Here is a 144179-nt window from a genome sequence, read left to right on the forward strand (position 1 = left end):
TGGAGTTTGGAAGTGCCCTGATGATGCTCAGCTGTGTAGCAATGCAAGCTGCTGTGGGGCCTTGGGCCTTCTCTTGGAAGCTCTGGGTCTATCTGGCCAGCTGCTGTTAGGTAGTTACAGGTTGCAAATGGCCGGAGCATTCATATGCAAAAGCCTCTGCCGCAGCCTGGGCGGGGCGGGGTCTCAAGGAATCAAAGGGTGGAGGAAGCAGCTATGGTGGAGCCTCAGCCCCGCCCTTAGGAGTCGCGAGTCCCAGTGTCCCAGCAATGGCTGCAAGCGCCTCTGAGGGAAAGCTGCCCTCAAGCTCGCCCGCTGCCAGAGAGACCAGTTTCTCCCCGTATGAGTGCTGGGTCCCCAGAGACTTCCTGGAGCCGGATTTCAGAGCCGTGGGGAGCTTGTGTCTCCCTCCGGATTCAAAAAGACAGCCGCCGCGTCCTCAGGTGCCAGACCCTTTCCGCGCGTGAGCCCCCGTACCTCTGCACTCCTCTGAAGCTCCTCTGGCTCTCAGTGTGCTTTTCTTTCCTTCTAGTTGTAGAATTTACACTCAGCCAGCTCTCCTGTAGTTCTGGATGAGTCCGGCTTGTGTTTTTGATGCATTTATCAATTGTTGTGGGAAGCAGCAATTTCCCGGTGTTTATCTATGTTGCCATCTTAGTTTCTCCTAGCTTTTTCTTATCTGTGAAGGTCTTTATCGAACCTTCAATTCTGAATGATAGCTTTGCTGGATAAAGTAATCTTGGTTGTAGGTTCTTGGAATTCATCACTTTGAATATTTCTTGCCACTCCCTTCTGCCCTGCAAAGTTTCTGTTGAGAAATCAGCTGACAGTCGTATGGGTACTCCCTTGTAGGTAACTGAGTTTCTTTCTCTTGCTGCTTTTAAGATTTTCACTTTGTCTTTTGCCCTTGGCATTTTAATTATGATGTGTCTTGGTGTGGTCCTCTTTGGATTCCTTTTGTTTGGGGTTCTCCGTGCTTCCTGGACTTGTAAGTCTATTTCTTTCACCAGGTACGGGAAGTTTTCTGTCATTATTTCTTCAAATAGGTTTTCAATATCTTGCTCTCTCTCATCTTCTGGCACCCCTGTAATTCGGATGTTGGTACGCTTTAAGCTGTCCCAGAGGCTCCTTACACTATCTTCGTATTTTTGGATTTTTTTTTCATTTTGCTTTTCTGGTTGGATGTTTTTTGCTGCTTCGTATTTCAAATCGTTGACTTGCTTCTTGTGATCCTCTGTTCTGCTGTTGGGAGTCTGTATAATATTCTTTATTTCAGTCAGTGTATGCTTAATTTCTTGTTGGTCCTTTATCATAACCTCGAGGATCTCATTAGATTTCTTGTAGATCTCATTAAGTTTATTGGCAGTTTCTAGAAAATTCTTGAAAAACCTTAAAAGTGTGGTTTTGAACTCTATATCCAGTAGTTTGCTTTCCTCCATTTCTGTCATTTCTGTCCTTTTTCTTTGTCTCTGCATTTTTTATGCTTCCCTGTGTTGATAAAGTGGTTTTCTGTGCTGAGTGTCTTCTAGGGACCAGTGGTTCAGCCTCCCCAATTACCTGAGGAAGACAGTCTTAGTGCACCCCCTTGTGGTCTTTGTGCACAGTCTTGTTGTAGTTAAGCCTTGATTGTTGTAGTTATCACTGGGAGGAATTGACCTCCAGGCCAATCGGCTGTGAGAATCACCTGTGTCTGCAGTGGGAGAACTTCTGTGCTGGAGACACCCCTCTGGGGCAAGACTTGCTTCAGTAGGGCTTTGGTGCTCACTGAGTCTGCCCCCTGAGTGTGTCCTTTTATGGTTCCACGGAGCTACAAACTGGATGGTCCCACTCTGACCTCTGGGCTTCCAGGCTCCTGGATCTCTAGGGAGGTGCTAATCTAGCCTTTACCTGAGGCTATCCAGCAAAAGTCTCCCTGCAGGGCTTGGGCGGGGCGGGTCCCACGGGATCAACAGGGCGAGGTTAGCAGTTATGGCTGCCCTCAGTACAGCCCTCAGAGGCTCTGCTTCTCAGTGTCCCAGTAATCACTGCAAGCCCCTCGGAGAGAAAGCTCCCCTCGAGTTCCAACCAATGCCAGACAGTCCCGCTTCTCCCATATGAGTCTGGGTCCCTAGAGACTCGCCTGGAACTGGAGCTCAGAGCCTGAGACTCCCTCCCGATTGAAAACGACAACTGTGCCCTCAGCCACCAGCCCTCTCCACATGTACCTCCGCACCTTAGTATTTTACTTCTATACTGTGCCTCCTCTTTGTCTCGGTATGCTTTTCTCTTTCCTTCTAGTTGTAGAATTTCCACTCAGCCAGTCTTCCTGTGGTTCTGGATGATGTCCATTCCGTCTTTTAATTGTATTTTAGAAGTCGTTGTTCGAGGCAGCAAACTCCGGTGTTTACCTCAATGTTGCTCTAATGTTAACAGTTGTTATGACTAATACTACCGGGCAATATCTATAGTGTTTAGTAAGCCTAGATCTGGAGCCAGACTATGCAGGGTCACAGCAAGCTCTGTCCCTTAGAACTTTTATTCTTGGGCAAGTTATTTAACACATGAGGCCCGGTTTTTTATGTGTAAAATGGGGCTATTAAAGTTACCTACCTCATAGAGTTGTGATGGTGGATTAATCAATTAATACATGTCAAGTACTAGAGCAGTGGCTGATACATCCAATTAATGTCATTTATCATCATTACCATTATCAGTAGTATGGGGTCACCATCACTCTGGATAATTTATAACTAAACAAGAAATGAATTCAATGGCATCTCGTGATCATGAAGCCTGTTAGTAAACAAGCCAATTCTTTCATGGCAATAGCTTATTTAATCAAAACATTCTGGTTCTCCCTCATCTGACCTACAAAAGGAATGAACCAATCCAATTGGAAAAAAATATTTGTTTTTTCTCTGCCACATTTATTTACTCTTAGGGACTGTTTAACTTGATCGAACAGAAAAGTTGGAAAGAACAGAGATACTTGAGGGACTAACCAGATTTCTTTATCTCTGGCACCAGGTGGAAGTGGCCTGTTGTTGAGCAGTTTCTTGAAATCCTTTGCCCTCATCTTCAGCGGGGGGGGGGGGGGGGGGGGGGGGGGAGTGTTAAACTGTCCGTGTGCCAAGTTTTGGGGGTGGAAGTGCAGAATGGGAATTAGAAAAAATAAGCCAGTCATTTAACAGTCCTCCCCAGTCATGTAATAATTTGAAAATATGAAATACTCATTCCACAAAATATACTGAGCATTTTATATGTGCAAGGCATCATGTAGGTGTTAAAGGAAGGCAAAGATCAACTAGATATGGATTAACCCTCCAGGAGCTCTCAGTGAGTCACACGAACACATGTGGGAAGAGAAAGCTACAGGTATGTTAGGCTGGACTCTCCAAAAGCAGAGCCAGCAGAGGGCTGTGTGCAATTTTGAGGATATGAGTGAGGCAGGACAGGGAGAAGCTAGCAAAGGGGTGGATGCAGCCTGATTCTACGAGGAGAGTTGAAGGATGACTTGTACCTGTGCTATAATAAAAAATATGTATCTGGTCTTTGTCCCTGAATCCTGGCACAGAGCTCCCAAAACCCTTAGAAAAGATCTTTTGTATACCAATGAGTGAGTCCTGTGGGGCCCTAGATAGCTTTAGGATGGGGGCTGATTAGCAGAAAAAGCAACTGCATGATGAGAGGCTTAGAACTTTCAGCCCTACACCTCCACCTCTGGGGAGGGCTGAGGGGCTGGAGACTGAGGTCAATCGCCAATGGTCAGTTATTTAACCAATCATGTCCATGTAAGGAAACCTCCATAAAACACCTAAAAGTCAGAATTCGAGGAGCTTCTGGGTTGGTGAACACATCCACATGCCCGGAGGAAGGTGGCATGCCCCAACTCCACAGGGACAGAAGCCCCTGCGCTGGGGACCCTGCATATCTTTTCATCTGGCTGTTTATTTGTATCCTTTGCAAGGAATTATAATAGTGTGCATGGGAACCCTTGAATTTGTGTTGGTCAGGTGGAAGTGTGGGTCACATGGGGTCCCCATTTGGGGCTGGCACCTGAAGTGGGGACAATATTGTGGGACAGAGTCCTTTACCTGTGCGATCTGACCTAACTAACTCCAGGTAGTGTTAGAACCGAATGGCTGAACACCCAGCTGGTATTGAAGAATTGGTTGGAAAAACTACACATTTGGTGTCAGAAGTGACGTCAGAAAACACCGAAGTACAATACCACAAAGTTGCTCCAACCCCATATCAGCTAGCCATTGGCTGTGGCTGCCCTTGGGGACCGAATAACAGTTCTGAGCAAGGTGGCTTCCATGGGTCAAAGGCAACTGTCCAGGGAAGGTGCGGCTATGAGCCTGAAGCAGCCAGGGAATCTGGGCTGGACACAACCACAGTGTTGACAAAGTAGCATTCAGAGGAGTCTAGGAAGTGTCTAAAAATTCCCGTAAGATGTGAACTGATCCATTAAAATCAGCAGGAGGCCGAAAGGTTATTCAAATGCTAGTTCCTGCAAAAGAAGTGAAAGAGATTCCTCAGATCCAGGAAGCTCCTGCCTGAAGAATCCAATAAGATGTAAAGCAGGGGTCCTCAAACCTTTTAAACAGGGGGCCAGTTCACTGTCCCTCAGACCGTTGGAGGGCCGGACTATAGTTTTAAAAAAACTATGAACAAATTCCTATGCACACTGCACATATCTTATTTTGAAGTAAAAAAACAAAATGGGAACAAATACAATATTTGTATTTGCATGTGGCCCGCGGGCTGTAGTTTGAGGACCCCTGTAAAGTGATTGCCTTAGCAGGGGTTTCCAGAGAAATGGTACCAATAGGAGGCTCATGAGCTGCTGTCTGCAGGCTGGAGGACCAGGAAAGCCACGGGGTCATTCAGTCCAAGGCAAAGGCCTGAGGAAGGGTGGACGAGGGGCGCGATGATATCAGTCCCACTCTGGGTCTGGAGGTCCAAGAACCAAGAATGCTGATGTCTGAGGCCAGAAGATGGACGTCCCTGCACACAGAGAACAGATTCACATTTCCTCTGCTTTTTCTTTCTCTTCTGGCCCTCAATGGATTAGGCTACGCCTGTCCTGTAGGTGATTTTCTTTCCTCAGTCTACCTATATTAAACTCTTCCAAAAACACCTTCAGAGGCACACCAAGAAATAACGTTCATCAGCTGTCTGGGCATTGCTCAGCCCAGTCAAGTTGACACATAAAATTAGCCCTCACAGTGAGGTGATGGAAATGTGTTTAGGGCAGAATCGGAGTGATGGGGTATTTAAACATGACACTGAGGAGTACCTGGGGAAGAGCATCTGGAGGACGCCTAGAATTTAAAATAAAGCCAAAAATGAAGTGTAAAATGAAGCCCCTGTTTTGGGGAAAGACTGTGAGTGCCATCCTGCTGCTTTTCAGAAAACGAAGACAAAAACACAAACACACTCATTTATGGAGTGCTTGCCATTTGTCAAGCACTGTGACTCCTTGACATTGCTCTACACGCTTTACAGTATCTAATGCGCCTTTACAGAGACAGAGTGAAGTAATTCACGCACAGTCACTCTGCAAACGAGTGGGATGGGAGCCCCAGGTGTCTGACTCCCAGACTGCTGCTCTCCTCTCCACTGTGCTGTACCACCTCCTCCTTCAAGCTTTCTCCTTGCGTCCCTGTAACTCAATGGCTCACAAACTTCCGTGTGCATCTAATTCACCTGGACATGGCTGGGCGGGCCACGAGAGTGTGCATTCAGGTGGTCTGGGCGCCCCAGAGATAGGGCTGCTATGTAACCACAGGCTCTGGTGTAAAAGGAAAATGTGGAGCCCTGCATAGGGTGGGGAGTCAGCCTCCCCTTTCCACAGGCCCCTGGCCCCTAGCACCTCGAGGAAATGCAGCCTCCACGCTAGGACACGCTTAGTACCTGGATCAGGGAGGCCAGAGGCCCCTGAAACGTCGCTCACAGCAATGCTGCCAGCCTAGGGTGGGGACAGCTGCCACCTTGCCCTGGCCTGAGCACCGAGGGGTGTGCATCCAACCCATGCCTCCCTCACTTGTGTGTAAGCCAGAGGCAGAGGACAAAGGCACACACAAGCCCCCTCATCAAGGCAATCTGCCTGCCTCTCAGGTGGAGGGTGACAGGGGTTCTGGGCAGGGAGGGTGGGGACTAAGTGGCATAGAACTCTTCCCCGGAAGCAATGGGAGGCAGGACTGTATGTGAGCCTAGACTCCAAGCCCTCCCTCCACCAATTTGCTCCAATCAGACTTCACGTAAGAAACATTCATCCTATATAATAAAGAGGTAATATGCAAATTGGCCATCACTCCAACACACAAGATGGCCGCCCCCATGTGGGCACAAGATGGCCACTACAAGATGGCCAGCAGGGGAGGGCAGTTGTGGGCGATCAGGCCAGCAGAGGAGGGCAGTTGTGGGCGATCAGGCCGGCAGAGGAGGGCAGTTGTGGGCAATCAGGCCGGCAGAGGAGGGCAGTTCGGAGAGGGACCAGGTGTGCAGGGGAGGGCAGTTGGGGGCAATTGGGCCGGCAGGGGAGCAGTTAGGCGTCGATCAGGCAGGCAGGTGAGCGGTTGGGAGCCAGCAGTCCTGGATTGTGAGAGGGATGTCTGACTGCCCGTTTATCACGGGTAGATCATGAGAGCAATCGGACATCCCTCGAGGGTTCCCAGATTGGAGAGGGGGTAGGCTGGGCTGAGGGATACCCCCCCATGCACAAACTTAGTGCACCGGGCCTCTAGTTTAAAGATAAAGTTAAACTCCAACTGTGGGCTCTGTGTGAAAACACTGGTTGTGTGCCCATGAATTTGCCTCTGGACAAAGAATATTTGCATTTCTAGTAAGTTCTAGGTGATTCTGAGAACCACTAATCTTTCTTTTAAAAAGAGTCAAAGCATTGCTTTTTGTGTGGCTTTCCCTTTATTCTCTGTAAATGGTGATATTTCCTGCCTCAGAGGATTGGGTGAGAGAAAAAATGCCAGATACCTGGAGAGTGCTTAGCACAGTGTTGAGAACATGGGCCATATGCAATAAATGTTAGCCACAATACTACTAATGGTGATAATACTAGAATAGTGATAACAACTCCTCTATTTTTGTGCAGGCTGTTGTGTCTGATGCCTTTATCTATTGTTTCCTGCCTGTTTCTGTGGAAAAGCACGTGACTTTGTTGGAATGTCTGTAAGGAGGATTCTCTGAAAGGTTGGAGGCCTCTGAGGGGACCTTGACAAAGGCGGCAGCCCCTACCTTGGCTTTTCCAAACAAGTCCGATCCCCTGGGCTGTTTTGCTAGACTCTCTATGTGTAGTCTTTCAACCCCAATCTTGTAGAAGCATGTGCTTTCTCAAGGATTCTTACCCTGCTGATTGTATCTAGAGGTTAATTTTAGTCAAGCTGTTATGACAATAAAAGCCAAAGGAGGCAGGCGAACAGGGCTACTTGGTGGCGACAGCCAAGTAGTTCCTTAGCCCTCTCTTTCAAAGAAATGTGTGTGAGAGCAATCTGTTCATCCGACGCTCCGGGTCTGACAGTCAGCCCTGGCATATTTCCTCTCTGCTGTTACCTCAATTTGGAGAAGGAACCAGAGAAGTACAGTGGCAGGGTCGGGGTGGGGCGGGATACCTCAGATCAAAGACCACTATTGCCAAAAGCCAAATCAAGAGATTTGTAAGGACAGTGCCATTTGCCTTAACAAACACACAACTTGGAGCCTCTGAATTTGGCACTGGAGAGAGAATCTGAGTGTGAGGAAGGGGTGGGTAGATCACTGCACCCCATATTCCCTTGGGGATTGAGCTTCTAGTCTGCAAAGGACATATAGGTATGTCTAAGGAGTAGAAATCTCCAGATGTTATTCAGAAAAGGACAGCTGCAGCCCTGAGGATAGAGATCCAATTCTCACTGCCATCCTGTTCCTTCAGGAGACAGCGGACAGGTACTGCTTTCTCATCAGCATCGATACCAACCAGGCTATGATGTCCAGAAGCACAAGCCTGCAGCATGGCCAGCCACAGGGGGCGGGCTCATTTCCACAAGGCTTTCTGAAAGTCAGGCCTACCTGGCCTTGCTTGCTCTCCAGAGCTCACCTGGAAAGCATACACTGTTCTAAAACTAGTGCAGGGAGACCAAGGCAGAGAGAGGGAGATGGAGTTCCTCTGCAGTGGGTCTCAGCCAGTGAATTCCCTGGGAACTTAAAAGCACCAGTGCCTGGGGCCCAACCCCAGGGATCCTGATTAATTGATTTGAGGGGGCACTCTAGGCATCGGTATTTTAAAAAATTGCACAGGAATTGCCACTGTGCAGCCCAGGCTGAGGAGCACTGCTGCCCGGCTCCCTCCATCCTGGGTAGCTCCTGGGGGACTCTTCCAATGCAGAGTGAACAGCCCCATGGGCCACCTCCATTATTCACAGTGGTGTGTCCTTGCCTTAGTAGCTATCCATAAAAATTGTCAGGGCACTCAACATGCACACAGGAGAGAGCCACTGTAAGGCAGGGTGAGAATGGGGTGTGGAGTCATTTTAGAAGGAAGCAGGAGGGTACCCAGGTCACAAGTCTGCAAGGGTTTGATAAAGGAATCAGGAAGAGGGAGCCTAGGGCCTCAGAGCAGCATGTGGAGAGTGTTTTTGCCTGTGTCCCAGCACCCAGCCTGTTGTGGGTGCATGGTGTTTATGAGAGCTTTGCCCAGTCTGCCCTCTCTTCTCTGCCAGACATTAGCTGCCAGCTCAAGTGTAACCTCCTCACCTCAAATCAATTCTGCAAACACTGATGGAACATCATTTCTTTGATGGGCATATAAACTAGGAATTAGAGAGCACACAGCAGATAGCTGTTGTTATTGTTTATAAGTACTCTTCTTAGAAGTTGACCTCAATGAGAGCATGAGTGGGGGGGGTTGGGAGGGTTATGGGGGGATAATGACACATATGTAATACCTTAATCAATAAAGAAATTTTAAAAAAAGTTGACCTTAAGCAAGCTACTTGCCCCTTGGTATTATAGTTTCATAACCTGTAAAATCTATAATAATAAAAGTGTAATATTCTAATTAGACCAGACAGTCAAACAACCTTCCAGACGTCCTTCCGGACATCCTTACAGACGAAGTTGCAGTGGCGGGGGCCAAGGCAGAGGCGGTTAGGGGTGATCAGGCAAGCAGGCAGAGTGGTTAGGAGTGATCAGGCAGGCAGGCGAGTGGTTAGGAGTGATCAGGCAGGCAGGCGAGTGGTTAGGAGTGATCAGGCAGGCAGGCAACGTGGTTAGGGGTGATCAGGCAGGGAGGTGAGCAGTTAGGGGCAATCAGGCAGGCAGACAGTTAGTAGCGGTTAGGAGCCAGTGGTCCTGGATTGTGAGAGGGATGTCTGACTGCCGGTTTAGGCCTGATCCCTGCTCGGGCCTAAATCAGCAGTTGGACATCCCCCAAGGGGTCCTGGATTGCGAGAGGGTGCAGGTCGGGCTGAGGGACCCACCCCCCTGTGCAGGAATTTTGTGCACTGGGCCTCTAGTGTGATAATAATAGGGCCTTATGTTGAAGGGTTGGTATAAAGTCTGAGTTAAAACATCAAAACACTGAGAAGAAGAAAAGAAAAAACAAAAACACTGAGAAGGATGCCTGGTATATAGTAAGTATCTAATAAATGTTAGCCAATATTATTATTATTAATATTATTAACAATATAATATATCATAATATTACATTATATATTAATTATATTATATTATATTATATTATATTATATTATATTATATTATATTATATTATAAATGTATTATACAATGTTATTATAATAATAATACTATAGCTACTATAGTGAATAGACAGATATAGTCTTTGATCTTATGGAACGTACAAGCTAATGGGGAAAACAAACAATTATGATAGGTTGGTATTATGGTTGAGGTGTGTGGAAACATTCAGGAGGGTCCCCCTCTACCAGGCTTGGGGGGTTATTGGAGATTTCCTAAGGGAAATGATGGCTTAGCTGAGACCTGAAAAGTGAGTAAGAGATTTTCAGGTATGGGAGGGATTGTGGGGAGGAAGAACATTCCAGGTGGAGAGACTAGCAATATGAAGTCAGGAGGTGAGAGAAGAGGGGCTTAGTAGAGAGGAGGGGGACACAAGAGCAAGGTTATACAGGCCTGGTAAGCCATCATAAGGAGTTAGGACTTGATAAAAAATGGAGAAGACACTGGGAGAGATGGACATAAAATAGATACTTTATTATTATTATTATAGAATTTATTGGGGTGACATTGGTTAATAAAACTATATAGGTTTCAGGTGTACAATTCTATAATACATGAGCTATATATTTTATTGTGTGTTCACCACCCCAAGTCGTCTCCTTTATTATTTTTATTAACTATATATATATATATATATAAAAGGCTAATGCAAAGTGTCCCTGCAGGAATTCAACCAGGAGACCATGAGTTCTATCAATTTCTATGACATGTGATGATCACCAGGGGGCGGTGAGGAACAAAGGAGGTCCCTAGCTGGCAGCCAGAAGGAAGGCCCTGATCAGTCCTGATCGCCAGCCAGGCCTAGGGACCTTATCTGTGCATGAATTTCATGCACTGGGCCTCTAGTCCTATATAATAAAAGGCTAAAGTGCAAATCGACCAAATGGCAAAAACCTGTAGCTATGATGCGCACTGACCACCAGGGGGAAGATGCTCAATGCAGGATCTTCTCCATGGTTGTGAGTGTGCCAGAAGCCAGGCTCACAGCTGGCAAATGCAGTAGCGGTGGCGGGAGCCTCTCCTGCCTCCATGGCAGTGGCAGCGTTAAGGATGTCTGACTGACGGCTTAGGTCCGCTCCCCATGGGGAACAGGTCTAAGCTGTCAGTTGGACATCCCCCAAGGGCTTCGGGACTGTGAGAGGGTGCAGGCCAGTCTGAGGGACCCCCTCCCGAATGCACGAATTTCGTGCACCAGGCCTCTAGTTTAATATAATGTAAGAATAGAGAGAAAAGGCCCCCAACCCTACCTGTGGCAAAGAAGAAAGAGCTTATGGAAAAGGCCAAGGTGAAATGCACAGAGAACATGGATAAAAGTCATACAGGAACACTTCCTCTTCCCAAGAATGCCCTCTTGCCTTTCTTCGCAGGTTCCTTTGGTGTAATAACACTCCTCCCCAAGTCAGAAACTCTGGTGTGATCCCCAACCCCACTTTTTCTCTCACCTCTCATGTTCAACCAATGGCCAAGTCCCACTGAGTTGCCACCTCCAATTCTATTACCTCTAGTGGCCCTTAGTGAGGGCTTTATCATCATTTGTCAAGGGATAATTCCAATAACAATGTCTATCTCAGTTTATCCTGATCAAATTCACTTTTCTCATCATGACTGCTGTCGAGTGTTTCCTTCCACGACCCGCGTGGAGTAGGGTTCGGTATCTGAAAGAGGAGCCGCACAGCAAATGAGAGAAAAAGACACGAGATAATTTTGCAATATTGGGGGACCAGGCGGCAAGTCCCGAAGGACTTCCACCCATGCTCAGGCTGCTCCAATCTTTTATTGATCTGGAGTAGCCCTTAGGAAGGTGACCCCCCAGTAACAAGCAGACTAGCCCATCAGCAAGGATTTACATAATAATAAATGGGGGAGTAGTTTCAGCTACCACTGTCTGGACAAACAGAGGTGGCGCCTAGCTCCGGGCTTTGCTAGGGCTTCAAAGGTACCCAGTCTTCGGGGGTTTTCGGGGAGTTCTCTGTCTAAGCTTATCAGATAGTGAAGGCAATAAACAGTTTCCCACAGACTGCCAGAGAGATCTCTCCAATATGTAAATCCAGCCATGTCTCTCTCTAGACTGAAACTGTTCAGTTCACAGCACCTTGCTCTTCCTGCATTTCTATCCACCTACAGAGGTACCATGAGCTCATAATGAATATGTGCAAAATACCTTCAGCCCTTCTGGGGAAATGGAGCATGGCTATTTTATTATTTATTTATTTATGTATGCATTTTTATTTTTAGGTGTTTTTTTTAATTGAAATATAATTGACACACCACACTGTGTACATTTAAGGTGTATAATATGTTAATTTTATACATTATATTAGAGGCCCGGTGCACAAAAATTTGTGCACTCGGGGGTTCCCTCAGCCCAACCTGTGCCCTCTTGCAGTCTGGGACTCCTCAGAGGATGTCCACCTGCTGGCTTAGGCCTGCTCCCCAGGGGATTGAGCCTAAGCTGGCAGGCAGACATCCCTCTGGCAGCCCAGGAGCCCTTGGGGGATGTACACTTGCCAGCGGGGAGTAGGTCTAAGCAGCAGTTGGACATCCTTAGTGCTGCTGAGGAGGCAGGAGAGGCTCCCACCAGCACTGCTATGCTGGCAGCCATCAGCCTGGCTTGTGGCTGAGCAGAGCTTCTCCATGTGGGAGCTCACTGACCACCAGAGGGCAGCTCCTGCATTGAGTATCTGCCCCCTGGTGGTCAGTGTGTGTTATAGTGACCAGTCATTCCCAGTTGTTCTGCTGTCAGGGTCAATTTGCATATTACCCTTTTATTATATAGGATAGAGGCCTGGTGCGTGGGTGAGGGCTGGCTGGTTTGCCCTGAAGGGTGTCCTGGATCAGGGTGGGGGTCCCACTGGGGTGTGTGGCCAGTCTGGTAAGGGGCTGATGGCCGTTTTCAGGCTGGCCATGCCCCCGGCGACCCAAACTCCCAGCCTCTACTTTTTCTTTTTTTTTCCTGGGATTTATTTATCTTCTATAATTGAAACTTTGTAGCCTTGAGCATAGCCCAGGGCCGGCCAGGGCAGGCGGGAAGCTTGGCTTCCTCCATTACCGGGGGCAACCCAAGCCTCCTGCTTGCTTCAGCTCCGTGGCCGCTGCCATCTTAGTTGAGTTAATTTGCTTACTCACTCCTGATTGGCTGGTGGGCGTGGCTTGAGCATAGCAGAGGGACAGTTAATTTGCATGTTTCTCTCTTATTATATAGGATATTGCAACATGATTATCACCAGAGCTTTAGCTAACAGCTCTTTCAGATCACATAACTATCATTTATTTCTTGTGGTGAGAACATTTATGACCTAGTAAGAGTGTTATTTTAAACTTGTTTTTAATACTAAGGTAAGTTGGTAACTTTTCCTATCTGTAATTTCACTAAACCTGAACTATTCTTTTTCTGAATAACTTTAATTAAGATGGGGAGGTGTGCCTAGACCTTTTAGCTGCAGGGATTTTTTTTTTTTTTTAAGTCACCATTACATCCCTTTTCTGTCTTCTCAGGGTGAGCCCCATATAAATGCCAAAATACAGGTTAGCGGGAAGGAAAGTCATTCAGTGGTAGAGTCTTCCATGTACACTGAATTCTTAGCTGTCCCCCTTCTTTGTCCTTCTCCAAGATAGTTTTTTTCTAGTTTTACTTTTTAAAGAGTCAGGTTTATTGGGGAACAATTTACATAAATAAAATTTACCCTTCCAAAGTGTCTAATTCAATGTTTTGTTGATTGTATACAGTCATGTAACTGCTGCTTTAATCAAGATATAAAACATTTCTATCAACTCCAAGAATCCCATCATGCTCCTTTGCAGCCTTTCTGCTCGCCCTCCCCCATTTCCTTGCACCTGATCTGTTTTCCAGAATGTCACAGAAATGGAATTCTATAATGTGTAACCTTTTGTGTCTGGCTTCTCATACGTAGCATATTGCTTTTAGGACTAATTCATATTGTTGCATGTGTCAGTAGTTCTTTTTTTTTTTCCTGAGTATTATTCCATGGCCTTCTTCTTCTGAATGTAGCATAATTTGTTTATCTGTTCACCTATTGGTGAACATTTGGGCTGTTTCCAATTCTTAGTTATTTTAAATAAAACGTTAGCAAACATTCATGTACAGGTCTTTGTGTGTAGATATATAAGTTCATTTCTTTTACACAAATACCAGGAGTGTTATTGCTGAATCATATAATAAGTGTATGTTTAACTTGATAAGAAACTGCCAAGCTCTTTTAAAGTGGTTTTATCATTTTCCATTCTCATCAGCAATCTGAGAATTTCTGTTGATCCATAGCTCACCAATGTTTGGTAATGTCAGCCTTTTCAGTTTCAGATATTTTAGTGGGTGTGCAGTGATATCTTCTCATGTTTTAAATTATATTTCCCTAAATTCAAATTAGCATATTTTAATGGACTTTTTGCTCTCTCTCTATATATATCCATACTGTGGTGAAAGTATCTGTTTAAATATTTTGATCCTTATATATATATATATATATATATATATATATATATATATATATATATATATATATATATATATATATATATATATACATACTGTGGTGAAAGTATCTGTTTAAATATTTTGATCCTTTTTTTAAAATTAAATCTTTATTGTTCAGATTATTACATTTTTTCCTCTTCCCCCCATAACTCCCCTCCACCTAGTTCCCACCCCACCCTCCGCCCTCACTCCCCACCCACTGTCCTCATCCATAGGTGCACGATTTTTATCCAGTCTCTTCCTGCATCCCCCACACCCCTTTCCCTGCAAAGAATAGTCAATCCATTCCCTTTTATGCCCCTGATTCTATTATAATCACCAGTTCATTCTGTTCATCAGATTACTTATTCACTTGATTTTTAGATTCACTTGTTGATAGATGTGTATTTGTTGTTCATAATTTGTATCTTTACCTTTTACTTCTTCTTCCTCTTCTTAAAGAATACCTTTCAGCATTTCATATAATACTGGTTTGGTGGTGATGAACTCCTTTAGCTTTTCCTTATCTGTGAAGCTCTTTATCTGGCCTTCACTTTTGAATGATAGCTTTGCTGGATAAAGTAGTCTTGGTTGTAGGTTCTTGGCATTCATCACTTTGAATATTTCTTGCCACTCCCTTCTGGCCTGCAAAGTTTCTGTTGAGAAATCAGCTGACAGTCGTATGGGTACTCCCTTGTAGGTAACTGATTTTCTTTCTCTTGCTGCTTTTAGAATCTCTCTTTGTCTTTAGCCCTTGGCATTTTAATTATGATGTGTTTTGGTGTGGTCCTCTTTGGATTCCTTTTGTTTGGGGTTCTCTGTGAATCCTGGACTTGTAAGTCTATTTTTTTCACCAGATAGGGGAAGTTTTCTGTCATTATTTCTTCAAATAGGTTTTCAATATCTTGCTCTCTCTCATCTTCTGGCACCCCTGTAATTCGGATGTTGGTACGCTTGAAGCTGTCCCAGAGGCTCCTTACACTATCTTCGTATTTTTGGATTCTTTTTTCATTTTGCTTTTCCAGTTGGGTGTTTTTTGCTTTTTCGTATTTCAAATTGTTGACTTGCTTCTTGCGATCCTCTACTCTGCTGTTGGGAGTCTGTATAATATCCTCCATTTCAGTCAGTGTATGCTTAATTTCCAATTGGTCCTTTATCATAACCTCGAGGGTCTGACTATATTTCTTGAGGATCTCACGACATTTATCGGTGGTCTCACCAGTCTTTTTGAGGGTCTTACTAAATTTATCAGCGGCTTCTAGAAAGTTCTTGAAAAACCTTAAAAGTGTGGTTTGAACTCTATATCCAGTAGTTTTCTTTCCTCTATTTCTGTCATTTGTGTCCTGTTTCTTTGTCTCTGCATTTTTTATGCTTCCCTGTGTTGATAAAGTGGTTTTCTGTGCTAAGTGTCCTCTAGGGCCCAGTGGTTCAGCCTCCCCAATTACCTGAGGAGGACACTCTTGGTGCACCACCTTGTGGTCTTTGTGCACAGTCTTGTTGTAGTTAAGCCTTGATTGTTATAGGTAATACTGGGAGAGATTGACCTCCAGGCCAATTGGCTGTGAGAATCAGCTGTGTCTGCAGTGGGCAAGACTTGCTTCAGTGGGGCTTTGGTGCTCACTGAGTCTGCCCCCTGAGTGTGTCCTTTATGGATCCTAGGAGCTGCAAACTGGATGGTCCCACTCTGACCACTAGGCACACCGGCTCCTGGATCGCTAGGGAGGTGCTAATCTAGCCTCTGCTTGAGGCTATCCAGCAAAAGCCTCCCTGCAGGGTTTGGGTGGGGCGGGTCCCACGGGATCAACAGGGCAGGGCTAGCAGTTATGACTGCTCTCAGAGGCCCCACTTTCTCAGTGTCCTGGAAATTGGTGCAAGCACCTCCGAGAGAAAGCTGCCCTCAAGTTCTGACCGATGCAAGACAGTCCTGCTTCTCCTGTGTGAGTCTGGGTCCCCAGAGACTCTCCCGGAATTGCAGCTCAGAGCCTGAGACTCCCTCCTGATTGAAAAAGACAACAGCACCCTCAGCCGCCAGCCCTCTCCATGTGTGCCTCTGTACCTCTGTATTTTACTTCCGCACTGCGCCTCCTCTGAGTCTCAGTGTGCTTTTCTCTTTTCTTCTAGTTGTAGAATTTCCACTCAGCCAGCCTTCCTGTGGTTCTGGATGATGTCTGTTCCATCTTTTAGTTATATTTTTGAAGTGGTTGTCCGAGGCAGCAAACTCCGGTGTTTACCTATGCCACCATCTTGGTTTCTCTTGATCCTTTCTTAAGTTGGATTTTTTAATAATCTTATTGAACTTATTGAATCGTATAAATGTTCCTTATAAGTATTCTGAGTACAAGTTCCTTATTAGATATAGAACTTTCTAATTTTCTAAGTCTGTGATTCCTCCCCCCATTTTCTTAACATTATCGTTTAAAATAACAGCTTTATTTATTTTTTGAAGAGCAGAAATTTTTAGTTTTGATAAAGTCCAGTGTATCAACATTTTCTTTTATTGTTTGTGATGTTTGTGTCCTATAAGAAATCTGTGCCTAACTCAAGATAAGATTTTTCTTATGTTTTCTCAGAAGTTTTATAGTTTTGTCTCTTATATTTAGGTCCACTATTCATTTCAAGTTAATTTTTGTGTATGTTATGAAGTAAGGGCCAAGATTCACTCTTTTGTTATGGATGTGAAATTGTTCAAGAACCATTTGTTGAAAAACTATCCTTTATCCAGTGAATTGCCTGAGCACTTTCGTTGAAAATCAGTTGACTATATTTTGGTGGAGCTACTTTTGGATTCCCTAGTCTGTTTCCTTAATCTATATGTTTATTTTTACACTAGTACTGCATTGACTTCATTACTGTAGCTTTAGAATAAATATTAAAATCAGATAGAGTGAATCTTGCAACTTTGTTATACTTTTTAGAAAATCATTTCTAGGTTCTTTGCATTTCCAAATAATTTTAGAACCAGTTTGTCAGTTTCTACAACAAAAATAAAAGGCTACTCAAGTTTTATTTTAGACTTTGTTGAACCTGCCCAGCTGGTGTAGCTCAGTGGTTGAGTGTCAACCTATGAACCAGGAGGTCACAGTTTGATTCCCGGTTGGGGGCACATGCCTGGGTTTTGGGCTTGATCCCCAGTAGGGTGCCTGCAGGAGGCAGCTGATCAATGATTCACTCTCATTATTAATGTTTCAATCTCTGTCCCTCTCCCATCTTCACTGAATTCAATAAAAATGTACAAAAAAAAAGAGACATCTTAACAATATTGATTCTTCCCATTCATGAGCATGATTTGTCACTTTATTTGGTTCTTCCTTGGTTTCTCTCAGCATTAAATTTTTTTCAATATACAGGTCTTTCCATATATTTGATTAAATTGATATCTAAAGGTTTCATGTTTTTAATCTGTAAATGGTATTTTTAGCATTTTCAATAGTTTGGGGGTAAGAGATCAACCGAAGGACTTGTATGCATGCATATAAGCATAACCAATGGACATAAGACACTGGGGGGTAGGGGAGGCCAGGGGATTGTCAAGGGCGGGGGAAAAAAGGAGACATATGTAATACCCTTTGTAATACTTTAAGCAATAAAAAAATAAAAAAAATAGTTTGTTGCTAGTTAATGGAAAAACATCCTATTTTTTATATTGACCTTATATTCTGAAATGTAGCTAAATTCACATATTTTTATAGTAACTATTTGTATTTTTGATTCCTTAGAATTTTTCTATGTAGATTACTATGCTGCTTGCAATTATAGACAGTTTTACTTCTTCCTTTGCAATATCTATAATAATAAAAGCATAATATGCTAATTAGACCAGACAGCCGAACGACGTTCCAGATGTCATTCCAGACATCCTTCTGGACGAAACTGCAGTGGTGGGTGCTGAGGCAGAGTGGTTAGGGGCGATCATGCAGGCAGGCAAGTGGTTAGGGGAGATCAGGCAGGCAGGCAGAGGCGTTAGGAGCCAGTCCCGGATTGCGAGAGGGATGTCCGACTGCTGGTTTAGGCCCAATCCCTGTGGGATCGGATCTAAACCAGCAGTCGGACTCCCCTGAGGGGTCCCGGATTGTGAGAGGTTGTAGGCCGGGCTAAGGGACTCCCCCCACCAGTGCACAAATTTTGTGCACTGGGCCTCTAGTGTGTGTGTGTGTGTGTGTGTGTGTGTGTGTGTGTGTGTATATATATATATATATATATATTATATATATTCATTTTTTTTTTATCTTATTGCACTGGATAGGACCTCCAATACAATGATGAAAAGAAAATTGTAGAAGTGGACATTTTAGCTTTGTTCCAAAACTTAAGGGGAAAATATTCAATCTTTACTATTAAGAATGATGTTAGCTGTTGGTTTTTGTTGATAAGGTTTCTCAAATTGAGGAAGTTTTCTTATGTCCCTAGTTTGCTGAATTTTTTTTTTATGATGAATGGATGTTTAATTTTATAAATGTTTTTTACATGTATTGAGATAATTATATGATTTTACTGTTTTAGTCTATTGAGATTGTGAATTTTATTGATTGATTTTGAATGTTGAGCAATCCTTGCTTTCCTGGAATTAACCCAAGTGGTCATGATATCTTAACCTTTTTATATATATCTGAATTCAATTTACTAATATTCTGTGACTATGTTCATGAGAGATATTGGTCTATAGTTTTCTGTCTTACCTGGTTTTGCTATCAAGATAATGTTGGCCTTTAAAATGAGTTGTAAAAGGTTTCCACTTCTTCATTTCTTTGGAAAAGTTGATGCAAAATAGGTGTTATTTCTTAATTGTTTGCTAAAATTAATCAGTGAAGCCTTCTGAATCTGGAGTGTATTTATTTAATAGAAAAATGTCTATACAAATTGTCCAATTTTTCTTGAGTGAGCTTTGATACCTGGTGCTTTATTCTTTTGTGGTGGTCTTTGTGTGAGATGTTAGCATGTTACACCCAGTGATGGCGAACCTTTTGAGCTTGGCGTGTCAGCATTTTGAAAAACCCTTACTTAACTCTGGTGCCGTGTCACATATAGAAATTTTTTGATATTTGCAACCATAGTAAAACAAAGATTTATATTTTTGATATTTATTTTATATATTTAAATGCCATTTGACAAAGAAAAATCAACCAAAAAAATGAGTTCGTGTGTCACCTCTGACACATGTGTCATGGGTTCACCATCACTGGTTACACTTGTCTTCTGATTTCCCAGATGCTATCAGGTATGTCTTATTAATTTATTCATATCATTTTAATTTATTATGCCATCTTTTAATGCCCATTTAATGGCTGCAATCAACAGATTACATTTAATTTGGATGGCAGGGGAAACCTGGTGGTTGTGGCAGAGTGGAAGGTATTGTAGACCTTGAGCTAAAAAATATTTTGTTCAGAAAGACAGGATTTGCCTGATGACTTTGTCAGACAAATTTGTCTCTTTTAAGTATGGGTTTTTAAAATGGGAGGATAATAGAGGGGAACTTGCAACAAAAATCTCCTTCCCAGCAAACATTGGGAAAGCTAGAGGGAAAATGGTAGGATTTATCAGCATGATGTTCACAGAATTATTTCTAAATAGATTTTTTTTTTGGTAATGCATGAGAAACAATATTTTAGTGTTTGTTTTAGAATTATTGGCACACTCTGAAATGTAATGACTTCTTGATTGGGAGTATTTTATAAAATAAAATGGAAAGAAACCAACTTTCCTCTAATTCTTTATCCCTAGTCTATGTTTAAATATTGTAAATAACCTTTGAAAATGTTACAGCCACATTTGTTGAAATAATACTGTCAATAATTTAATGATCTGTTTGTTTTTTTTTTAAAAAAACTTACCCTCCAACCTACTTTTCCACTTAAAATTTTGTCTTTGTTCACATTAAATCCTATAGTGTTTTTCCAAAGACAACTTGTTTGCAGGTACACAATAACCTGTTTAATCTACTTTGGCTTAATTTACTTACATGTAAAGCAGGTATTTTTTTTCTACCATTCTCAGTGTTGTTATAAGAATAAAATCAGGTATATGCTATAACATATTGCTGAAGAGAGATTAAAACCATCATTTAAAGGCACACTGATGTTATTATACTTCTTTCTTTTATGGTAGAAAATGGTCATCATAATTTTAAGGTACAAGGACAGCAGAAAAGGCCTGTACATGTAATCAGCTGCCTTCCACATGGAATGTATGTGGAGATTGCCCTGTGGCTTGAGGAGGTGGATACTGTTTATATTGTTTAAAGTTTGCCTTCTAGCCCTAGCTTGGTTGGCTCAGTGGATAGAGCATTGGCCTTCAGATTGAAGGGTCCCCAGTTCGATTCCAGCCAGGGGCACATGCCCGGGTTGCGGGCTCAATCCCCAGTAGGGGGTGTGCAGGAGGCAGCCAATTGATGATTCTCTCTCATCATTGATGTTTCTTTCTCTCTCTCCCTCGCCCTCCCTCTGGAAATCAATAAAAATATATTTTAAAAGAATAAAGTTTGCCTTCTAGAGCTCTGTCACATGCCTGTAGATAAAGTTAGTCTCACCCATGATTGCCAATCTCTAGGTTGGTTCACTGGGTGCTGCTGCTTCTCAGAATTCTATCACTAAGCCAAGAGTGATGTTTTTTATTTACTAATAGATAGTTCTTCTGCCTGCTCTGCTTACCACATCATCACACCAGGCCGTGAACTCTGTGAACTTCTCTGGAAAATCAAACATACCTAGAAGCTCTCCGGGCTTAGGTCTAATAACATCATCAATTGCTCTTTGCAAGGCATGGAACAGAGCTTAGAAGATGATTTGAACAAGGAAACATAACAGCTCATTGAATCAAAATTTTTCATGAGAAAACAAGAATCCAGAGAAGCTAAGGCGCTTCATCAAGTCCTCTTCTTCCATGAAGCCTTTCTGGGTTTTCCAAGATGGTTGTAGTGCTTTCCAGCAGTCTGCAAAACCACTCTGTGCACACCTCCATGAATTTTTACGCTTTGTTAGAATGCTTTGCTGGTGGTGTCTCTTTCACTAGACGGAGATCACCTTAGGATTGGGCTGAGTTATACTTGTCTACAGCCTGGTACATTGTAAGTACTCATGAATGTTTGTTGAGTAGGCGAGTCTCTCACATGCTGTCTACTAGGTACTATTGTTGTGAGGCCAGGCTCATGAAGATTAAGGAGAAGCTCCAAAAGAGCCAAGCTCCTCTTGGTAGTAGACAGACCAGAGTCTGAAGGCTAAGCCATAGATTATGCTGAGAAGCACAACCAGGCAAGGGAAGATGAGAGTTAAAGGGATGCAGGCCAGAGAGAAGGTAGTAAAAGTGTTTCAGGTTCCTCTCTTGTAGATGCATTCATTCATTCAAAAATTTTATTTTTATAAAATATGTATATGTATTGTGGAAAGTTTTATAGATGTCCCCTTCCCCTTCTCCATTGAACCCCTCCCCACCACTCCCATCTCCTACCCAGGCCTTAATTGCACTATTGTCTGTGTCCATGGGTTATGCATATATGTGTATAAATTCTTTGGTTAATCTCTTCCTGTTCCCCCCTCTTCCTCTAAGAATCATCAGTCTGTTGCATGTTTCCATGTCTGGCTCTATTTTGTTTGTCAGTTTATTTTGTTCATTATATTCCTCATATAAGTGAGATCATACGATATTTGTCTTTCTTTGCCTGCCTTATTTCACTTAGCATAAAACTCTCCAGGTCCCTCTATGTTGTCATGAAGGGTAAGATATCCTTCTTTTATACAGCTGCATAGTATTCCATGGTGTATATGTACCATATCCTTTTTATCCACTCATCTACTGATGGGCACTTGGGCTGTTTCTAGATCTTAGCTATTGTAAATAGCACTGCTATGAACATAGGGATGCATGCATTCTTTCTGATTGATGTTTCAGGATTCTTAGGATATATTCCTAGAAGTGGGATCACTGGGTCAAATAGTAGATCCATTTTTAATTTTTTGATGAAATTCCATACTGTTATCCATAGTGTTTACCCCAGTCTGCATGTCCACTCCCAGTGTACTAGGGTTCCCTTTTTTCCACATCCTCACCAGTACTTGTTGTTTGTTGATTTATTGATGGTAGCCATTCTGGCAGGTGTGAGGTGGTACCTCACTGTAGTTTTAATTTGCATCTCTCTAATGATTAATGACATTGAGCATTTTCTCATATGTCTCTTGGCCTTTTGTATGTCCTGTTTGGAGAAGTGTCTATTTAAGTTCTCTGCCCATTTTTAATTGGATTATTTTTCTTCCTTTAAGTTGTATGAGTTCTTTATATATTTTAGAAATTAACCCTTTATCAGGTGTATCATTGGCAAATATGTTCTCCCATACAGTGGGATCCCTTTTCATTTTGTTGATGGTTTTTTTTTTGGTGTGCAGAAGCTTTTTATTTTCATGTGATCCCATTTGTTTATTTTTTCCTTTGTTTCTCTTGCCCTAGGTGTTGTATCAGCAAAAATTCTGCAATGTGAGATTTCTTATATTTTGCTGCCTATGTTTTCTTCTATGATTTTTATGGTTTTACAACTTACATTTAAGTCTTTTATTCATTTTGATTTTATTCTTGTGTATGGTGTAAGTTGGTGGTTTAGTTTCATTTTTTTTTTTTTTGCATGTACCTGACCAATTTTCCCAACACCACTTATTGAAGAGACTGTCTTGACTCCATTGTATGCTCTTGCCTCCTTTGTCAAATATTAATTGAGCATAATGGCTTGGGTCGATTTCCCAGGGTCTCTGGTCTGTTCCATTGGTCTTTTTGTCTATTCTTGGGCTGCCGGTGCTGACCAGCAACCCCTGAATGACAGATGAACAGATTACTCCAACACAGTTTCACTGTGAAAGAGAAGGCTAAGGGACAACCTGACTGATAGCAGCCAGGCAGCCTCGATTGCCTGCCTCATTAGGCCTTTATTAGAATTTTTATCTTTACATACAATCATTAGGCTGAGTAATCTTGGGAGGACACATGTGTTTACATTGTCCTCTAGGCAAAGGTATCCAGGGATTAAGCATAAGGATTCTAGTAAACACCTGGGGGTCTGCACATGCACAGACTTGTTTGGAAAGGTCAAGGAATAATTAGGGGTGCCGCTTTCGACACTCCCCTAAGTCAGAATTCTGATAAACAGGGCAGGTGGCCTTCCACACACTTCCCTTTTCTCAGAATGTCCTCCTCACAAACTTTCCAACCAAGTCTCATGCTTACCAACATTGTGCCAGTACCAGGCTATTTTGATTACTTTGGCTTTGTAGTAGAGCTTGATATCCAGTATTGTGATCCCTCCAACTTTGTTCTTTCCCAAGAAAGCTGGGGCTATTCAGGGTCTTTTTTGGTCCTATATAAATTTTTGGAGTGTTTGTTCTAAATCTGTGAAATATGCCATTGGTATTTTAATAGGGATTGCATTGAATCTATAGATTTTTGGGGGTAGTATGGACATTTTCATGATGTTAATTCTACCAATCTATGAACACAGTATATTCTTCCACTTGTTTATATCTTCTTCTATGTCTTTTTTCTATGTTCTGTAGTTTTCCGAATACAGGTCTTTTACCTCTTTTGTTAAGTTTATTCCTAAGTATCAATTTTTTGTTGTTGCAATGGTAAACGGGATTGTTTTTTTTAGCTTCTCTTTCTGAGAGTTCATTAATGATGTATAAAAGTGTCATCAATTTCTGGGTGTTAATTTTGTATCCTGCTACATTGCCAAATTCATTTATTAAATCTAGTAGCTTTTTGGTGGAGTCTTTAGGGATTTCTATGTACAATATCATGTCATCTGCAAATAATGAGTTTTACATTCTTCTTTCCAATTTGGATGTCTTTTTTTTTTCTTGTCTGAACACTGTGGCTAGTTCCTCCATTACTATTACTTCCTATATAATAAGAAAGGAATATGCTAATTAGCCATTATGCCCTGAGGAGTAAGGACCAAGCGCTTCATGACCAGATCACAGATCAGCAGGAGGATGGGCCAGCGAGATACAAGCAGGCTGCGGAGAGCTACAGGAGGGGGCAGGGCAGCAAACTATGAGGGGTGCAAGGGGGGAGGGGGCAGGGGGAGCTACAGGAGGGCAGAGCAGTGGGTGGAGAGCTATAGGAGGGCAGCAGTGACCTATTGGCTACAAGCGGGTGGCAGAGAGCTACAGGACGGGTCAGGGCAGCAAGCAAGCGGGAGGTGGAGAGCTACAGGAGAGGGCAGGGTAATAAGCTATGAGGGGGGATGGGGGGAGCTACAGAAGGGTGAGGCAGTGGGCGAGAGCTACAGGAAGGCGGGGCAGAAGGCAGAGAGCTATAGGAGAGCGGGGCAGTGGGTGGAGAGCTACAGGAGGGTAGCAGCAACCTACTGGCGCATAGATTCATGCTCAGGGCTACTAGTGTTGAATAAAAATGGTAAAAGCAGATGTCCCTGTCTTGTTCCTGTTTTTAGGGGAAATGATTTTAGTTTTTGCCCATTGATTATGATGTTGCCTGTAGGTTGTCATATATGGCCTTTATTATGTTGAGGTATGATTCTTCGATCTGTACTTGGCTGAGAGTTTTTATCAAATATGTGTGTTGGGTCCAGCCAGTGTGGTTCAGTGGTTGAGCATCCACCCATGAGCCAGGAGGTCAAGGTTTGATTCCTGGTGAGGTCACATGCGTTGTGGGCTCAATCCCCAGTAGGGGGTTTGCAAGAGGCAGCTGATTGATGATTCTCTCTCATCATCCATGTTTCTATCTCTCTCTCCCTCTTCCTTCCTCTCTGATATCAATAAAAACATATTTTAAAAAAATGAGTGTTGGATTTTGTCAAATGCTTTTTCTGCATCTATGGATATAATCATGTGATTTTTGTCTTTCATTTTATTTATGTGATGTATCACGTTTATTGATTTGCTTATATTGTATGAGCCTTGCATCCCTGGAATAAATATCATTTGGTCATGGTGTATGATCTTTTAAATATATTGCCAGATCCGATTTGCTAATATGTTGTTGAGGATTTTAGCATCTATGTTCATCAGGGCTATTGGCCTATAATTCTCTTTCTTGTAGTATCTTTATCTGGTTTTGGAATTAGCATAATGCTGGCTCCATAGAAAGAGCTTGGAAGTGTTTCTTCCTCTTGATTCTTTGGAATAGTTTGAGGAGGGATAGGTGTTAGTTCTTTGAATATTTGATAAAACTTCCCTGTGAAGCCCTTCAGGGCAGGGCTTTTTAAATTTTTTTTTTTCTGGGAGTTTTTTTTATTACTGCTTTAATTTCAACAGTTGTTATCAGCCTATTCAGGTTTTCTGATTCTTCCTGATTCAGTTTTGGAAGGTTGTATTTTTCTAGGAATTTGTCCATTTCATCCACTTCTTGGCATATAGTTGTTCAAAGTATTTTCTTGCAATCCTTTGTATTTCTGTGGTGTCAGTTTTTACTTCACTGCTTTCACTTCTGATTCTATTTATTTGGGTCCTCTCTCTTTGTTTCTTGATTGTATAGCTAAAGGTTCATCAATCTTGTTTATCTTTTCAACAAACCAGCTCTTGGTTTCATTGATCTTTTGTATTTTTTTTTATTATTTTTAGTTTCTGTGTCATTTATTGTTGCTCTAATCTTTATTATTTCCTTCCTTCTACTTACTCTGGGTTTTTCCTGTTGTTCTCTTTCTAATTCTTTAAGTTGTAGGGTTAGTTTATTAGAATTTTCTTATTTTTTGTGGTAAGTTTGTAGTGCTATGAACTTCCCTCTCAGGATTGCTTTTGTTGTGTTCCATAGATTTTGGGTGTTTGTGTGTTCATTTTCATTTGTTTCCAGGAAGTTTTTTATTTCTTTGATCTCACTGGTAGCCCATTCATTGTTTAATAACAGGTTATTTAGCCTCATGTGTTTGAATGCTTTGAGGTGTTTTTATTGTAGTTGATCTCTAGTTTCATACCATTGTGAGCTGAGAAGATGCTTGATATGGTTTCAATCTTCTTGAATTTATAGAAACTTAGTTTGTGTCCTAACATTTGTCTATTTTTGAGAATATTCCTTGTGCACTTGAGAAGAATATATATTTTGAAGCTTGGGGTAAAATATTCTGTAAATACCAATTAAATTCATTTTATCTAGTGTGTCATTTAGGGTCATTGTTTCCTTGTTAATTTTTTTGTCTAAAATATCTATCCGGTGGTGTTTAAATTCCCCTACTATATGGGGGAATATATGTTTATTAGGGTCATATCATCTTATTGTATCTATCCCTTCAGTATTATGAAGTGTCCTCATTGTCTCTTGTTATAGCTTTCATTTTGAAGTCTATTTTGTCAGATATGAGTATTGCTACCCCTGCTCTTTTTCATTTCCATTTGCATGAAAAAATGTTTTCCATCCCTTCATTATCATCCTGTGTGTGTCTTTCATTTTGAGGTGGGTCTCTTGTAGACAGCATATATATGGGCCATGTTTTCTTTTCCATTCAGCTATACTAAGTCTTTTGATTGGAGCATTTAAGTCATTTACATTTAATGTTCTTGTTGATGGTTAATTATTTGTTGCCATTTTTATTCTTTTTTTGTTGTTGTTAATCCTCACCCAATGATATTTTTCCATTGATTTTTAGAGAGTTGAAGGGAGGGAGAGAGAGAAACATTGATGTGAGAGAGTCACATTGATTGGTTGCCTCCAGCACACCTCCCGCCCAGGGCTTGGGAATAAGCATGATACTAAGGTGCATGTCCTTGACCTGTATCAAACCCAGGACCTTTCAGTCTGTGGACTGACACTCTATACACTGAGTGAAATCAGCTAATGTGCCATTTTCATTCTTTATGCCTGTTTTCCTCACTATCTCTCTATTTCTTCTTACAATGTCCCTTTAGCATTTCGTGCATTGCTGGTTTGGTGGTAATAAACTCAGAAGACAGTCAGTGCCAGACAGGCTGGGAGTATATACATTGCAAAAGTGTTAACACACTGTGGCGAAACTGCAGCAACCTGGTGATGATGAAAGGAGATGTGATGAGATGAACCCTTGGAAAATTGATGACCTTGCCTCAAATGATTGACAACGATGTTGTTGACTTTTTTTTGACACAGATGATAACTCTAATCCAACACTTCTCTATATATCCATAATCAACAATCCTCACAAAAACTGAATCTCAGATAAAGATTAAGGAAATTACAGTACACAGGAGGAAACCTCAAGATTCAATTATATGATTGTTGGATAGATTCCAAATTTAAGATGCAGGATTAGAACAGCAATCAAAGCAAAATAATTGCATTGCTGGTGACAAACACACTGGATAGTTATTAAAACTTAAATGGTGTGACATCCTACAAATGGTGACTACAAAGAAAAGAAAACTTGATGCAGAGTGTTGATCTTTCCAAGAGAAATGGACAAAAGATTATTTTTTTTGTTGAAGTCAAAGGCAAACCTGTGTGCCTAGTTTGTGGCGATGTGTTAGCAGTAATGAAAAAAGCCAATCTGGAGCATCACTACAGCTCAAAATATGCTAAACTTAATGAATTGGGAGGCCAAATGCATCTGGATAAAACCAGTGCTCTTCAGCCGAGGTTGGAATCACAACAAGCCGCTCTCACTAGGCCTTGTTGTGACAGAGACAACCTTATTCAGACGTGTTATGTAGTGAGCAAGCTCATCGCAAAGCAGCTGAGGCCTCACATAGATGGAGAGTTTGTGAAAGAATGCATGGTGGCCGAAACCGGTTTGGCTCAGTGGATAGAGCGTCGGCCTGCGGGCTGAAGGGTCCCGGGTTCGATTCCGGTCAGGGGCATGTACCTGGGTTGTGGGCATATCCCCAGTGGGAGATGTGCAGGAGGCAGCTGATCGATGTTTCTCTCTCATCGATGTTTCTGACTCTCTATCTCTCTCCCTTCCTCTCTGTAAAAAATCAATAAAATATATTTTTTTTTTTAAAAAAAGAATGCATGGTGGCTGCTGCTGAGCTATTAGCACCAGACAAAGTAAAATTGTTCAGAGTGTTAGTTTGTCTCAGAGAACCATCTCAGATTAGATTACTGACTTAGCACAAGATACTGAAAAAACACTGAAGGATTCTGTAGGAGAGTTCCAATTTTTCTCTCTGGCTTGTGATGAGACAATGGATATAACAAATACTGCCCAACTGGCTGTTTTCATTCATGGGATAACCGCAGAGTTTGACATGCGAGAGGAGCTGCTGTCACTGGAAGCCACGCATGGCACTATAAGAGGAGAGGATTTGTTTGAGAGACTTGTTTTATCAATGAAAAAATTTGAGCTAACATTTGAAAAGTGAAGTGGCCTTACTACAGACAGCACTCCAGCCATGACTGGCTCGCAAAAAGGGTTAATTGCATTTGTCAAGAAAGAACTGAATCATCTCAGTTTTGATTCAAGTAATTTAATCATGTGCCACTGTACCATACACCAAGAAAGTCTTTGTGCACTGTCATTGCGGCTCAACAATGTGATGTCAACAGTAGTGTCATGCATAAATTTTGTCAAAAGCAGAGGGTTCAACAGCCACCTGTTTAAGGAGTTACTGAATGATCTTGAGTCTGAGTATGGTGATCTGATTTATCAGTGTGAAGTGTAATGGCTGAGTCATGGGAACATGCTCATGAGATGGGATAAAGTCAAGCAGTTCATGGAGATGAAGGGAAAACCTGCCAGGGAACTCAGTGATAGCAGGTAACTATCTAGCGTTCACGGTGGACATTATCAAGTACCTCTCAGAGCTGAATGTCAAGTTGCCGGGTCCCAACCAGCTTCTCAGCTCCCTGCTTTCAAACGTGAAGTCATTTAAAGCTAAATTAAAGCTGTGGAAAGTGCAACTCAAAAGGAATACAGTAGGGCCTTGACTTACGAGTTTAATTCGTTCCGTGACGGAGCTCATAACTCAAATTACTCGTATGTCAAATCAATTGTGTGAGATACGTGATGCTGGGCTGATGTTGTGGCGTTCACTGTGACGTTCGCTGCGCCAACTAGCAGTGGGGTATCTGAAGCTGGCTCGTAACCCGAATTTTAGCTTGCAACTCAAAGCAAGAAATCGGCCGAGAGACGTCTCGTATCTCAAAAAACTTGTTAGTCAGGACACTCGCAAGTCAAGGACCCACTGTAACTCGGTGCAACTCCCCCCCCCCCCCCCCCCCCGCACCAGGGCAAAAACCTTCTATGGCAGTTGAATGTGCGAAACTAACAGACATTTAAGGAAAGATTCAAGGATGTGAAAAGTAAACAAATGGGATTGAACATCTTTGTTACATTGTTCAATGTGGAACCAGCTGATGTGCCTAATAACCTACAACACGAAATCATTCAGCTGCAAAGCAATGATGAGCTGAAAGCTAGGTACAACAACCTCCCACTGCTTGAGTTTTATAAACATTACATAAGCAATGATGGATTTCCCACTCTGAGGAGGCATGCATTGAAATATGCATCTGTGTTCAGAACACTGTACTGCTGCGAGCCATTCTTTTAATTTTATTTTATTATTTTTTTAAATTAAATCTTTATTGTTCAGATTATTACAGTTGTTCCTCTTTTTTCCCCCTATAGCTCTCCTCCACCCAGTTCCCACCCCACCCTCTGCCTTTACCCCTCCCACTGTCCTCATCCATAGGTGTATGATTTTTGTCCAGTCTCTTCCTGCACCCCCACACCCCTTTCCCCCCAAGAATTGTCAGTCCACTCCCTTTCTATGCCGCTGTTCTATTATATTTACCAGTTTACTCTGTTCATCAGATTTTTTATTCACTTGATTTTTAGATTCACTTGTTGATAGATATGTGTTTGTTGTCACTTTGTTGTTCATAATTTTTATCTTTACCTTTTTCTTCTTCCTCTTCTTGAAGAATACCTTTCAGCATTTCATATAATACTGGTTTGGCGGTGATGAACTCCTTTAGCTTTTTCTTATCTGTGAAGCTCTTTATCTGACCTTCAATTCTGAATGATAGCTTTGCTGGATAAAGTAATCTTGGTTGTAGGTTCTTGGCATTCATCACTTTGAATATTTCTTGCCACTCCCTTCTGGCCTGCATAGTTTCTGTTGAGAAGTCAGCTGAGAGTTGTATAGGTACTCTCTTGTAGGTAACTGACTTTTTCTCTTGCTGCTTTTAAGATTCTCTCTTTGTCTTTTGCTCTTGGCATTTTAATTACGATGTGTCTTGGTGTGGTCCTCTTTGGATCCCTTTTGTTTGGGGTTCTCTGCGCTTCCTGGCCTTGTAAGTCTATTTCTTTCACCAGGTAGGGGAAGTTTTCTGTCATTATTTCTTCAAATAGGTTTTCAATATCTTGCCTTCTCTCTTCTTCTGGCACTCCTATAATTCGGATGTTGGTACGCTTGAAGTTGTCCCAGAGGCTCCTTACACTATCTTCATATTTTTGGATTCTTTTTGCTTTTCCAGTTGGGTGTTTTTTGCTTCTTTGTATTTCAAATCTTTGACTTGATTCTTGGGATCCTCTTGTCTGCTGTTGGATCTCTGTATATTATTCTTTATTTCAGTCAGTGTATGTTTAATTTCTAGTTGGTCTTTTTTCATATCCTCCAGGGTCTCACTAAATTTATTGGCGGTTTCTAGAAAATTCTTGAAAAACCTTATAAACGTGGTTTTGAACTCTACATCCAGTCGTTTTCTTTCCTCCATTTCTGTCATTTGTGACCTGTTTCTTTGTCTCCGCATTTTTTATGCTTCCCTGTGTTGGTAGAGTGGTTTTGTGTGCTAGGTGTCCTGTAGGGCCCAGTGGCTCAGCCTACCCAATTACCTGAGGTTGACACTCTTGGTGCACCCCCTTGTGGGCTTTGTGCACAGTCTTGTTGTAGTTATGCTTTGATTGTTGTAGGTATCACTGGGAGGAATTGACCTCCAGGCCAATTGGCAGTGAGAATCAGCTGTGTCTGCAGTGGGAGAACTTCTGTGCTGAAGACACCCTTCTGGGGCAAGACTTGCTTCAGTGGGGCTTTGGTGCTCACTGAGTCTGCCCCCTGAGTGTGTCCCTTATGGATCTGAGGAGTTGTAATCTGGATGGTCCCACTCTGACCACTTGGTACACTGGCTCTTGGATCTAAGGAGGTGCTAATTTAGCCTCTTTCTGAGGTTACCCAGCAGGAGATCTGAAGAGATCTGCAGATTCCCCTTCCTTTTTTGGGGTTTGGAGGTGCCCAGATGAGGCCCAGCTGTGAAGCAATGCAAGCTGCTGTGGGGCCTTGGGCCTTCTCTTGGAAGTTCTGGGTCTGTCTGGCCCAGCTGCAATTTGTTAGGTAATTTTCAGGTTGCAAAAGGCCAGGGCATTCATATGCAAAAGCCTCTGCTGAAGCCTGGGTGGGGCAGGGTCTCAGGGAATCAAAGAGCTGGAGCAAGCAGCTATGGTTGATTTTCAGCCCTGCCCTAAGGGGCCGCACATCATCATTGATGTTTCTATCTTTCTCTCCCTCTCCCTTCCTCTAAAATTTAAATAAACAAACAAACAAATAAGTAAAAGGAAGTAATGGTGGCCACTTAGAAGCATACCTTCTCCCCACAAGTGCTTCAGACGCAACAGTCAAGGATCATCTTATAGCTCCCCCATCCTCAAAATAAAAACTAAAAAACTTTTTCTGCAGCTTGGCAAAAGCTGTGTGGAATACTTGTCAATTCCAGCATTAGAACATCTGCATTGCAAAACCAAGAATGTCCAGTTCGGGTTTGGCACATGGAGGGGATTTTCAAGGCTTGGCAATTTCTCAGTGCAGGCAACAGAAGAAACGCCCCAGTGTTGTGAAAATCACTCCCCCTTCCCTCAAGCAGAATGAGTTCACCATAGCAGCATGTACCTCCTACCCCACTGAACAGAACAGATATGTTTCTGAACATCTAGAAACAAATGACATCACTTTTTAGCCCTACAGATTTAAACCTGAACATGAGCTCCAGGGAATGAACCACAGGAGGTTCCCAGGCAGTCTCAGGAGGGTGACTGTTGAGCTTCATATAGGCAAGTACACGATAATCCTACTTACAGGGAGAAAAAAAATCCAAACTCACTGAGAGTAAAAGGATGATAGTTGAAATGACAGTTCATCTTTATTATTTGCTGAGTACCACAGCATTTCTCATAGATTATCTCATTTAATTTTCACAACAACACTATAAAGGTAATTTTCATTATTATCTCTGTAAGAGGCTAATTTGCCGAAGATCAATATGTAGCAAGCAGTGGCAGAGTAAGGATTCATGCCCAGACAGTTTAACTTTAAAGCTATGCTGCTAAAACATTCATCCATCCTTTCACTCATTCAATGATTAGGTGGATTGCCTACCAAATGCTGGGAACTATTCAAGGTGCTAAGATACATCTGTGAACAATGCAAAGGCAAATGCATGTCCTCATGAAGCTTACATTCTAGTCGGGGAGAAAGACAGGAAACCAGACTAATAAATAAAACATAAACTAGGTTAGATAGTGATCAGTGTTAAGGGGAAAACTACACCAGGGGAGGGAGACAGGTGTTTGTGGGAGGGTCGATTCTGAATAGAGTGACCAGGCAAGGTCCCACGAAGAAGGTGACACTGAGTAAAAACCTGAGGAAGTAAACCATGCAGATATCTGACAGGAAGAACATGATAGGTAGGGAAACAGCATAGATGAAGGCCCTGAGGAAGGAGAAAGAGCAGCCTGTTTTAGAAACAGCAAAGGAGTCCAATGTGACTTGCACAGAGTGATCCAGGAACACAGCAGGAAGAGGTGAGATCAGAGGCAAATGGGACCGGATCTTTGTAGGATTCTCCAGCGGTTCTTTGGATTTTGTCTTTCACTCTGATGTGATGTAGCCATTTGGGTTGGAGCAGAGGAGGGACGTGAAATGACTTAGTTTAAACAGGATCACTCTTCCTGCTCTGTCAGGAGTACACAGATGTAAGGGGAACAAGGATGCCAGGAGGTAGGCTGCTGCAGTAAGTCAGGCAGAAATGGGGTGGCTTGGACTGGTGGGTGGTGATGTAGCAAGTGCTTCAAATCTGGGTTTATTGTGAAGTCAAGAGTCAAAGGATTGGGTAACAGGTGGGATGTGGGGTGTGTGACGAAGAGCAATCAAGGATGACTAAGGTTTTTGACCGGAGCAACTGAAGACTGGAACTGACATTTTCAGAGATGTGGAAGATTGAAGGAGGAATGGGTTTTGTTTTTTTTAAAGGGGTGTTGTTTTATGGGGTTATCAGGACTCAGTGGGGGACATGTTAAACCAGAGATGCCTATTCGACATTCAAAAGTGATGAGAGTGGCAGGTCCGGAGTTCAGGAGAGCCGTCCATCGGGACTGGAGTTATAAGCTCTGCAAACTATACTCTATTCCCTTAGAGTAACTGAAGACACTGGCCTATGTGCAATTTTGGGGGAAATGATGACTGTATAAAAAACATTAGAACAGTATTAAGAAAAGTCATATTTGAAAATTCACCCATATCCTGCCACCCTAAAAATAGCTGCTTTAATTTCTCCACATTCCCTTCTGTTTTTGCTCACATGCAAACAGAATCTTATAATGTTGTAAAAGCTCGAAATAGATACAATTTCACCTTTTTTTTTTTTTTTTTTTTTGCTTAACATGATGTCATAAGCATTTTTCCTAAGAGGCAGATTAGAAGGCCAACAAAGTGCTGAGAAACATTTCAGAAACAAAAATAAAATATCCTACTTTGGTACAGTTTGGTGCTCCTACAGCTGGTATTGTGCTTATTGGGACTTTTGTGGTTGGGACTTTTGTGGACAATGACTCTCTCTGTAGGTGAAGATGAGCTGGGACCTGAATGATGAGTCTGGGGGAAGGGCACTCCAGGAAGATGGAACAGCAAAAGAGGGAAAAGCATGTGTTAAGAGGCAACAGGAAAGCCCATTAAGAAGGGTTGCTGGCAGATTCATTTCAAATGACAAATAGAAATTTATTTTATCTTTAAACATTTAAAAAATTATCTTTTAATTTAAACTACAGAAGAGAGCACACGCTACCTCTGGGATTCTCTACCAAGGAAGAAGAAGCCATATGGAATAACTTAGAACATGGTGAACCGTGACAGATGCAGTGGTTTTGAAAGGTTCTGGGTCTCAGACTGCACACGACCTCTACATGGAATCTGATTTGTGCATTCATCCGTCCCTCACCGGAACTAGAGTCCAGTCCCTTAATTTTATAGAAAAGGCTGAGGGTCTAAAAACGGTAAACGACCCCGACCAGTGCGAGTCTTCAATTACTTTATAGAGGATTTTAATTAGGGTTCAATTAGCTCTGCCCTCCACATCAAAGACTCTATAAAAAAAACAAAACATGATTCCATGCACACAACTCCATCTTGGAGAAAGGCCTTTGTTAGCTGGGAAATGCCTCACCCTTCACGGGCTCACCTGCCAATCATTTGCGTAGTTATTTACTCAAAAGCAGTAAAAAACAACAACAACAAAACAACGAGAAAACTACCGCCCCAGACTCGCGAGGGGAAGGCGGGAGCGGGTTTATGCTTCCTCCCAGAGCCGGCAGAGGGAGCACCAGGCAAGGTTTGGGAGCCGCGACTCCCCACACCTCCTCCCTCTTCCTCGCCCAACTTCCCTATAGACACCGCCTCAACTAAAAGTGACCATTGACCTTTCAAGCTTTTGAGCAGTGATGCAATAGAATGGTATTTCACAGAAAAATGGTTATCGAAATTTTGGATCCGGTTTTCCCGTGAATGTTAATGGTTTTTAAAAAGTAGGTCACATTTCGGCGGCCGGCGTGCTGGCAAGGAGATGAGTTCCAGGTGACCTCCAACCGGGTAGGAGAAGGTGACGGGATCTTTCTGAATTCCCGGTCTCAGGGCGCCAGCCCTGCAGGAAATCGCAGAGACACGCGCTCTGCGGACTGCAGGAACCGAGGCTCATCGCCCAGCACCACCCAGGCGCGCGCGTAAGAGAGCCCTTCCACCCCCCAACCCCCCCCCCCCCCCCCACTCCCGCGACCGTCCGCTCAGGTGAGCTGGGGCCGCCGGGTTGCAAGAAGGAGACTGTGGAGCGGACTGGAGGGGAGGAACCCGGCCAGGCAGGTGCCAGAGACCGCCCGGGGGAGGGAACTGAGAGCCGCCAGCGCCGCCTAAGGAGCCGCTGGATGCCTTCTAGGACCTGAGCCGAGGGCACCGCCTCCGGCCCGCTCCCTCCGGCTGTTGGGCGTGGGCACCCGGCGCTGGGCTGGAAAGGGGCCTCCCCCACCCCATTCGAGAGTCTTGCCGGGAGGGGCCTTTTTGGGGACACCCCTCCCCCGGTCTCTCTGGCGCGCTGCTCACAAAATGCGCGGCCTGCAGGGTCGCGTGAAGGGGCAGAGGGGAAGAGAAATCCCCGCCGAGGGGGCGAGGATGTCTGTTATTCGCTCGACCCCGGATCACCTCTGGCACGGCTGGGGGGACAGGGTTTGGTCGCCAAAACGGGGGCGATGGTGGCCGGGGTGTTCTGCGCGTCCCCGAACCACCCGGAGTGTGGGGGTCAGGGGAGGGCGGGTTCCCGGGCAGCCGCACCGCGCGGCCCCACTCCCGAGCGCCCAGAGCCCGCCTCCCCGAAGCCTGCGCAGTAGCGCTCTCGCCTCTTTGAAGCTGTAGCCGGGGCCGCGGTCACGTGGGGCGAATTCCTGGAAAGTTCCTGGAAAGCGGCCTCCGCAGCAGGCGGGCGGGGCGCGCGGAGCGTGGACGGAGGAGGGAGGTGGGGAGCCCGGGAGGTGCGCGGGGCTGGGGAGTCGCGCGCACACGCCGCTCCGGGGACAGACGTTTAACTCTTGCCAAGTCTCGCCGCCGCCGCGGCTCGCGGGCCTTGGGCTTCCCCTGAAGCATGAGCCTCCTCGCCCGCCGCCACTGGCGCAGCGCGGGCCGCGGACAGTGCGCACCCGGGCTCCCGGCGCCGCGTCTCAGGATCCTCTGTGCCCGCAGTCAAGACAACGGAGGAGCTCGGGCGGGGGCTGGCGGCAGGTACTGGTCCCGGGAGCCTGAAGACTCCGCTTCAGCGGGGTGGCTGGGGAGGGCACCGGGGCACCGCCGCGAGCGCCGGGCGGCCTTGGCTTCCGCAGTTTAGAGCCGCCTGGGGAAGGGAGTGCGAGCCGCGGTTCTGCCCCGCTGCCGGGCACTGCTGCCGGCTTTCTCCGTTTCCTTCCCGGCGTCGGGAAGTCTCCAGAGCTTTTTTTTATTCTAAACTGCCATCCAAATTAATAATCCTCCTAATAACCTGATCTCCCGCTCCTCCCCACCCTCCTGCCTCCCGCCCTGGCTCCTTACTCCTCCCTCTGTCCTTCCCACCTCCTTGGTCGCAGCCGGAGGGAAACCCTGCAGCTGCCCGGGGAGGTAGAGGGGGGTGCGAGCCCAGCAGCGGGTGTCGGAGCCCGTGGGTTCCAGGCGATGATCCCCGGGGCTAGTGTTTGCCCGCGGCGCTGACAACTCCGGCCGCCGCTGAAGGTCTCGTCGCATCCCCAGGCATCTCGTTCCCAAATTAAAAGTCAACAGGGAAAACTCGGCGGATACCCCTCCTTTCTGGGGTCCCTCCCAGCTTCCCCGCCCCAGGTCCGCTGGGGAGGCTGCCGGGTGCTGAGACGGCGGCCGAGGCCGAGGTAAGGGCTCAGCTTTGGTTGCCTTGCAAGTCCAGTGGCTCTCGGTGCCGCCGGCTCTGCCCCGGCCGGGGCCCGGGCTCCGAACCCCCGCGGAGGCTGCGCGCTCGGGTCGATTCCTCGACAGCGCCCGCGGCGGCTACATCGGCAGCAGCAGCCGGGCTCCGGGAGCGGCCGCCACGGCCCGGGCGGCGCCCCCCACCCTTGCCCGAAGAGGAGGGAGGAGAGCTAGGCCGCCTGCGGGCTGGGGATGCGGCTACTCGCGCGCTCGGCGCCCCAGGCGGGTGGCTCCGACCCCAGGAGCCCCGCGGCGCCATAGGGCGGGGAACCGGGTTCGTGCCCGCACTTTCTCCTGGGGCTCTCCGGGCTGTGCGGAGTGTGAGATAGAGTGCAATTTTGAGAGCTCTCCTGTTTTTGCCTTTAAACAGTTTTTCCACGTGCCCTTGACTCGGGCACATTTTACCACTGTGCCTGCAGGTGACTCTTTGCTCTTCCATTGGGCTTGCCTGCGATTTCCGCGAGCTGCCCTGGGCGGGAAGACACCCGGTTCCCCACCCTCATCCTGTCTCCCCCCCCCTCCCACCCCTCCCTCTCTTCAACTCTGGCGTCTCGGATTCCGGCTCTCTCAATCCTTCTGTCTCTCGAGCTGGGCCTGGATGCTTGGGGTTAAATGGTGCAGGAGCGTAGACGCGGAGGAGTCCCCGGGATTTTCCACGTCGCTGTCTCCCCACCCACAACCCAGCCAGGGGTCCAGGTCCGACTGACCCAACCCACTCTTTCTCTTTGCAGGCAAACTGTGGGTGACGGCGCCTGCGGGGGACTTTGCCATCTGTCCACCAGGACCTGGGGAGGAAGAACCAGCAGCTCCCCACCCCCTCCCCCTCCACCACCATTTTGGATACTCCGCAGGGACGTGTTTTGGGGTTCCCACTGACTTCCAGGAAGGACGCGTGCCCTTCTCTGACCCCTGCGCGGGCGGCCACCAGTGTTTGCCGTGGTGACCCTTTGCCCATGACCCTGCGGTGCCCCGAGCCCTCCGGGAATGGCGCGGAAGGGACGCGGAGCCAGTGGGGGACCGCGGGGTCCGCGGAGGAGCCGTCCCCGGAGGCGGCGCGTCTGGCGAAGGCCTTGCGGGAGCTCAGTCAAACAGGTAGGGAGCCGAACGGCAGCCACGCATGCGAGAGGGGGCGCCCCCCCAAAGACGCGGCTGGGGGCTCTGCTGGCGGGGAGCGCAGCTGGGAGGTGGGGACAAGCTGGGAAAGCGAAGAATGAGATGGAGAAACGTCCCCTCCTGCCCGTCCCCGCCTCGGAGCAGGGGACCGTGGAGAGGATGGGTTCTTGGGAATGCGAAAGGAAAGCGGTTCTGGAGAGACTCGGGCCTGAAGGAGGGCTCGGGAAGGGCTCCTTGGAAAATGCCCCCGAGGGCGCTGGAACCTTTAACTGTTTGCCGCGCTGCTCCACGGCTGGGGTCGGCACTCGGACCGAACCCGAGCTGGAGAAAGCTCCTGGCGCCTTCCTTCCCGCGGCTGCAGGGCGGCGAGTGGGCGCAGCGCTGCCCGCAGCTTCTGCCGCATCCGGCTCCCGGGCGGAGCATCCGCCGCTGCCGGGAATCTTGGCGGCCAAGTCCAAGGACGAGGAGTCGCCGAGCGCGGCCTTCGGGGGGTCTTTCAAGACCTGTCCTGCGCTGTGCGCGGCTCGCTGTAGCATCTGAAAGGAGAAAAGAGTGGGGGAAAATAATAATTCTGGCAAACCTTTCAGGTTTACAACATCTCCGGATCCTAAAAGCTTACATTTGGGGCAAAGTTGAAGTTTTGGTAGCGTTAGGAAGAGGGGACTCTTTCCTCACTCGCGGTGGTGCTCTTTTCCTGCGGGCCATGTGCTTTAACCATCAGCTTGGAGGGACCGGCAGATACGGGAATCCGAGCAATTTTTTTGAGGGGGGAGCATTGTTAAAACTTCTTAAATGCAGAGTGCCTCTAAGTCATTTTTTGCAAATGGAGCGGGCCCGGAGATGGTGCAGGCAGATCATATGGGGATTGCTGGGGAGACCCACAGACAGCTGGAATTGGGTTTGAATTAGGGCAGAGTACAAAAGATTACAAACTTGAAATGCTAATTATCATTTGGGGTTTCCCTCATTTCTCAGTGACTGATAAGGAAGTTGTAATTGAAGCAGCCACCAGAAGCTGTTGTACCTAGAACTGAGTTTTTAAAACAAGTAAATATCAGTGCTTTCTAGGGCTTGGAACAGAGATGCGGTCATGGACAGATTTGGGGAGACCAGGGGGACACCAACCACCCAAAAACGGTGCTTCTGTTTTTCTCTCTTGGAATTCGTAGAGTTCAGTTTTCCACTTTTTAAGGGCAGAGCTTTTATTTTTAACTTCTGATTTATTTCTAATTTACTTTAAATCGTTTATTTCACTTGAGTGGTGCTGGAAGCATCATGCTTTGTCAGCCAGTGTGTCATGTTGCAAATATTCTTTTGTTTCATTCAGAGAAAATCTAGATACCTTAAAGAACAGCTCCAGAGGATTACTTAAAAAAACAAACTGGCTCACACTTTGTGTTCATAAAATAACATGGACCCACATTTTCATTAAATTTCTACCAAAAGTATTTATGGTAGCCTCTGGTAAACTTTCACACACTTCTTTTTAGAGCTAGAAAAAAAAAATGTTGTCAAGTACTTGCCCCGTTTGAAACGTTATAATAACAATTTTACCCTCTTTTCTTTTTCTTTTTGAACAAAACCCCAGGTTGGTACTGGGGAAGTATGACTGTTAATGAAGCCAAAGAGAAATTAAAAGAGGCACCAGAAGGAACTTTCTTGATTAGAGATAGTTCGCATTCAGACTACCTACTAACAATATCTGTTAAAACATCAGCTGGACCAACTAATCTGCGAATCGAATATCAAGATGGGAAATTCAGATTGGACTCTATCATATGTGTCAAGTCCAAGCTTAAACAATTTGACAGTGTGGTTCATCTGATCGACTACTATGTTCAGATGTGCAAGGATAAGCGGACGGGCCCAGAAGCCCCCCGGAATGGCACTGTTCACCTTTATCTGACCAAACCGCTCTACACGTCAGCACCGCCTCTGCAGCATCTCTGCAGACTCACCATTAACAAATGCACCGGTGCCATCTGGGGACTGCCTTTGCCAACAAGACTGAAAGATTACTTGGAAGAATATAAATTCCAGGTATAAGTGTTTCTCTTTTTCTAAACATGCCTCATATAGAGTATCTCCGAATGCAGCTATGTAAAAGAGAACCAAAACTTGAGTGACTGCTCTGGATAACTACACGGAATTCTAAGAACGGCTGAATCAATCTAACCTACATGTGTGACTAGGTAGCTAGGTCAGGTTCCCTCAAATATGTTCACCTGAGAAATGCTTCCCTGCCTAAGGCTAAGACCAGCTGATCCTTTTAAGTTAAAAATTAAATGTCCCAAGTAAAGGCCGAAGTAAGCTTTTGATCAGAATGCCCTGCCTTTCTGAGGTTCCTTTCTCTTTGGTTGAAGGTCCAGGCACCAGTAGTAGAGAAAGGGAGAAAGGACTCCATGGCGGAGAACTGAAGAAGGGGAAGGAACCTGACAGGCTTAGCTTCCACTTTATATGCCTGGTGATCCGAGTCTATTCTGGACATGTTATATTTTGCATTCTGATGTTCCTAGGGGTTTTGTTGATCAGATATGCTTGTGAGTATTTATCCTTCATTTTATGCAATTAACCAAGTCAACCAAAAAAAAAAAAATGACCATGAAATCCTGTATTTGTCTTTTTACTACATGTATGAACTCTTTCATGTGAACGCGTACTGTAGTAATCCATTTTAAGAGAGCCTTACTTCAGAAATATTTCAAACTGGTGCAAACGGAAAAGACTTCATCTTTTCCATTAAGGCTAAAGACAAGAATGTCATGCTATACAGGTGCAACCCCATCCAGGTTAATAAAACCATGTAGATATAGACATTTTACCCTTTGAAGTATCTGTGTCCCAACCTGTTGCCATGGATTTTTTTGGAAATGGCTTTAGAAATTTCCAAGTTGTCCTTGAATTGTCTAACTATAGACATCAGCAGTTGTCTCCCTTCTACCATGTAGAAAACTTTGACTTAATTTTCTTCCAGATATAAGGGGATACCTGCCTGTTTTTCAAAGTGTTTATTTACTGCTGTTACTATTTGATTAGAATGTATTAAATAAAAAAAAAACCCTGACTTTTACAAGTTGCGCTTATATTATTTTGAATCGCAGAAAACTTACACTTTCATGAGGGTTGCCATAAAAACTTATGTCAAATGGAATAAGCCAGATAGTCAGCAAGAAGTAAGGCCTTCCTTGCCCTTCTCTGAAGCTATGGGTCATATTTGCCCTTTGCGTTTTGGAAAGCATGGTTTAGAAACTCCTAGACTTGCCAAGTGGCCCTTTTACAAGTTGAACAGGCATAACACTAATGCCCTTTGTATTTCTAAAAACATGGTTTAGAAACTACAAAGACTGATATAGCCTAGTCGTATGGGTCGAATAGGCATAATATAAAATAAAGTGTTATGGCCATTTATCATTTATTTTTTTGCCACATAGGCTCATGACTGTTGCAAATGTACCATCTTTTGGTGTCCGGACATTATTCATTTGCAACCTTAAAAAAATTGTCCTGCATAGCTACGTATAATGGTGTAACACTGGGAAGGTGAGCCTAGCATATTGTGTGTGTCCCAAGTGAATTATGCTAAGACAGAAGCATATAATTTGTGCTTATAAGTTATAGCAAAGCCTGCTTAAATATTTTCATGAAGCTCTTGAGAAATGGTTTTGTGCCTGTGTATTCAAACAGCAGAGCCAAACACAAAAGATCGCTAAGTGTCCTTAGGAAGAATTCATTTGTAGACTAAAAGTTAAAGAGCCTATACTTTTAGGGTCTGGTCTGTGATCAGGGGTTAACCTTTTCATCAAGATGGTCAGGTTCTGTGCATTCCTTACTCTTTTTCTCCACTGAAAACAGTTGTTTGGTGTGGGATATTTGGCTTCTCTGACAAAACTTCCACACGGCCAGTGCCAACGGGCTTTGTGGGATTTGTTCAGCATCTTGCGCACTTCTGTTCTCATTGTTTCAAACACTCTGCAGTAATTGAGAGTTGGACGCCGTAGTGGGACATGAGTACCTGTGGAACTGTGGAAAGTTCTGCATTATTGCTAGCAAGTAACTATGAGAAAACCAGAGGACAGCAAAGACACCTCAGTGTGCTGTGGAACTGTTGCCTTACATTTCAATCTTCCCTATTTCAAGTACATTGATAAGTATTAGGGGCAGTCTCTCTCTCTCTCTCTCTCTCTCTCTCTCTCTCTCTCTCTCTCTATATATATATATATATATATATATATATATATATATATATATATATATATTGTTTTTTTACAATTGCTAACATTATTTATTGAGTTTATTCTGTGCCAGACTCTTACTCAGCACTTTGCATACATTATCTCATTTAATCCTCACATAGACTGAATGAGCAAAGTACAGTGATCACAGGAGGTACACTTCTAATTTGTGAGTGAGGAGGCATTCCAGGAACATCCTGGCCCTTTTTATTCTTGGAGAGGAATTACGAAGAGCAAATTGCTGCTATTTCTACATTGATCCAGACGAACAAGTAAGAACAGGCTATAAAAGGAACCCTCAGCATTTTTATTGCTGCCTCAACTGGAAAAGTATAGGTACCATAATTAGTGTTGTGCTCCGTGGGATTTCAGTCAGCTGGAGCCAGTGGTTTTTCTCCTGGTGCAGGGGTGGGTCGAGAGGGGGTTCACTGCTTTACTTGGTGGCTGGTACATAGTGCCAGTTACCAACTATTGGTAACTCCATTTTATAACCCATTGAACAAAAACGTTAAGATGTGCACTTGTCTAAACTACCCTCAGTGGAGCCAAGAAAAATACCCAGGGATCTCTTTCTATGCAGGGCAGTTTCGGACATTAGGATATGTACTGTTGTTGTTATTGTTGAAGAATGTAGGATACAGGACTTAACATGTCCCCTCAAACTTAAAATACTTTGATCTGAGTTTCCATTGGGAGCAGAGTTGAGGCAGTGGAATTTTTCATTCTATCCAAGTGGGCACTGGGGGCTGCTTTATAGGGAGTTGGTTTTTTGTTTTGTTTTGTTTTGTTTGCTTTGATTTTAGGGCCTTCGACTGTGGAGAAAAGGCTTATGAGCTGAAAGTTCTTTTCTGGCGTGTCAGTAAAAACGTCTTGACTTCATAGTAATTATGTAATCCAAATAGGTAAGAGAATGGGACAGTTGTTTTGGAGTGTTTATTTTCTTGGGAAGGATTTTCTCTGCTTTTAGAAAATTGTACCCTGGTAGAGGGTAAGAGACAGGGACGTCATCAAATAATCCATGGGATGGAATGTCCTGAGACGAGGCTGTGTTCTGCTCGCGTTCTGCTCGGTGTGGGTAGGCACAGGGCGGCGGCGGGTAAGTGGCTGTGGTTACATCGAACAGCTGGGCTCAGGCCGCTCTTGTCTCCCAGTGGTCCTTTCTAGCCTGTGGAGCAAAAAAGTGATGTCATTCAATCTCGGTCTTTCATTTACTAAGGAGCCTTGTATTCTCCCACTTTTCCAATCACGTATTTTAGTTTTGTCATTTTACCTGAAGAAGTCTCTCCGACCCAGGGAAGTCAGGAAATTCGCATGTATGTGCACACAGGAACACACACATAACCCGGCAAATCAGTGGCAGAGTCAGCGAACGCATATTTTAACAGTTTAGTATTTGTAAAAATTGCACCCTTCTACTCTGTTTAAAATGTCAATATTCTATCTTGCTACCCGGTAAGCCTTACAGTTCTTTTAACATCACACTTTTCTTCCTCTGAAATTAGCAGGCCTTTGGAATACTATACAGGATAATTCCAATTCTTGGCCCCTCCACCCCGCCTCAAATAATCGGCTTCTGCTGGGTTTCATGATGGCTTGACCCACATTAGAGTTTTGCATTCATTATAACTCGTCAAGGTTTGTAACCTATTTGCTGTTTTAACGTCTAACAATCTGCCATCCTTGCTCTTTTATGATCTCATTTCTGCCTCTGCCAGATGTGACTCACACATGGCCATGTCCGGGTCACTGCCCACCTCTTTTCTCGCTCATGGGCATAATGGCACAGTTCATTCCAGCCCCACTTTCTCCCTTTTGTGTCAATAAGTTGCCCTTTTAGCTCCTGTGACACAGCTCTGCTGACCATATTATACTTCAGTGAAAGAGGGTCATTATATTCTCCCTGAGTTGGGTAACTGAATGATTTAGAATACCTTGAGATTAAATCTGTCTCCTACTCTCTTTGATTCTTTTCAGATTTTGAAACAAGTAGCCAGCCCCAAATACCAACGACACTTTTGTTATGTGCATGCTTTAATTTTTTCCCCTCTAGTGTCAGGCTCCTTCTTAAGTTGCAGTTCATTTGATTGGAATGGAAATGCCCTCCATTCTTTCCTTCTGCTTGTCTATATGTAAGAATGATTCTGTGATAGTCCTGTTTCACTCCTACGTAGGTGTGTGTGTGTGTGTGTGTGTGTGTGTGTGTGTGTGTGTGTATGTATATATATATATTATTCCCATCGTTACATATTTTTTTCTATGTGGCTTGAGTTCAGGTTCCTTAACCATAATACCAAAGTCAAGTAACAGCTGTTGCTACGGTGGCCTTTAACCCTTTGCGGTCCAATGTTATTTTTGGAATTCAAACAGTCTGGTCCAAATTAATTGACGGGATTAAATGTTGAACTTTTTAATGTTCTTATTGCTCGACGTTGGACCTGCTCCTAGCACCTGGTCTGTCGAGTCAGCCTCGAGGTTGGACCGAAAAGAGTTAAAAGCCCTGGAGTCCCCAGCGCCTGGGTAGCAAGTAAGCTGAAATTACAGAGCAAAGCTGGATATTCCTTTCTACCCCGCCTGGAGCTTTGTCAACAAGAGGTCGGATCTGACACATGTCATCACAGAGAGGGGTTCACGTCAGTAAACGTTCAGTGAGCCATAAAAATAAGACTGCTTTTACAGACCGTCTCCCTTGAAACTACCTCCTTAGCGTAGAGGAACTCTGACATGCCCTAGAGATCAGGCACACAGTTTGTGAACTATTATTCATGTGGTGCTGCCTCTGTTAGTAACAGGAGGGAGGGGAAGGCAAGCCAGAGTCCTAGAGAGAGGGAAGGAAATACGGCCAGCTGCCTTCCTCTTCTGTCTCCGCATAAATACCACCCAAGGAGCCCATTTCGGTGGTGGAGAGAGTGAGACTTAATCACAGAACTCCAGAAAATTGTTCCCCAGTTTCCAACCGTGTTAAGATAAAAAATTTATATTTTGCTGAAGAGTTTTCTGTTAGTTTGGTATGTTTTTTCCTGTTTAGATATTGGTCCAGAGGGCTGCTAGATCTTTAACATTCAGAAAAATATTTTCCATGTTATTTCTACCCAGAGAAGTTGTTTGGTTTCCCATTTTAACCTCCTTTCTACCATCTTGATAAACTTGACCCTTCTTGGGTTTCCAGCATAGTTTATTTCTCTTCTTTGCTTTTTCCAGGTTGTGGTCATCAGTACTGTATTTGGTCAGAAAGTGTGTTTGCATTTTGTATATTTGATTATGGCATCTGCTTTTAGTGATCTGCAGTATTAGGGGCAGAGAGCATGGGGTAATTGAAACTCACAAACATCTAGCTAATACTGGTTTCAGCTTTCTCCCCACTCATTCTCCTTTGCTAGAACCAGTGATAGAAAAATTACCCGCTTCTTTGTTCACTCACTTTATTTTCCCTGTCCATCAGGCAAGGGGGATGTTAATAAGCAACAAAGTGACTAAAACGATAGCAAGATGAAAAAACTGAGGAGGCTGGAGACTCAGTGGTGTGCTGAACTCCTGGGAGGCAATTGTTAAATACAGTACTTAGGGATTTTGTGAGCTAAATCACTAACTCTAGGTAAATCATTGGTAAATAGAAATCAGCCATGATGGGAATATTTACATTATGGAAGGTGGCAGACACTACAAATTTTTTTTTTTTTTTTAGTTTTATTCATTTCAAACGGGCCGGATCCAGCCCACCAGACACTACAAATTAATGTATCTATCTATCTATCTATCTATCTATCTATCTATCTATCTATCTATCTATCTATCTATCATTAATCCTTTTTTCCATTTAGAGAGTCAGAGGGTGGGGGAGAGACAGAGAGAGAAACATCAATGCAAGAGAGGGACACATAAATTAGTTGCCTCCTGCACGCATCCCAACCTGTGCTGGGTATTGAGTCCGCAACCAAATGTCCTTCATCAGAATTGAACTCGAGACCCTTCAGTCTGCAGGCCAATGCTCTAACCACTGAGCATCGGTTGGGCCAAATTAATGTCTTTAGACTCCTTGGTGAGGGAGGTCTTTCTGCAAAAAGGTTGAAGAGGAGGGTAGGGGTGAGCAGGCACAGACCTTTTAGGCCTTGCTGAAGAGCTTGGAACTTATCCAGAGGGCCGTGGATAAAAGCTTTTTTAAATGGGGGAGAAACTGAACTAGGTTTTTATTTTATACTAGAGGCTCGGTGCATGAATTCGTGCACTTTGAAAGGAAATTAATTAGAAGAAATATTTTACAGGCCGGAGAGGGAGTGTGGGAGGTTGGCTCCAGGGTATATCTGGCCCATCTTGCCCAGTCCGGATCAGCCGGACCCCAGCAGCAAGCTAACCTATTGGTCAGAGTATCTGCCCCTAGGGTGGTCAGTGTGCATCATAGCGACTGGTCAAGCGGTCAACCAATCGGTCGAACACTTAGCATATTAGGCTTTTATATATATAGATCCTCTGGAGGCCCTTTGGAATATTGAAAAAAAGCAAGAGTGGAGTCAAGAAGATTGGTCAGGTGTGCGCTGATAGGCGTGAAGGGGTGGGAAGGAGGCAGTGGTTGGGGAGAAGCCTGGGGAGGGTGCAGACACTGCCGCCTCTTGTCTGTAGGCTCACATTTGTGCTGGAGTTTGGAGCTTTGGGTTCCGCAGATGCGTGCTTCTCTTTGAAGGCCAGCTTCTACATGGGGGGAGTTCGGTAGCTTTCAGATTCCACTCCCAGGAAAGTAGGAAGTTGTGGTGCAGTGGGCAGAATTTTGAAGTAGGAAGTTGAAAATTTGGGGTCCACTTCTGGTGGTTTGACCATGGACCAAACACTGAGTCTCCTAGGCCTGCTGTTCCATCTGTCCAATGGGGAGCTTTCATGCTTTTTGGTTCCAGGGCCGAGATAGGAGAGCAGTCTCCCCCAGTGGGTGGGAGCGCCAGAGGAGAGGTAAGCTCCTCATTTCTGTGTAGTCTCAGTTTCTACTTAAACTGTAGTGTAGATTTTGTCTTTGTGCCTTAATATATTCTCATTTATTTTGAAAAACAACAACAACTTCCTCCTAACTCTGGACTTTTCAGCAGCTGGTTAAAAGAATTTTGCGTTTTCCTCTGGCTGTGGATCTTTGAGTGCTACCCTATAAACAAAGAGTAGTTTGGACTTGGGTTTTCAGATTTTGGTTCTGATGGAGAAACAGGAATCTGCCGTGTTTTGGCCATTATGACAATAACCCTTTGGATGAATTTTCATTACCAAGGGACCTGGATGGCTGTCTTTGCTCTGCTCCCTGAGTCAGTATCATAGATGGGATCCCAGACAGCTGTGGGCAAATGATATGTTTTGCAAGTCATTTTTCCCATTTTTACATAGATTGTTTGCTTTTCTGATTGATCCTCAATGGACAAGGATACCACTAAGCTTTAGTTTTCTTTTTCTCTGTCGAACAATCAAAGAAAGAAAGAAGGAAAAAAAGGAAGAAAGGAAGGAAGGAAGAGCAGAAAAAAGAAAAGGAAGGAAAGAAAAGAAGAAAAAAAACCACAGGAAAACTGGAAAGTACCAAGGGAATTCTTAGGTACAGTGACAAGAATCTTGGAGCATAAATGATCCTGCCCTAATCAATTAATCCAGTGGTTCTCAACCTTCCTAATGCCGCTACCCTTTAATACAGTTCCTCATGTTGTGGTGACCCCCAACCATAAAATTATTTTCGTTGCTACTTCATAACTGTAATTTTGCTACTGTTATGAATCGTAATGTAAATATCTGATATGCAGGATGTGTTTAAAGGGGTCACTACCCACAGGTTGAGAACTGCTGTTGCCTATTTGGATTTCTCTGGATCTGTTTTAAAGTGGGGCACAGCTCTGATCTTGGGGCACACTCTAGGAGGGTGGGTGTGTGCAGACCTTACAGGCAGCGGCAGAGGAACATCACTGAGCCTGCTAATAGCTGAAAGTCCCAACAGATCCAGGTTGCGGCTACCATGGGATTTATGATGTTCCAGGCATGGCAGTGAGGTGGCTATTCTATAACAAACTAATGCTTGGGCTTCCAGGGAACTGGAAAAAGCTAGAATACTTAGTAATGCCAGGCATTACACTTGACACTTTACAAATATGACCTCACTTAGTGCTCCCAACAAACCTTTTAAGTAGGTTCTGCTTTTATCTCCACTTTAGAGATAAGGAGATTGACACAGAAAGATTTAGTGACTTAAGAGGGAGAGCTGAGATTTGAACTCAAGCCAGTCTGACTCCAAACTCATGCTTTTATTCATTCTTGTATCTTTTTTCTCAATACGCTTACAAATGCTTTTAAGCTCTGAGGCCTGCAGCCAGCATATACCTCAATGGCAGCGGTTCTCAACCTGTGGGTCGTGACCCCTTTGGGGGTCGAACGACCCTTTCACAGGGGTCGCCTAAGACCATCGGAAAACACATATATAATTACTACATATTGTTTTTGTGATTAATCACTATGCTTTAATTATGTTCAATTTGTAACAGTGAAATTGGGGGTCACCACAACATGAGGAACTGTATTAAAGGGTCACGGCATTAGGAAGGTTAAGAACCACTGCTCAGTGGTGTATGCTAGGCCATATATCTTTTAGTCATATGAGGTTAGTAGAGGGCTATGACCGTGTCTGCCCAGGTTGTGAGTGTGGTGTTATTAGGATTTTTACTTCAGAGGTAACACAAGATCTCCCCAAACCTGGAGCATCCAGCTTGGAAGGATTCCTTCCATCAGATTTTATACTTCTCCTTCCTTATGGATCTATCCAGTGCAGCCATAGCCCACCATCTCTTCCCTATAACTCTTTTCCTTTCTCCGGAGGTAAATTATATGAATAATGCATCAGTCATAATAAGTTAGGTTATGCTGCAAAACAAAGAACCCCAAAGCCTCAGAGGCTTAAAATTACAATGGTTTATATCCTGAAATAACAAAGATTTCTCTACCCATTTGTGTTTGTCATGTGTCACAGGGAGGCTCTTTTCTTAGTCATTCAGGAACCCAGACTGACAAAGCAGCTACCCCCTCCACTATAGCTAGGTTGCTGAGCCAGTGGGAAGGGAGAAGTTCAAGGATCTCTGTTGGCGTTTAAATGCCCTGTCACTTCTCCCCATCCATTGGTCAGAACTCTGGTGCCCCCCAACCACAAGGGGGCCAAGCAGTCCCCTGTGCCCAAGGGGAGAAAATCAAATATTTGGTGAGCAGCAATAATAACCACCACCTATACCATGCCATGTATACTTTCTTCTTTTTTCTCCCTAGTTTGGCTAATGCAACCCAAGTAAACTTTATAGGATTCACATAGCCTCTTTAATTCCATTCCTCCGTTCTTTGTTGTCTTCCAAAACTTTTTCAATTACTGCAAAATAATTTCTCTCTTTGTGTGAGCCATTTGTGAGCCACAAGGAAAGGTCTTAAGTCTTGAAGTGAAATTATACATATCAAAGAGCTAGGGCTACTCACCTCAAAAGCTTCTGAAATAACTAGAGATTCCTTCTGTTCTTCACAATGTCTCCCTGGGCTTCCTCGCCCTGCTACATTTAAGCCCATCTTGCCCCCATTGTCAATATTCAAGACAAATAATGCTCACATTCACTTCTACTGCTTACTGTTTTGCTTAATTAGCTATACTGCAATAGTATTGAATAGTATTATTTTCTACCAATTTTAAATTAAATGTAAATCCATTCAGGCACATTATAAATCAAAAGGACTTTGGTGTGATAACTGGGTACCTTATCACTGATTTAAATTGGCTTCTGAGGGAAATTGTATTATAAATTCCAGACAACTGGTTTGCAAGTCTTGTTTTAGAATGCATCCTTTTTCTAGGTTGGGGTCTTTTCTATAGCATATTTATGTATAATCAGAATACCAGGATAAATGCTGTGTTTTAACGGACAGTTATCCTCTACTGTATCATGAGTTATTATCTTTGAAAAAATTAGAATATGTAAAAATTAGTTAATTCAAAATTTTATTAACATAATTTCCCCCCTTCATTCTCCATTTCACTTTTTCTGTATTAACCCAGATCAGAAATTGTAGTGTTATTTATTTTTTAATCCTCACATGAGGATATGTTTATTGATTTTAGAGACAAGAAGAGAAAGAGAGAGGAAGGGGAAGAGAGGAACATCAATCAGCTGCTTCCTGCACGCTCCCTATTAGGGTTCGAGCCTGAAACCTGGGCATGTGTGCCCTGACTGGGAATCGAACTGGTGATCTGGCTCATGGATCGATGCTCAACTACTGAGCAGTACCAGCCAGGCACTGACTTCTCTTTATATTTATCTCTTTCATTCATTTAGTCATTCACTCAATCATTCAACAGATACTTACTGAGTATCTACTTGTGCCAGGCACAAGGCAAAGTCCTGGAGAAAGTTAAAAATGGTCTCTGCCCTTAAGGAGATCCTGGGTAGTGGCGAGACACACTTACCAACAGTTATAGTACAGCTGACTCTTGAACAAGGGTTTGGGTCCGCTTATATGGGGATTTTTTTTTCAATAAATACTGTAAATACATGTTCTCAATAACATTTTCTCTAGCTTCCTTTATTGTAAGAATACAGCATATAATATATATAACATACAAAATAGGTGTTAATCAACTGTTTTTGTTATTGGTAAGGCTTCCAGTCAACAGTAGGACGTTAGTAGTTAAGTTTTAGGGGAGTCAAAAGTCGTATGTGGATTTTTGACTGTGTCGGGCAGGAGAGTCGGTGCGTGTAACCCCCATGTTGTTCAAGGGCCATCTATACAATAAGATAATATAATGAGGTATCTACAAAGAGCAGGGGAAGCAGAGATGAAACACTTGTAACTGTCTGAAGGGGTCAGGTAAGGCCTCAGAGTGGAGGCGGCTTTGGGCCGGTACTTAAAGAAAAGGAGCTGGCCTGCTCAGCCAGGTGGCTCAGTTGGTTAAGCCTCATCCTATACACCAGAACAGACCAAAGGTTACAGGTTCCACTCCTGCTCAGGGCACACCTAGGTTGCGGTTTCAATTCCCAGGTAGGGAGGCAACCGATCAATGTTGCATTCTTTCTCTCTCTTCTTTCCCCTCTAAAATCAATAGAAAAAATATATAAATTATGGGTGAGGATTAAAAAAAAAAGATAAGGAGTTGGCCTGACCAATAAGCAGGGTGAGGGAGTTCCAAGCCAAGAGGTCGCGGAGCTGTGAGAGAACAAAGTTCTCCTATTGTGTGGGGCTTCCAATGCAAAATAGGAAACTAATAGTTGGGGAGTGGAGAATAAGCTTGAGTTGGTGAGCAGAGACCGGAGCACCAAGGGCTTTCCTGCTTTTCAGAAGTTTATATGCCACCTGGGAAGTAAGGGGCCCAGTGAAGACTTTTTTTAAAAAATATATTTTATTTATTTTTACAGAGAGGAAGGGAGAGGGATAGAGAGCCAGAAACATCGATGAGAGAGAAACATCGATCAGCTGCCTTCTGCACACTCCCCACTGGGGATGTGCCCCCAACCAAGGTACATGCCCTTGACCGGAATCGAACCTGGGACCCTGCAGTCCGCAGGCCGATGCTCTATCCATGGGGCCAAACCGGTCAGGGTCCCAGTGAAGATTTTTTGAGCAGAAGGATGACAGCATCAGATTTGGTGGCACGGTGGGAGGCTGGTCTGGAGAGCCAGGTCCCAGAGCAGAGCTTCTTGCCCAGTTCTAGGACTTGCAAGAGGTCCATGGTTGGTATGCTTGGGGTCCAAGAACTTGGATAGGAAAAAATTACATTGTTACTGTCACTAAACTCTTAACTGAAATTGAGCATATTCTTCAAATATATCTAGGCAGCAGATCACAGTAGAATTAGCAGAAGTAGTGAGTTTATCACCAGTAGAAGTCAGGTATTTTGGTATCATTGAATAGTTATTGCAGATATCTCAAAATACGCCTTACATGTTTCACTAAACCCAAATTACTATAGCCATTAGACCCTGGGCTACATCTTACCATTTAATGAATTAATAAAGGAGTACATGTATTATTACACCGCAACTTAAAAATTATGTTATATGTGCATTTTAGAATTCATCTTTTGTGATCTCCATATTTAATTATATGATTTAAACACAGTATCCTGAGAGGGGGTCCATAGTCTTCACCTTGACTGCCAAAGGGGTCATAAAAGGTCAGAACTTATGCACCAGAGGAAGGTGATTGTGAGGAGGTTACTGCAGCCTAAAGCAGGAGCGGGAAGGAAGGTGAGGAGGAAGAATTTGTGGGAGGTTCTGGGGACAGAGTGAACCTGTTGATAGATCCTGGACAGAAAGCAGAGGGAGGGATCCACATGCACCCTACTTCCAGAGCAGAATTCTTCCTATTTCTTGTCATGTCTGTCCCTTCCCTCCATTTCCATTGCAATCGTTATTTAACTCAAACTTTTTTCAAAGTCATACATGTACGGATGGTTTGAATATCAAGCACTATGGAAAGACAACCAAAAGCCACCATCCCTTGCTCCTCTTCACCTGCCAATCCTACACTTTTTAAAAACTTACACAGTGTTATCTTTTTAGCTAAACTGGGAATTTTCTGCAGGAAATGCCTTGTAATCCTCACTTCGTTTTTCATTTTAGGAGTTGAATAAATGACTGATAGATCCCAAAGGCACTTCCTGTTTCAAGGTCCTTATGTACATCAATTGTATCATACTCCAGTTCCAGAATTTATACCAACTGTGACATTCTAGGACATGGTGCTTTCACCTAAAAATTTCAAGTTTTCTGTCATTTGTTTTTACATAAAATCACTTAGAATGTGCAAATAAAAAACCCATTTACTTGGGCGTTCTGGTTGTTTTTGTGTGAGTTTAGTGTGATGGTGGGTTGAATAATCCTATGTAATCGAAAACCAGAAATTGAGCCCTAGCTGGTTTGGCTCAATGGATAGAGCGTCAGCCTGCGGACCCAAGGGTCTCAGGTTCGATTCCCATCAAGGCCATGCAGGGAACCAATTGAGGTGTTTCTGTCACATTGATGTTTGTCCCTGTTTTTCCCTCTCCCTTCCACTCTCTCTAAAAATCAATGGAAAAATATCCTCGGGCGAGGATTAACAACCACACAACAACAAAAACCACCAGAAATTGAGAAGGTGGGTTTGAAATTTCTGTCCATTCCTTTTTTGGGGGGTGCCTGTCCTGTCTTGGTAGCAGTGGTTAATTTCCGTATTGCTGCCTTGCTGAGTTGCGATGGAGTGGCAGCTGAGACCTTTGGTTGGCTGACTGAAGGTCCTGGCCATGCTTCCTGTGAGGTCCAGAAATGTATAGTTCTGTGGTCTGAGATACTTTGATGTTTGCCAGATAAAACTGATGTTTGGTGCTTTTTGTAGGAAACACACATTTGGATATCTCCAAGTTGATTTGTAGGAACTTAGTGTTATTACAATTTTGAGGCAGAACTTTTTCTCAAGTGGCAGAAGAAGGAAAGGAACTTCAGTTTTGAGGGCTGTTAATAGCACCCTTCCATCAGTGCCCAAACTGAGAAAGTTGACAAAGTACTGGATTGTTAATATGGATTTATGGCAAAAATAAGTATCTGGACTTTTAAGAGTTACTGATACAGTAAAATACAGTTTTAGCTACTGACACTAGACTAGCCCCCAAACTTATAGAAAAATGCGTATTTCTCCTTATTTTCTAAAAAACATTTCTCAACCCAGTAACGCGGGGGCTACTTTGGGGTTAACCTGGAGATTTGATTGCTGTTTTCTGGAGGGAGGCAGAGCAATGTTTGGGAGAAACGGACTCTGGAAAAGTTAGCTTCCCAATTTACACATAAAAATCACAGTCCTTTTCTTCATTAATATTATTATACATATTTGAAGAGCACATTAGAGATAGTGAAGAAATGAGAGATAGTACCTGGTAATACGATGAGTTAATTTTTCTTTAAACTTACTGGTTTCTCCCTTAAACTGTGGCTGGGTAACAAGCCCGTGCTTGTTGGCACTGTAGTTCAGGCTCAGAATACTACTCTTGGAGCAAAATGACTATTTAAAAAAAAAATGCTTTCTTGAAATATAATTTTTAGAGGAGGAAAATTTTAGATTTGGAAGAAATATTTAAGCTGCGGACTTTCAAGCCCAACTTCTTCAAAATCATTTAAAAATGAAGCACGGGAAGAGAGAGAACGTTCATGGTTAATTAAGGAGGTCAACACCCGACCCAGCGAGACGGGGAAGGAGTGACTTTGATTTACGTATCCGAGACCAGAAGAGAAACAGGCAGATGTTTCTAGGAACTAGTTAAGGGAGAATGAAAAAGACAGAAGTAGAATTGAAAAAAACCACAGAATTTAAGAAGAAAGTGCCTGTCTGCGGGAGGAGGAATCCCATACCAGTTTCTGTTCTTCCTACTTGGGAATTTTCAAACCGAGTTCCTACACGGGCTGGCTCGCAGGTCGAGGACGTGCGCTCAGGCGGTCGACAGGGGGGTGACTGTGGCGCCGCTGGGCGATGCAGAAAAAGCTGTTTGTGTGCAGCTGCCTGCGTGTGGAGCCCGTTCGCCCTGGGGCCGGGCAGCTCCTCCCAGACACGCACCAGCGCCCCTCTGCTCCGGGCTCCCGGATCTCCTGCAAGGTAGACTGGGAAGAAAGGAGATGTTTAGCAACTGGCGAGGTCAGCGTGTTTAAAATTGAAAGCACACCGGCCGAATGGAGTGTTGAGGGTAAACAGCTGTGTTTACCATTTTGCTGTGTATGGAATGAGTTAACATCTGTTCGCGTCGCCTGAGTGACCCTGGGGCAGATGAGGATGTGGCTAGGCAGAGAGGCGTCCACCAATTGGCTCAGAAAAGAGCGGCCGTTCTGCTGTTGTTCATGTACGTGTAATATAACCTTCTATTAGGAGCTAGTTTTCAATTCATCTAAAAGTAATGACATGGTTATTACCGTGGTTAGAAATCTACTCAGGTCAGAAGGCTATGAAGTGGAAAATAAAATGGCCAACCTGTCCCACTCTCCAGAGGTGACTGTTGTTAAAAAAAATCCTTTGTCTTTTCTCCCAGAGATTTTTAATGCAAGATAAGCATATATTTAAATTGTTTTTAAAAAGCTCACAGATAGTATTCTACATTCTGCTCTGCAATTTGCTTTTTTAATTTAACATTTGAGAATCTCTCTATATCTACATAGCGTAATATACCTTATGGTAACAAAAAGCTCAACCTCATTCATACACATTTGCACAATATTCCATGGTATAAAATGCACCACTATTCATTGAATCAATCCCCTTACCAGTTGTTCCCAGCTTTTTGCTATTACAAACAACAATGCAGGAAACACCTCTGTACTAATGTGTTTCTGGAGATGTATATGTTGAATAAATTTCTGGCAGTGGAATTTTAGAGTCAAAGAATATGTGCATTAGCATTATTTTTTATTTATTGATTTGAGAGGAAGAGAAACACTGATTTGTTATTCCACTTATTTTTGCATTCATTGGTTGATTCTTGTATGTGCCCTGACGGGGGATCAAACCCACAACCTTGGCATATCGGGGTGATGCTCTAACTAATTGAGCTCCCCGGCCAGGGCCATGTATTAACATTTTAAGTATTTCCAAACCATATTCCAAAAAAGGTGCACTAATTAATATTTCAGTCTTAAATAAGTTACTATCTTATAAGTTGTAAGTATAATTGAGGTTTTTCTTAAAATACTATCTGTTTTTAAATAGCATAATTAGAATTGAGACCAAATAAGCGTGCTCCTTTGCTAATTAAATGACCTGCAAGTTAAATCTTCATTCCAGGAAGAATGTCTCTGGAGTGCTAAGTGCTGGGCCGGCGTTTAGAACCAGCAAGAGGCTGAGCCCAGCAGCCTGAAGAGCCTTAGAGCCGCATGACCAGAGACATTCAGAGCTAAGAGGCAGGCACATGGCTTCATGCTTTGCCGGCGACTCCAGATAAAACAATTGACTGTTTTTAGAAATCCTGGGGCAGAACTGAAAAAACTAAATTTAATGTTTAATAATATCATCTTCAATTAGTTCTGTTCAAAAGACATCGATTGAGCACAACTGTGGTAAAAAGTTCCTCCTTCTCCAACTCCCTGTCATTCCCCCTCTACCCTCTTCTCCTACCTTTCTCTCCTGCTTCTTTTTTGTTTGTTTCTTTTGGTATATACCACCTCTCATGATACCAGAGGGGTGTTCAGTTTTAGGGACAAAGGAATTGATTTTTTGCAACTGAAAAGGTGGCTCTGGAGAGGGAATTAACTATGCCGGTGGTTGTTACCACAGTGAACCAACTGTGTATCAGTTCTCCCCCCTCTGCTTATGACTCCAGATGCTTAAAGCCTTCTACCTATTCAGAAACAACTTCATTTCTTATTTTTAAGTTTTTTAGTTTAACACCTATTACAGATGAAACCAAACTATAACCAGAGACCAAGATACAAGTCAAGTTGCAAAAACACTATGGGCTCAAGTTGCTATTAAATTGCTTAATAAGTGATCAGAGTAGCACATATAATATCTTTTAGATTATAGCAAACTCTTTGGGAATTACAGGACTTTGACAAGTATTTTATTTTACAAATTACCTGCTTGTTTAGAAAATGGCTCTTTCAAAACTCAGCTTCCTCGCCCTCAAAACTCCTCTTAGATAAAGGCAGTCACATCAGAATAGAATCTAGGTGTCAAAAAACAAATAAACCCTAAAGTAAACATAAATGAAATTTCCATTTAAGGACTGAATTTCTGTAGCTTTGCAAACTACTCCATTATCATACAAAGACTTATGCCTTCAAATAAAGGAAATAAACCAACAGGCATAGAAAGCTTGTCTAATCAAAACTCTTCATTTCAAACTCTTAATTTCCCCGTAACATATTGGAAGCCAGCAGGAAGAACGGAGGTGAAATGGATTGTCCCCTGTCGTCCCTAAATAGAACGTTCTTCACAACAGGCAGGAAGCACCTGGGAGATGGCATTAGAAATTTGAAAATTGTTTTTGAAATAAGAAGGGAAAAATTGGTTTCTGAATCCAGCTGCTTTTAACACTTTTACATCCATACATTTTTATAATCTGAATTCTGATGATAATTAATTTAAATTAATAATACATTTAAAGTTAGGAAAGAATGCAGATGACATCAAGATAGGAAATTTTAGCTTAACTCTGAATCTCTTTTTCCTACTTTGACTAAAATTGACCTTCAGTATTACAGTACTTTCATTTTTACAGCTCTTTACATATTCTGTAAAAAAGCTTAAAAGTGAAACAAAGATGTCTCTTGACTATTATAATCTCCACTGCCTAACTCTTCTAACTTTTTAAGTCCATTTAGACTTTAGAAGATATTCTTTCCCAAATCTATCCTTTAATTGACAATTTACTAATGGAATTGATATGACTTTTCCATTTTTATTTTCCACAAGAAGAAATATTCTGGTTCATTTTATTATTCTTATCTTACTTCTTTTGATGTAATTCTTTTCTTTTATAAATAATATGAAATTTATTCATTGTAGAGAATTCTGTTGCTCTGACAGCTGATAATATGAATACATATTTTCCCATTTTGCTAGGAAAAATGTTATATAAGGGAGTTAGTGGGGGAATATGAGCTCTCAGACACTGAAATTAAAGGAAAAAATTGTGCTGGTAGATCATTGATCATTTAAAACTTTGTGTTTTAAATAAAATCAAAAGAAATTTTACTACATTCAGCCAATATGGCAAATTGAATAATCCAACCAGAAACACAGAGTATCAATTCTTCTTGTCAGGAAGACTTTAAAAGTAGGGCTTTCTTAAGAGTTCTTTTATTACCTCGATTTCATTATTTTTGCAAAATATGTGATGGGTATTAAACTTAGATTTACTGGTGTACTTAATATCTTGTCAAAATGAAACAAGTACTTTTTGTCATAAATATTACTGATTTAAAAGCATTTATAAAGGGGGATGGGTATGCTTTTGGAATCTCATTACTGAAAATAAAATGTGCTTTACCTTTATTTTTTTCTTTTTATAATAGATACCCATTTACTGATTCTAAGTCACGTTAGCAATATTCACATATTTTTAACTACTTTTTGTGATTTAGTTTTACAGATAGTTTTACTTTAGATTGTTTCATCTTTCAGATACCTGATTTATATATTTTGGAAGACATGTTTCACACCTTGTCATTACAAATTCAATGGAAAGACCAATTCCTTCTACTTTCCTTGTGGTTCTGATTTCAGATTTTCAAGTGAGTTTGTAGTCAATGTTAATGCACCTTTTGAGAATAAATTAAGTCTCCAATTTCTTGTGTGTGTATGCTTCTGGAGCTGGCATGCTTTTCTTCGGCAACTGAAAGTGGAGCCCGGTCCTCCTCTCAGATTAAATCTAGTTCCAGTAGTTTTAAATTTAGTTGGTTCGTGACCAAAGAGAAGTGCCCACATTTTTCTGTTTAATTTTAAACAGCCACAATCTATAGTATCACCGTAGTTTGGAAACTTCAAGTATTTGGCTATTTTTGGTTTTTGTGTTTGGTTAATCTAATTTTCTATTGTTCAGCATTGGATTTGTGATTATACCCTATGGTAGTCTACAGGATTACACAAACAAAATGAGCCACTTTATTTTCTATTCTTTTCTTTTGCTGATGGGGGTATGGTTGTCCCAGCTACTTCCTCTCTCTCTCTTCAAAAAAAAAATTTTTTTTAATTGATTTTTAGAAAGAGAGCAAGGGATGGGGGCCGGGGGGGGGGGGGGAGAAACCTCCATGTGAGAGTGAAACATCTATTGGCTACCTCCTGCATGCCCCCTACCGGATTTCGAACCCAAAACCCGGGCATTTGCCCCGACCAAGAATCAAACCAGCAACCTTTTGGTGCACAGGATGATGCCCAAACAACTGAGCCACACCGGTCAAGGGCTTCCAGCTACTTTCTCATAGCAAATAGAGGGCATCAGTGGTCGGCAAACTGTGGCTCGCGAGCCACATGCGGCTCTTTGGCCCCTTGAGTATGGCTCTTCCACAAAATACCGACTTCTGCGCATGGGCCACGAAGTTTTAATCGCACTGTACATGCGCGCCCGCACGTGGTATTTTGTGGAAGAGCCACACTCAAGGGGCCAAAGAGCCACATGTGGCTCGCGAGCCGCAGTTTACCGACTACTGGGATAATTGTGGTAATTTTATTGAGTTTGCCTTATCTCTTTACTCATCCCTACCTCCACGTACCCACAATTTAACACTTCTCAGCAAGAACCTTCACATTTCACCTGGTTATATACTTGGACAAACTGATGTATTTGGGTTTACTTCAAGGCTGCGTTTCATGACTTAATTGCATCCTTACTATGTGCCAAGTTTTATGCCAAGCATTGTACATTATATTATTTGATTTGAACACCAGGTGTGGCATATAATCACATTGTCCTCATTTTACAGATGAGAAAACTGAGGCTCACAGAGGTTGAAGTAGGTCAATCCCTTATGAAGTGGCAGAGCTGGGATTTCAACCCAAGTTATGCAACTTTAATATTGGTTTGATATCTCATATCTGGGATCTTCAGCTATGCAATGCAGCCTGAGTTACTCAATGGGAAGCCGCTGTGATATCACAGCCCTAACAAAGAGCTACTGAAGGGTCTAGACCAGCGGTTCTCAACCTGTGGGTCGCGACCCCTTTGGGGGTCAAACGACCCTTTCACAGGGGTCACCTAAGACCATCGGAAAACACATATATAATTACTACATATTGTTTTTGTGATTAATCACTATGCTTTAATTATGTTCAATTTGTAACAATGAAATTGGGGGTCACCACAACATGAGGAACTGTATTAAAGGGTCACAGCATTAGGAAGGTTGAGAACCACTGGTCTAGACCAAGCATGTCAAACTCAAAGGCTAACATGGGCCAGATAAACAAGGTGTAAGTTTATGTGGGCCACCAAAAAACAAAAGCTTCAATTTTCATGGAAACGTAGGTTTATTTTGATAGAGACATGATGAAAACAAACGGCTGAAATAAATGAGTAATTGTTAACATAAAATGATAGAAAATTTTAATAAAAATTAATACTTTTTCTTGAACATTAACTTACCAGACACTGAATAACTGCACAAATTAATAAGTGTAATGCAAATAAACCTATTTTTCTTGTTCTCTGTAAGTGAAATATTTCCTTTTGCGCACACCAAACAAGTCAGTCCAAGACTAATGACATGGCAATTGGCTGCTAAAATATTCGCTGCTAGTATTAGTGGATAGAAATGGTGTGCCTGTGCATAAGGCACATAAGGGAAAGTAATGCAACACGATTATAGTACTCAGTCATTATTAATAACTAGAAGCCCAGTGCACAAATTCATGTGCAAGTGGGGTCCCTTGGCCTGGCCAGCAATCAGGGTCAGTAGGGGCCGATCAGAGCAGGCTGGCGCTGGGGGAAAGGACTGCAGGAGGTTGACTGTGAGAGCATACTGACCACCAGGGGGCAGCTCCTGTGTTGAGCATCTGCCCCCTGGTGGTCAGTGCTCATCATAGCTACCACCAGTCATCTGGTTGTAATAGTTGCTTAGGTTTTTATATATATAGACTAGGGGCCCGGTGCACGAAATTCGTGCACTGGGTGTGGGGCGGGGGGAGTGTCCCTCAGCTCAGCCTGCCCCCTCTCACATACTGGGAGCCCTCAGGCGTTGACCCCCATCACCCTCCAATCGCAGGATCGGCCCCTTGCCCAGGCCTGATGCCTCTGGCCTACACATTCGGCCTGGGCAGCGGGGACCCGCAGCTGCAGCGGCCCCACGATCGTGGGCTTCGCTTTAGGCCCAGGCAAGGGGCCCCTAGCTCCTGGGACTGCCAGCTTCAACCATGCCCAGCTCCCATCGCTGGCTCCACCCCTACTTCCTGCTATCACTGGCCAGGGCTGCAAAGGTGTCTGATTCTCCGATTATGGCTGGGGGGCAGGGCAAAGGCGGCCCCAGGGCCGCCTTTGCCCTGCCCCCCAGCTCTTAGCTCCCCCCTGGGTTTCCGATCACTGTCAGTGGCAGGGGGCTTCTTCCTGCTTTCCCTTTCGCCTCCCTGCATTGTGCCTACATATGCAAATTAACCGCCATCTTGTTGGCAGTTAATTTGCATATAGCCCTGATTAGCCAATGAAAAGGGTATCGTCGTACGCCAATTACCATTTTTCTCTTTTATTAGTGTAGATAAGTTATGTATAACAGAATATGTAAAAATTAAGTTATGAAATTTTTATTAAAATGTTTCTCACATACCATTATATTGGCTGGGCCACAAAAATATTCATTGTGGGCTGCATGCAGCCCGTGGGCTGTGAGTTTGACATGCTTGGTCTAGACCTGTGGTTGGCAAACTGCGGCTCGCGGGCCACATGCGGCTCTTTGGCCCCTTGAGTGCGGCTCTTCCTAAGCCTTAGGAGTACCCTAATTAAGTTTTAACAATGTACCTACCTATATAGTTTAAGTTTAAAAAATTTGGCTCTCAAAAGTAATTTCAATCGTTGTACTGTTGATATTTGGCTCTGTTGACTAACGAGTTTGACGACCACTGGTCTAGACCCATGATTGTTCAATGAAAACTGGAGGTTCTGCAGGCCTCTCTGCCCTGCCCTATGCACCATCTACTACAGAGTGCTTTTCTTCTTGGGGGGGCCTCACTTGTCTCATGGTTTAATAGAAATAATAGATGGGCTATGTAGTTATCTTTTTATTAAAAAACACACAAAAGCGTTTAGTTTGAAATATAGATTCAGAGGAAGTTATGAAGATGGGACAGAGAAGACCTGTGTATCCTTCCCCCAGTTTCCCCCAGTGGTTGTGTCTTATATAACTGAAGCACAAGCAGAACCACAAAACTGACATTGGCATAAAGTGTATGCTTGTATGATGCTATGCCATTTTATTACCTGTAGCTTAGGGTAACTAACACCAACATCAGGACACAGAACTTTTTGGTCACCAATAAGATCTCCCTCCTGCCACCCATTTATAGTCACCACTCCTTCCTCACCATAACCACGAATTTGTTCTCCATCTCTATAATTTTGTCATTTCAAATCTCTGAAAAAATTGTTTTTATTATGATATATCTAGATCAGAAAATTACAAAAAATACTTTAACAATACTTTTCTATAGCCACCACTCAGGTTTAACAAATCAGCCAATTTAATAAATGTATTTCCTTCACAATTTAAAAAAAAATCACATATTGAGATTAAGACCTCTTTGTCCTACTTTCTGATCCTATTGACCACCCACCATCCCCAGAGATAAACTCTACCCCAAATTGATTACGTCTCTTTCCCATTTATATATTCATCTTTTTCTACATACTTAAGAGTCTATAACATTATATATCATAGTTTTGTATGTTTAAAAATTTACATAAATAAATCAACAAATATTTATTGAGTGTTTACTATATGCTAGGTCCTACTCTAGACCTGGGAACATCGTGGTAAATAAGGCAAAACCCTTGCCCTAAATGTATAAATATATGACTACATAGGATAATTGCAGGTATCTGTAACTGCGTGAAAATGGTATGATAGAATATAGTAATCACCCCTTAACAGAGGGAGATATGCTCTGAGACCCTCAGTGGATGCCTGAAACCTCAGATAATACGGGACCCTGTATATGTTGTTTTTCCCTATGCATACACACCTATTATAAAGTTTAATTTATAAATTTGGCACAGTAAGCGGTGAACAAAATAACTAATAATAAAAGAGAACAATTATAACAATCTACACTAATAAAAGACAAAGATGCTAATTGACTGTACCTTCGCTATGCCCCAAGCCACACCCACCAGCCAATCAGAGGGACTATGTGCAAATTAACCCAACTGCTGGGGTCCATCCCCAGCAGGTCCAGGGGTCCCCAAAGGTGTGGATGGAGTCGGCGAAGAAGGAATGACACAGAGACAGCGTTCAGTTGATCAGCAGCCTTGCCAGGATCTCTAGCCACAATCTCCAGCCAAGTTCTGTCTAGGATCTCCAGCCAAGTTCTGTGTTCTATTGTCTCGTTACATCTGTATTTATACCAGTTGATTTTAATCCTATCAATTTCTATTCCAAAGGTTAGGGCGTTTCTTATCTCCATTCCAGGGAGTAAAGATTATGTAGCTTAGGCGTGATTTTTCATAGTTAAAGTGATTAACTACCCTCCTGGCATTTAGTTAAGGGGTTTTATTCCCTCCCTAACTTCAGGGAAAAGTCCCTACCTAGGGAAACAACCTTTCTCGGAGAGGTGACCTTGGTAAAAACACATAGTGCCAAGAAGGGGAGCAAACATATTAAGAACAGTATGCCACATATGCCAGGTCCCTTGAAACATATACTGTGCAGATGTTCCTTTCCTGCAGTGACTGTGTCAAGCAGCAAGGATGGACCGGCTTTCGGCACCCAACCAAGATGGCGGCTGGCAGCCATGGAGCTGGAGCAAGCAGGAGGCTTGTTGCCCAGGTGATGGAGGAAGCCAAGCTTCCCGCCTGCGCTAATAATAAAAGAGAACAATTATAACAATCTACACTAATAAAAGACAAAGATGCTAATTGACTGTACCTTCGCTATGCCCCAAGCCACACCCACCAGCCAATCAGAGGGACTATGTGCAAATTAACCCAACTGCTGGGGTCCATCCCCAGCAGGTCCAGGGGTCCCCAAAGGTGTGGATGGAGTCGGCGAAGAAGGAATGACACAGAGACAGCGTTCAGCTTCCCGCCTGCGCTGAGCCGGCTGTGGCCTCAGCTCATGGCAACAAAGTTTCAATTATAGAAGACAAATAAATCCCAGATACCTGCTTCCAGCAAGCCTCCACTGGGAGCTTGGGTGGCTGGGGGCCGTGGCCAGCCTGAAAACAGCCATCAGCCCCTCACCCAAGCTGGCCAGGCACTCCTATATAGTAAAAGGGTAATATGCAAATTGACCCTAACAGCAGAACCACTGGGAATGACTGGTCACTATGACACACACTGACCACCAGGGGGCAGACGCTCAATGCAGGAGCTGCCCCCTGGTGGTCAGTGCGCTCCCACAGGGGGAGCTCTGCTCAGCCACAAGCCAGGCTGACGGCTGCCAGTACAGCAGTGGTGGTGGGAGCCTCTCCCGCCTCCTCAGCAGCACTAAGGATGTCCGACTGCAGCTTAGGTCTGCTGCCCGCTGGCAAGTGGGCATCCCCTGAGGGCTCCCGGGCTGCCAGAGGGATGTCTGACTGCCAGCTTAGGCCCAATTCCCCGAGGGGTCCCAGACTGCAAGAGGGCACAGGCCGGGCTGAGGGACCCCTGCCCGAGTGCACAAATTTTTGTGCACCGGGCCTCTAGTATACTATAATAAAAGTTATGTGAATGTGGCCTCTCTCTCAAAATATTCTACTGTACTCAACATTCTTTTTGTCATGCATTGGTAGAACCATTCCATAGACAAGATGACTGTCACCCATGCTCTCTAGTTATGTTTCTACAACATGGGTAGATCATTTTTGTTGTGTTTTTGAGAGTGCATGGGTTCTTTGCTCTGACACTGCACTCAGCTTTATCATATGCCTGCAGCATTGCTCTAGAGTACCACAGTTAAGCTGGCCTTCCATGTTTTATGCCCTGGTGCCTCCTTTGCAGCTCTGAATATAGATTCTATTGGGCGTCTTCTTCCAGGAGGGCCCAGTTTCACCATAATTGAAGACTTGCTTTGGAGAGTATCCTTCATCAACTTCAATTCTGCCAGAAATATGGCAGCAGCACCTTCTTCTTCAGCCAATGCAGCCTCTCCAGTAATTTTTATGTTTTTCAGTACAGACCTATCCCTGAACCTGTGTAACAATCCCTTACTTGCAGTAAATGCTTTGTTGTCACTTGTTTTAGGCATACCTTGCTCAAGTGTTCTTATTGGCTCAGTACTTTCTGGTGGAACACACTGCCGTCAATCAGAACACGTTCTCTGTTCATGTCTTCACCTATAAATTTTATGTCTTTTCCATCCTAACTAAGTACTTGCCATGCACTGTGGCCATAATTTCTGCAGTTTGAGGTACAATAACAAACTAGCATGAATTTCTTTTTCCTTCCCAATTTCATGGATAGAAGATTTGTTCTCAGCAAACTTAGCATCATTTTTTTTTTTAATTATTAAGTTGAGAACTTTTACCTTTTCACTTAAAGCAAGCACTTAAAGGCTTCTCTTGGGCATATCCGAATGGACACACCACTATTGTGTTTTGGGGCCATTAAGTAAAATAAGGGTAATTTGAATACAAAGACTGTGGAACAGCTACTAAATAACTAAGGCGTGGGGAGAGTCTACAGCGTGGAAACTGTAGTTCATGAGATTTCATCATGCTACTCAGAACAGCACGCAATTTAAAATGTATGAGTTGTTTATTTCTGGAATTTTCCATTTAATATTTTCCGACCACGATTGACTGTGGGTAACTGAAAGTGTGGAAAGTGAAGCCATGGATAGAGGGGACCATTTTATTGTGGTCCAGATTGGCAGAGCACTGAGTGAACCAGGAGTATGGTAGGGCACTGAGGAAAGGCCTTGCTGAGGGTATTGCAATGGAATTAAACCCTAAATGATAAGAAGAAACCAGCCAAACAAAAGGAACAGCAAGCAAGTGCTCATGCTCTCGCATAGGAATGGGATTGGTGTGTACCTGGAAGAACCATACATGCACTGATGCTGGAGCCATGTAAACGCCAGGAGAGTGGATGCAGGTGAGGTCTGAGTGGGGGAGGTTAGGTGAGAGGTGGTGGGCAGATTGCAAAAGGCCAAGGTGACCTTGGTAAGAAATTAAGATTTTATTAAGGCTACGATGGGAAGCCATTGAAAGGTATAGCTCGTTATGCCACAGTTGCCTTGTGAAAGATGGCATAAGAAGGGGCAAAAATGAGAAGCAGTTCGGTTGTGCCAGTTTTCCAGGGAAAATATCAGCCAAGGGGATGGTGATGCCTTCTAATAAGATGAAAAGGCTTGGTATCACCTTTGCCTTTAGGATTCAACATTTGTGTTTCAAGATTTACTTAGATGAAGTTAATTCATGTCATTTTAATTGCTATGTATCTCCCATTCTATGTATATATCAAATTTTCTTTATATATTCATTCTCTTATTAAGACTTTAAAGATCTTTCTTTAAAAATGTATCTGATCAAAAAAAAAAAAAGTATCTGTTTCTCCTATACACAGTTCTGACCAAAGCATCTTATACATGGACTAGAGGCCTGGTGTACAACATTCATGCACTGGGCAGGGGGGACGAGAAGGGGTCCCTCAGCCCGGCCTGTGCCCTCTCGTAGTCTGGGACCCTTGGGGGATGTCATCCTGCCGGTTTAGGCCCGCTTCCTGCAGTGGACATTCCCCGAGGGGTCCTTAGTGCTGTCGTGGAGGTGGAAGAGGCTCCCACCACTGCCACTGTGCTCACCAGCAGTAAGCTGGCTTCTGGGGTGGTGCTCCCCCTGTGAGAGCTCACTGACCACTAGGGGGCAGCTCCTGCATTGAGCATCTTCCCCCTGGTGGTCAGTGCATGTCATAAGGACTGGTCATTCCACCATTTGGTTGATTTGCATATTAGGGTTTTATTATATAGCAGTGGTTCTCAACCTTCCTAATGCCGCGACCCTTTAATACAGTTCCTCATGTTGTGGTGACCCCCAACCAATGAGAGAGAAACATTGATCAGTTGCCTCCTGCACATCTCCCACTGGGGATGTGCCCACAACCAAGGTACATGCCCTTGACCAGAATCGAACCCGGGACCTTTCAGTCTGCAGGCCGACGCTCTATCCACTGAGCCAAACCGGTTTCAGCCATAAAATTATTTCCGTTGCTACTTCATAACTGTAATGTTGCTACTGTTATGAATCGTCATGTAAATATCTGATATGCAGGATGTATTTTCATTGTTACAAATTGAACATAATTAAAGCATAGTGATTAATCACAAAAACAATATGTAATTATATATGTGTTTTCTGATGGTCTTAGGCGACCCCTGTGAAAGGGTCATTCGACCCCCAAAAGGGTCGCGACCCACAGGTTGAGAACCGCTGTTATATAGGCTTCTTGTGGATAGGGTATAAGAGTTTCACATCTAGCAATATAATTGCTGGGGTCTTTAGAGGTACGCTCATTGTCAGCTTTGTCAGATAGTTCAAAATTATTCTCCAAAGAGGTGGTACTATTTATAGTCACCAGCTGTGTATGAGAATTTCCATTTCTCCACATCCTCAGTATTTGGTATTGTGCTTTTAGCCAGTGTCAATTATGGATGTGAAATGAAAGGTCTTTGTTATAATTTGCACTTTCTGATTACTAGCTATGTTTTTTTTTCTTTATTGACTATATTCTGTATGCTGTACTTTACATCCCTGTGACTATTTTCTGACCTCCAATTTGTACGTAATCCCTTCACCTTTTTCACCCAACCCCCCAACACCCTCCCCTCTGGTAACCATCAATTTGATTTCTTTACTTATAAGTCTGTTTCTATTTTAGCTACTATTTTTTTGGACCTTTGGGTTTCTTTTCTGAGAAGTTTTTGTTCCTACCTTATGCCCATTTTCCTGTTGGGTTGTTTGTTTTTCATCTTATTGGTTTATAGAATTTCTTTATATATTCTGGATAATAATCAATTGTTGGATTTTATGCATTGACATATACATCGAAAACATCTTTGTTGGGTTTTAGATATTAAAATATTTTCTAATTTTTAGCTTTTTAAAAATAAATATGTATAGATATAGATATATTTCAGAGAGGAAGGAAGAGGGAGCTAGAGACAGATATGATGAGAGAGAATCATTGATCGTCTGCCTCCTGCATGCCTACACGCCCCACACTGGGGATCGAGCCTGCAACCTGTGCATGTGCCCTGACTAGGAATTGAACTGTGACCTCCTGGATCATAGGTCAACAGTCAACCACTGAGCCATGCTGCCCAGGCATCTTTTCATTTTTTTTTAAATGATGGTTTACATTTTAAAATTTACCATGGACAGATTTACCAATTTTGGTCTTTATACTTTGTGTTTTCCAACCCTGATGTCATAAAAATATTAAAGTTTTACTTTCCACGTTAATTACTTACTTACTTAATTTTGTGAATGAGGGAAAGTATGGATTAAAAGAAATTTTTTTCCAAATAGAAAACTAACTGATCAAGCACCATTTATTCAATAGTCTTATCCCTTCCCTAGTGATTTGTAATTTGATCTCTGTTAGTATCAAGTGTTCCCTTAAGCATGGTCTATTTATGGGCTCTCTATTCTGTTCTGTTCTATTTGTCTGTCTCTAAACCAATGCCATTCTTTTGAAATTACTGTAGCTTCATAAAAAGCCTTGCTGTCTAGTGTGGTGAATTGTCTTTTTTTATTCTTCTAAGTTATCTGGGGCATTTTGGTTCTTTACTTTTATGTTAACTTATGGACCAATGTGTCAAATGCCAAGGGAGAAAAAAACTAATGGATTTTAATTGTAATTGCAATGAATTTATAGATTAATTCAGAGAGAATTGCCATCCGTGAGTCTTCCCATCTCATATATGAACATGGTGGTTTTCAATTTATTTAGATCTTTTATATACCTCAATAAAACTTTGGTGAAGCCAAAGGAACTTGTATTGTTTATAAGTACCCCACGTTTTTGTTACTATTATTAATGGAATATTTTTGTTTTGCTTTTAAATTATATTTCCTATTTGTTTTTTGATGGGATATGGGATCACTATTGATTTTTGAATATTTATTTGTATCCATAAACCTTTCTACTTCTTGTAGTTAGGAGGGTCTTTTTTCTTAAATGTAAACAGTCATATTGTTTGCAAATAATTATTTTATTATTTTTTTTCAATTAACCAGCATTCAGTTAATCTCCTTAAGTTCCTTATAAACTATAGGATCCTTGACCCTATTCAGTGCTTTTGTATCTCTGTGTGAGTAAAAATTAAGCTTGGGTCTCATTTTTTTATATATAATATCTTCATATACTCCACAACAATATTATTCTTACTTCCTATTCTCTTCTCTATTGAATTTACTAGGAAACTTTTACTAAATTTTAAAATATATATACTAGTATATTTATTTTAGAGAGGAAGGAAGAGAGAGATAGAAACATCAATGATGAGAGAGAATCATTGATTGTCTGCTTCCTGCATGTTCCCTACTGGAGATGAAGTCCAAAGCCCTGACATGTGCCCTGAACAAAATGGAACTGTGACCTCTTGGTTCATAGGTAGATGCTCAACCACTTAGCCACACTGCTGGGCACCAAATTAAAAAAAAAAAAAAATTCTCACCCAAGGGTATGTTTTCCCCCCCATTATTTTACTTTTTTCCCCCCATCACCATTTATCTCTACCTATATCTTCTGCTACCTCCACCCTCCACCCTCCCACTGAGGGTATGTTTTTTTAATTGATTTTTTTAGAGAGAGAGGAAGGATGAGAGAAAGAAAGAGAGAAACATCTATGTGAAAGAGAAACATTGATCAGTTGCCTCTCGTATATGCCCCAACTTGGGATAGGTATATGCCCTGACTGGGGATCTAACCCGCAACCTTTTGGAGTACTGGATGATGCTCCAACCAACTGAGCCACCCAGCCAAGACTCATCAAAATTTTGATAACAAAAAATACATATATAAAATTTTGTAAATGTTTAAGAGATTGGACATCATTGATCACTTGCTGGTGACTGTGATACCACTGTAGACTCAGACATGTGATGCACATATTAGAGATTTCAAGATGTGGCTGAGAAGAAATGAGAAAAAGAAAATTATGTCAATCTCAGTATTTGTCAAACACATACAATCTCCCTCCCTCCCTCTTAAGTTTCAAGGGCCCTTCTTTTTTTCGGAAACTTGTTTCCTGAGCCCATTTCTACAACTCACTTCTACCTCTGTGACTTGCTAAATAAATTTTCTCTTAAAATTTGATTCTTGGCTCTGAATTCTTCTCTTAGAACTCAAGAACTGAGGTGTTGAACTGAGGTTAACACCTGGTGCTGTTTTTCTGTTGCTGACACTGGGATCATGGTCAGGCTACCCACCCGGTGGGTTGTAGCATATCCCCCCCTCACTGCCCAGCTGCTGAGAAAGGAGAGGGCTCTTTTCTGCCTCAGAGCCCTGTGGTCTATAATTCACTAAGGCGTTGGCCCTCACATTATATGGGGGGTGGGGGTGAGATAAAGAAGGCTGGTGGTTAGTGAACTCATACAGGTTATCACCTGGGGGTCCTGCTATCTTTGCAGTGTCCTAGGTAGAACAAGAAAGGCACAGGCCCACTCCCCTTGGAAAGTCTGGCGAAGGGCCTGGCCCATGGAAATTTGCTGGATCTGCTTTTCTGAGTTATCCAAGCCTCCCTGGAATGAGGTCCAGTCAGGATGTGGTCTGAACTGAGAGGCATTTACCAGGACATTTATTCTACCACCGAATCTACTTGGTCAGAGACCAAGTCCTAGCTGTTCCCCGAAGCCATGAAAGTAAACACTACCTCCTATTTTTAGTAATTCATTGCTTGCAAAAATAGCTCAAAATCCAGACCTTTAAGTCTCTGCAGCCTTCAGCTTAACAGGCTATTGCATGATAACAACCACCTGAACAACCAACAGTAATAGTCACAACCAACATTTACCCGGGGTTGCTATGTGCAGGTGCTGTGCTTAGTGCTCTACAGGCATTATCTTGTTTCATCTTCATGTCGTGTAGTCATTGCTATTATTTCTATTTTTCAGATGGGGAAACCAAGATTTAGGAAGGTTAGGCCACCTGCCCCAAGGCACATAGCCCCTCAGAAGCAGAGCCTAGTCCTGAACCCAAGTCAGTTCAGCTGGATGCCACTCTGCTGTTCATTCCTGCCTTTCCACAGCTCACAATGGAGTCTGAGGTGGGGTGTTTATACCTGGGACCTGGTCCAGGTTTCTCAAAGAATTTTAGTTGATAGTTGAAATCAAGTTAAATCATCAAGAGATTATGTCTATTCACATGGATATATTAAATATCATTTTTTCTTGTATTATTTAATTAAGCCATTGGATTTACAAATTACTTTGTTCTTCTCATTATGTTCTCTTTTCACAGAGAAACCCAAGGCATTTTTCCAACACAGTGGTATTTGGGATGACTGGTTGACAACTTAGAGGGTGCCCAGCAGTCATGTAGAATACAGTCTTAAAATGGCCAATAAAACCATCAAAATATGAGCAAGCTCTGGGTGGAACCAGAAATGTGGCTGCCTGCTTGCTGTTGATTGCTTTAGCAGAAAAATCAAGTTCAGGATTTTGTGTTTTCTGAGATGACTGGCATGATTATCAGAGTAGCTGCACCTGGAAAATTTCTGACTTAAATCTGTTGATCTCATGTAAATGGCGTATGGGGAAACAATAAGTGATGTTTTGGTTGCCAAATAGAAGACCAGGGAACACCCACATGGAGACAATATGCTGGTTCCTAATTTGACAACTCTCAGAGGGAAAACATGGTTGCAGGCCGTTTCCTGGTGAGTCCTGTTCGGGTATATGAGTGTATAAAAGCTCCACTAATTATGTGGCAAGATGGGATGGTGGCTGGTGGCCTCATAGAATGCCTGCACTGGGAGTTAAGAGTCAAGATTCTTTTGCTTGCAAGTAACAGGAACCTACTTCAAACTAGCTGAAGCAAAAATAAATGAATAATAATATTTACGTATATTGTTGACCCTTGAACAATATGGGTTTGAACTGTGGGTCCACTTATATGCAGATTTTTCCCCCCCAATAAATATATACAGTACTGTAAATGTATTTTCTTTTCCTTAAGATTTTCTTAAATAACCTTTTTCTTTCTCTGGCTTAGCTTTACTGTAAGAATATATTATATAATACATATAACATACAAAATATGTGTTAATTGGCTGTTTATATTATTGGTAAGGCTTTCAGTCAACAATAGGCTATTAGTAATTAAGTTTTGGGAAAGCCAAAAGTTATACATGAATTTCAACTATATAGGGAAAGTGGGGGTGGGGAGGGGTTGTGTCCCTAGCCCCCTCGCTGTTCAAGGGCCAGCTATATATATACATGCATGAGGTAATGTGAGTGGGACAGGGAGTTTGCTCTAAGGATACAGGTTATCTCATGAAATCTAAGGATGACAAGTTTGGGGGCTTTGGGAGAGACCAGAATGCCTTTGGTTCAGGGCAGCTGTCCTCTCATACACCTTCTCTCTGAGATCCTTGGCTCCGTGTCTCTGCTTCTCCATCCTCCTCTTTTCTCTCCTTGTCTTCTGTGGGCCAGCTCTATCTGCTTCTCTGTGCATGGCTGCCTCACAACTCACACTGTCACCTGTCCTCAGCTTATGTGACCAAAAGACCCTGACTCTGCACCTCAAGTCCAAGTTCTGGGTCAGAGAATGTCATTGACTCAGCCCAGCTCAGGTCAGCAACTCCAGTGGTCAGCTCCTGTCTGGGAGGTGGGGCAATTGGGCTCAAACATGGCCTTAGTGGGCTATGACTGTGAAGAAGGGTCAGTTTCCAAACATTCTCTTCTTTCTATTCTTCTGAACACATAGGTTCTCAGAGAAGTTAAATTTCTGCCGCTGTTACTCCTCTAACGGTGGGGGGAAATGTGAGGAGAAGCTGCTATCTTTGCATGGCTGGGCCATATATATAAATGAAGTATGGGGGAATGCTTGTTTTAAAAAATTGCTACTCTAATAACTGTATTTTTATTCCTTAGACTAAGAAGAAATAATTCATTTTATCTTAATCTATTTTTTTATGTTTGAAATAATTTTATTAATCACCTATTAAAATTAACTACACTAACTATAATAAAGAAGTAGTTTTGTCAGATATATTGTTTTATAGACACAGTTATGCCTCTCGAATATACCTTAATTGAGTGTTTTAAGAAAGAATTGTGGCCCTGGGCAGTGTGACTCCATTGTTTGGAGCGACATACCGTGCACAGAAGGTTGCAGGGTTCGATTCCTGGTCAGGGCTCATACCTAGGTTTCGGATTTGATCCCTGGTTGGGGCATGTATGGGAGGCAACCGATTGAAGTATCTCTCTCACATTAATGTTTCTCTCTTCCTTCCTCCCTCTCTAGATTAAATTTTTTTAAAAAAGATAATCACTAGGATAAAGATATAAGCCTTCCTAAAAACAAAACAAAACAAAACAAAACCCCACAAACAACTGTAATGGGTATTTTAGAAAGATTTAGATTTGTAAAGTGATGAGTCACCTTTAGTCACCTATTCACGTATCTGCTGGGTAAGTTCAGAATTTTTGCATGTTTGTTGTTGTTTTTTTAAGTTGCTTGCTCACACGTATAGGGTAAAATGTTTAGGAAACAACCAGCCATGTTCTGCCCCCCTCCTGCTCCCAGTCAGGGGGAAAGGAAAATGTATTTCAAATTGTGTATCCTTAATTTTATTCTAATTGTCTGTTGCTCTTCTAAGGGGTAGTAGAGGTGGAATTCATAACCATCAACATCATCATCATAGCTGACATTTATTGCATGCTTTATAATGTGTCAGTCACTTGAAAATACTTTACATGGGATATTAGTTAGGACACAGGTATCTGCCATAACAGAAGTCCAAAATAATAATGGCTTAAACAAGATAAAATTTGATTTGTCACATAACCATCAGACATATGCAATTCATGGGTCATATGATGGCTCCAGGGGATCAAGGACCCAAGTTTCTACCTTGTTCTGTCATTCCCAGGGTATTGCCCCTATACCCATAGTCTAAGATGGCTCTCCGCTCTCCATCAGTAGTTGTTGCTCATATTTCCTTGGCCAGAATTGAACCACAGGAGCACATCTGGCTACAAGGGAAGCTGAGAAATGTGGTCTTTATTCTGCACAGCCATGTGTAGCAGCTATAAAAGTTGGGGTTTCCAAGTCTATAGAATAAGAGGAGATGGATATGGGGGGGGCATAAGAAGTCTGTGTCACAAGTGCCTAGTTTCTATTTAAGCTTACAATAACACTAAGGGTCAAGTCTGAATTGGCCCATTTAACACACGGGAAAAAGAGAGAGATTAAGTTACTCGCTAAAGGTCACACAGCTGGTACTTTGTGGAACTGGGTGTGGCTTTATTTTTATTTCTTTTGCATTTGCATTTAGTTTGCTGAGAAGTTCTAATACTAGGATATGGGTTGGGACTGCCACACCTCAGCAGTGTTTTATTGATTTCATCATACCAGGAAGGCACAGTATTTAGTTTGAAAGCAAGCTTACATTGAATTCTGTTCAAGGAATTCTGTGACATTTATTGAGCAATGGGCAGTACATTTGCGTGTTGCCCAATCAGAACTGGGAACCTAGACCAAGGAAATGTCATTCTTTTGTTTGATTCAGATTTCACCTAGATTCTAGTTAGGCTAGAAAATGTGCCTAAGATCTTTTTAATAAGAAGGAAATGCTTTAATAAAATATATGTTCTAACATCTTTTTCTGAGCCCAATAGTAAGACTATGGACTATTTCCAAATTATTAACTAAAAAGTAGCAAATTTTCTAGAAATGATTTTATTTTAAGGGGGAAAATGTAACATTGAAACCAGATGTTACTTTTCTACAACGCATAACAACCACCAGCATGTTACATGCAACAAAATTTGGCAGGAGAGCGACCCTTTTCTTTCACCCAGATCACAATTTCTAAGAGTTGGCATGTGCTGAAAACAAAATTGCAAAAGGGAAACCTGTTTCCTGAAAGTTCACAGCTGACATATTCAAGCTCGTGCTATATCAAAAGGGTCCACCACAGGAAAAGGCACATAATCATACCTGTTGTAGATTGTAGATCTTTGCCTTTGGAAATGTTATAGGTTGAAGTCATGGTTCAGGACCAAGGTCAAGATTAGGGTAAGGCAAGTGAGGCATTCACTTCTGGCAGCAAAATTGGGGGCTGCCAAAAAATGTAGTAATCAAGATAAACAATATTTTAATGTAAAAGTTAAAAATGAAAATAAAATCATGATGAGCAAATATCAAATCTATAGATATAAAAGCCTAAGCGACTGTTATGACGGAATGACCGGAACAACCAGTCGCTATGACACACACTGACCACCAGGTGGCAGATGCTCGACGCAGGAGCTGTCCCCTGGGGGTCAGTGCACTTCTACAGCGGGAGCGCCACTCCCCCAGAAGCCAGGCTCAAGGCTGGCAAGCACAGCAGGTCACATAAGGTGACCATGGCAGCGCTAAGGAGCTAAGGTGTGAGCAGCGAGCAGTAAGGAACGAGTGGCTAAGAGCAAGCGGTGAGTGGTTAAGAGCGCTAGCACTGAGCCTGGCTCAGGCTCCTCCCCGGCCACCTGCTGCTTTGTGCACTGCTACATACCCTGAGGGGTCCCGGATTGCGAGAGGGTGCATTCCAGGCTGAGGGACCCCAACTGCTACAGGAATCCATGCACTGGGCCTCTAGTTTTAAAATAAAGACAGGCTCTTGTTGGTGTTGCCACATTGCATTGTTGAGTGATGGGGAACAGTCATTTCCATTCAAGCCCAGATGCCTGGCCCCTGAGGTCTTCAAATACCCTGCTAGGCAGGTTTATGAAGTTTAACAATGTGCACAAACAGATTGGGCAATATGGGGCTTTATCTATTGTTACGTGTTTATACATGTCATTTGATTATAGAGCTTTTACTAGTATTACTTTTTCTCACTTAGTTCAAAATGTTTGGGGGATATTTTGACGAGCATTTATAGAAGTGCACACCTTTCCTTTGTCTCAGGCTCCATCAGGGCTCCACAGGCCATTGGTTAGGACCCCTGGGAACTTGTTCTTCATGCTGGACAAGCCATTGCTGAGGAGATCCAAACTCCTGGGAGACCTAAAAGTGATGGTTCCTTCTCTGGGCTAAACACATGACTGCTTGCCCTTCAGTCACCATGCCCAAATACACTTACTCTTTTTGCAAAGATGGGAATCTTTGAGATGCATTAATATCGTCTAACCCAGGCTGGAAATCCCCCACTCCCTCTCTCCCCAACCCTTCCCCTCATAAATTAGTTCCTTCTTTTTCTTTCCCTTTTAAATCTTATTCTTACTTATAAGTGTGCATGCTTGTGTTTATTTCACACCTTTCTCGTCTGTTAGGCTGCAGGCTACATGAGTTCAGGGAGTGCGTCTGGCTGGCTCATCACCTGCCCCCAGGACCTAGCACAGTGGCTACACAGTGTAGAGGGCTCATAGAGACTTTTTGATAAGTGAATTTATAAGTGGTTTATCTGCAGTGTCCAATTCTAAGAAAACCTTCTGGTGCTTAATGAATGCTATTGGTAATAATGCTACAGGATTAAAAAAAATTATTGTTGTGAGTATTGCAAATGTCCCTCTTTCCCCCCAACCCCCCACTACCTCCCACATCTGGATCCCACCCCGCCCCAGGCCTTCACCGACTCTATTGTCTGTGTCCATAGGTAATGCATAAATGCATATAAATTCTTTGGTTAATCTCTTCCTGCCACCCCTCCCCGCTTCCCTCTGAGATTCGTCGGCCTGTTCCATGTTTCCATGCCTCTGATTTTATTTTATTCACCAGTTTATTTTGTTCATTAGACTTCTTGTTTATTTTGAATTTTAGATGCAATTATTGATAGATATGTATTTATTGCCATCTTATTGTTTATATTTTTATCTTTTTCTTACTCTTTTTCCTCTTCTTAAAGATCAATAAGAATACTTTTAAAAAGATAAACCAGTATTTACTGAGCATCCTTTACAGATCAAAAGTTTGGATCGATGCTCTCTATTGTACCTCTTTGATCTTACAGCATTTTCTGGGAGGTAGGTAATATAATCCTCATCTAGTTAACTGAGATTTAAAGAAATTAGAAGCTTGCCTATAGGATCACCACTTAAGCCCAAGAGCTTGGGGTTCAGGGATGGCACTTTCCAGAGCCTGTGCTGGTTCCATCAAACCCACGTTTCCCCAGGAATGGGAGGCGTCTCACCGGAGAATGAGAGATGATTTATTGTGGCATAGGCGAGGATGTTAGCATTAAACAAGACATCACATTGTAAGAAATAATATTAAAAATTGCCAATGCTTTTATTACCCTTACTATATGCCAGGCACTGCAACCCCACTGCAGTGCCTGGTGTGTCCCCAGACACACTTGGAAAAGGTGACCAGCTCGAGGTCCCAAGTGGAAATATCTGAGGGTAGAATAATCATAAGAGTGAATATACTCAAATTAATTTATTTAATCCTCATAACAGCCCTGCAGGGGGACTCTCTGAGTCTCAGAGAGTGAAGATACTTCCAGGAGGTCACTCAGTAAGAGAGGTAAAGCCAGGCAGGCTATCTTCAGTGCTGGCACTTCTCATCACCATGTGGTATGCAAAAGGTGAAGCAGTGGGAGCCTTGAGGCTTGGGTCTAGGTTTCACTGTGCCGCTAACCAGCTATCGGTCTCACTGTGCCGCTAACTAGCTATGGGTCTCACTGTGCCGCTAACTAGCTATATGTCCTTGAGCAAGTCACATACTCTCTTTATGTCTTATTTTCATCATCTGCGACTAAGCAGCTTCAAAGGAGTCTATCATGATGATTGTTCCAAGGTCAAGAGAATAACAAAGAAGAGAGTGTGCTTCTGTCTACAAGATACAGTGGCCACATATGTGGAGCCTGGGGATCCAGAGATGCTGAGATAATACTTCTCATCATCATCATCATCATTATCATCATCATCTCACAACTGGTGCTTTGTATACATTATCGGTGATCCTTACAAACAACCCTGAAAGGTAAACATGTGTGGTAAACATCTGTTTAGTCTGCCTGGCATCTCTCCATTTTCTGGGGGGAAAACACCTACCTTTTTTGAGGATTACCACTCTAACACCTGCAACATGTGCTTCTACTGAGATCTCTCTCTCTTTCTAGTGTTCCATTTCTAATGCTGAGAGCCACTCAATTTTTAGAACTTCACGGGGGTTCTCACAGGTCTGTGAGGGTGGTGGTGTTACTCCATTTTATAGACAAGAAAACTGAGGCTTAGCAGGGGATTAGTAATTTGCTTGAAACCACCTAACTAGAAAGCAATTCAAACCCAGGTCTGACACCAAAACAGGTGTTCTCTATCCTGCATCTTTAAACCATAGACTTCTAAGGTTATCAGCTCTCTTAGTCCGGGACGAATTCTCTCCAGGGAAGTGCCCTCATGCCCCAGAGAAATGGGCTTCTGGCTAGTCATCACCGTAGGTCTTCAGTGGACACAGCAGAGACTCCAGTGAGGACCCCTGCTATGCAAATTCTGCTTATATTTATATACCTTTTCTAATTAAGAAATAAATTGTCAAGATGTGATTGTTGCTTTGAAGATTGTGTTATTAAACCAAATTTTATACCATCAGACACAGAAACCAGAGCTACATACTGCTTGCCGAAAAGTACTCGAAACCCTCTTTCATTACAATATGTTATTGGATGCCTTGGGAGTTATTTTATTCTGATTCTGTTTCAGCATAGCTTACTTGATTTCTGAGTCTCCCAAATACAGCATTGCCAAATGAATGTAGAAATAAACCAAAATCATCGTAACAAATTTTATTGAATTCAATAAAATTTGTTACGATGATCAATGCTGTTATGCGTAAATTGGATAAAGCTTGCTTTGGGATTCCGTTTCTATCAATTGCTTCCCTTTTTCATTTTCCACAAAGGAGTTCTAGTTCAGCTTGCTTCTCTGCTTTCTTTACAAGTCCTCTCTCTGTTCACAGAACTGGTTCGCTTGACCTCAGGCCCCATCCACTAATTGTACTTTTGGCTCAGTGCCCATCAGAGCTGTCATTTCTGGCTGCAGACAGCTCCAGCGAATGTTGTCCTTTGATCTCAAGAGATGAGAGAAGTTACCTTGGGAGCATTCCCTACCTCATTGGGTTGTTGTGAAGTCAACGTAGAGGATGCATCGAAAATGCGGGCATGGTCCCTGACCTATGAGTCTCAGTCACAGCCAGCCCATTTCCCGTTCACAAAAACTCCCCAGCTATTTCCCCTGCCACTCTCTCTCAGCCAGGGCTCTGCTTCCCCTGCCTGAAATCCAGCCCCTCCCCAATAGCTAGGTTGCACTTTTTTTTAGGGTACCCACGTACCTCTCCGTTGTAGCACCAATCACAGTGCCACTATACATTTTTTTCTGTGATGGTCTTATGGTTGCCTGCTGCCTCTACCAGACTCCATGGGCTCTGTAGGCTCTGTCGAGCCACTCAGATCTGCCTTCAGTGCTGAAGGCTGTTTTGCTTCAGCGGCTGGAAGTGTGGCCCTAAGCTGCCAGCACCCTTGGCCTCGAGCTGCCCCATAAGGCCACATCCCCATGTAGATGATTGATCTACATGGGAGTGTGAATGCCTGGCCTTCTTATTCACCTGGGGATAGCTCTGAAAACTCACTCCTGCGACTGCCTTTTCTTCCCTGGGTGCTATCTCAAAAGCACTCTCTAATAGAGTTCATGCATTCTCATCTCTGTCTCAGAGTCAGCTTCCTGGGGAACAGAACAGGTGATAAGGTGCTGTCAATAAAGATAGGGGTTCTAATGCTTTTGCCAACTGTGTGTATTCTCAGAGCCTCTTATAGTCCCCGATACCAGTCAGATCTCAGTTAATGTTTGTAGAAAGAATGAAAAATCGTGCATAAGTGATAGCAATGTCATTGGTAATTCCTGTTTTATGTCTTACCCTCTCACCTTCCTTCAAAGGGCCTATAACTTTTACACTGGAATTTCTTGGGTTTCTATCCAGGCATCTAGTTTCTTCGTCCTCATTCCCCTCATTTTTTCACTTTCCCTGTTCCTCTTCCTCCTCCCTTCTCCCTTTCTAAAGCCTTGGGAAGCAGCTGGATGAGCTCAGAGGCTGTAGCTTCCTTTCTCTCAGGAGCCCTATGAGCAAAGGCAATGCCAAGGCACAGAGGAAATCAATACTTGAGGCTCTGCTAATTGCTTGATGGTCAGAAGGTATTTTCTCATTTTGAATGAGAAGAAAGGGCCTTTTAAAACAACAAAGCTCTTGTATAAAAAGAAAAAAGCTCACATTTTGAGTCCACAAAAATGGCCTCTTTGTTATTAATTTCTCGCCCTCATGTAAGGCCCAGGCAGTCAGTGCTTCATTTTCTGCAGTCCAGTTGCTTTGTTTTGATTTGGGCTCCTTCTGCCTCTTGTAGAAAAAATAGCGGATTCAAGCTAGAAGGTGGGGTTTGAGACCCAGCTCCCCTGCTTTCATTTCTGGGAACTGCCTCTGAGCCCCCGGCCCTGTCTGTGAGGCGGACATTGGCTGGTTGTGAGGTGGACAACTCACAGAGCTGGGTTTTGAGAAGCTCAAGTGAGACAATGGATAGAAACAAGCTTTGAAAATTGCAACAGAGAAATTATCATTGTCACTGTCATTGCCACTTCATCTTCAGTGAAACCCAGCTTGACAGTTAAAGCTGGTATATAAAAAAATAGAATGCACTTCAAAGCCAAATACTAAAGTTTTTTTTTTTAAAAAAATATTCCTCATTTGCATGTTTGGCAGAGTCCCTAATAGTCCACGTGATGAAAAATGGCCTGTCCTTGGAGTGGACTGAGGATGTCGGACTTCTTTGTAAATCAGCCATTTTTTCATTAACTCGTGACAGATTTGGAAGCCGCCTGTTCTCTAGACCAGGGTTTTAGGTTGATCAGGTAGATGTGATTCCGCAGCTCAGTTAGCACATTTTTCTCTTCCGAGGCAGCCCTGGCTTTCAGATGCATCTCTTCTCTGAGGATTAACGCAGTTAGGAATCACCGCCTACCCTTGGGACTGGGTGTGTCAGGATCCATGACTTCCTTTGTGTAAAGCAATTTTCTGTAAAATAGAGGACTTTTTCCCCCTGCAGAAGGCAGATGGATGAAGCTTCTGGAGCAGCCGGCAGAGGGTCCCCGGTCAGCCCCTTTAACGCCAGCACATTGTTAAATCCTTGTAATATCAGGGCAGCAGAGATTTTGAGTTATTTTTCAATCAGATGTGAAGTGTGGTCAAATTTTCAGCAGAGACTTATAGATCACCTGTAAGCATTTTGGGGACAGGGACCTGCTTTTTAAAAGTCTTTGTCCCGGGTGCAGTCATTTTTCTAAAGAATGGGTTTTATATTTCATGTGGAACAAGATGAAGTATGAATAAACAGACATACAAACACAAAAATGACAGAAGCAAGTAGACAGATGCTGTGCATGCAATCCTCCCTCTATCATTAAACTGACATGATTTCAGACTTCTTGAAGTCAGCCTTATGCCCTCTGACCCCACACAATACTGGTAGATCTTTTGTACATATGATGTTGTGTTACTCTCCTGCCTAAAATCTTTCAGTGGCACCAGTGCCTCTATGATGAAATCCAGTCTTCAATCAGGCCTGGCCTTGCCCCTTGTCATTGTCCCATTTAAATTCCGAATGGCAGCCACTTGCAACAAATTGCAATGTCTTAGTTGGGTGCAGGCCTTAGTTGGGTGCGTGGTGAATACTCTCTCTGCTTTTCTCGCCTGGCTTAGTTCCTCGCTTTCTCTTTCCAGGTCCTGTCCAGGATCTACTTAGGGACAATTTCCCTAACTATCCTCCCTTTGCCTCATGACCTACAGCCTATCCCACACTGGGTTAGCTGCCCATCATCCGAGCCTCCTTATCATCTTGACATTCTGAATTGTTCATCAGTTTCCTTGTCTGTGCCCATCTTAAGATCATTGTTCACCATTCATTCCCAGAGCCTAGTTTAATGGTTGGGATACTGTTGCCTCCCTTAACCAGAGGGGATATGTTCCAAGACCCCCAGTAGATGCCCGAAACTGCAGGTAGTATCAAACTCTCTATATAAATGTTTTTCCCTATGCACACATACCTTTCCTCTTAAAGGATGTACTTTATGGCTTCTCTGGGGCATATCAGAATTGCCAGCATCACTACTCTTGTGTTTTAGAGCCATCATTAAGTATAATAAGGGTCATTTGAACATAAGCACTGCGATACCACGACAGTCGATCTGATAACCCAGATGGCTCCTTAGTGACTAATGGGTAGAGAGTCTACAGCATGGACACGCCGGACGAAGGGATGATTCATGTTTTGGGTGGGCCAGAGATTTCATCACGCTACTCAGAACAGCGTGCAATTTAAAACTTATGAATTGTTTACTTATGGAATTTTTCATTTACTATTTTTGGATCATGGTTGACCGCAGGTAACAGATACTGTGGATAAGGGGTACTGCTTTAGAGGAAGTGATTAATAATTGTTGGTTGAATTAATCAGTAAATGGCTGATTCAGATTCCCCACCTCCCTCTCCATTGGCACCAGCCTCTCTAGATGTTTCTCTATGGCAGGGGTGGGGAACCATTTTTCTGGAAGGGCCATATGGGTATTTATATAACACCATTTGCAGGCCATACAAAATTATCAACTTAAAAATTAGCCTGCTATACTTGGTCAAACATTTAATTAACTCACCACGAATACCTTGGCAGGGCCAGGCCAAATGATTCCACGGGCCTGACGTTCCCCGGCACTGCTATGGGGTCACTGGGCAGGGGTCCTGTAGAGTGGACGGGGAAGGTCTGTATCTATGGTGGGATTTGCCTCTCCCAAATAGCTGATTATATAGGTGGTTATGTCTCTACTGCTCCTCATTTTAATTGGATTAGGTTATCCACTGAAAGGTGAAAACATTGCATATCATTCTCACAAGAAGTTAGGTAGTGTTAAGGTAGAAGGAATCTTAGAGGTTCTAGGGTCTATCCCTCTCATTTTGCAGGTGAGAAACCAGGCCTGGGGTGGAAAGATTTGCCAAGCTCTCACGATCAGTTAATGGCTGAAGAGGACACTTTTGCTTTTGTCTGCCTTAGCCCCTTTGGGGAACCATCCTTTCCCCTCCTGAGTCCCAGCATTTTAGGTGATGCTGACTTCACTTCCAAATGCAAGATGAGCCTGTGAACTATGTCTAACCAATCAGAGCATCAGGGCATGTGTTCCTAGGAAGCCAATCAAAGCTAACGAGACTTGCCCAGCTGGTGTGGCTCAGTGGATTGAGCATAATCCCATGCACCAAGAGGTCACTGGTTTGATTCCTGGTAAGGCCATATGCCTGGGTTGGGAGCTCCATCCCTAGTAGGGGGCATGCAAGAGGCAGTCGATTATTGTTTCTCTCTCATCATCTATGTTTGTATCTCTCTTTCCCTCTTACTTCCTCTCTCTAAAATCAATAAAAACATATTTTAAAAAAAGCTAATGAGACTTGTTTCAGGATGTTGGAATAGAGAAGTTCATATGTGCTATTTGGGTTGCTGAGAAGATAGGACTGTTGGCAGCCATCTCGTCACCCTGGGTGGAGAGCCAAGGAAAGCAGTGCCAAGAGATGGAGAGAGTGAGTCTGTCCCAATGTCATCACTGAAGATGCTGATACAGCTGTGTCTGATCCCTGGATTCTTTTGTTTGGTTTTTGCTTAAGTTTAATTCTGTCACTTTCAACTAATTAACCTGTTAATATAATGTTAGAACTAGAACCAGGCCTGTTAACTGCCAAATGCAGTGCTCTTTCAACTAAATCACACTGGGCATTCCTCTGATTAACCTGATGCCACCCATTGTCACAGCAAGCAGAACTGGGAAAGAATGGAGACAAGGGGAGGGGGATGGGGGGAGGTATGCGCTTCCAGAGGGAAGCACTGGGGACCAGTGCAGATATGAGGTCACTAGGGTGATGGGAGGGGTTAGGAGTGAAGTAAACAAGAGAGTACATTAAAACCAAAATTTGCCTGCTTCCCTGTTTTGACTCTGGCAGTCGAATGAATAACGACTGGTGAGTGAAGGTTGGGCTGTACATGTGACTAGATGTAGATTCAGCTGGACTTTTCTTCTAGATTAATGACAACACCTTCTGGCCTGGACCTGGGAAAGTTGCTGGGGCACAGACTGGAAAAGTGAGGACAAACGTCAAGACATTTGGTCCTAGCGTCTCGTGACTCACCTAATGTGTGGGAAAGTATGCTGCAGAATAGCCGCGGCCACAATGAATAAACATTCGTCGTATTCAGCACTACTCACGCAGCTTTGCGGGGGCCATGTCCATCGATGGAGGTCCAGGGAAACAATGGCATCACTGAGATATGCTAATGGGAGTGCTCCATGCTTCGGGCATAATTGGGTTTCTAGTCTTCATCACGGTGCCCAGGAAGCATGAACTGAAACTGAGGCCTGTCCCTAGTGGGAACGCCATCCTGCCCACACACCAAGATGGGATTTTTAGTGGTCAGCTTCCTCTCAGTTCTCCATTCAGAAGTTCAAAAACAAGCAGCACTAACTGTGCTGTAAGAAGCCAGGATGATGGTTACATTAGGGGGTGGGGTAGCGAGTGACTTAGAGAATTTGAGAAGGGTTCCTAGAGTGTTGGGTTCTTACAGTGTGGGCTGGTTATGTGGAGATGCTCACTGTGAAAATGTACTTAGCTATGTGCTTATGAGTGGTATACTCTTCTATATGTGCCTTATTTCAATAAAAAACATTACATATGTGCAATGCTGTCATTGTAGGCAATCATTTGGCATTGTTGAGGTCTTAGAAACAAAATGAAAGGGGGGGCACTGAATTATGTGATAATACTATTCTAAGGTTGGTATACAGATGATCCAGAATATGTCCATATTAATTGTGAAATATATAACCATCAAAATGAAAATATATTTTAAAAATATAGTAGATTGCTCACTATCTTTTAGGGGTCTAGGATACTAGTTGTAAAAACTGAAATATTATGGTTCCTCAGAATCATCATGTAAATGGATCTCAAATCTATTCATATCTCCCCACTTCCACTGCTCACATTCTAGTTCAGGCCACCAGTGACTCTGGCCTGGACCTTGGCAATCACCTCCCACTCTTGCCTAATGTATGATCCACTGCCCACAAACTAGAAGACTAGGTTCAAAATATGGCTTGAATTACTCCCCAGTCTGAAGTCCTTCAAAGACTTCCTAATAGTCTTTGTCTTAAAGTCCAGATCCCCTTCCATGGCCCACCATACTCAGCATTGGCTGGTCCTCCTGCCTCTCTGACCATCCTCCCACCACTCTCCCCGCAGCTCACCAGTTTCCAGTCCCACTGGACTCTTTTTATTCTTTCAACACCCCAGGCTTGTCCACGCCTTGAATCTTTACATATGCATTTCTGCTTGAACTAGGGGTCTTCCAGATCTTTGGATTGCTGGCTTCCCCTCAGCTTGTAGGTCTCAGTTCAAATGTCATTTCCTCAAGTAGCTTTTCCCAGCCACTCTTTATCACATTGATACTGTTGTAATAACCTGATTATTATTTAACAGAAAAGAAGTGAAAGGAAAGACTAGGTATAGGCATGTCATTTATACCACTTTGCCAAAAAGCCACATTTAACATTCTCCCAGTCTAGTCCCTACTGATTGATGGGGAAGGGAGGAGACAAAGGCAGTTTAGATGCATGCCGAGTAACGTCTGAGTGACATGGGAGGCTAATTGCCCGTCAGTCACACTTGAAAATGAGTTAGTGGCCAGGGTGGGTGAAATCAAAATATATAAACTTCCAAACAGAGGAAGTTCACTCTGTCTTGGCCCCAGGGTGCTGGGCCCTCTTGGGACTCCTCTGCAGGGGCTGCCCTCCCCTGTGCTCGCCTGGCGCTCGGTCATGTTGGACTCCACACATGAACTGGTGGGCTTAAATCTGGTCTGAATGCTGAACCACACCCGGCTGCAACGTGGAACAGAAGCTCTGGACACTGGCCCTGTTTCTGACTTCGCTGAGCTCCCAGCTGCCCCCTTTCCAGGACTGGCTTAAGGGGCAGGAGACTTTGGAACCCAAGAGATGTCACTTTGCACAAATAAAGTCTCCTTCCACATTCCATCCTTCCGTGTGAGTCTTAGAAAGTTCATTTTCTGAAGATATCACAAGGACCTTATTCCCACTCGTGTCTGGGAAGTCTGTCCCTTAAATCCTTCCGGCATCAACATCACCTTTCTTTCTTTTGTTCATAGTACTCAAGCTATTTTGTTTCTGTAATTATTTATCAGAATGTAGGCCCCATGATGAAGGATTTGTCTGTCTTCTTCATCACTTATATCGGTAAGTATCCCAGTAAGCGGCAAATGGCATACTCAAAAGAGTTTAACTGAAAGGAATTTAACAAAAAGGCAGTGTACAGAAATGTGGGCTGGTGAAGAAAATCAATAAGGCGTGGCTAGGCCCCAGGGAAAGCAACCCCCACCACAGGCCTGACGGGGCAAGAGGAGAGAGCTGTGTCCCACACTCAGCGAGAGCTGTGCTGTGGAAGGGCTGCGCCCACACCTGTGACAAGTCAGGGAAGAAGTGGAGAGGGAGATAAACCGCCCAACTTCTTTCTCCACTTACCCTCAGATTTCCTGCCAGTGTTGCCTGGCCAAACTCAACTGGAAACTAGAGAGCAAGGGAGCCTGGGAGATGCAGTCTATGGTAGTCAGCCTCCTGGGAGCACCGAACAGGGAGGGGAAGAATGTGGAGTGGAACTGGATGGGAATAAATGGGCAAGAACCAGTCTCATGCCAGGCACATGGTAGGTGCTCAGCACATGCTGATTGAATGAGTAAATGGATGACGGACTGACGGAATGGATAGATGAACAAAGAAAGCCGAAGATAAAGAGAAAGGGATATAGAAAGAATGAACATTGGATAAGTTCCTACTATGGGCCAGGCATCTTACATAAATGATCTTGTTCAAATCCACGTAGAAATCCTATGAGATCCATTGCTGTTCCCACAACCTGAGCCCTCAGAGGTTAACATATCTCATTCAGGAGAAATCATGGAGCCAGGATTCCAGCTCAGGTCCTGACTCTTAACACTGTGTCACATTAAACACACCTTGCACGTTTCCACATCTACATTAGCCCACACTCTGCATCCCTTCCCACTGGGAATGCCCTCTGGCCTGCCAAAAACCCAGTAAACTTCCGGTTCTGCTCCCACTGCTCCTCTCACAGCCTGCCCTGGGTCACCATAGCCAGAAGCCATCTTCCTCTCCTCTGAATATTATACTAACTGTTACATACCATTCACATACCATCTAATTTCTTTATAATGTAATTATTGAGAGCATCTCATCTCCTTATAAATATTTTGAAAGCTCTTGGAAGCAGGATCTGTTGTTTATTTCTTGTCATTAGTTTGATAGCACTTAGTAGGTAATCAATAATTATTTGTTGGTGTGTCTATTTACTTGTATTACATGAGTCATTTTTAATGTCACTTAAGAAAAATTTACTTAAATAAGTGTTTTTTTTTACGACTATTGTATAAAAAACTTATTCCTTTCTCATTTAATATTGGATCTTAACTGTTTTTCTATTATACAATCTTTGTTTTCAAAGGCAATCTAGTAGTCAATCCTATGGATATACCAAAATTTACTTCCCTATTGCTGGATATTTAAATGTATGTCTTTTCCTTACTCCTCCCCCTCAACCCCACCTCCCCGCATACCAACGTTGTTACAAATATTTTTGGAATTGCATTTCTCTCAATGGAAACATTTCTGTAAGAGCCCATGTTTAGTTAAGACTGATTAAACACTACAGTTGTTAATTACACTAAATGGATTTAGTTTTGAGACTCTAATTTATTTTGTAATCCATTTTGGGATTGACTCTTAGGGAAGAGCCAAAATAACAGTGTCTCCTGCCATATGCAGATGCAGGAATACCTAAGGGAAGCCAGTCCAGCATCCACCCAGCACCCATCCACCCAGCACCCATCCACCCAGCACCCATCCACCCAGCACCCATCCAGCCCACATTGCCCAGGAGCCCTGGTGGGGACTGTGGCAGTCACCACAGGAGGTTGGAGGCCTTCTCTGAAGATGTAACCTCACCGTCTTCAGTGCAGCCCTGCTTGGTGGCCAAGAAGCTGAGCACAGATGTCATCACAGCTGCTCTACCTTTGATCCAAAGCCGTATAGATTCCACTTATTGTGCTACTGACCACCTGTCTGGATATTATAGCAGCTTTGGAGGCACCAAACTGAAATGACAACTTTCATTAGTATCTAAAGTAGCAAACCGTTCTCCTTAACATCAGCAATTTCCCAATTCTACTTCTGAAATTGCCTCAAAGCATGGAGGGGGTGTGAGAAGGGAAGTTATATAGACTGAGTATCTATTATGAATCAGAAATTTGTGCTGTAGGTTATACAAGCATAATGCATTGACTAAGAGTAGTGAAATCTGAAACCAGTTTACCGGGGTCTGGGTTCAAATCCCTGCTCCACTTTGTCATGCTTGTGTGACCAGGCAAATTTAACTTCTCTTTTTCTTACTATCTTTATCTGTACAGTGAAAGTAATAAGTACACCTCCCCTTAAGGCTATTATAAGACCTGGTTACATGCGAGGACTAGATTGGTAAAGCAAGCAGAATGCCTGGCACATATTAAGGGCTATGTGAGTGTTTGCTATTATTATTATTACTGATCTTTTTAAAACTCATTTAGTTTAGCCCTAACTGGTTTGGCTCAGTGGATAGAGCGTCAGCCTGAAGACTCAAGGGTCCCAGGTTCGATTCCAGTCAAGGGCATGTACCTTGCTTGCGGGCGTATCCCTAGTAGGGGCTGTGCAGGAGGCAACTGATAGATGTTTCTCTCTCATTGATGTTTCTAACTCTCTATCCCTCTCCCTTCCTCTCTGTAAAAAATCAATAAAATATATTTTTTAAAAAAACCGAAACTCATTTAGTTTAGTTCTCACAACAACTGTCTGAGGTAGACCAGGGATTGAAAATGGTCAGCTTATGGGCTGAACTTGGTTTCCAGATATGTTTTGGCCTGCACATGTTTCTTTAATCTGAGCCAACATTTTAGAATCTGGAGTTCTATATAAAAATCTGGATTCCTGGCTCTTCTTGAAAAGTCCTCATCTGGCAGCAAGCAGAGGGATCTAAGTGCTGCCGATTCTTTAGATGAGGAACGCACGTTGGCGGTGTGCTGATACAGTGGCGTGACTTCAGTGGTGAGTGAGAAAACCCGACGAATAGTTGCCTCAGGTAAGGATTTATTACCTCAGTGAAGAACTGCAAACTAGGGTTAATACAAGTGTCACAAACATGTCAAGGATGGCTGTCCTGCCACCGCTGATGTTTCTGCCTTTCCTCTCTGCCATCTTCAGCATGTAGCTATGAAGTTCCCCCTCAATTCTGCCTCCAAATGGCTCACAAGTCACATGCAGACAGACTAACGCATGTCCAGAGAGGATAGCTTGTTCTCCTGTTGGCCTCTTTTTCTTATAAAAGAAACTCTTTTTTAAAAAATGCCTACCTGACTTCCCACTGAGCTCGCAAGTGCCAAGACCAGCTCGTATGCCAATACTCCAGTTGCTAGGAGCCTCGGAAAGCATGTCTCCCAGTTCCCGATGCCTACAGGAGCGAAGAGGCAAGGCTGCTGAGCAGGCCACTGAGAAAGCCAGGCACATCTCACCCAGTAGTTGCTCAAGTGCTTACACCAGTTCCCTGACTTATTTAGCTACCTGTGGGCAACCAACGTGGTGATTTCCCACTTTACAGATAAACGGGAACTCTTAGAGAAAATATAATTTACCCAAGGTGATACAACTAACAAATGCCTAGAATGTCTGCCACACGTAAGCACTCAACAAATGATAGTTACAAATTCTCTGTCTTGTGGGAGGTTTGAGGCATGAAAATTTGGGCAGATTAAAAACAAATCAGTTTTAAGTTCTTTAGAAAGGAGCCTTAGCATAGGTTCACAATGGCATGATGTTTAGAGTTTGAAATTAAATTGGTGTATTTACTCCAGCTGGATGATTAACAGCATCAAGCAACATTTATGGTGTCTTCAGGTGCACAAGTAAGATGACAATTAAGATACTTTACAGGGATGTGGGCATGACTCTCTGGGTGCTCATCTCTCAAACAACTCCGGGGGAGGGCATTGTTTTTTTGTTTGTTTTGTTTTTTTATAAGAGAAGAACATGCCCATTGTGAATGTTGCAGTCATTAAAAATTGTTGGAATTTCTTAACAGGGCTTGCATGCCAGTCCAGAAACCAAGGGGGAAAGCGGTAGTGAGTAGTAGCTATGTAGGTAACGCTGCTTCTTATCCCATACCAAAGGCAGAACCCAAATCAAGCCCCAGCAAGAGGTGTCTTGGTGGAATCTTCTCGGGTTAGCAATGACAGCAGCCGGTGCTTCTTACTGTTCTTTTTCAACTGTATCTTATGAGCTCCCTTAGAACAAGAAGGTTGGAACCCCGTCCTTCACTAATTCCCTGTGATAACGTTTTAAAAACTCTCAGCAGCAAGTGAAGGTTTTCCCCACCTCTGATGTCTCTTTCAGTTCCCTTAACTGTTGGCATTTGCGCAGACTGGTTATTTCCCGTGCTGAATCATTTACTGACTATCTGACTATCTTCTGGGGGAGCCAAATAATTTTAAACATTCTCAGTGACTCATGTATTCTTACCAGTTCTTTTATTTTCTCTTATTTATTGATTTTTAGAAAGAGATGGAGAGAGAGAAAGAAAAAAAACACACATTGATTTGTTGTTCCATCTATTTATGCATTCATTATTGATTATGCATTGATTATTATATGTGCCCTAATGGGGGATTGAACCCACAACCTGGGAATATGGGGTTGACGCTCTACAATTGAGCTACCTGGCCTGGGCCCTTACCAGTTCTTTTCTTTTATTTTATTATTATTTTTTTTAAGAACACATAGTTTTCTTTAATTATTTTTTTTGGGGGGGGGGTCTAGGGACGCCACACTTCTACTCAATTAAGATAAACATTTTTATCAGCGCGGAGGTGTTTGTTTTTTTTTCTTATCGTGCCATGAATTCATAGGGAATGGGCTCCAGCAGCTCGGGCTCCTTTCCATGGGTTCTCACAGTGGCTTCTCTGGGTGGAGGAGGCTGACGCTTCAGTTAAACCCAGTGACCGTTCTCTTTGGCTTCCTTTTTCTGATCATTTCCCTTCACACGTTTCAGGAAGCTGTCTCGGCTCTTTTAGTGCTTAATATGCTCAATATGCACATTAACTCTCTTGGCAAGAATCTTGCCCTTAACTTGCTTGCTCACAACAATGCCCACCGCATGCTGGGTGGCACTGTAGACTCCTCCAGTTATGCCCTGTGACATGTGTGGGGCCTTCCTTTTTGAACAGTGCCCGTTCCCTTGATGTCCACAATATCACCTTCTTGTAGATCCACATGCATGTGGCCACAGGAACAGTTCCGTGTTTTCTAAAAAAGCCTAGAGAACATATAGTGGGGCCTCTCCTCTTTCCCTTGGTGTTAGCCATTTTGGCGAATTACTGGAAGATGGCGGTTCTGGCCGAAAGGCACCGGTTCTTTTATTTAATTTTTGTTGGTTCTCTCTCTCTCTCTCTCTCTCTCTCTCTCTCTCTCTCTCTCTCTCTCTCTCACACACACACACACACACACACACACACACACAAAGTAGGATGCTAAAAAGTTTCTACTTAGTCATATAATAGTCAATTTCCTTGACACGTTTCCAGAAGCTATTTGGCTTTAAAGTACATAATGAAATGAAAGACTGATTATTTAATTTTTAGCCAAATCCCAGGTTTAGCCAAGAGTGTTAAATTCAGATTTCAGCCCTACACAGCTAAGAATTCCTTGATGAAAAGAAATGCCATATCATTACCCTTTTGCCCATCAAATCAGTTGCTTTGCTACCTTCAACTGCTCTGGTATCAAATCCTGTGTCTGTAATCATACAGTAATGAGACTAACAGAGCCAGTTATACAATCCTAGTTTATTATTTTTAAAAAGCCCTGAAAATATAGGGTGCTCAGTAGCTAAGAGAAGAAACCTGGTGAAAGGCTCAATAGAAGTGAGAGGACGAAGGGTGGACACTCTGAGGAATACTTAGCCCAGCTGTCAGATTGTTCAACCAAAGGCTTGGCTCTTACAGCTTGAGATCATTGCTTCAGTCTTACTAGGGAGTATTTAAAGTAAAACGAGCCTCTTTCTGTTTATCCTACAGCTGCCATGTTGTTTTAACAATGTACTCCTTGAAAGCTTCTTAAGGTAATGTTGACCTTTGCTGAATGCAGACTATGCCAGGTCCTGACTCATTAGCATGGCACACCTCTGCAGCCTTATCTTGTTGACTTTCCTCCACCCCCACTCCCATCTTCCCACACACCTACAATCCAGGCATACCTCACTAATCACACAATTACCAAAGCTTTATGCTCTCAGCTTCTGATCACACTGTTCTTTTCCTGGAATGCCCTCCTGCACCTCATCTACTGGAGAAATACTTATCCTTCAACACCCCACTGTGAGAATAAACAAGTAATATTTTCTGTCAAAAAAGGGAATTTAGGCAGTGCCATTTTGGCCGGTGTGATTTGCAGCTCCCCTGGGGCCCACCATTTTATTTATGTATTTATTTATTTAAATATATTTTTATTGATTTTTAGAGAGGAAGGGAGAGGGATAGAGAGAAACTTCAATGATGAGAGAGAATTGATTGGCTGTCCCCTGCACGCTACCTACTGGGGATCGAGCCCACAACCCAGGCATGTGCCCTTGGCCAGAATTGAACCTGGGACCCTTCAGTCCACAGGCTGATGCTCCATCCACTGAGCCAAACTGGCTAGGGAGAGAGAGAGAGAGAGAGAGAGAGAGAGAGAGAGAATGATGGTAGTTTTGGGTTTTTCATAGATGCCCGTTTATCAAATTGAGAAAGTTCCTTTCTATTCCTAGTTCATAGAATGCTTTGTTTTGTTCTTTTATTCATGAAGAAGTGTTGGATTTTATTAAATGTTTTTCTGCATTTTGACATCTATGTTCATAAGGGGTATTGGTTTGTAGTTCTCTTTTGTTGTTTATATCCTTGTCTGGTTTTAGTTTCAGGGTCATACTGACCTCATAGAATGAATTGGGAAGTGTTCCTTCCTTTTCTATTTTTTGGAAGAGTTTGTAAAGAATTAGTATTAATTCTTTAAAAAATAATATGTAGAATTCTCCAGTGAAGTCATCTGCATTGAGGGGCCTTCTATGGGTAGCTTTTAAATTACTTATCATTTCAAAACATAGGTTTTATTATTATTCAGGTTGGATGAGGCTTTTAGAGCAGGAGCTGATTGCTATTGAAAAGCTAGTTTGTTACTCATAGTTCCCGTTTCCACACACAGGGAAATAACAGGTTGGTCAGGAGGCAAAGGGAGCAAGGGGGCAAGGAAAAATGTTGGCAAGAACTTTTTTTTCTGTGGAAGGCAGTATATGCAGGTTTCAAATTGTCTAATTTAAATAATTTCACCAGAATCTGGGCCATAGGGATTGTTCCAAGTTGCCTGGTACGCAGACCTGGGCTGATTAATTAGGGCAGGGGAATAATGGTCCAGATTATAAAATCCTGATAAGGGATGTAGTGCCCGTGTGGACTTTGGATTTGTTAGTTTGCATATGAGAGATTCAATCACAGGAAATTAGGAACTATTGCTAGGAACTGGCTAACCCTGGAAGGGGAAGTCTCTCCAGGGTCCACAAAAGCTCTAGATGTCTAAGCACCAGAAATGCAGACTATAAAAAGTCATAATTAATGCACAAATTCAATCTCTTTACTTGTTATAGGACTGTTTAGGTTTTCTGTTTCTTCTTGAACCGCTTTCAGTAATTTGTGTCTGTAGAAATTTGTCCATTTCATCTAGTTTATCTAAGTTGTTGGTATAGTATTTCCTGATAATTCTTTTTTTATTTTTCTAAGATTGGCAGCAATGTCCCCTTTTCACTCCTAATACTGATCATTTGAGTCTTCTCTCTTTTTTTCTTTTTCTTTTTTTAAATGCTTTATTATTATTACAATTTTAGCACTGAGGAAGCTTGGTGGTGAATATCTGGCCACTTGATGTTGTTTTGAAAAAGAGGTTAAGTTCAGACTCTCTTTCTGATAGAATGTAAAGTACTTCTACACGTGTTATCTGTAATTATTATGAAAGTAAATCTTAGTCACTAAAAGAGTATTCACTATCTGAACTTTCTTCTGCATTTTTTTCACCTTCGCCATCAGGCACTGGAGCATCTGGCCTCTCGAGAAGATCTGGGTTTAGTCCTTCTGATATCATTTTGTTTCTTATTGCCATCACTGGGACACCCACCTGAACCATTTTGAGATATCTGGCATATCTTGGATCCTTGGCTACAGTTAAGATATTTTCTGCTGTTACTTCACTTTCCTGTGGTCCAGATTCTTGTAAACTGTTCTGCTGTGATGGCTCTGAAGTGGTTTCATTTGTGACTCCAGTGACACTTACAGGGGAGACTTCAACTGTGACATCATCTAGGCCTGGGATAGATGACAACTTTGCATCTAAAATATTGAGAGTTGTTTCAATTTGCTGGATACGAAGAGCAAGGTCTGCCAGCTTCTCCTCACAGGCTGTGGAGAAGCGGTTGAGGAACTGTACAGTGTGCACCACAAACTGGTTTAGAAATGCCACCGTTCTTTTCTGTTGAATAGCTGGCACCTTGGTCAGGTCAATGCCTGACCCCATGAGAGGAAGCCTGTCCTCATCCATCTACTCAGCGGGCGGGGGACCCAGGCATCAACCACAAACCCTTCCCGCTGTGGTCCATCCCACCCCACAATAGTTTAGAACGTCTCCCCAAGTCCCCCTCTTTTTTTCTTTGACAATTTTTAAAATTTATTGCTTCATCCATGTTGTAGTTTTATTTAATCATATTGTATTTTAAATGTGCCACAAGAATTAAAATCTTAAAAGTATATAGCGAAGTCTCATGTAAGGCTAATAGCCATGCTCTAAATTTCGGTATTTTCTAAACCTACTTTGGAAACAAAGTTTAGTTGTATACAAAGGGATTCTCTTGAATAAGACAACGTGTGCCTGGGAAGAGTTAATTTCCAATGATTTTTAAAGAACAATTTGCCCTGGCCGGTTTGTCTCAGTGGATAGAGCGTCGACCTTCGGACCGAGGGGTCCTGGGTCCCATTCTGATCAGGGGCGCATACACGGGTTGTGGGCTCTATCTCCAGTGGGGGCATGCAGAAGGCAGGTGTTCAGTTATGTTTCTATCTCATCTCCCTCTCTCTTCCTCTAGTTCAGTGGTTCTCAACCTTCCTAATGCCGCGACCCTTTAATACAGTTCCTCATGTTGTGGTGACCCCCAATTTCATTGTTACAAATTGAACATAATTAAACCATAGTGATTAATCACAAAAACAATATGTAATTATATATATGTTTTTCCGATGGTCTTAGGCGACCCCTGTGAAAGGGTCGTTCGACCCCAAAGGGGTCGCGACCCACAGGTTGAGAACCGCTGCTCTAGTTAGCATTGGAGTTGTCAACAGGCCCCAAGCAAAGAATTCAAGGAAGATTACAATAGCAGCATGGTGCACACTTGGTCGGCCAGAGCCTTCTTGCCCTCAGGAGGCACGAGAGCCCCTACTCCTTGGCTGTGGCTCCCAGCGATCTGGCAGGACTGCGCTGCCCGCCCAAGCCCTCATGGGCTCGGCGCTGGTGCCTGCGTGCCCTCGGAGGGGGCAGCGAAGGTCTCCTCTTTTTTTTCTTGATCCGTCTAGCTCAGCGGTTCTCAACCTGTGGGTCGAGACCTCTTTGGGGGTCCAACGACCCTTTCACAGGGTCGCCTAAGATCATCGGAAAACACATATATAATTACATATTGTTTTTGTGATTAATCACTATGCTTTAATTATGTTCAATTTGTAACAATGAAAATACATCCTGCATATCAGATATTTACATTACGATTCATAATAGTAGCAAAATTACAGTTATGAAGTAACAATGAAAATAATTTTATGGTTGGAGGTCACCACGACATGAAGAACTGTATTAAAGGGTTGCGGCATTAGGAAGGTTGAGAACCACTGGTCTAGCTAAATGTTGGTCAATGTCATTGATGTTTTCAAAGAACTAACTTCTGGTTTTATTGATTTTTTCTCTATTGTTTTTCTTTTTTCTATTTTATTAATTTGCCACTGTAATCTTAATTATTTTCCTGCTTCTACTTGGTTTGGGTTTAGTTTGCTTTTCTTTTTCCAGTGTCTTAAGGTGTAAAGTTGGGTTATAGTTTGGGGATTCTTTTCCCCTTTTTAAAAAGCTGTTTACAGCTGTAAATTCCCTTCTAAGCACTGCTTTCACTAAATGCCATCAATGTTCAAATGCTGTACTTTCATTTTCATTCATCTCAAAATATTTTCTAATTTCCCTTATGATTATTTTCTTTGACTCACTTGTTATTTAGAAATGTGTAGTTTAATTTCCATGTATTTGTGAATTTGCCTACAATTTTTCTGTTATGGGTTTCTAATTTCATTACTAGAGTGCAACATTTGTGCACTGGGTGGGGGGTAGGGGTGTCCCTCAGCCCAGGCTGCACCCTGTTGCAGTCAGACATCCCCTGAGGGGTCCTTAGTGCTGCTGCAGAGGCGGGAGAGGCTCCTGCCACCTCCGGTGTGCTTGCCAGCCAAAAGCCTGGCTTTTGGCTGAGTGGAGCTCCCCCTGTGGGAGCACATTGACCACCAGGGGGCAGCTCCCGCGAACGGTCGTTCTGCCGTTGGGTTGATTTGCTTATTAGGGTTTTATTATATAGGATGGTCAGAAGACATACTTTGTATTATTTTAATTCTATTTACCTTTATTGAGACTAATGTAGTCTCATTAGTCTCTATCCTGGAGAAGAATGTCTATTCTTGTGTTGTGGAATAAACTGCTCCATAACAGTAAGGTATAGTTGGTTTATAGTGCTGTTCAAGTCTTCAGCTTTTTTTAATATTATGCTTAGTTATATCAATTATTGAAAGTAGGGGTTTGAAGTCTCCCATTATTATTGTTGAATTGTCTGTTTCTTCTTTTAATTCTATCATTTTTTGCTTCATGTATTTGGGGCTTTGTTTTTGAGTGCAGAGATATGTTTATAATTATATCTTACTGATGAATTGATCTTATTATCACTATTTTTATCATTAAAATCTATTTTTTCTGATATTAGTATAGCCACTCCAGCTTTCTTATGGTTGCCATTTTCATGATATATCTTTTTCTATCTCTTTATTTCCAACCTATTTGTATCTTTGAATGTAAAGTGTGTCTCTTATAGATAGCATATATTTAAATCCAGTTTTTTCTTATCCTCTTTTTTCTTTTTTACAGAAACTTACATTTATTATCTCACCATTCATGTGGGTCAGACACAGTTTAACTTGGTCCTCTGCTCAGGGTTTTACAAAGTTGCAAAGTGTTGACTAGGGCTGTGGTCTCATCTGAAGCTCAACTGGGGAAAGATCTCGTATGGTTATTGGCAGCGGCCCTTTACTAGTGGGCTGTAGAACTGAGTGAGCATCTCAGTTCTTTGTTGCCTATTGGCCAGAAACCACCCTTACTTCCTTGACGCATGACCTTCCCAACACAGCCACTTACTTCTTCCATTATCACAGAACTAATGTCATTCTATCATCTTTGTCATATTTATTGGTTAGAAGCCAGACACAGGTCCTACCCATAGTAAAAGAGAGTTAGTTATACAAGTCTAGGATTTGGGGAACATGGGTGCCACCTCAGAGTCTGTTCCAGAGTTAAGACACTCAAGGTTACTCAGGTAGTTATTTGTGGAGTTGAGATTTCACTTCAGTGACCACACTCTTAACATTATGTTGTCCCTTCTGCTGATTCCACAGTCTGTGAGTTCTAAGGCAAAGTCGTTCCTGGGAGATGTGTCTTGAGTGATGAAACCTGGGTCATTTATTCATCTCTGAAGCTACTGTGAGTCATTAGCACTCAAATTATTAAAACTGGAGTGGAAGTGAGGCAGTTCTTCAAAGGACTATTGGGATATTAGTACCCCAAATGGTGACGAGATCCTGAGTGTATTCACTTCTGCTGGACACAGACCTCTGCAGACGTCCCTGTGCTGGAGAACATATTCTCAGATAGAACCCAAATTGACAATCTCTTCTTTTGGAGTGAATTGTTTAATCCATTCACACTTACTGTTATTATTTAAATAGTTGGATTTATGTCGGCCATTTTTCTCCCCCGCCCCCATTTTAGTCGTTGTTCCTCTAGTTTTCTTTGTTGCTTTCTAGTGATTATTTTCTAGTGTAACATTTTAATTCCTTTAGTGGTTTCTTTTTTGCACTTCATTTTTTGGGTTATTTTCTTAGTTGTTACTCTAGGTCTTACCAAATATACCTTCGCTCACCAGAATAGACTTCAGTTTTATTCAAACTTAATTATAGACAGAAATAGAAGCTTTACCCCTTTTGTGTTATCTTTGCTCTCCTTTTCCTTTCAACTTCTTTAAAAGATATAAAACTATCTATAATAATAAAAGGGTAATATGCTAATTGGACTGGACGTCATTCTGGACATTCTTCCTGATGAAGCTGGGGATGGAGGGAAGCCAGCTGGGTCCCGGGTGTCTGCTGGTGGCTGGAGGAGGAAGCAGCCCAGGTCCTGAGTGCCAGAGGGAAGCCGGTGCTGGAAGCTGGGAGAAAGAAGGCCAACTCTTGCACGAATTTTTGTGCATCAGGCCTCTAGTATAAAATAATAATGATAAGTATTGTTGGGTTTGTACCACATATAGATATTTATACATACATATATAACATATACATACATATGTATATTTTATAGAATTTTATGTATTTAAAGAAATTGAGAGAAGAAAGGAGACCAAGTATATATTTATAGAGTTTGTTGTACTAACCTTCTTATTTACCCTTTCCAGGTCTCTTCATTTGTTCCTGTGGATGTAAATTATCATCCTGTACTATTTCCTTATTCCCATACAACTTTGCTCCCACCCATCTCCTCTCTGTTGTTATTATTAAATATATTATGTCTCTATATGTTGGAGGCCAAACAATAGTTATATACTATTGTTTGTTACAATTGGTTTTTAAATCATTTCAGAGAAGAAATATGCATTTATCCTGTTCTTTGTAATGACCTATGCAATTATCTTTCTTGGTGCAATTTATTTATTTGTTAGTATTCTGGCAGCAAAGTTTTATCCTATATAATAAAAGCCTAATATGCTAAGTGTCCGGGTCGTCTGGTTGTCTGTTCAACCAATCAAAGCATAACATGCTAATGATATGCTAAGGCTATGACATGCACTGACCACCAGGGGGAAGATGCTCCAACAGGTTAGCTTGCTGCTGGGTTCTGGCTGATCAGGACTCAGCAAGATGGGCAGGACATACCCTGGAACCCTCCTGTGGTCCCTCCAGCTGGCCAACCTCCTGCAGCCCTCCCTGGTCCCGATTGTGCACCAGTGGGGTCCCTTGGCCTGGCCTGTGCCCTCTCACAATCCAGGACCCCTTGGGGGATGTTAGAGAGCTGGGTTCAGCCCGATCCTGCAGGCCAGGCTGAGGGACCCCACTGGTGCATGAATTTGTGCACTGGGCCTCTAGTTGTAATATAAACCAATATAAAATGTGACATAAAAATGGAAGAGGAGAAGTGGTGCAGGTAAGGAATACAGGTGTGCCTTGCAAAATGTGTGAAATCAAATCGTTCTCTAGGGTCACTTGCTTTCAGACTGAACAACTTTCTTTAGTGCTTCTTATAAGGTGAATCTATGTTTTTTGTATTAAATTGTTGTTGTTTTTACTTAATAATGTACCATATCATTTCTTGTGACTCTTCCTCAAAAACATAACTCACTGCACCTATATGATATTCCATGGTCAACATGTATCTCACCATTCTCCTAAGGGGTTATTTTTAACTTTTTATTGTTACAAATGATGCTATCATAAATATCTTTGCATGTATATCATTTAGGAAACATTCTTTTTTAAAGTATGCAATTAACCTGAGAATATATTTATATCTAAAACCATTCAGACAGCCCAAAGTCCTCCTTCATGGGCCATCCCCATCTTTTCCTTAAACATAATCACTCTTACTGGTTGGCATGTGTAACTTTTCATATATTTGTCCATGCATTGACTCACACAGGGATAGGGGGGTGGAGATAGATAGATAAATAGATAGAGAGAGATGTTTCTGTGTGTTTTGGTTTTTGGTACTGGTTTTAGTTTTACATCAATAGGATCATCCTATATGTCCCGTATTTGGCTTGCTTTCTTCACCTAACAACATGTCTGGAAGCTCTTTCCATGTCATAATTTGAGCACGTTCTTTTTTAAAACTGCTATGTAGAATTCCAGAGTCCTTTAACAAATGTGTGCTGCATCTCTACTGTGTGGCAGACCCTGAGGATTCAATAACTGTATTCTCATGGAGCTTTACTCTCACAGTATGAATGTACCAAATGAATTCCTATTTTGATGAGTGTGTAACAGGTCTTTACCCAAAGACAGATGCTTAGTAGAGAAATTACTGAGTCAGGAAGTGGGATCAGTTTATATTTTTCAGAGGAATGTATGAGAATGATAGCTTGTTCTTTTGTAAATGAAAATTTTGTGGGTTTTTTTTGTTGTTGTTGTTAATCCTCACCCAAGGATACTTTTCCATTAATTTTAGAGAGAGTGGAAGAGAGGGGCAGAGACAGAGGTAGGGGAAACATTGATATGAGAGAGACATATTAATTGGTTTCCTCCTGGGTTAAGCATACAACCAGGTATGTACCCTTGACTGGAATTGAACCTGGGACCCTTCAGTCTGCAGACTCTATCCATTAAGCCAAATAGGCTAGGGCTGTGATATTTTTTAATATTTAAAAATATAATGTTTAGGAAACCAAGATGGTGGAATAGGTAAATGCCAGTACTTGCCGCTTCTCACAACCAAATCAAAATTACAGCTAAAGCCCTAGCTGGTTTGGCTTAGTTGATAAAGTGTCGGCCTGCAGACTGAAGGGTCCTGGGTTTGATTCCAGTCAAGGGCACATGCTCCGGCTGCGGGCTCGATCCCCAGTGGGGGCATGCAGGAGGCAGCCAATCAATGATTCTTTCTCATCATTGATGTTTCTATCTCTCTCTCCCTCTCCCTTCCTCTCTGAAATCAACAAATATTAAAAAACAACAACAAAAATGAGAAATTGTGTATTAAATAAAATTAAACAGCCTTTTTTTTTTAAAAAAAAAGAAAAATTACAACTAAAATACAGAACAACCATCATTCTGAACCACCTGAAATCTGACTGAATGGAAACCCTACAACTAGAGAAGTAAAGAAAAAAGTACATCCAGACTGGTAGGAGGGGCGGAGGCATGGAATAGGTTGGTCTGACATCCACGTGTGGCATGTTTTTAATCCAGAGGGATATCTCAGCTGCACCGGTATCCCATGAGAAAAAAGGGGTCCCAGCTCACCCAGCCCCCCAGCCAGGGTTTCAGAGGTGGGACGAGAAGTCCCCATAACTTTGGGTTGAAATAACCAGCAGGGATTGTGGTTGAGTGACATGGAGGCTGTTGAAGATGCAGGCAGTCCCTCTTAAAAGGGCTGGCACATGGACTTACTCAGATATGATCCTTCTGAGCTCCAGCCATGGGGGGAATTTGGGGACATATGGGGAGGAACTGGATTGTCTGGCATCAGAGCAAGAATTCAGGCATGGCTTTCTCCCAGACAGGGATGCACACAGGGGTCATTATTCCTCTGCTGAGACCTCCCCATCACAGAACTGACTGGCAGCCATATCTGAGTTTCCATCAGCCTGGCTCACACTGTTTGCCATACCCTGGTGTGCTGGAAGCTATCCCTTGTCTACACTATCATGAAAGTGCAAACAGGGAACCCAGAAGGCTGATGGACCTTGAGCTTTGGCAAGGGCTAAAGCTATGCACCGATTGTTCTGTCGAGACAATGGTGGCTCAAGCAATTTCCTGACCTAATAGTCTCAAAGTAAATCTTTACTAATATTTACTGACCTTTAAAGATAGTCTGTCTGCTACCAGATTGCCTGCCTGCCGGCCTGACTAAGGGCAAGATGTGTATCAAAAATTGAATAAAAAGCTAACAGGCCCTGGGCACCAGTGAAGCCTTTCCACTAGAGAAAGACTCTCCGCCTGGACCCCCATGATTTCCAAATTCGTATTTCTTGTCTAGTGTATTCATTTGTGTGCGGCCCTTCTCCAGGTCCTGAACCCTAGCCATGCCGGATGTGGCTTTCACATCTGGTACCTCCAACGAAGGACACCTGGAGAAGATTCGCCAGAGTGAAAAACAAAGTCCACCAGAAAGGTGGGGGAAATTCATCGCGTACAAAGCCCATGCCAGCTTTGGAAGTCGTGATCTGTAAGGGGGTGGGAACATCTTTTATTTTTGCCAGGCTAATGGGGCAGAATTCGAGTAAAGGGGAAAAACTTTATTATAGACTTTTGGCTTGCATGCTCAAGGATAAAAGAATTAAAGTGTCAGAAAGTATCCTCTTACAGTTATTATAGAACATAATCCTTGGTTTCCTGAAGAGGGTACATTAGATGTTAAATGTTGGGAAAGAGTAGGTCAGAACTTGAAAAAAACTCATCAGTAGGAGAAAAACTTGCCTTCAAATTGTTTCTCCTTGTGGAACACAGTATTGCATTTGCTAGAACCTTTTAGAGAGGCAAAAGAGGATAGACCTCCTCCCCTTGCACCCTCTGCTCTTAAAGAGGAGCAGAAAGAAAAATTGGAGGAGCAGCCTTCATGCCCTCCTCCACCTCCATGTCCTGATCCTGAAACATTTAATTTGCCGCTAATAGAATCACCTGTGCAAAGAGCTATCTGAGAAGGATTAAAGGACATGACGGTGGAGGAGAGACTTTTCCTATTATACAGGTAGCTGACCCACATTTTCCAAATCAAATAATAGGACAGCATGAAAAATTTGACTTTAAAATGATGAAGGCCTTGTGTGAGAGCATAGTACAAAATGGTCCTACTGCTCCTTTTATTGGAGAAATTATGACTATGAAAAGCATTCTCATTTATTAAGTCTTGTCTATGTGTTATGGGCGCTTGTCTGATTGTTGTTTTATCTGTCTTTGTTTATTGTCAGTTTATTAAGCATGCCTTTAATTTAATTTAATTTAATTTAATTTAATTTAATTTAATTTAATAGAAAAGAAAGAGTAGATGGCCAGGCCATTACTAAATTTCCTCAGAACAAACAGAATGTGGGCATGGGGAAAGAGAGAATATCAGTGGTACACGTGGCCGATAACACAGGTTTTAAGAAATTTCCCTAAACAAGGGATGGTAAGTGAAAAAGGCCCGAGCCCATTAATGACTAGATCTTTTGGTGATCCTGTCAAATGGATGCCCAATCTTGAGAGTATTAAAAGTCTCATTTTCGCCATTTCACTTCCCAGTCCGTCATTTGAAATTTGGACGGATGAGACATTTCTCACAATGTAGGGATGTGTCTGGGATTTCTGTACCCATGTGGAGAAAAGGGCTAGCTTAAGAGAAGGCGCTCCCCACCCAATTTTGGGTGGCCTCTTGAGCCCAATCTCCTCACAGATGCTATAGAATAAGCCCAAGACTGTTTTTTTTTTTTCTTTAAAAGATGGCAAAAATGACACAAGGAAAATATACAGGCTATGTTTGGACAATAGAATTAATGTTTCCATAATAATGGGTAATTCTTGAATAATAAGGTTCTGCATTCCAAGGCTATAGCCCAAATTTTGGGGGCACTCCTGTTTCCATAAAATAAAATAAAATGAAATAAAACTTTAGCATTAAAGCCACTGAATGTCAGTAAGTTGTCTCTGTTACAACATTTGTCAAAAGAAAATGCCTTGGATAGTAATTGGCTTTAAAATCTCAAAGTTGTTAAACCATAAATAAATAGATGTAACTAAAATGAAGAGTTTGTGGTGAAGCTTTTCAGTAATAATCATAAATATGTTAATGATGAAGGGCCAGTCACTCTCCTCCCTGTAAAAGCGGAGAACCTGGCAGCAGCAACCTTAGATGTTATCGCCAAGGAGGAATGTGGCACCTGCTCCCTCCGCCCCTGCCTTTTTCTCCAGCCTCATGTATAGTTTTCCAAAGTCTCCGGTAACTTAAAGCTTTAGAACATTGCTGAATTGAATAATAAAAATTATTAAATACCTAGGTATTTTAAAATGACAAAAATACTGAAATACTAATCTGAGTTTGCCTCATATGAAAATCTAGAGAACAGATTTGAATCTATTAATTAAATGTCTTGTATTTTAATTGAAACATATCCTTAAAAATATAAATATATTACGAATCTAAGAAATGCTAAGTATTTAACTTGCCACCAAAAAATTGAGGCTTCTAGAGTTTAAAGTTCAAATTAAGTTGGAGGAAATTATATGATTGTAATAACAAAATACATAAAGTATAAAAATTCATTTTTGAGAAAAATAATTCTTGTATTTTCTCTGGAGAAATGAATAGTTCAAAATATATTGTAATCCTTATGTGTACTATGTGTGGTAAAATTTCAACCTAGGATATAATATTTTATTGGCCTAATTAAAAAACAGGATTAATTCTATGGCCTGAACCAAATTCTTAGTATTAAAACCAATTTAAATTTAATTGATATCTTTTAGAATAATTACAAAAGGTGTGTTGATAAATGTCAATCTTAAAAATGCTGGCTGTTTACTTTTAATTATCATTAGAAAATTAAGGTTTAAATGTTGTATAGTTTTAATAATAGAAGGCAGAACATACATTTTAAAAGAAAAGGAGGAGAAAGTTCTATACAAATAGCTGAAGGTATATACAAGTTAATGACAGAAAGAAAGAATATTAGAGTAGAAATGCATTTTTAAAGGACATAAAAAATATTTGAAGACTAATTTGAAAGTATAAAATTTATGAAAGTTATGTATATAATGAAAAGAAAAAAAGAAATTTTGAAAGAGAGAAATAAATTCTAAAATTAACTATTTGCAAAAGTTGTAAAAGAGTCATAAAATCTCAGGGAAGTTTAAACAAAGGCTAGCCCACTACCCTTATCTCCCCGGCCAGGGACAGAGTAAATGGTTAATATGGAAAGGGAGGGCAGGACAAAATTGACAAAAACAGTCATTATGCCTCAGACAGCCTACTCTTCAGATAGGTTGGGGGTGGGGCGGCATCCGTACTTCATAGGTCAAATGTATAAATTTGCTTACTTCACTTTTTCAATGAAGGTGCATACTTTAATTACTTAATAAATTAGCTTTACACAATATAATCAAGGTCTCATATAAACTCACTTATATGAGAAGCCAATATTTTATAACCAATTGATGCTAGTAAAGTCCAAAGTAAAATTTGCATACATATTCAAATGAGCACTAGCCAAAAAGAATGCTGTTTAAGATTAAATTTTCAGCTTAATAAAAGGAGAAATTTTAAAATCTCTTCTGCTATTATTTATAAAGTAAAGTAAAAGTTATTGTTCAAACATTAAATCTCACCATTAATGAGACACCATAAGTAAAAAGAGAGTTACTTTTACTTGAAATGTATGCATGGCAGGATTGGCCAACATCTGGAAAGCAACCAAATTTGTTGCTCTGTTTAAAAGAAAGAAAAAAGTTTTTAAAAGAAACTCCCTAAATAAAGCTTGAAGATCACTCTGGGAGGAAATAAAGGGAAATGCCCTTCAAATATTTAGAAACTGTAATTAAAAGTCAATGTATTATGCCTTAAAAAATAATACAGAAAGAATTGCCTTAAAATCTTAAATGACTTTTTAGAAGTTATTAAGGGACATTAAGTAGTTAAGACCCTATCTAAAAATCTCTATGGAAGAAATGACAAACTTATTACTCAATTAAAATGACTCAGTGACACAAGCTGTCATTTCCAGCAATCTTGTAAAAAGTGGAAAATTCAGCACACTGCAGGAAAGCATATAATTCCCAAGGACAGGCAATTATAGAACGCCAACAGCAACGGCTAAAATCCCAACTTGAAAAACAAAAAGGGGGGATAATGGAGAAATCGCCTGTAAATAGACTACACCAAGCCTTAATTACTTTAAATTTTTTCATTTGTAATGCCGATGGCAAGACACCCATGGAATTACACTGGTGTCAGAATAAGCCAAAGGAAAATGGTCTGGTTAAATGGAAAGATCCTGAGTCTGGTTTATGGAAAAGCCCTCACCCCCTGTTAACATTTGGTCAAGGATATGCTTGTGTATTTCCAGAAAACTTTTCCAAGCCCATGTGGATTCCCACAAGAAATATTAAACTTCAACATGGATCTGAGGGAGGAACTGGCCAGATTAATTAAGACCCTGCTTCTGGAGACGCACCTTGCCGTTGCAGACAATCGACTACCCGAGCCACAGATAGCAGCAGCCCCGAGCCCCAAGCAACCCACTGAAGATAAGGAGTGGGAGGAGGACGAGAAGGATGGCAGACAGCCCAGGGGTGACCTGGGGCATGGTGAGGAAGACGGTCCAGAAAGCTGAGCGAATTTGTGAGGAGACCCGAACCCCAAGAACGCCTGAGAATGTTTTCCTTGCCCTGCTAGCAGCCGTCAGCTGTGCGGTAATACTACTGGGGCAAATGGGAAGTATATTGGACTTATGTTCCTGGCCCTCCATGGGTAAGACCCCTTACGTGGGCTGATCCCCCGCCTAATGGAGTCACCAGCAATACCAAACACTTTGGTCATCCAGGAGGACCACGGGTAGGACAAGGAAATACATGGGCAAAGTATAATTACACGGGTGTCACCGCCAGCTTCCCTTTTGTGTGTAGAATTAAAGAGTGGCTTCTGGCTAGCATGGACACCAAAGACGGGGGAAGCAAAAGCCCAAATACATCTATTATCACTACTTGCTCCGGGGAAAGGTACAGAAAATGTAACATTACTAAGACATCTCCCCCACCAAGCCATTATGTAAAAAGTTTTATGAATGGCACCCCACTGAGGAAGAAATTAATTGACAAGATTGTTATAGTGACCACCCCACCAGCAGCAAACTTAATAACAGTTTCTCCTTTGTGGATTGGAGCCCCTACAGGTCTGTGTATAGTAACAATCACACCCTAAAATGGAAGGGGACCACATCCTATCTATATGTTGAAGCTAATCACTCCATCTCATGGTATGGAGGAGGATTTGTTGGATCTCAATTACAACATGAGAATTGGTCCCTACGAAATACGCAATGGAAATTAGCTGCTGCACTTGCACCTATAAAATGGTATAGTTTTAACTATAGCTCAGATAATTCCATTCGTACCTTATGGGGAACTCTCAATAAGACAGTATTTGCCACCACCTATGTATTTGATCCTTTTGTACTTCTCTCAGGCCCCATCCAGATGCGCCTTAATGCAACAAGCCATCTGTATGAGGTGTTATGCACAAGTTGCACACTAATCCCATTGTATTAATTCTACATTCCAAAAAGATTCCCTCATGATTTTAAAACAACCTGCTTTCTCTTGGGTTCCTACTAACCTAACTGAGCCTTGGGAATTTTATCAAACCTATCAACTGTTACATGACCTAGTAAAAATTTTAAAGCAACAAAAAAGGTTTCTTGGAATGTTAATAGCAGAACTCTTTGCTTTCGTAATGTTACTTACTTCTGTGGGAATTGCTGCTTCATCCATGGTACAAACTGTTCAAACTTCTCAGTTTGTACAACAAGTTAAGGAAAATGTAACTAAGATCTTGTCTATACAAAAAAGAATTGTCAGCCAGTTTGAGATAGAATTATCAGCTCTAAAGTCTATAGTCTTGTGGATGGGTGATAAAATCCACAGCTTAGAGCAAAGAATATCTTTGCAGTGTCACTATAATTTTTCCCAGATTTGTGTTACCCCCATTCCCTATAACAGTACCTTACATCCTTGAGAATCAATAAAAAAATCACCTTCTTGGTGCTTGGGGTAAAGGTAACACAACCCTTGATATTTTAGAATTACAACAGCATATTGTACAATTATCCCAGGCAAACTTACAAACTAATTCCTTAGATGCCTGGCAGCAATTTAAAAAGGACATGAAAGAACTTAATCCCTTCCACTGGATCTCCTTACATTTGCCTCTTAGTTTAACCACGATTGCCCGTCTCATTCTTGTTCTTATATGTTTATTTCTAGTTTACAGATGTGGAATGAAGAGTCTTAAAAGGACTTGAACCCTTCAGGTGGCATACACTTTTCAAGATTTATTAAGGAAACAAAAAGGGGGAGATTCTGGAAGCTATCCATTGTCTACACCAGGGGTCCTCAAACTACGGCCTGCGGGCCACATGCAAATACAAATATTGTATTTGTTTCCGTTTTGTTTTTTTACTTCAAAATAAGATATGTGCAGTGTGCATAGGAATTTGTTCATAGTTTTTTTTTAAACTATAGTCCGGCCCTCCAACGGTCTGAGGGACAGTGAACTGGCCCCCTGTTTAAAAATTTTGAGGACCCCTGGTCTACACTATCATGAAAGTGCAAACAGGGAACCCAGAAGGCTGATGGACCTTGAGCTTTGGCAAGGGCTAAAGCTATGCACCGATTATCCTGTCGAGACAATGGTGGCTCAAGCAATTTCCTGACCTAATAGTCTCAAAGTAAATCTTTACTAATATTTACTGACCTTTAAGATAGTCTGTCTGCTATCTACCGGATTGCCTGTCTGCCTGCCTGACTAAGGGCAAGATGTGTATCAAAAATTGAATAAAAAGCTAACAGGGCCTGGGAACCAGTGAAGCCTTTCCACTAGAGAAAGACTCTCCACCTGGCCCCCCATGATTTCCAAATTCATATTTCTTGTCTAGTGTATTCACTTGTGCGTGGCCCTTCTCCAGGTCCTGAATCCAGCCATGCAGGTTGTGGCTTTCACACTGGTGATTCCTTGAGACCCCACTCCATCCAATTTGCAGCTACACCCAAGTGTTTGCAGTGGCTTTTCCACATGAATAGCCTGTCCTGGCTTGGGCTTCAGACCTTCCTAAAAACTCTCAAACAAACAGCAGCTGGCATCAGCATGCCCCAAACCTATCAATAAGCAGCCCAAGCACCAAAACCTAGCACTAGCACCAGCCTACCTTGGTTCACTGCTTGCCCTCACCTGGGCACTTCCAAGCACAACACAAGCAGTAGACATTTGCAAATAGCTCTGTAGCTCCTGCTGGGTGGCCTCAGGTAGAGGCTGACTTTGCACCACCCAGGAGGCCCCAGAGCCAGTGCACTTGGTGGGCAGTTTCAGACCATACCAGATTACAACTCTACACATCCACAAGTGACACACTCAAAGGGCAGACTCAGTGAGCACCAAAACCCCACTGAAGTAAGTCCTACCCAATAGGAGTGTCTCCTGCAGAGGAGCTCTTCTACTGTGGTTGGAGCTGATCCTCACAGCCAATTGGCCTGGAGGTCAATTCCTCCCAGTAACACCAATAGCAATCAAGGCTCAACTACAACAAGACTGCACATAGCCCACACAAGGACATACCTAAAGTGCTCAGTTCAAGTGACTGAGGAGGCTGAGTCATTGGGCCCTATAGGACACCTACTAAACCAGTATTACATGAACTGTTGAAGGGTATTCTTTGAGAAGAGGAAGAAGAAGAAAAGATAAAAAATATGAACAACAAAATGGCAATAAATAGATATCTCTCAGCAATTGAATCTAAAAATCAAAATAAGCCTGATCGGTGTGGCTCAGTGGTTGAGTGTCAACCTATGAACCAGGAGGACATGGTTCCATTCCCAGTCAAGGCACATGCCTGGGATGCAGGCTCAATCCCCGGTGAAGGGAGTGCAGGAGACAGCCCATCAATGATTGTCTCTCATCTGATGTTTCTATCTTTCTCCCTCTCCTTTCCTCTCTGAAATCAATTTACACACACACACACACACACACACACACACACACACACACACACATTAGAGGCCCGGTTCCTAAGCCCAGCCTGCCCCTCTCACAGTTCAGGAGCCCTCAGGGGCAGGAGGCGACCCTTCAATCAGGGGAAGGTGATGCCCCATCACACCTCTGCTGCTGCCACTGCCAGCAGTAAAAGCCTTGGCCGGCCCTGGTTACCTGAGCCTTGGGCGGCCCTGGTTACCTGAGCCTTGGGCGGCCCTAGGAGGCTGGGCAGCTACCATCTGAGGCTTGCCTGAACCTCAGGCCGGCCCTGGGTGACTGGGGGGCTTAGGGGACTGGGGAACTCTGGAGGCAGGTGCACAGAGCAGCTGGGCCTGTCTGGGGGTGGGCCTGGCCTTACTGCATGCCTGCTGCCTCAGTGGGGCTGAAGGGACTGGGTGCCACCATCTTGTGGCTGTGGGCACCACCATCTTTGAGGGCATGGCAGTAATTAGCATATTCCCTCCTTATTGGCTGTGGGCGCTGCCATCTTTGAGGGCGGGACAGTCAATTAGCATATTCCCTCCTTATTGGCTGTGGGCACCACCATCTTTGCGATGGCGTGAGGGTCAATTAGCATATTCCCTCTTTATTAGATAGGATATATGACAAGGAATCTAATAAGCAAAATAAACTGATGAATCAAATAGAACCAGAGGCATGGAAACATGGAACAGACTAATGAATCTCAGTGGGAAAGGGTATGTGTGTGTGGGAAGACATTAAGCAAAGATCTTACATGCATATATGCATTACCTATGGACAGAAACTACAGGGTAGTGAAGACATGGGGCAGGGTGGGACCCAGGCAGAGGGGGGCAATGGGAGGGTAAAGGGAGACATCTGTAAAACTCTCAACAATAAAAATTTTAAAAAACAATGATACTAAAAATATAACATTTAATAAGCAATAAAAGTCATAGAATGATACATTCACTTTAGTGTCATTTATGTAAAGTTAAAATACTAAATAATCCTGCATATTGTGTAATGGTATAAACCTATATACTATAAACACCAAATTTATGAGACTGGTTGCCTCAAGGAGAAAGGGAGGGGGTGACTGTTGAGGAAGGGTGTACACCTGGCTTCATTTATACATGTGACATCTTATTTCTAAGGAAACTGGTACATATACTAGTGCACATTACTGCCGGGGTGACTGGTAGACCCTGAGCAATGGTGGAATGATTACTCTGACACATGTTTCTGTGAAGAGAGGGCTGAGGGACTGCTTGGCTATAGGAACCAAACAGCCCCATTCACCTGCCTCTTTAGGCTTTTATGGTAACAACAGCTTGAATTAAAATTAACTATTAGATACTATCAACAGGGTAAGTATCCTTGAAAAGACACATGGGTCTGTAGTGTCCTTTGAGCAAGGACTTCTGAAGACTAAGCATAAAGACTCCACTAAACACCCAGGGGTTCAGACTTGTTTGGAAAAGTCAAGGCAGGGGCAGCTGCCTTCAGCCAACTTCTGTCCCATGCCTCCCCACACATTACATTATTCTCTATCCATATTTGTAATGATTAATATTTTATTTAAAAAGGTAGGCTTTACATAGAAGACTGTGGAATCTCAGAGGGAAAGCAGGGATGGATGGGTGTGTGGGAAAAGATCAACCAAAGAACTTGTATGCATATATGCATAATCCATGGACACAGACAATAGTGTGGTGAAGGCCTGGGGTTGGGGGCAGGGGTGGGCTCAACGGGGTCAATGGGGGGAGAAGGGGGAAAGGGACATATGTAATACTTTCAACAATATATATATATATATATATATATATATATATATATATATATATATATATATATATATATATAATTTTAAATTCTGTTAATCATAATATGCTATAATAAGATTCTTCAAATTCCAAAAAGAAAAAGGGCAGGCTTTAAAGATAACACGTATACACATACAAGGCTATCTCAATTATTTTTTTTTACTTATTTATTTATTGTTGACACTATTACAGATGTCTCCCATTTCTCTTCCCCCTTTGCCTGCTTCCACCCAGCCCCACCCCCACCTCTCACGGCCTTCACAGAGTTGTCTGTATCCATGAGTTATATATATACTAGTAGCCCGGTGCACACAAATTTGTGCACTGAGGGGTGAGGGTGAGGGTGGGGCCAGACCCCTCAGCCCAAACTGCACCCTCTGTCATGTTCCTGGACCCCAGCCACTCCTGGCCGAGGCACAGGCCTACAGACTTGGGGCAGCCTGGCTCCCAAGGCCCCAATTTATCAAGAGAACAAAGTCGGCGTTAGTTACAGCCCTCACCAAACCCAGTACACTGCATCTGTGCATACAACTGCCTCGTTCATGTGCCTGCTTCGTCCTACTGAATTACTAACATCTTGAGGACATAGCTCTGTCTTATCTTGCTTCACCTTCAGTGCCTGGCCTGGTGCCAGGGACCTGAGAGGGTTTGCTGAGTGAGTGAATGAGTGAATGAATGAGTGAGTGAATGAGTGAATGATTGAGCAAGTAAGTGAATGAGCAAGCAGCTACCGCTCTGAATGAGCAAGCAGCCCCACTCTGGGCTGCCTGACGCAAACCCCGGGAAGTTCCCGCTCTGCTCTCAGCGGCCCCTGGCCCCGCTCCTGGCTGCATAGTTTGCACTTCGCTCTCGGCTGCCTGACACAAACCCTGGGCTGCCTGCTCCCAGCGGCCCCACTCCCCTCTCCCAGCTGCATAGTATGCGCAGGGCAAAGGCAGCCCGGGTGTGCGTGTTGGCAGATCGGTGCATTAGAAACCGCCAACCCGGGATCCCCGCCGGTGGGCCATTTGTGGGCTCAGCAGGTGGCTGATCGGTGCAATAGCACCCGCCAACCCGGGAACCCACGGAAGGCCGTTTGTGGGCGTGGCCAGTGGCGGATCGGTGCGTTAGCACCCACCAACCCAGGATCCCCATGGGAAGGCCGTTTGTGGGTGCCGCTGGTGGCTGATTGGTGCAGTATCACCCGCCAACCCGGGATCCCAGTGGGAGGGCCGTTTGTGGGTGTGTCTGGTGGTGGATTGCTGTGGTCCCGCCTGCCAGCCCTGGATAGGGTCCCATATAGCTGCCTGCCTCCTGGTTGCAGATAGCAGGCCCGGATGGCAGCGGGGCAGGCGGGATGGCACTGTCCCACCCTGCCTGTAGTATGCAAATTAGCTGCCATCTTTGTTGGTGGCTAACCGCCATCTTGGTTGGCAGTTAATTTGCATATCACCCTGATTAGCCAATGGGAAGCGTGTCCGAGGTATGGTTAATTACCATGTTTGTCTATTATTAGATAGGATATGTTCTTTGGCTAATCTCTTCACCTTCTTTTATCAAGTCCCTCCCACATCCCTCCCCTCTAAGATCTGTCAGTCTGTTCCCTGCATCCATGCCTGTTTCTATTTTGTTCATCAGTTTCTTTTGTTTATTAGATTCCACATGTGAGTGAGATCATATGGTATTTGTCTTTCTCTGACTGGGTTATTTCATTTACATAATAATCTCCAGGTCTATCCATGCTGTTGCAAAGGGTAAGAGTTCCTTCTTTTTTACAGACATGTCGTATTCCATTGTGAAAATATACCACAGCTTCTTAATCCACTTATCTACTGATGGGCACTTGGGCTGTTTTCAGATCTTGGCTATTGTAAATAATGCTGCTATGAACATAGGGGTGCATACATTCTTTCTGGTTGGTGTTTCAGGATTCTTAAGATATATTACCAGGAGTGAGATTGCTGGGTCAAAAGGAAGTTCCATTTTTTTTTTAATTAAATCTTTATTGTTCAGATTATTACATTTGTTCCTCTTTTTTTTCCCCCCCCATAACTCCCCTCCTCCCAGTTCCCGCCCCACCCTCCGCCCTCACTCCCCACCCACTGTCCTCATCCATAGGTGCACGATTTTTGTCCAGTCTCTTCCCACATCTCCCACCCCCCTTTCCCCCCCAAGAATAGTTAGTCCATTCCCTTTCTATGTCCCTGATTCTATTATAATCAACAGTTCATTCTGTTCATCAGATTATTTATTCACTTGATTCTTAGATTCACTTGTTGATAGATGCATATTTGTTGTTCATAATTTGTATCTTTACCTTTTTCTTCCTCTTCCTCTTCTTAAAGGATACCTTTCAGCATTTCATATAATCCTGGTTTGGTGGTGATGAACTCCTTTAGCTTTTCCTTATCTGTGAAGCTCTTTATCTGACCTTCAATTCTGAATGATAGCTTTGCTGGATAAAGTAATCTTGGTTGTAGGTTCTTGGTATTCATCACTTTGAATATTTCTTGCCACTCCCTTCTGGCCTGCAAAGTTTCTGTTGAGAAATCAGCTGACAGTCGTATGGGTATTCCCTTGTAGGTAACTGAGTTTCTTTCTCTTGCTGTTTTTAAGATTCTCTCTTTGTCTTTTGCTCTTGGCATTTTAATTATGATGTGTCTTGGTGTGGTCCTCTTTGGATTCCTTTTGTTTGGGGTTCTCCACGCTTCTTGGACCTGTAAGTCCATTTCTTTCACCAGGTGGGGGAAGTTTTCTGTCATTATTTCTTCAAATAGGTTTTCAATATCTTGCTCTCTCTCATCTTCTGGCACCCCTATAATTCTGATGTTGGTACGCTTGAAGCTGTCCCAGAGGCTCCTTACACTATCCTCGCATTTTTGGATTCTTTTTTCATTTTGCTTTTCCGGTTGGATGTTTTTTGCTTCCTCGCATTTCAAATCATTGACTTGATTCTTGCGCTCCTCTGGTCTGCTGTTGGGCGTCTGTATAATATTCGTTATTTCAGTCCGTGTATGCTTAATTTCTAGTTGGTTCCCCAACATAAGATCGAGGGTCTTATTAGTTTTCGTGTAGATCTCATTAAGTTTATCGGCGGCTTCTAAACAGTTCTTGAGAGACCTTAAAAGTGTGGTTCTGAACTCTATATCTTTCTTTGACAATTTTGTCCTGTTTCTTTGTCTCCGCATTTTGTTATGCTTCCTTGGTGCACCCCCTACTGGTCTTTGTTCGAAGTCTTATAGTTAAATCTTGATTGTTGTAGCTAATTCCAGGGAGGGTTTGACCTCCAGGCCAAGTGGCTATGAGAATCAGCTGTGTCAGCAGTGAGAGAACTTCTGTCCTCTAGGGAGGTGCTAATCTAGCCTTTGCCTGAGGCTTGGGCGGGGCGGGTCGCACAGGATCAACAGCGTGGGCAGGAGAGAGCAGTTATGGCGGCTCTCAGTCCTGTCCCCAGGGGCTCTGCCTCTCTGAGTCCCAGCACCCACTGCAAAGCTCGGAGAGAAAGCTGCACTCGCTCTGACCGAAGCCAGACAGTCCCGCTTCTCCCGTTTGAGTCTGGGTCCCTAAAGACTCGCCCGGATCTGGAGCTCAGAGTCTGCGACTCCCTCCCAATTGAAAACAACAACCGCGCCCTCCGCCGCCAGCCCGCTCCCCGCACTCCGCACCTCAGAATTTGACTTCAGCACTGCGCCTCCTCTGAGTGTCCGTATGCGTTTCTCTTTCCTCCTAGTTGTAGGACTTCCACTCAGCCAGCGTTCCTGTGGTTCTGGGTGATGTCCCTTCCGTTTTTTGGTTTCACTTTTGAAGTAGTTGTTCAAAGCAGCAAACTCCGGCGTTAGCCTATGCCGCCATCTTGGTTCTCCCAGTCCTCCATTTTTAATTTTTTGAGAAAACTCAATACTGTCTTTCACAGTGCCTGCACCAATCTGTATTCCCACCAGCAGTGCACTAGGGTTCCCTTTTCTCAACTTCCTTGCCAGCACTTAGCTGTTTGTTGATTTGTTGATGGCAGCCATTCTGGCAGGTGTGAGGTGATACCTCATTGTGGTTTTAATTTGCATCTCCCTGATGATTAGTGATGTTGCAAATCCTTTCGTAAGTCTATTAACTATCTGTATGGCCTCTTTGGAGAAGTGTGTATTCAGGACTTTTGCCCATTTAAAAAAATGTTTTTATTTATTTCAGAAAGAGGAAGGGAGAGGGAAAGAGATGGAAACATCAATGAGAGAGAGACATTGAATGGGCTGCCTCTTACATGCCCCAACTGGGGATTGAGCCTAAAACTGTGCCCTGACTGGGAATCCACCTGGCAACCTCCTGGTGCATGGGATAATCCTCAATCAACTGAGACACAGTGGCCAGGCACTTTGCCCATTTTTTAATTGGGTTGTTTGTCTTCCTGGTGTTGAGTTGTATAAGTTCTATTTATTTGTTTGTTTATGTATGTATGTATGTATGTATGTATGTATATATGTATGTATTTATTTATTTAAATCTTTGGTTTTGAGAGTATTACAGATGTCTCCCTTCCTTCCCTCTATTACTCCCTCCATCCAGTTCCTGCCCCGCCCCAGGCCTTCACCACCCTATTGTTTGTGTCCATAGGTAATACATATATGCATATGTTCTTATTTACTTATTGTTGACACTATTACAGATGTCCCCCATTCACCTTCCTCCCCCCCAACCCCCCCCCCCCCGCCTTCCCTCTGAGATTTGTCAGTTTGTTTCATGTTTTCATGTCTCTGGTTATATTTTATTCATCAGCTTATTTTGTTCATTAGATTCTTTGTTTGTTTATTTTGATTTTTAGATACAATTGTTGATAGCTATGTATTTATCATCATTTTCTCCTCCTCCTCCTCCTCCTCCTCCTTTCTCTTCTTCCTTTTCTCCTTCATCTTAAAGAATGCTCAATATCCCTAATTGTCAGAGAAATGCAAATTGAAACCACAATGATATATCACCTCACACCTGTCAGAATGATTATCATCAGTGAATCCATAAACAGCAAGTGCTGGTGAGGATGTGGAGAAAAGGGAACCCTGGTGTACTATTGGTGTGAATGGAAATTGGTGCAGCCACTATGGAAAATAGTCTGGAGGGGCCCCCTAAAATTAAAAATGAAACTGCTTTATCACCCAGAAAATCCAATTCTGGTTGTATATCCAAAGAAACCCAAAACACCAATTCGAAAGAAATGCACCCCTGTATTCATTGCAGTGTCATTTACAATAGTCAAGATTAGGAAGCAACCCAGGTTCCCATCAACAAAGGAGTGGATAAAAAGAGTATTACAGATATTCCCTCTGCTGTGTATATGGTGGCACATACACACAACGGAATTACTTGGTCCTAAAGATAATTAAACCTTGCCATTTGCAGAAGTATGGATGGACCCAGAGAGTATTATGTTGAGTAAGACAAATACCATATGATTTCACTTATCTAGAATCTAAAGAATATAATAAATGAACAAACAAATTAGAGACATAGATACAGAGAGCAGACTGATGGCCGCCAGAAGGGAGAGGGGTTGGGAGACTTGGTGGAAAAGGTGATGCGGTTGAGAGGTATAAATTGGTAGTTACCAAATAGTCACAGGGATGTAGGGTACAGCAGAGGGAATATCGTCAATAATGCTGTAATCAATATGTAGATGCAAGGTGGGTACTGGAATACTTGGCCAATCACTTTGTAAAGTATATGATTGTCTAACCCAGAGGTGGGAAAGCCAAAGGCCATTTGGATATTTATAACATGGTTTGCTTAATATAATTCACTTAATATAAATGTATGTTGCTATGAAATTGAATTTCGAGTCCCAGCTAAGGTTGCCTTGGCAGGGCTAGATGTTCTCCACCTCTGGACTCTAACCATTATGCTGTATACCTGAAACTAATATAAAATAATATCAAATGCAATATTTTTAATTGAAAAATAAAATTTAAATTATGAAAAGGTTGCCCAACTTTAATAAGGTTTATTTTATTTATTTATTTGCATAGACATTTAATATATTGTGGATATTTTTCTTGTGTGGCTTTTGTTGCAAATACTCTTCCCTCATTTTTTTTTTTTTTGTATCTAGTTTTTAAATGTCTCTTTGATGGACAAAAATTTTCTGTTTTTAAAGGTTTATTATAATGAAGTCAAAGCACCTGTTTTTTCCTCTTTTGTCGTTTCTTTTACTGTGTTTATGTTTACAAAGTACTCCCCAAAGTCAAGATAAGATAAGCATGTATTTATTTAGCTACTGGTTTCATTTTTAAAATCAAACGTTTTAATCCATCTGAAATAAATTACTGTAGGGAGTGAAGGATTTAACTTCCTTATTCTCTCCCCCGCCACACACACACACACACACACACATTGTCCTCACATACATTAATGGCTCTTTCATTGCCCGTTGTATCTGATGCTGTGGTACTCTGCCCACATTCATCCATGGGAGACCCTTGTCTTATTTACAGTTTTTACTTTAATCATTGATCCCACTCCCATGTTTTATGCTCTATAAATGCAGACCATAATGTTTGATATAGGTCTTCAAAATATATATGCATCCCTATAAAATATGTATTGTGTCATGTGTGCTTAAAATGTATATTCAATATAAAATCCCACAGACCATTGTTTTCTACTTGACCAGGCTTGCTAGAGTTCATCTTTTCAAATAATCTGTCATTGGCTTATTAGTCTTCTGTTTTATTTCTGTCCCTACCTTTTTGTTTCTTTTCCTTATATTTCATTAGGTTTGTTCTACAACAGTTAAGACTCTCTCATGGAAGTAACGTGCTCACTGTGTTAATGTCCTAGGGCTGCCGTTATAAAGTACTGCAAAAGGGGTGGCTTACAACAACAGAAGTGCATTCTCTGCCTGTTCTGGAGGCTAGAAGTCTAAAATCAAGTTGTGGGCAGGACCGTGCTCCCTCCAGGCCATAGGGAAGACTCCTTCTTCTAGCTACTGGTGGTTGCTGGTAATTCTTGGTATTTCTTGGCTTATAGTTGCATCACTCCAATCTTTGCCTTCAACATCACATGGCCACGTTCCCTCTGCGTCCAAATTTCCTTCTTATAAAGACAGCTGTCATGGGATCAGGGCCCGCCTCATTCAGTATGATTTTATTTTAGCAAAGACCCTGTTTCCAAAGGTTACATTCACGGGTTTGGGGTAGATATGAATTTTGGAAGGAGGGGAATATAATTCAACCCAGTATAATAAGTCTCTCTCTTTTCATGTCTTTGTGGCTGTTGGGAAGGGGATATAAACATACTTTTTTAGCCATCATATTTTTGAATAGATAATCTATACCAGTGATTCTCAACCTGTGGGTCGCGACCCTTTTGGCGGTCGAACAACCCTTTCACAGGGGTTGCCTAAGACCATCCTGCATATCAGATATTTACATTACAATTCATAACAGTAGCAACATTACAGTTATGAAGTAACAATGAAAATAATTTTATGGTTGGGCCACAACATGAGGAACTGTATTTAAAGGGCCAGAAGGTTGAGAACCACTGCTCTATACACTGAGCCAAACTGACCAAGACTCCAACCATCCCTTTTTGTCCACCCATCTGCTTGAGTCAAGTTTCTGTCAGGCAGGCAGGCAGAATGGTTAGGGGCAATCAGACAGGCAGGCAGAGTGGTTAGGGGCGATCAGACAGGCAAGCAGAGTGGTTAGGGGTGATTAGGCAGGCAGGCAGAGCAGTTAGGGGTGATCAGGCAGGCAGGCAGGTGAGCAGTTAGGAGCCAGCGGTCCCAGATTGTGAGAGGGATGTCCAACAGCCCCCAAGGGATCCCGAATTGGAGAGGGTGCAGGTTGGGCTGAGGGACACCCTCCCCCCTCAGCATGAATTTTGTGCACCAGGCCTTTAGTTAACTATAAAAGGAAAGGGTTGTGTTTTTTTGATAGTGAAAGTGTTAATACTCCACCAGATTTCTGCTGAGCTCTCATGTTAGCAGACATGAAATTCTCAGACATAAATTATTCTCTAGGTTGGCACACTGAAGTGAGTTCCTGGGCTTACCAGCAAAGGCAAGTAAATTAAGTTTAATGTGAGCTAATAGGAGGGTGCAGCACTGGGTTGAGCAGACCCAGGCATTTGGAATCAACACCTCTGGTAATGAAGGGGCAACTATGGGAAGAGGGACTCCAAGAGACGGGGTTGTCCTTACCTCAGTTTTTGTAACCATTCATCCTGCCTCCAGGCAGAGAGAGTAACTGGAGGTTGAGAGTAGTGTTAAAAACACTAGCTATGCTATGGACTTCTAAGTAAGAATCTTTTTGTAGTCAAGCCTACATATTCTCATCTGGAAAATGAGGCCATAATACTAACCTCAAAATGTTGTTATTAAAAGTCTACAAGATAATATATTGAGAGTTTCAAATATTGTTTCTGGCCCATAGTAGGTGTTTGGTAAATGTTAGTTCCTTCTCCAAAACACTCCTCGATCATTTCCGTTTCCATTGGAAAGTTAAAAACATGGGGCAAGAGAATCGATGCTATAATTTTCAGGGAATGTAAATGTCTTGATATTTTGTTATAGGCACCTCTCACCACCACCAGAGAGGTGTTACTGGACGGTCCTGAGTCAGTGGGAGAGGGTTGTTTCCGACCTCGATCCTTGTCTTCTCATGTAAATGAATTTATATGAGAGACCTTGACTGTGTTGGGAAAAGCCAATCTATTAAAGCAATTAAAGCATGCATCTTAATTGAAAAAGCAAAGCAAGCAAACCCATACATCTGGCTTAGGAAGTGCAGACGAGCTCTCAGCTAATCTGAAAAGCAGGGTGATGGGTGGGGGTCCAAGGCATTATATACCCTCCTGTCTATAGGTCTCAAAATTTCTCTGCTGACTATTTCGGTACAGATTAATTCTCAAGGTCCCATTTTTTACTTTGTTGTGGCTTCCCCAGAATTCATGAGAAGCACCTGTCAGCTTTAACCTTGCCAAGCCTTGAGACTGCTGGCTTCTCTGCTTAGGGAGTAAACCTCTTTTTACTTTCCCCTTTTCTTCTTTCCACCCTCCCTTTCTGCATTCCCTCATTAGGGAAGTGTTTAAACCATTTGCTCTGATGTCTTTGGCAGGGGAAGATAATGGTTTGTTAGTTACAAGCTGGCTGCAAGCTGCCCACCCTGGCCTTGTTTTAACTTTCCTGTCTCAGTTTCCCTATTCCTCCTGCCCTGGAATCCTGTAACAATTTTACTTACAATTATTTTTCTACTTATATTGCATCTATGTTTCTTTACGTTATTATTGCAAGTCAGGGGCACAATGTGCAATTAAATTTGTGTGTGGGTATCTGAAATTCAAAGACAGCCAACCAAGGAAAACATGCCTCACTCTTTCACCCTTGCTCCTCCGCACCTCAGGCCAAGTCTTTTGCTTTCCCAGGCTGTCTCCTTTTGCCATCTGCTCTGGCCCTAGAGTGTGAGCAGGTCCATGTAGAGGTAGTCCCCTTGTATAGAAACATTTGCTGCTTTTATCCCAAGAGTTACATGGTGAATTTCCTTTATGTGTTCCTGTTGTTCTTTCACCCTTCTTTTGCACATTTGCAAAACAGCTGCTACAGTTAGCCCTCTCAGTGCTCTTGTGAATATGGGGATCCCTTCTTTTGTCAAAATCTTTGCAGCTGGTTCCTGGCTAGTATTTTGTAATCCATTCTGAAAAATTTATTAGCCCCCTCATTTTTTATGTCAGTTGAGTCTTGCATCTTCGAGACAATAGTGAGTAAAGGTCAAGGCTTGGTTGGACCATCTATTTCCCTTTTATATGTGTCTTTAAGATGCCTAAGGCTAATAGAAACGGACTGTTACAGAGTAGGACAATCTTTTAGGCCCGCTTAATGACCTAGCCACCGCAGCAGCTCGACAGCCTGTGCAAAGTTTCTAGGAACTGAGTTCACACACCTGAGCAACAGCCTACAAAGCACAGACAGATCAACATTAAGAACAGCCCTGACCTTCAAGTTACCCAGAAATGAGTGACAGGAGGAGGATGAATAGCTTGGCTAAAACTACGCAATGAGCTTTTGTACCTTGGCTTTGCTTGCTATGGGAACCTGAGCACGGATGTAGTTGTCCCTTTAAATATTGGACTCGGCAGATGGTCGTGGCCGCTTCTCTCTTGGGCTTCCCGAGTGGAGGCGCGGACACTGGCAGTCAATGAAGGCTCTCTAAATTTTAATCGGCCTGGAGTTCTGGTCATTCTGTCGCTCGCACTCCACAACACTGACTAGTAATTCTTTTTTGTTTGGTGTTATGATTTTCCTCAAAGATGCCATTATTTATTCCACTTCCAAGCATTGATTTGTCCTTGAATTTACATGATTTATCCTTCTAATATGTCTGGGTGTTTCCTAAGTTTTTTTCTTTCTTTTTTATTTCTTTGTGAATCATTCTTAAGGAGTTTCAGACTTGAATGGGTACAAGACTTTTCCGTTTCATAGACCAATAAAGAAGAAAACAAAAAACTCGAGGATTGAAATCATGTTGCCAACACTTTATTTTCCCAGGAAGAAAAAAGAATACCATTTTCTATGATCATTGCACAAAAGGACACTTTCATGTCAAAGCAAGCAAGGAAGTAATCTTGCAAGAAAAGACAGCCCTTTAAGCAAAAGGCATTTAAAAAGAAAAACTTGCTGCATTGTCCTTTTTCTCCTTTTGTCTGGGATCAGTGAAAATTTCTGCAAAGACCTGTGGAACCACCCACTGCCTTAAGGTCTCTATCCACATCCTGTTACCAGTTTGCTTTGAGCATTTTCTATCTTTATTTTGCTTCTACCTGGCACTTTCCCCTCCTGCTCCAGCAGCATTCAGAGACCTTTCCCTCCAGCGGAGGCTTCCCGGCCACACTGGAGCGCCTTGCTCATCGATTCTGTTAGGCTAGATGGCAAAGGAGCCAGTGGTAGAGAGAGCCCAGCAGAGGTGGCAGCTGCTAGCTCTGAGGAAACCAAGCAGCTGTTTGCTGTCATTCCAGAGCCATCTCGTCATTTATTGTGCACAAAGGTGGCTTTGCTGTTCCCCTTCATCCTTGTTCTCACTCAGGCTAGAAGAACCCAGTGCCTTTCATCTTGGTGCCATCACTCAAGGTCTTTGCCATCTGTCATGCTTTCCTTCAGGGTTTTTAAATAAGTTTTTGTGTGATAGCCTGGAGTGAGTTCCAATGTCAAACACCTGTCCGTGGGACGAGAATTCCTACCCTTTCGGGTTTGATCAGATTTTCTTTCTGAATTCCAAGCACAGTCTCTGCAAAACAGAAGAAGATGAAGTGTCTGGTGTGCCTGAGCCCTGCACGCTTTATTCCATTTCCATCTCCCCCTTCTCCGGAGACTTGGTGGCTTTGTGCTGTCATTCACTCTTCCTCCAGAGTGCAAGTACCTGACAAAACTGATCACAGTAAGGGGTTAGGAGTGTAACTTCCTCCCTCCTAGAGGTTTCCACACACAACAGAGTGGAAAGAGAGCTCAGCTTTGGAGTGTGAAGGATTTAATTCCAGCCCTAGCTGACTTGTTGCTATGGGACTTGGGCAATTGATATAATTTCTCTGAGACTGCTTCTTCATCAACAAACTAAGAATGACAATAATATCTGTCCCGCAGGCTTGAAGTAAAAATTAAGTGAGATTGTGAATGATCAAAATGCTTTATGATCTGAAAAGTGTTTTGATTATTTGCTAATCTTTTTCTTGAGTTGAAGTAGTAGAAACCTACCTGAGCTAACTTGAGTAGGGATTTTGGGTTGGACCAACCAAGTCTCAGATAAGGTCAAGTAGAAATGTTTTCTTTCTCTACATATAACAGGCCCTTCTAGTGTTCACCAATAATCTGGTTCTGCTCTTCTTCACAAAGTGAAGTCATATTTCCCAGTCCTTCTTATATCTAGGTGTAACTACATGACTGAGTTCTGGCCAATAGGATGTGGAAAGAAGTGACATATCCCTCTTCTAGGCCTGGTTACCAATGTCCCATGTGCTATTTCATGTTCTCTTTCTTCAATACTGGGATGGGATGGGATGGGATGGGATGGGATGGGATGGGATGCTGTCAGGGGGGATCTTGAAACCATAAGATTGTGGAGACACAAGATGAGATGAAAGGTGCATGGGTCCCCAAGTCACTTGGAGAGAGCTGTGTAGGAGAGCTGCCCAACCAAGAACATTAGTGTTGGACTTTGTGTGAGCAAGAAATAAACTTGAATTCTGTTATATCACTGAGATTTGGGATTGTTCCTTATAGTAGTTAGTCTGCTCTAATACACAATATTGTGAGTGTACTTCTCCCTGCCCTCTGGTAACATAGGGTAATAACATTATATAAATGTTTTGCTGCACACCAGCTTTCTCTACCTTCTTATCCATCATGATGGAAAATGGCCACCAGCAGCTGCAACCAAGCTGACCTCTCCTCTGTTCAAGAGAGCAGCTTGATTGCAACCAAAAGCACGTATTTCATACTGGAGGCCCGGTGCACAAAAATTTGTGCACTCGAGTGGAGGGGTCCCTCAGCCTGGCCTGTGCCCTCTCGCAGTCTGGGACCCCTAGGGGGATGTCCACCTGCTGGCTTAGGCCTGCTCCCTGGGGGACCGGGCCTAAGCTGGCAGTCAAACATCCCTCTGGCAGCCTGGGAGCCCTTGGAGGATGTCCACTTGCCAGCGGGGAGCAGGCCTTAGCTGCAGTAGGACATCCTTGGCACTGCTGAGGAGGTGGGAGAGGCTCCCGCCACCACTGCTGTACTGGCAGCAGTCAGCCTGGCTTGTGGCTGAGCAGAGCTCCCCCTATGGGAGCACACTGACCACCAGGGGGCAGCTCTGCATTAAGCGTCTGCCCCCTGGTGGTCAGTGTGTGTCATAGTGACCAGTCATTCCCAGTGGTTCTGCTGTTAGGGTCAATTTGCATATTACCCTTTTATTATATAGGATAGAGGCCTGGTGCATGGGTGTGGGCTGGCTGGTTTGCCCTGTAGGTTGTCCTAGATCAGGGTCGGGGAGTCCCACTGGGGTGCCTGGCCAGCCTGGGTGAGGGGCTGATGGCCGTTTTCAGGCTGGCCACGCACCCCCTGGTGACCCAAGCTCCCAGCCTTTCCTTTTTTTCTTTCTTTTTTTCCCCTGGGATTTATTTATCTTCTATAATTGAAACTTTGTAGCCTTGAGCAGAGCCCAGGGCTGGCCAGGGCAGGCAGGAAGCTTGGCCTCTTCCAACACCGGGTGCAACCCAAGCCTCCTGCCCTCTCCAGCTCCGTGGCCGCTGCCTTCTTAGTTGCGTTAATTTGAATACTTGCTCCTGATTGGCTGATGGGTGTGGCTTTAGTGTAGCAGAGGGATGGTTAATTTGCATGTTTCTCTTTTATTATATAGGATTTCAAATTATTTGAGAGAATTGGGTTAAGTCCAGCTAGTATTGGATGCCAATCAATGTATGATATCTGGGAGGATAAGGAGGAGGAGCAATTTCCAGAAAATCGGTCCTTGGCAGCCAACCCAAAACATATTTACCATAGTGTTTCATACTTGCTGTTAACATTTCAAAAAAGAAACATGGGAAGAGTAGAGATGAAATTTTCTTCTTATGTACCTCCAAAAGAATGAATCTCTAAGGATGGTTTTGGCTTTTTAGTCATCAGACAATGACTTACTTCTTGGGGTTGGGTAGCCTTTCCCAGTTACCATCAAACTATGTAGGTTTCATGAAACAATATTGCCCATCTAGTCTTGGGAGGCACTGGATTAGGAGCTGCATATTCTAGCCTTTGGGCCATACCAAGCTGATGACCACAAGATAATGATTCTCACCCCTGACCTATTGCAGATATCTGATAGTTATACCTATCCCATAGGTTTGGTGTAAAAATTAAATAAGATCATTAATGGTCAAAATGCTTTATAACCTGAAAAGTGTTTTGGTTATTTGTCAGTCTTTTTCTTGGGTTGTTAAGAGTAGAAGCCTACCTAAGCTAACATGAGTAGGAATATTGACTTTGACCAACCAAACATCATATAAGGTGAAATTGAAAGGTTATCTGCAGGAGATCAGGGGTGGGAATCATCTTGTGCATTGGTACTTCAAGCGTGATACAGGAATGTCCTCCTTAGGTGATATTGGGATGGTGCTACAATAGATGGTAGCCAAAAATAGAAATCCGATTCTCCTAAAAGCATTGAATGATTATCACAAAACAAAAAATAGACACAGAAATGTCTGCTTTTGCATGTAAACAACTCTCCATATCAAGCATATCAAACTTGCAGCCTTTGGGCCGCATGTAACCCACAACGAATATTTTTGCAGCACAACCAATATAACGGTATGTAAGAAACATTTCAATAAAAATTTCGTATCTTAATTTTTACAATATCCTGTTATACGTAATTATTAATAATGAAATACAATGTTAGCTAATGACTGATTACTATAATCGTGCTCATTCATTTCCCTTATGTGCTTTATGCGCAGGCACACCATTTCTCTCCACTAATACTAGCAGTGAATATTTTAGCAGCTGATTGCCACATCGCTAGTCTCAGACTGACTTGTTTGGTGTGTGCAACAGGAAATATTTTGCTTTCGGAGACCAAGAAAATAGGTTTATTTGCATTATGCTTATTAATTGTGCAGTTATTCAGTGTCTGGTAAGTTACTGTTCAAGAAAAAATATTAATTTTTATGAAAATGTTCTATTATTTTACGTTAACCATTAATCATTTATTTCAGCCCTTTGTCTCTATCGAAATAAACCTACATTTCTATGACAATTGAAGCTTTTGTTTTTTTGTGTGGCCCACATAAACTTAGACCTTGTTTATTTGGCCCATGTTAGCTTTTGAGTTTGACATGCTTGCTGTATGTCAATAACACATTTTGTTTATGCATTCATCTATCATTGGGCATTTGAATTGCTTCCACGTCTTAGCTATTGGGAATAGTGCTGCAATAAATGTGTTTGTGCACTTATCTCTTCAAGATCCTGTTTTCAATTCTTTCGGATCTATACCCACAAGTGACATTGCTGGATCATATGATAGTTGTATTTTTAATTTTTTGAGGAACCTCCATACTGTTTTCCATAGTAGCTGCACCATTTTACATTCTCACCAACAGTGCACAATAGTTCAAATTTTTCCACATCCTCAGCAGCACTTGCTAGTTTTTGTTTTTCTTTTTTGGATAGTTGCCATCCTAAGGGGTGTGAAGTGATATTACATTGTGGTTTTCATCTGCATTTTCTTCATGATTACTGACCTTGAGAATTTTTGCATATGCTTTTTAAAATTTCATTTAAAATTTTATTTTTAATTACAGTTTACATTCAATATTATTTTGTATTAGTTTCAGATTTATAGCATAGTGGTTAGACAATCACATACTTATAAAATGACCGCCCTGGTATTTTCAGTACCCACCTGGCACCATACATAGTTATTACAATATCATTGACTATATTTTCTATGTTATACTTGACATCTCTGTGACTATTTTGTAGGTACCAATTCGTATTTCTTGTTGGCCATTTGTATGTCTTATTTGGAGAAATGTCTGTTCAAGTCCTTTGCCCATTTTTTTATTATTAAAAATTGTTAATGTTGACACTATTGCAGATGCCTCCACCTTCCCCCCTTATCCACCTCCACCCACCCTTACCTCCCCTTTCCTTGGCCTTCACTATGCTATTGTCTGTGTCCATGGCATATGCATATATGTTCTTTTTTTTTAAAATATGCATTTTTTATTCGGTGTTTCATTGTACTGAGAGAGTGACATACTTAGACAAAAGTTCATTTTGATATAATTTAATTAAGATGGTGCCTGGTAATAAAAGCATGTACAAGTGCTTTATAATGTATTAAAACTTAATGTTGTGTTTTTTTTTAAATTAAATATTTATTGTTCATATTATTATAGTTGTTCCTCTTTCCCCTCCCCCATAACTCCCCTCCCCCTGGTTCCCACCCCACCCTCTGCCTTTACCCCTCCGTCCCCACTGTCCTCATGCATAGGTGTAAGATTTTTGTCCAGTCTCTTCCCACACCCTCCACACACCTTTCCTCCCGAGAATAGTCAGTCCACTCCCTTTCTATGCCCCTGATTCTATTATAATCACCAGTTCATTCTGTTCATCAGATTATTTATTCACTTGATTTTTAGATTCACTTGTTGATAGATGCGTATTTGTTGTTCATAATTTGTATCTTTACCTTTTTCTTATTCTTCCTCTTCTTAAAGAATACCTTTCAGCCTTTCATATAATACTGGTTTGGTGGTGATGAACTCCTTTAGCTTTTTCTTATCTGTGAAGCTCTTTATCTGACCTTCAATTCTGAATGATAGCTTTGCTGGATAAAGTAATCTTGGTTGTAGGTTCTTGCTATTTATCACAACTGGAGTTCAGAGCAGTCAGGATCTTGTGACTCCCTCCCGATTGAAAAAGACAACCGTGTCCTCAGTTGCCAGCCTTTTCCGCGTGCGCCTCCGTACCTCTGCACTTCACTTCCGCACCTCCTCTGAGTCTCAGTGTGCTTTTCTTTTTCCTTCTAGTTGTAGAATTTCCACTCAGCAAGCCTTCCTGTGGTTCTGGATGATGTTTGTTCTGTCTTTTAGTTGTATTTTTGAAGTGGTTGTGTGAGGCAGCAATTTTAGGTATTTACCTATGCCGCCATCTTGGTTTCTGCATTTATGTTCTTTAGCTAATTCCCTCTCCTCTGGTACCCACCAGTCTGTTTCATGTATCCATGCTTCTGGTTCCATTTTGTTCAGTTTATTTTGTTCATTAGATTCCACATATTAGTGAGATCATATAGTATTTGCCTTTCTCTGACTGTGCACAGTACTCTCCAGGTCCATCCATGCTGTTGCAAAAGGTAAGAGTAACTTCTTTTCTTTACAGCTGTGTAGTATTCCATTGTGTAAACATACTACAACTTTTCTATCCACCAATCTGCTGATGGCCACTTTACCCATTAAAAAAAAATGGACTGATTTTTAGAGAAAAAGAGAAGGATATCAACTTGTTCTGATTTTTGTTTTGTTTTTCTAATCCTCACCTGAGGATATTTTTTCCATTGCTTTTCAGAGAAAGCGAAATGGAGGGAGGGAGGGAGAGAAACATTGATGTAAGAGATACTTCGATTGGTTGCCTCCCATATGGGCCCTGACCAGGGGTGGGGAGCGAGCCTGCAAGCTAGAAAGGTGCCCTTGACCAGGAATCAAACCCACAACCCTTTGGTGAGCAGCCTGATGCTCTAACCACTGAGTATGCTGGCATCAGCCATTATTCTGCTTATTTATGCTTTCATTGGTTGATTCTTGTATGTGCCCTGACTAGGGATTGAACCCGAAACCTTGGTGTATCAGGATGACGCTCTAACCAACTGAGCTACCTGGCCAGGGCTACTTTGCTCATTTATTAATTGAGCTATTTATTATTTTGTTTTTGTGTATTAATATTTCTTTGTACATTCTGGATATTAACCCCTTATCAGATATGATGTGCAAGTATTTCTCCCATACTGCAGGCTGCCTTTTTACTCTGTTGATTGTTTCCTTTTTGCATAGAAGTAATCCACTGGGTGTGTAGGAGAATTCTCATTTCATTGTATCTGGGACCGTGCTGGATAGTGTCAGATTTTTTCATTCTTGTCCCTTGTATTTTATATACTGTGAAAGCCTTGGAACTTGGGAAGAAACAGTTCTAGAACCCAGGATTCTTTATTCCCAACCAGAGCGCAGTAGTTAGTGTAAATAATAATCCTTTATACTCTGTTACTTCTCTTTTCTACAGAATTTTCAGAGATATCCTATATAATAAAAGCCTAATATGCAAATTGACTGAACGGTGAAACAGCTGGTAGAATGACCAGTCACTATGACCCACACTGACCACCAGGGGGCAGACGCTCAATGCAGGAGCTGCCCTCAGCCTGCAGGCCCCTGGCCAGCCAAGGCAGGTGCCAGCAAGGCCCTCCCTGATTGGCCCGCCAGTCATCCCTCAGAGGGAGGTGACCAGCGGCGGTGGCAGTGGGTGGGGCCTGTTAGCGGGCTGCACCAGGCCGGCCAAGGTGGGTGCCAGCAAGGGTCCCCTGATAGTCCCACTGGTTGCCCCACAGATTGGCCCTGATCACTGGCCAGGCCTAGGGACTCTACCCATGCATAAATTGCATTCACCAGGCCTCTAGTCTATATCTATACTAATAAAAGGGTAATATGCTAATTAGACTGAACATCTTCCAGACAAAGCCACGGTGGCAGGAGCTGAGGCAGAGACTGTTAGGGGGCAATCAGGGTGGCAGGGGAGGGCAGTTAGGGGCAATCAGGCCAGCAGAGGAGCAGTTAGGGGGCGATCATGTTGGCAGGGAAACAGTTAGGGGGTGATCAGACCGGCAGGCAGAGTTGGTTATGGGCAATCAGGCTGGGAGGGAAGCAGTTAGGGGCAGCAGGCCAGCAGGCAGAAGTGGTTAGGGGCAATCAGGCAGGCAGGTAGGTGAGTGGTTAGAAGCCAGCTGTCCCAGATTGTGAGAGGGATGTCTCACTGCTGGTTTAGGCCAATCCCACAGATGGGGCAGTTGGACATACCCCAAGGGGTCCTGGATTGGAAAGGGTGCAGCCTGGGCTGAGGTACCCACCCCCCCGTGCATGAATTTTGTGCACTGGGCCTCTAGTATCCTATCTAATAATAGAGAAACATGGTAATTAACCATAACTTCGCTACCCTTCCCATTGGCTAATCAGCGAGATATGCAAATTAACTGCCAGCCAAGATGGCGGCCGGCAGCCAGCCAGCTGAAGCGAACATGAACATGAGGCTTGCTTACTCCAGTGATGGAGGAAGTCAACGTTCCCCGCCTGCCGCAGCTCAGCTCTGAGCTCCGGATGAAACAATGTTGCAATTATAGAACCTAAACAAACCCCAGAAACCTGCTTTCAGCCAGTGCAGCCTCAGAGCTTAGAGCGACCTGTGATGGCAACAGAGTTTCAATTATAGAATCTAAACAAACCCAGGTACCTGCTTTCAGCCGTCAAGGGCCTCAGAGCTGGAGCCTGCTCTCAGCTCCAGTGACAGCTATAGAAGGTAAATTAATCCCAGAATAAAAAAAAAGAAAAAAGGAGAGGCTGGGAGCTTCAGTCGCCCGCCAGCTTGAAAACAGCCCTCAGCCCCTCACCCAGACTGGCCAAGCACCCCAGTGGGGACCCCCACCCTGAAGGGGGTGTGACCAGCTGCAAACAGCCATCATCCCATCATCCAGGCTGGCCAGGCACCCAAGCAGGACCCCCACCCTGAACTGGGACACCCTACAGGGAAAACCAGCCGGCCCCCACCCGTGCACCAGGCCTCTATCCTATATAGTAAACGGGTAATATGAAAACTGACCCTAACAGCAGGACTGGGAATGACTGGTCACTATGACACACACTGACCACCAGGGGGCAGATGCTCAATGCAGGAGCTGCCCTCTGGTGGTCAGTGTGCTCCCACATGGGGGAGCTCTGCTCAGCCACAAGCCAGGCTGATGGCTGCCAGTACAGCGTGGTGGTGGGAGCCTCTCCTGCCTCCTCAGCAGCGCTAAGGATGTCCGACTGCAGTTTAGGCCTGCTCCCCGCTGGCAAGTGGACATCCCCCGAGGCCTGCCGGGCTGCCAGAGGGATGTCTGATTGCCATCTTAGGCCCAATCCCCTGGGGAGTGGGCCTAAGCCAGCAGGTGGTCATCCCCTGAGGGGTCCCAGACTGCGAGAGGGCACAGGCCAGCCTGAGGGGCCCCCCATCCCCCCTGAGTGCACAAATTTTTGTGCACCAGGCCTCTAGAGTATATATAAAACCCAGTGACCGAATGGCAGAATGAACAGAATGACCGGTTGGCCAGTCGTTATGACGTGCACAGAGGCTTAATGCAGGTGCTGTCTCCTGGTAGTCAGTGTGCTTTCACAGTGAGAGTGCTGATTGGCTGACTTGGATGAGTGGCTGGCTGCTCCTGCAGTAGGAGCAGCCACTAACAGGCCCAGGGTGAGCTGAGTGTCTGCACCTATCAGATACCTGAGATAATCCAGACTCTGGAATGACCCCACCAGCTGATGCAGGCCCTGTAAGGTGTGTTCTATAAAGAGTGCAGGGAGGTGGCATAGGTGAATGGCAAGAGGGGACATGACTGTGGACCCCTTGGAGAGGCTGTCCTGATGGCTGAGGATTCTGGAACATGGCTGCTTTGAACATCCCTGATGGTGTCACTGACCTGGCATCATACTGGTACATCAAGGACATTCACTGGGTGGCTTTGGGGTACAAAGCTCTCTGCCAGGTTCCTCCAGGACACAGAACACACCCTTACCCAAGACATTACCCTGAAATATCAGCTCAGACTAATTTCCTTATTCAGCAGCTGCTCAGAGGGCAGGTCCACAGCTGCTTGGCTGACTGGGATGAGTGGTGCTCCTGCAGCTGGCTAATCCCCACAGGCCACACCCCCCATCAGTGCACGAATCAGTGCACCAGGCCTCTAGTTTGAAGATAATTGACCAAGTCTGGGCCTGTAGTCTGCCTTTTGACCTTATAATCTCCCCTCACCCCGAGTCTGGCAGTTAGGGCATATAGCCAGTCTTTCATTTCAAAAGCCTCCTGGAAAACTTGACTAGTTATTCTGTTGTGTTTCTGTAAGTGTGTATGGAGAATGGGGCAGAGTGTTGAGGGTAAAATTATATACTGTTATTTGGAAAGTCTGGGACTTTAAGAAGGGCTAGAGATAAAATTCAAGGAATAGTTGAATCAATAAAGAGGGAGGGTGGGGGGTGAAGGTGGGTGGGAAGAGAATAACCAAATAATTTATATGCATAACCCATGGGCACAGACAATAGTGTGCTGCATAGTTGAATCAAAAAAGAGGAAGGTGAGGGTTCAGGGGGTGGAGGGGTGGGTGGGTAGAGGGGAGAGAGAGATAAAAAGGAGGGAACATCTGTAATACTTTCCTTATAAAGATAAATTTTTTAAAAGGTTCATCAAAATAGGCCGAGGTGTTATTAATGTAACTAAGGAGAATGGTTGTTCAGTCAGAGACACTGACAATTCAAATCTGGGAGGTTGATCTGGTTCTGCTATTATGAAAACACAGGGTGTGCTTTTATAGATCAACATTGTTTTATACAAATCATACATCATCTTACGGAACTCATTATTTAAAAATAATATGAAAAGAAATCTTCCTTCCTTTACCTTTGTCTCACAGGATTTCCTCTTAGCTGAAAGGGCTGAAAAGATAGTATTCACACAAATTAATAGGAATGGATTAACGCTTAGGTCTTTCCCCTGAGGAACACACAGCCTGGAATTAGGCCCTGCTTTTATGAATAATGCAGAGAGACACCAGGGAAAAGGGCAGCATGATTGGTGGGTCTCAAGCCTCACTCCAAGAAACTCTCCTTTACTTAATCCAGACCTAGATTTGTTTACTCAAAAGCTCATTAACCTTTAGGCCTTAGTGTCCTCATCTGAAAATGAGGATAATAATAATTCTGTCTTCGCAGGACTTTGTGACAATTAAAAGAGATCATGCATTTAAAGTGCTTAGCATATAGAAAGCACTTGATAAATGCTACTTCTTATTAGTTTCTACCCTCTCTGAATCCTTAAAAAGGCTTTTGGTTGAGTGCTTCATAATTTAGTAGCTAATTGCATACTGTTGTGGGTAGTTTGCTATAGTTTTTTCTAAGTTAATTGTGTCTTTCTTATGCATCACAGATCGTATGAAGAAGACATGGTAGTAATAATACCTAAACCTGCTCCTTTACAGTGTGCAAATGTGTCCACAGATTTTCTCTTCCATGTCTTTAATTTTTTAATTGTATCTTTATTGTTGAAAGTACTACAGATGTCCCCCTTTTTTTACCATTGACTCCCTCCACCCCACCCCCAGGCCTTCACTACATGAGTTATGTATATACATTCTTTGGTTAACCTCTCCCCACCCACCCACCCACCCACCCACCACTCACTTCATGTTTTTAGAATCTACCATTTGCCCAGCCCATAGCTGAACACGGGTGAAGCACTCTACAATATGTAATAACTGACTGATGGCTCTTTGTCAGAAAGATGAATCCCTTCCAGAAGTGAATTCAATGATTGTGAATCATAGTGCTTCACTTTGAAGAAAGAGAACAGTGCATTTAAAAACATCCTAAAAGAAAGCTTCTCACTTTGAGAATGTTTAATCTGCTAGATTAAATAAAAATGCTTGTGAGTCCTTTGCCGGAGCACTTGGTAAAATTAAAAAGTACCTATGGCACGCTGTCTCTTTTTGAAGAGGAAAACACAATACTGTAATGGTACAAGAAAGCCATCACTAAGCAACAGAACCAGGTCTGGACTGCACAGGAGTCAACATGCTTCTTTGTTCACTATGATGAAGAATTACTAAATGGAAATGCTTAATAGAATCTTACCTGCAACAATGACACTCATTATTTTTCAAGGCACTAATCAGCAGTTGATAACTAATATTCATGGGAGTTTCTGACAATAGGTCACAGTACTGTTCTCTGAATGAAAGAGTTCAACAAAAAAGCTTTGGATATTCATTTTTGTAGAAGGCATGGAGCTGGCATCTGGATTAAAAACCACCAACACCCTCCACCCTCGCCCCCGTGTTTTAGGTTTAACCCGGGATTATAAAAATTCATCTCAAATAATTTCTTTTTTTTAAATTAAATCTTTATTGTTTAGATTATTACATTTGTTCCTCTTCCCCCCCCCCATAACTCCCCTCCACCCAGTTCCCACCCCACCCTCCGCCCTCACTCCCCATCCACTGTCCTCATCCATAGGTGCATGGTTTTTGTCCAGTCTCTTCCCGCATCTCCCAAACCCCTTTCCCCCCAAAGAATAGCCAGTCCATTCCCTTTCTATGTCCCTGATTCTATTATAGTCACCAGTTCATTCTGTTCATCAGATTATTTATTCACTTGATTTTTAGATTCACTTGTTGGTAGATGCGTACTTGTTGTTCATAATTTGTATCTTTACCTTTTTCTTATTCTTCCTCTTCTTAAAGGATACCTTTCAGCATTTCATATAATACTGGTTTGGTCGTGATGAACTCCTTTTGCTTTTCCTTATCTGTGAAGCTCTTTATCTGACCTTCAATTCTGAATGATAGCTTTGCTGGGTAAAGTAATCTTGGTTGTAGGTTCTTGGCATTCATCACTTTGAATATTTCTTGCCACTCCCTTCTGGCCTGCAAAGTTTCTGTTGAGAAATCAACTGACAGTCGTATGGGTATTCCCTTGTAGGTAACTGACTTTCTTTCTCTTGCTGCTTTTAATATTCTCTCTTTGTCTTTTGCTCTTGGCATTTTAATTATGATGTGTCTTGGTGTGGTCCTCTTTGGATTCCTTTTGTTTGGGGTTCTCTGAGCTTCTTGGATTTGTAAGTCTATTTCTTTCACCAGGTAGGGGAAGTTTTCTGTCATTATTTCTTCAAATAGGTTTTCAATATCTTGCTCTCTCTCTTCTTCTGGCACCCCTATAATTTGGATGTTGGTACTCTTGAAGCTGTCCCAGAGGCTCCTTACTCTATCTTCGTATTTTCGGATTCTTTTTTCATTTTGCTTTTCCGGTTGGGTGTTTTTTGTTTCTTCGTATTTCAAATCTTTGACTTGATTCTTGCGCTCCTCTGGTCTGCTGTTGGGAGTCTGTATAATATTCTTTATTTCAGTCAGTGTATGCTTAATTTCTAGTTGGTTCTTTATCACAACATCGAGGGTCTCATTAGATTTCTTGAGGATCTCACTATATTTATCGGCGGTCTCACCAGTCTTTTCGAGGGCCTTACTAAATTTATCCGCGGCTTCTAGACAGTTCTTGAGAGACCTTAAAAGTCTGGTTTTGAACTCTATATCCTCCATTTCTGTCATTTGTGTCCTGTTTCTTTATCTCCACATTTTTTATGCTTTCTTGGTGCATCCCCTTGTGGTCTTTGTGTGCAGTCTTGTTGTAGTTAAGCCTTGATTGTTGTAGGTAATACTGGGAGGGATTTGACCTCCAGACCAACTGGCTGTGAGAATCAGCTGTGTCTGCAGTGGGAGAACTTCTGTCCTCTAGGGAGGTGCTAATCTAGCCTTTGCCTGAGGCTATCCAGCAAAAGCCTCGCTGCAGGGCTTGGGCGGGGCGGGTCCCACGGGATCAACAGAGCGGGGCGAGCAGTTATGGCTGCTCTCAGTCCTGCCCTCAGAGACTCTGCTTCTCAATGTCCCGGTAATCGCTGCAAGCTCCTCGGAGAGAAAGCTCCCCTCGAGTTCCGATCAATGCCAGACAGTCCCGCTTCTCCCGTATGAGTCTGGGTCCCTAGAGACTCACCCAGAACTTGAGCTCAGAGCCTGAGACTCCCTCCTGATTGAAAACGACAACCGTGCCCTCAGCCACCAGCCCGCTCCTCATGCACCTCCGCACTTTAGTATTTTACTTCCACACTGCGCCTCCTCTGAGTCTTGGTATGCTTTTCTCTTTCCTTCTAGTTGTAGAATTTCCACTCAGCCAGCCTTCCTGTGGTTCTGGATGATGTCCGTTCTGTCTTTTAGTTGTATTTTTGAAGTGGTTGTTCGAGGCAGCAAACTCCAGTGTTTACCTATGCCGCCATCTTGGTTTCTCCCCAAATTTGTTTCTTAATATGTAACTGAGCAATGGCTTTTTAGTCATTTTTGCCTGAGTTAATACACATGATTTCAAACTTTCAAAGCAAGGCAAATGATACCAAATTTTTGGACTGGAACCCGGATTCTTTGTACACCGGAATTGAAGAATGAATCCATGGACAGAAAGTGGTATAGCAAAGGTGGAGATTTATTGAAGAACAAGTGCAGACTCCCACGTGGGGAAAGGGAAGAGTCCCATAGAATGGGCTACCACGTAGGGAGGGGGAAAAGGGTCCCACAGAACTGACTCCCATGTAGGGAGGGGGAAGAGTCCCACTGAATCCCTTTTCTCTAAGGCTTATAAAGGCTGCAGTTCCTCTGTCCTGATATCCCCTCTGATTGGTCAATATTTTCTTAGACTGGTTACTATAGTAACTCCTGGGCTCCCCTCCTTTTCCATTGTTCCCCTATTCCCTCTGGGCTTTCTTCTTTTCCATCTGAATGAAGGGCTTCCTTCTCTTTATTTTGTAAATATAGACCTTTCTTGGCTGCTTCCAGTTACCTTGTCTTATGGAATTATACCTGTTGCTGCTTCCTTGTCTTATGGAGATGTAACTGCACCTGGCTTCCTTGTGTTATGGAAATGTACCTTCTCCCAGTCTGCAGCCCCATGCTTTTCCATGGACCCCAATTCTAAAAAATCCCTAAGCCTTCCTGTGTTCCCCCAAAATTTCTGCTTCACCAAGTTTAAGATATTTATGTGCCCATGTTTTTTTCTAGACATTATGTTTTATTTTGTTTCAATCTTTTCAGGTTACCAATCTCCCATGTAATAATCAATGGACATAATGTCTCTGGCGAGAAAACACACACACACAAAATCCACTATATATTCTTGATAAATGAGCTCTTCAAAAAAATTGATTGTCACAGATGCAACTTGTGGCAGGTGTTTATAAATGACTCCAGTATCAGCAGGAAGTAAAGGCTACCTTGAGGAATCGTCTCCATTACATATACTTCTTTCTGAGATCAAAATGGTACAGTGTCCACAGATTTTCTCTTTCATGTCTTTATTTTTTTTTAATGTATCTTTATTGTTGAGAGTATTGCAGATGTCCCCTAGGTGACTCTGTTGATTGGAGGATGGACTTGTACACAAAAAAGGTTTCCTGTTCAATTCCCTATCAGACAGTGTGGGGGAAAGAGGGGAGCTGATTCTCTCTCTCTCTCTCTCTCTCTCTCTCTCTCTCTCTCTCTCTCTCTCTCTCTTAGAATCAGTAAATATATCCTTGGGTGAGGATTTTAAAAAAAAATAAAATGGTACAACAGTTCAACAATGGTTCAAGATGTTCCACTAATGCCAAACTGAATGTAACTCTTCGACTGTTTACCTTTGTATTGAAGTATGGTACCTATTTGCTTTGTTTAACAGTGGACAGGTTATTTTGATTTTTTAAATTGTATAAATCATCCCATTCGATTGAATGACTATCCCATTGATTGTTATCTTACTGGTTTTAGAAAGCACAGTCTTCTGTACCTGGGAAACAGGACAGCACAATTATCCTAAATTGTTTTAGTGGCCACAGATAATGCGTTCTAGTTGACTCAGTGGTCCCAAGACCAGGACAGTGCAATTACTCTAAATTACCTCGATGGCTCTAGATAATGAGTTCCTGGCAACCCAGTGGTCTCAAGACCCAAAGTCTCTAGATAAGGTGTTTCTGCCAATCCAGTGACCCTGAGACCCAAAACTGTAATTAACATGCTTTATTCTGCTTCTGTAAACTGCTTTTTTGCAAACCAGGTTCCCCATTCCAAACCCTGGGATGTAATCAATACCTTGTGATTTTTGCCTATCTAACTTTGGAGCTACTACCATCTTATCACTATGAGATTTGGGAATGACCCCTCACAGTCCCGGATTGCAATAAATGTGACTCTTTAATTTGACTTCTTGAGGCATCCTTCTGTGATTCGAGGGGTACATTACAACAGTATCTCATATAGTGACCCTGATTCTCAAACTTTAAAGAGCATCTGAATCACCAGTGGTTGGTGAGAGCTGAGCATCTGTCCCTGCTCCCAGAGGTTCTGATTCAGCAGGCCTGGAATGGGGCTCTGGAATTTGCATTTCTAACAGGTTCCCAGTGATGCTGTCTGGGTCCATTGTTTTAAAAGTTTGCAGCTCCATGGAACCACAAAGGACACACTCAGGGGGCAGACTCAGTGAGCAACAAAGCCCCATTGAAGCAAGTCTTGCCCCAGAGGGGTGTCTCCAGCACAGAAGTTCTCCCACTGCAGACACAGCTGATTCTCAGAGCCAATTGGCCTGGAGGTCAATTCCTCCCAGTGATACCTACAACAATCAAGGCTTAACTACAACAAGACTGTGCACAAAGACCACAAGGGGGTGCACCAAGTGTGTCCACCTTAGGTAATTGGGGAGGCTGAACCACTGGGCCCTAGAGGACACTTAGCACAGAAAACCACTTTATCAACACAGGGAAGCATAAAAAATGCAGAGACAAAGAAACAGTACACAAATGACAGAAATGGAGGAAAGGAAACTACTGGATATAGAGTTCAAAACCACACTTTTAAGGTTTTTCAAGAATTTTCTAGAAACTGCCGATAAACTTAATGAGATCTACAAGAAATCTAATGAGACCCTCGAGGTTGTGATAAAGAACCAACTAGAAATTAAGCACACACTGACTGAAATAAAGAATATTATACAGACTCCCAACAGCAGACTAGAGGAGCGCAAGAATCAAGTCAACGGTTTGAAATACGGAGAAGCAAAAAACACCCAACCGGAAAAGCAAAATGAAAAAAGAATCCAAAAAATACGAAGATAGAGTAAGGAGCCTCTGGGACAGCTTCAAGCATTCCAACATCTGAATTATAGGGGTGCCAGAAGAAGAGAGAGAGCAAGATATTGAAAACCTATTTGAAGAAATAATGACAGAAAACTTCCCCTATCTGGTGAAAGAAATAGACTTACAAGTCCAGGAAGCTCAGAGAACCCCAAACAAAAGGAATCCAAAGAGGACCACACCAAGACACATCATAATTAAAATGCCAAGAAATATTCAAAATGATGAATGCCAAGAACCTACAACCAAGATTACTTTATCCAGCAAAGCTATCATTCAGAATTGAAGGTCCGATAAAGAGCTTCACAGATAAGGAAAAGCAAAAGGAGTTCATCACGACCAAACCAGTATTATATGAAATGCTGAAAGGTATCTTTTAAGAAGAGGAAGAAGAAGGAAATGGTAAAGATAAAAATTATGAACAACAAATACACATCTATCAACAAGTGAGTCTGAAAATGAAGTGAATAATCTGATGAACAGAATGAACTGGTGATTATAATAGAATCAGGGGCATAGAAAGGGAGTGGACTTGCTATTCTTGGGGGGGGGAGGGGTGAGGGGGATGCGGGAAGGGACTGGACAAAAATCGTGCACCTATGGATGAGGACAGTGGGTGGGGAGTGAGGGCGGAGGGTGGGGTGGGAACTGGGTGGAGGGGAGTTATGGGGGGGAAAAAGGAACAAATGTAATAATCTGAACAATAAAGTTTTAATTAATAAAAAAAAGGAACAAATTTCGGGAGATTTAAAATGGCAGCAGAGTAGATGGATGCTGCTCTGACATGCTCCGAGGAACAAGCTGGAATTACAACTGAATTATGGAAAGGCTTCCTGAATAATCACCGAAAAACCCACAGGAGAGAACCTTGATAACTGAGGACTAAAGGTAGAGACTGCAGAGACTGGTAGGAGGGGCGGAGGTGCCAAAGGGTTGGCTGGGTGCCCACAGACAGCAACTGAAGTCCTGGAGAGATATCTCAGCTGTGTGTGGGAGTGAGGGGGTGCCACTGAGAACTCCGTGATCTAATCCCCAAGCTGGGCTCCCCAGCAGGGAGCACCAAATCTGAGGAGAGTACCCACATAACATCTAGCTGTGAAAAGCAGTGGGGTGCTATCTGCCAGGGAGTGACAGCTGAAAGTATGGGCACCCTCTTGAAGGGCTAATGCACAAAAATTCCCTGTGGAGCCCCCCATCTTGTGCTCTTGCAGAGGGACGGTAAAGTGGACTGGAGCTGTGAGAGCAGAACCCAGGACTGGAGACTTGGGGGGATAAAGCTCAGAAGGCAGACACCCCAAGATTCCTGGTCTGAGTCATTCCCTCACACAGTGGAGGACATCTTTCCCACATAGACATCTGCCTTGCCTTGGGGGAAGACAGTCAACACACCCTATTGGAAAACACCTTGCCCTGAGGCCACTTAAGACAGTAAAAGTAACAATTAGCCTTCAGGCAGAAGCAACTGCCCCACCCTATTGAAAAAACTCTTGCTTCACCTGAGGATGATTGCCTGGGAGCAATTCAAGTCAGAATCCTATTAGTCTCTAGACTGAGGCAGTTTCTGGAGCCTTTGAGCCTTTGCCTGATCCAATTAGTCAGAAACAGCCTTTAACACTGTCCTGCACTAGAGATTGAGAGGTGTAGAGGATCTACCTAATACACAGTCACAAACCCACAGAGACAACAAAAATGAGGAAACAAAGAAACAATCCCCAAATTTAAGAACAATCGAATTCTCCAGAAGAAGAGGTAAATGAAGCAGAGATAAGAAATTTATCTGAAACAGAGGTCAGAGTAATGATGTTAAAAATGCTCAACAGTATGAAAAAAGACATAGTAACTATGAAAAAAGAATAGTCTGAGATAAAGAATGACATAACACAAATAAAAACATATTAAAAGGAATACACAGAAGATTAGAGGAAGCTGAGGATCAAATCAGTGAATTAGAAAATGGAGTTGAAAATATCACTCAATTAGAGAACCAAAAAGAAAATAAACAATTAAAAAACAGGAGGACAGCTTAAGGGAGCTGTGGGACAATGTGAAATGTAACAATATTAGAATAGTAGGTATGCCAGAAGAGGCAGAAAAGAGAAAGAAATAGAGAAGGTGCTTGAAGAAATAATGGTAGAAAACTTCCCTAACCTGGTAAAGGAAAAAGTCACATACGTTCAGGAGGCACAGAGACCCCTGAACAAGAAGAACTCAAACAGACCCACACCCAGACACATCATAATTAAAATGCCAAAAATTAAAGACAAAGAAAGACTCTTAAAGGCAGCAAGAGAAAAGAAAACTGTTACTTACAAAGGAGTTTCCATAAGGCTGACACCTGATTTGTCAACAGAAACTCTACAGGCCAGAAGGGAATGGCATGAAGTACTCAAGGTAATGGAAAGCAAGGATCTGAAACCAAGATTACTATATCCAGCAAGGCTATCATTCAAAATAGATGGTCAAATAAAGAGCTTCCCAGACAAAAAATGGCTAGAGGAGTTCATCACCACCAAGCCAGCATCATAAGAAATGCTGAAGGGATTGCTGGAAGGGATTGCTGAAAAGAAGAAACAGAGAGAGAAACCTAGCCATACAGAATTAAAATGGCTATAAATAAGTACCTCTCAATAATAACCTGAAATTTAAATGGATTAAATGCTCTAATCAAAAGGCATAGGGTAGCTGAATAGATACAAAAACATAATCCAATTGTATGTTGTCTACAAGAGACTCACCTCAAAACAAAAGACACACACAGGATGAAAGTGAAGGGCTGGAAAATTTTTTCCATACAAATAGAAAAGAAAAAAAGCTGGAATAGCAATACCCATATCCAACAAAATAGACTTTAAAATGAAAGTCATCACAAGAGACAACAAATGTCACCACATATATCCAACAAGAGGCTATAACCCTGGTAAACATATATGCACCCAATATAAGTGCACCTAAATATATAAAAAAGACTTCTAGAGGACTTTAACAGAGAGATTGACAACAATACAGTAATAGTAGGGGACTTTAACACCCCTCTAATTTCACTGGACAGATCTTCCAGGCAAAAACTTAGCAAGGAAACAGAGATTCTAAAGAACACCCTGGATCAGATGGATTTAATAGTCATTTATAGAACATTTCACTCCAATGCAACAGAATATACATTCTTCTCATATGCACATGGATCATTCACAAAGATAGACCACAAGTTAGGACACAAAACAAGTCTCTTCAAGTTCAAGAAGATTGAAATCATATCAAGCATCCTCTCTGATCACAGTGGAATGAAATTAGAAATCAACTACAGTAAAAACACCCCAAAACATTCAAATACACAGAGGCTAAATAGCATGTTATTAAACAATGAATGGTTTACCAATGAGAACAAGAAAGAAATCAAAAACTTCCTGGAAACAAATGAAAATAAACACACAACAACCCAAAATCTCTGGGACACAGCAAAAGCAGTCCTGAGAGGGAAGTTCATAGCACTACAGGCATACCTCAAAAAAAAAAAATCAGCAATACACTATTTAACCCTACAACTTAAAGAACTAAAAAGAGAACAATAAGAAAAGCCCAGAGTAAGTAGAAGGAAGGAAATAATAAAGATTAGAGCAGAAATAACTAACATAGAGACTAAAAAGGAATACAAAAAGTCAATGAAACCAAGAGCTGGTTCTTTGAAAGGATAAACAAAATTGATAAACATTAGCCAGACTCATAAAGAAACAAAGAAAGAGGACCCAAATAAATAAAATCAGAAGCAAAAGTGGAGAAGTAACCACGGACACAACAGAAATACAAAGGGTTATAAGACAGTGCTGCCGAAACTGGTTTGGCTCAGTGGATAGAGCGTCGGCCTGCAGACTGAAAGGTCCCAGGTTCGATTCCGGTCAAGGGCATGTACCTGGGTTGCGGGCATATCCCCAGTGGGGGATGTGCAGGAGGCAGCTGATCGATGTTTCTCTCTCATCGATGTTTCTAACTCTCTATCTCTCTCCCTTCCTCTCTGTAAAAAATCAATAAAATATATTTTAAAAAAAAGAAAGAAAGTGCTAGGAACTACTATATGCCAACAAGCTGGACAATGTGGATGAAATAGACAAATTCCTAGAAAAATACAATCCCCTAAAACTGAATCAGGAAGAATCAGAAAACCTGAATAGGCCAATATCCACTGATGAAATAGAAGCAGTAATAACAATAAAAAAACCTCCCCCGCAAACAAAAGCCCAGGCCCAGACAGCTTCACATGGGAGTTTTTCCAAACATTCAAAGGAAAACTAACACCTATAGTCCTCAAACTATTTCAGAAAATTCAAGAGGAAGAAACACTTCCAAACTCTTTTATGAGGCCAACATTATCCTAATTCCCAAACCAAATAAAGACACTACAAAGAAAGAGAATTACAGGCCAATATCCTTGATTAACATAGACGCTAAAATCCTCAATAAAATATTAGAAAATCGCATCTAGAAATATATTAAAAAGATCATACACCATGATCAAGTGGGCTTTATTCCAGGGATGCAAGGCTGGTACAATATTTGCAAATCAATAAACGTGATACATCACATAAACAAATTGAAAGACAAAAATCACAAGATCATATCAATAGACGCAGAGAAAACATTTGACAAAATCCAACACCCATTTTGATAAAAACTCTCAGCAAAGTTGGAATAGAGGGAGCATATGTCAACATGATAAAGGATATATGATAAACCTACGTCCAACATCATACTCAATGGGTAAAAACTAAACCATTTTCCCTACGAACAGAATCAAGACAGGGATGCCCACTTTCACCAACCCTGTTCGACATAGTACTGTAAGTGCTAGCCATAGTGATCAGACAAGAAGAAATAAAAGGCATCCAAATTGGAAAAGAAGAAGTAAAACTGTCTTTATTCACAGATGACATGATATTGTACATAGCAAACCCCAAAGACTCCATCAAA

General features: G+C 42.7%; 2 protein-coding genes and 1 pseudogene across 6 annotated transcripts; 1 reads left to right on the forward strand and 2 right to left on the reverse strand.

Annotated features, from left to right (window-relative positions):
- Nucleotides 1–35671: 35671 nt before the first annotated feature.
- On the forward strand, nt 35672–102341 carry SOCS2 (suppressor of cytokine signaling 2). 5 transcript variants are annotated; one of them, XM_059683797.1, is made up of 4 exons: nt 35672–36135; nt 37554–37914; nt 39524–39975; nt 87852–88701. In XM_059683797.1, the coding sequence occupies exons 2-4, from the start codon at nt 37776–37778 to the stop codon at nt 88023–88025; spliced, it is 765 nt and encodes a 254-aa protein (XP_059539780.1). In that variant the 5' UTR covers nt 35672–36135; nt 37554–37775; the 3' UTR covers nt 88026–88701. The 5 variants fall into 5 exon arrangements, with proteins under 5 accessions (XP_059539780.1, XP_059539783.1, XP_059539784.1 ...); XM_059683800.1 differs by lacking the exon at nt 87852–88701 and adding an exon at nt 102243–102341 and having other exon boundaries at nt 35684–36135; XM_059683798.1 differs by lacking the exon at nt 35672–36135 and adding an exon at nt 36199–36767.
- On the reverse strand, nt 90978–91471 carry LOC132226221 (large ribosomal subunit protein eL21-like; annotated as a pseudogene).
- LOC132228021 (WASH complex subunit 3-like) lies at nt 93983–94792 on the reverse strand. The gene has a single exon (XM_059683796.1). It carries the CDS (start codon nt 94722–94724, stop codon nt 94152–94154), a length of 573 nt encoding a protein of 190 aa, XP_059539779.1. The 5' UTR covers nt 94725–94792; the 3' UTR covers nt 93983–94151.
- Nucleotides 102342–144179: the final 41838 nt, after the last annotated feature.

The sequence above is a fragment of the Myotis daubentonii genome, chromosome 2, assembly GCF_963259705.1.
Source record: "Myotis daubentonii chromosome 2, mMyoDau2.1, whole genome shotgun sequence".
Taxonomy (NCBI): Eukaryota; Metazoa; Chordata; class Mammalia; order Chiroptera; family Vespertilionidae; genus Myotis; species Myotis daubentonii.

What these genes read in the sequence shown, in the direction of transcription:
- SOCS2 (XM_059683797.1), top strand. Translation starts at nt 37,776, where the DNA reads ATGACCCTGCGGTGCCCCGAGCCCTCCGGGAATGGCGCGGAAGGGACG. An exon ending in GCGGGAGCTCAGTCAAACAG is followed by an intron (nt 37,915 to 39,523) that starts GTAGGGAGCCGA and finishes ACAAAACCCCAG; the next exon opens with GTTGGTACTGGGGAAGTATG. An exon ending in TGGAAGAATATAAATTCCAG is followed by an intron (nt 39,976 to 87,851) that starts GTATAAGTGTTT and finishes TGCCATATGCAG; the next exon opens with ATGCAGGAATACCTAAGGGA.
- LOC132228021 (XM_059683796.1), bottom strand. Translation starts at nt 94,724, where the DNA reads ATGGATGAGGACAGGCTTCCTCTCATGGGGTCAGGCATTGACCTGACC.